The sequence below is a fragment of the Mirounga angustirostris genome, unplaced genomic scaffold (assembly GCF_029215605.1).
Source record: "Mirounga angustirostris isolate CCGP_5_RB_7025 unplaced genomic scaffold, mMirAng1.0.hap1 SCAF_17, whole genome shotgun sequence".
Classification (NCBI taxonomy): Eukaryota; Metazoa; Chordata; class Mammalia; order Carnivora; family Phocidae; genus Mirounga; species Mirounga angustirostris.
Genome location: NW_026991725.1, coordinates 24,886,445 through 24,991,885, shown reverse-complemented (window position 1 = coordinate 24,991,885; position 105,441 = coordinate 24,886,445). Strand labels below are relative to the sequence as shown.

The 105,441-nt window shown below is 56.3% G+C and overlaps 6 protein-coding genes and 1 long non-coding RNA gene across 20 annotated transcripts; 2 read left to right on the top strand and 5 right to left on the bottom strand.

Annotated features, from left to right (window-relative positions):
* Positions 1–1,833: 1,833 nt before the first annotated feature.
* Positions 1,834–15,557, top strand: PGAP3 (post-GPI attachment to proteins phospholipase 3). Of its 3 annotated transcripts, XM_045888982.3 has the most exons (8): positions 1,847–2,310; positions 3,533–3,630; positions 4,600–4,752; positions 11,741–11,803; positions 12,639–12,700; positions 13,060–13,196; positions 13,505–13,709; positions 13,866–15,557. In XM_045888982.3, the coding sequence occupies exons 1-8, from the start codon at positions 2,130–2,132 to the stop codon at positions 13,927–13,929; spliced, it is 963 nt and encodes a 320-aa protein (XP_045744938.1). In that variant the 5' UTR covers positions 1,847–2,129; the 3' UTR covers positions 13,930–15,557. The 3 variants fall into 3 exon arrangements, with proteins under 3 accessions (XP_045744939.1, XP_064439737.1, XP_045744938.1); XM_045888983.3 differs by lacking the exon at positions 4,600–4,752 and having other exon boundaries at positions 1,834–2,310; XM_064583667.1 differs by lacking the exon at positions 11,741–11,803 and having other exon boundaries at positions 1,839–2,310.
* Positions 15,558–16,354: 797 nt separating this feature from the next.
* On the bottom strand, positions 16,355–18,151 carry PNMT (phenylethanolamine N-methyltransferase). Its single transcript, XM_045888080.2, has 3 exons — positions 17,727–18,151; positions 16,957–17,164; positions 16,355–16,867 (listed from the first exon to the last, which is right to left on the bottom strand). The coding sequence occupies exons 1-3, from the start codon at positions 18,067–18,069 to the stop codon at positions 16,426–16,428; spliced, it is 993 nt and encodes a 330-aa protein (XP_045744036.1). The 5' UTR covers positions 18,070–18,151; the 3' UTR covers positions 16,355–16,425.
* Positions 18,152–19,706: 1,555 nt separating this feature from the next.
* On the bottom strand, positions 19,707–21,010 carry TCAP (titin-cap). Its single transcript, XM_045888987.1, has 2 exons — positions 20,813–21,010; positions 19,707–20,565 (listed from the first exon to the last, which is right to left on the bottom strand). The coding sequence occupies exons 1-2, from the start codon at positions 20,920–20,922 to the stop codon at positions 20,172–20,174; spliced, it is 504 nt and encodes a 167-aa protein (XP_045744943.1). The 5' UTR covers positions 20,923–21,010; the 3' UTR covers positions 19,707–20,171.
* A 1,738-nt stretch (positions 21,011–22,748) lies between these two features.
* STARD3 (StAR related lipid transfer domain containing 3) lies at positions 22,749–42,647 on the bottom strand. 11 transcript variants are annotated; one of them, XM_064583430.1, is made up of 15 exons: positions 42,531–42,647; positions 32,154–32,426; positions 28,948–29,025; positions 28,468–28,545; positions 28,296–28,388; positions 27,784–27,901; positions 27,479–27,577; positions 27,218–27,270; positions 26,771–26,863; positions 26,040–26,102; positions 25,776–25,871; positions 25,350–25,429; positions 25,151–25,255; positions 23,966–24,059; positions 22,749–23,517 (listed from the first exon to the last, which is right to left on the bottom strand). In XM_064583430.1, the coding sequence occupies exons 2-15, from the start codon at positions 32,373–32,375 to the stop codon at positions 23,413–23,415; spliced, it is 1,377 nt and encodes a 458-aa protein (XP_064439500.1). In that variant the 5' UTR covers positions 32,376–32,426; positions 42,531–42,647; the 3' UTR covers positions 22,749–23,412. The 11 variants fall into 11 exon arrangements, with proteins under 11 accessions (XP_064439500.1, XP_045744940.1, XP_064439509.1 ...); XM_045888984.3 differs by having other exon boundaries at positions 28,296–28,349; XM_064583439.1 differs by lacking the exon at positions 25,350–25,429.
* Positions 42,648–43,123: 476 nt separating this feature from the next.
* Positions 43,124–52,392, bottom strand: PPP1R1B (protein phosphatase 1 regulatory inhibitor subunit 1B). 2 transcript variants are annotated; one of them, XM_045888081.3, is made up of 7 exons: positions 51,832–52,392; positions 50,110–50,170; positions 49,776–49,798; positions 49,293–49,368; positions 45,672–45,878; positions 44,026–44,145; positions 43,124–43,938 (listed from the first exon to the last, which is right to left on the bottom strand). In XM_045888081.3, exons 1-7 carry the CDS (start codon positions 51,910–51,912, stop codon positions 43,889–43,891), a joined length of 618 nt encoding a protein of 205 aa, XP_045744037.1. In that variant the 5' UTR covers positions 51,913–52,392; the 3' UTR covers positions 43,124–43,888. The 2 variants fall into 2 exon arrangements, with proteins under 2 accessions (XP_045744037.1, XP_054366801.1); XM_054510826.2 differs by lacking the exon at positions 51,832–52,392 and adding an exon at positions 50,719–50,795.
* A 4,222-nt stretch (positions 52,393–56,614) lies between these two features.
* Positions 56,615–92,774, bottom strand: LOC135362933 (uncharacterized). The gene is made up of 3 exons (XR_010408397.1): positions 91,267–92,774; positions 74,692–74,853; positions 56,615–58,170 (listed from the first exon to the last, which is right to left on the bottom strand). It is a non-coding gene; the product is annotated as an uncharacterized LOC135362933 (long non-coding RNA).
* On the top strand, positions 71,964–73,540 carry NEUROD2 (neuronal differentiation 2). Its single transcript, XM_045888082.3, has one exon. The coding sequence runs from the start codon at positions 71,964–71,966 to the stop codon at positions 73,113–73,115; it is 1,152 nt and encodes a 383-aa protein (XP_045744038.1). The 3' UTR covers positions 73,116–73,540.
* Positions 92,775–105,441: the final 12,667 nt, after the last annotated feature.

The window sequence follows — 105,441 nt, the reverse complement described above, 5'->3', positions numbered from 1 at the left end:
AGCTCAGACCTCTGCCTTCGACTCAGGTCATGATCCCAGGGTCCTGGGATCAAGCCCCACATCTGACTCCCTGCTCAGCAGGGAGTCTGCTTCTCCCTCTGCCTCTTCCCCTGCTCATGCTTGCCCGCTTGCTCACTCTCTCTCTCTGAAATAAATAAATAAAATCTTAAAAAGAAAAAAGATTTTATTTTTAAGCAATCTCTACACCCAACGTAGAGCTCAAATTTACATCAAGCCTGCAATTCTTGATCTCAGGGTTGTGAGTTCAAGCCCGACGTTGGGTGTAGAGATGACTTAAAAATAAAATCTTAAAAAAAGAGAGTCGCATGCTCTACCGACTGAGTCAGCCAGGCACCCTTAAATTGCCTCATCTTGGGGCTCCTGGGTGGCTCAGTCGGTTGAGTGTCTGCATTTGGCTCAGGTCCTGCTCAGTGGCGAGTCTGCTTCTCCCTCTGCCCGCCCCCCCCCCACCGCCCCTGACTTGTGCTCATGCTCTCTCTCTCAAATAAATAACTAAATAAATAAAATCTTAGAAAAAATGAGGATGCTCATTAAAAATTTGATCCCAGAATTATAGTAAGGACAAAATGAAATAATGTAGTAGAAAAGGACTGATCAATCAGATGCAAAGTAGTATTAGCACTAAATTGCTTCTGGTCAGCTCCTGGAGAGCTGAGTGGTTGTTTTGTTCCTTTCAGCTTCCCAGTCATTATCAACTGGATGTTCAACTCCAGGGGATACTATTCATGTTATATTTAACTTGAAGAGGAACCATTCACGGAAAATACAATGTGGATGGTGCACTCCTGAGCGCTATTCACAGGAAATATAATATGAATGGTGCCTCCTGGAGTTGTGTCTTGCCTAGCATGGTGCTAGAGCTAAGAATTCAGGAAATGTTTGCTAAATGAGTAAGTAAATGGAATCCAATTTTACTTCTTGCTCATTCTACTTCTCAATGTAAAAAGGAAAAGTTGACCCGGGGTGGAGAGTGGGAGAGGAGGAAAAGCTGTCATTAATCTACACACACTAATTAAGCATCTAGCTACAAGGCTTCAATGCTTCAATGAGATGGGTATGTGTGTGTGTTTGTCCTGGTGGTGATGTAGGGAGGAGGGGATGGATATTAGAGCAAGTATCGTATTCCCAAAGGTCCTCTTCTTGATTTTCTTTGAAATATTACACCTCTCCTATCTCAGTGTGGTCTGTATCACTTTGGTGATTCGACAGCCCTGGATTTAGCACCCAAATTCTTACGTTGAATTAATGTTGTTCATTCATAGAAAGAAAAGACAAGAAAGAACAAAAGAAAAGAAAAGAAAGAAAGAAATGAGTTCTTAGCACCTACCATGAGCCAAATTCTGTACTAGGCTTCAAGTAGAGTGGTAAACAAGACAGCAGAGGTCCCCACCCCGCTTGGGGAAAACATACCACTTTTATCTTACATCACCCTCCAGGTGTTACCACCCTCAGAAATGGTGTTTAAATTGAGGCTAGAAGAATATGCAGGCGTGAGAGTATGAATGATACAGACGAGGCAAAGCCAGGAGGGTTGAGAAACATGGCCCCTTGGGTCTGGCGCAGGGACCAGATCGTGCAGGGTTTGTGGATTTTATCCTGAGGTAATTGGGAGCCAGTAAAGAATTTAAGAAGAAAAGTCACGCGGTCCTTTGTTAACGGAACGCAGAGTCGATGGGGACAAAAGTAGGGGCAGGGAGACTTGTGAAGGGGCTACCGCGACGGTCTTGGCGACAGATGATGATGTCTTCAACCAGGGCGGTGCCAATGGAAATGGAGAGAAGTGGGCAGTTCCAGGTATATTAGGAAGCGAAATTCGACGGGGCTGGTGACAGAAAAATAACCGTACTTCCAATAAAGAGAGCATGGAGAAGAAAGAGGACACATGTTGATAAAAGACCAGTTTATTTTGCTCCTTAGCCCTGTCGCCTCGATATACGGAGATGACAGCAAGACGAGGGGCGGGGCAGGCGCCCACAGAAATCCGGGCACTTTTATTTCAAGTGGGTGGACGTCACCGGAGAGCAGAATAGAGAACACAAGGCACTTCCGGTTACTCCGGAAGTGAAGACTCCTAAGCTCCTCCGCCGGCGGAGGGCCAGGTTGAAGGGATGGCCGGGCGGACGGCGCGGCTGGTGCTGCTAGCTGGGGCAGCCGCGCTAGCAAGCGGCTCCCAGGGCGACCGCGAGCCGGTGTACCGCGACTGCGTGCACCGGTGCGAGGAGCGGAACTGCTCGGGGGGCGCACTGAGGCACTTCCGCTCCCGCCAGCCAATCTACATGAGTCTAGCAGGTAAGCCCCACCCCGCGGCAAGCCCCGCCCCTCAGCCTTGGCCCCTCCCCTTGCGCCCCTAAACCACGTCTAAACTTTCGTTTTCTCCGTTGTCCGTTATGAGTGTGAACGGAGCCCCGGGGTGATTAGAGCAGCATCAGCCAGTTTTACTTACTTTTTATTTATTCAATTAGTATTTATTTAATATTCCTGGGTACTGGCTGTAGAATGACACTGAAATTGGACCCAGTGTCCTGCCATTAGGGTCCACAGTCTTCACGGGGACATTAGCCTTCTGTAGCCCAAGGGAGAGGATGATCTGAGTCCTAAAGTCCCCTTAGGTCAAGCAATCGCAGCATATGGGGGAGGAAGGAATCGTTTCCGGCTTTGAGAGGGCAGGAGCAGTGATCATCTTGGGATATTCTGTGAAAGAAGGGCTTCAGGATGGATACATTAAGTTTGGACCTTTGGCCATAGTGGTCCCCGGTGTGTGACAGGTGTCACAGTAGGTTGGGTAATTTTCACAGCCCTTTAAGTTTCCTTTTACCCAATTTTACAATGGGGAAACTTGGAGAGGTTAAGTGCCCTGCCCTAAGTCACATAGTCAGAAAGTGGTAAAGTGGAGTTTCCAGTTCTGGCCCGTCTGACTACAAGTTTGTGCTCTTTACTATCCCTTTGCATTCCAGAGGGAACAGAGAGAATGGAGGCCCTGGGCAGATGTGAGCGTCTCCAGTAGCTTGGTTTACTCAGGGAGCAGGGTGCAGGGTGGGAGTAAGGGAAATAAAGTTGGAAAAGCAATTTGGGGACTCACAAGTCAGAGTGAAGAATTTGGGTTTCATTTTCATAGGAGGGGGGTAAGATGGCAAGAGTTCCTCCCTGGCGAGTGAGAGCAAAGCTTAAGTTCAGCAAGAGCAAACTTAAACCTACCTATCCATTGATAGTCTGTCAGATGCCAAAGTTCCCATCTCGGTGGAAGAAGAAGAGAAGAAACATCTCTGTTTGCTCACTGCACACCCCCATCCCCTAAAATACACACACACACACACACACACACACCCCTTTCCTTTATGTGTGTGGCCTACCATCTCTCATAGATCCAAGTGGGAAGTTAGAATTTTGAGATTTCATCTGGTTCTCTCCAACCTGCAGGCCCTCTTAGCCTGCGTTTGAGTTTGGGTCCCATTTGAGCTCTCTCTGTGCCTCCCATGATGGGAGTTCACCAGGTCCCGTTTCTCTGTTTCAGGCTGGACCTGTCAGGACGACTGTAAGTATGAATGTATGTGGGTCACTGTTGCCCTCTACCTCAAGGAAGGTCACAAAGTGCCTCAGTTCCATGGCAAGGTGAGTTGGAGGGTCAGGGTAGGTGCATGGTGATAGTGTTGTAGGAGAAAGATACCCCTGAGTCAAGCAGTCCGAGCTATGGGGTGATGGGTGTGTGTTTGGGGCAGGTGCCTCTTCTCAGAATCTGCTGGTTTTCATATAATCAGATGGAACCAGTGTGTCTTGGCTCTGGATTTGGAGTAACAACATCTGGCAAGCTGTGTGATCTCAGAGAGTGGTGCTGGACTTCTTAGGGTGGCTGAATGTTCACCTTGCTACAAGGATGAATTTCCTGACCCCCCCCACAGCATGCTTTCTTTTGCTTCTTCAGTAGTAGTCTGGATTAAAATAGTAATACCCCCTCAGATTGCCCAGCAAGTCATGCTAGTGCTTTTTTTTTTTTAATTTAAATTGAATTAGCCAACATAGAGTACATCATTAGTTTCAGAGGTAGAGTTCAGTGATTCATCAGTTGCATATAACACCCAGTGCTCATCACATCATGTGCCCTCCTTAACGTCTGTCACCCCGTTACCCCATCCCCCCACCCACCTCCCCTGCTGGTGCTTTTTCATCCAATATGACCTTGTTCTAGACTATTGAGGTTGGCAAGAATTATTCTCCCCAGTTTGTCAGAGGAAGCTGAGGCTCAGAGGCCTGTGGTCAGTGGTAGAGGAGGAAAATATTAGGACCTCTGTTTTCTGGATGGGAAGTCTATGCTCTTTCCACCAGGCCATACTGAGCCATCTATACTGGCCCACCTAGTCTTCCAGAGACCAGGCTTACAGTGCTAGGAATGCTGGCCAGGACAGAGGGAGGACCTTCAGTTAGGGACTGGACCCAAAGAGGGACGGTACCTGAGGCTCTGGCCGAGGTCCAGAGCTAAGGAACCAGCTGAAGACCTGTTGATGTGGCATGTCAAGGAAAAGCAGGTCGGGCTAGCTGGGGGTTGCTCGCCCCTCAAGCCCCCTCCACGTGCTCCGTTTTCAGTGGCCCTTCTCCCGGTTCCTGTTCTTCCAAGAGCCAGCTTCTGCCATGGCCTCTTTCCTCAACGGTTTGGCCAGCCTGGTGATGCTCTGCCGCTACCACACGTCCGTGCCAGCCTCCTCCCCCATGTATCCCACCTGCGTGGCCTTCGCCTGGGTAGGTGACTTGGCAGGACTCCTGCTGTACACCCTCCCCTAGGAAGGAGGGGCTCTTCGATCCCCAGTCTCGCCCAACAGGGCTTCCCTTTAACCTGCCTTCCCCTGTTTTCTTTCTTTCTCTTTCTTTCTTTCTTTCTTTCTTTCTTTCTTTCTTTCTTTCTTTCCTTTCTTTCCTTTCTTTCTTTCTTCCTTCCTTCCTTCCTTTCTTTTAAGATTTTCTTTATTTATTTGACAGAGAGAGAGAGACAGCGAGAGAGGGAACACAAGCAGGGGGAGTAGGAGAGGGAGAAGCAGGTTCCTGCCGAGCAGGGAGCGCGATGCGGGGCTCGATCCCAGGACCCTGGGACCATGACCTGAGCCGAAGGCAGATGCTTAACGACTGAGCCACCCAGGCGCCCCTCCCCTGTGTTTTCCAGGTCTAAAACTGCAGCTGTGGGTGGTCAGGCCTAGGGAGAAAACAGGGAAGGTGCTGAATCAGACCTTATCTTCCTAGCAGAATCCTAGGCCAGGCTGTTTGGGAGGAAGGGAAGGAGGGAGGGAGGAGAGAAACATTTGGTCCTGAGGGAGGAAGCCACTAAGAGACCCAGGAGGGCAATTTACAAGCACAGAAGGGAGGTGGGTGGTAGAGACCCCTCTGCGCGACTCAAAGCACCCTCAGTCCCAGCCCAGGCCTGGAGGTGTGGCAGCCACAGGACTCTTAGACCATCCCTGGGAAACTGAACTATGTTCCTTGTGAGTATCCAGAGAGCTCTGAGCTTCACAGTGCGACTGGTCAGAGGAGGTGGCGTTGAGGGCCCGGAGTTGTGTGAGAAGCATGGACCAGGGTACAGCTCTGAACTGTGACAACCTTAGGGAGGGCGTGAGAGTAAGAGGCTGCCCTCAGAGCCCCCACTGTAAGCCTTCTGTGTTCCCTCGCCTGCCGGCCACCAAGACAGCCATTCATTCATGTATTGAGCACCTCTTATGTGCCAGGCACTTGGCTGAGTGCTGGGGATCCAAAAGTATGTAAAAACAGCGGGTATCTGGCTGGCTCAGTCAGAGAGCATGCAACTCTTGATCTCAGGGTCATGAATTCAAGCCCCACGTTGGGTGTAGAGCTTACTTAAAAAAAAACTAAACAAAAAAAGCAGGTTCCTGCCCTCCAGTGGTAACCACACAAGCACACAATCAAATGTAAAAGTACAAGTCTGGAAGAGTGCAGTGGAGGAGATGTGCTGTAGGGGTGTGTGAGGGGGCACCAGACCAGACCTGTACCGGGCAGTCAGGGAAGGCTTCCCTGAGGAAGGGGCCTTTGAAGTAAGATTGGAATGATGAATGAATATTAGCTAGGTGAATTCAGGGAGAGTAGGAGGAGTCATCTACACAGAAGATGCAGAATGTACACAGGCAGAAGAGAGTGAGAACCTGAAAGGCCGGGAGGCCTGCCATACAGGAAGCCAGGGAGTGGGTACGAAACAGGTGGGCAGGTGGGCAGTGACTGGGCTCCTGGCTCAGCGGGGAGCCTGCTTCTTCTTCTCCCTCTGCCTCTCCCCCTGCTTGTGCTCTCCCGATGAGGGACTCAATCCCAGGACCCCAGGATCGTGACCTGAGCTGAAGGCAGACGCTTAACTGACTGAGCCACCCAGGTGCCCCAACATTTTTTTAAATTTATTTCTTTAACAAACACATACGTAGCTCTTACTGTATGTCAGGTACCACTCTAAGCATTTTATAAATATTAACCTTGTTAATCCCTTAACAAGCTTATGAGATAAGTGGTACTATTATCCCAAGTTTACAGATGGAAACCAAGGACTGAAAAGGTAAAGGAACCTGCCCGAGGAGCCAGGGTTTGAACCCTGCGGTCCGGCTCCTGAGTCTGCATTCTTGCCATCTTGGCCGTGCTGACGAGCCTCAGCAGTAGGGAGAAGGGGTCTAGGATGGAGCCCCGAGGGGCCCCCAAAACATAAAGATCAGACAGAGGACAATGAGCCAGCAACAGAGACAGGAGTGGCTGGAAGGGTAAGTGTGGTTGGGAAGCCCCGGGACAGGAACCAGGGGGAGCAGGTAGGCTGTTCTCTGGAATTCTGCTGGACAGTCAAGAGAACTGAAGGACACCCCTGGATCTGGCCACCCCAAGGTCTCTGAGGACCTTAGGAAAACTGATAGCACGGGGTGCTGAGAAGTCCACGCCAAGCCTCAGACTTAGGAGACAGGGATTGGAAGGAGAGCAGCGGGGAGGCTGTTAAACCTCTGGGAAATGTCAATCCTCCCTCATCTTTTCTATTTAACAAATATGAATAATAAGTGTTATGAATTACATAATAGGCATTGTCCTAAGTACTTTACATATATTTTCTCATTCAATCCTCATAATACCACTGTGAGATCTGAGCAAGGCTCAGAGGGGGAAGACCTTGTCCAAAACTAGCAGCTCACAAGTTAGTGACTGGTGGAGGCAGGTTGGCATCCAGGACTGGCTCCAGGGCTGTAAGAGCACTTAGCTCCTCTTCTGGGCTGTCTCCATATACTGATCAGTGTCTGCTGAGCATTTGCTGTGGGTAGAGACAGGGGTTAGCACTGGTGGGAACTGAGGCCCTTGCCCCAAGAAGCTGAGCCTCGGGGAGGCGCAGGTCCAGCTGGCCCGGGAGGCAGAATGCAGGCAGAGCCCTGGGAGCAGTAAGGTGGGGAGGGAGACGGCGTCCTCTAAGTGGAAAAGTCTGTTGGGGAAGCCCAGAGAGGGGGAGAGGCTCCATCGGGGACTCACAGGCCTGATCAGGTTTAGACACATACAGATGCGGGGAGAGGAGGTTGGATTTCTGCATCTCAGGCTGGAGGCACAGCCAGAGCCGAGGGGCAGAAGGTGGAGGAGGTGGGACCTCAATAGGCAGCCTTGGAAAGGTCAGCCTGGCCACAGTATGGCTGGGTGAAGGGGAGTGGAGGGAGGTAAGGTGGCATAGAGAGGCCCCGAGTGCTGAGGGGCAGGGACACTTGTGTAGGCAGGGGCCTGGCACCCACATACCCTGTCCTGGGCATGGGTGGCACAGAACCACGACTTCCTGTTTGGGCCTCTCTCAGAGGAGGGAGTTTGGTCCTGGCCAAGAAAGCAGGAAGGGCAGAGAAATTGAGGAGGGCACACCTGTCCCCTTTCCCTTGGGATTCTTCCAGGGTCACTGCTATCTGGGCCCACGGCTGCACTCCTGCCCCCACCCCTGCTAGAGAGCACTGGACAGTCCCTGCCTGAACTCTCTGAACAAAGCTTAGCACCTCGTTGGATAGACCGGTGGGTCTGGGGGGACCTCAGAGGGTCCCAGCCTTTGCCAGGGGTCACAACTCTCGTCTTGATCTCCCTGATTCCTGGGTCTTTTCTCTTGCTGGTGTCTGCCACTCAGCTTCCTTCTTGGTGAGGGTCAGGCCTCCTGATACCCTGCAGTCCAGTCTACTGAGGACGCTTAGGGACAGAGCAGGAGATGTGAGGTTGAGAGAGGGCAGATACCTGGGGCCTGTGCCTGAGGACATCCTACGGGATATGGGGTTCTGGAACATGGAACCCTCACATGCCGGGACTAGGTCCTCGAGGGACCGAGTCTCTGTGCCCACACTCCCTTGATGACCCAGTTTGGATTTTACACTTGATCTTTTAGTCCTGTGGGCCTCTGTTTGCAGGGAGGGATCCTGAGCTGAATGGAGGGTGTGGCGGTGGACTTTGTCTTGGGCTGGGTCTTCTGGAGCGAGTGGGGCTCCTGATTTCTGTTGGGATAGGATAGGACGGCTTTTTGCAGGTTAAGTCTTGGGAGAGTTGTCTTTCTCAGTCTTTTCCCCTGGGAAATGAGGAGACCCTGCCCCAGCCAGGGCTGATGAAGCTTTGGCACAAGAGAGTAATCTCTGCCTTGACGTTTGGACCTGGCTTGGGCTGGGCGTCAGCCAGGCTTTAGGGGAGCCTGCCAAAGCTCTGCACATCACAGATCTTTGACTTCTGGAAACTGGGGGCCCCTGCTCTCTGCAAAGCCAGGAAGCCAAACCAGTTCCCCACCCCTTTCTCCAGTAAGGAAAGGTCCTCAGAAGTAGAGGTGAGAGAGTGAGGGTGCCAGGAGAGCCCAGAGGTGGGCACTGACTGTGCTCTGCTTCTGCCGCGGAAACCACAAGAAGAGACAGGTTGAGCCTGCAGCAGAATGATGGTTAGACTTCAGGAGGGACTTCCCACTGGTCAGACAAGAGCCAGTGGAACAGGCAATGGTAGGAAATCAAGGAATCCTTTTTTGATGGTGGAAAAGCCACCTTCTTCCCATCTCCATCCGCCTTTTCCTCTATTCTCTCTCAGGAGTGAAGTGGGGCAGGATTGCCCTGCCCAAGGCAGGGGTGAGACATTGTGGCCTCTCAGAGCAGGGGGGGGAGGATGGCAGCAGGCGTCATATTTAACATTCTGCCTCCCCCACTTCTGAGACACCGAGCTATTTAAAGACCCACATGTCCCCACCGCCAGGGTGTCAATGACAGCCCCGAGCACTGGGGCTTAGCACTGGGGTCGAATTCCTGACAGATCTGGCTCATTTGGCATCCAACCAGTTTCACGGCTGTGATATTTTTGTCTCAATTTTCTTATTTTCCAACAGACTGAAACAGCCTACTGCTCTCCCTTACCCAGCTTTCCCTGTCCCCCTCCATTTCCACCCTCGTTGGCACCCTGCCCCTGGCCTCCCCCTTTGCTCAGCCCCTCCTGGCCTGTCCAATTGGCTAGTTACCCCCAGCCCCCCAGCTGAGCCACCCAGGCGCCCAAATGGCTTCTTTTTGCCAGGCATTCTGCAGACATCATCTTCAGGACCCTCTAATGCAATGGGTATCATTATTAACCCCCTTTGGTAGATGAGACAGCTGAGACTCAGATATTTTATTGGTTCAAGATCACACAGCTATTTAGGGGCTGAGGCAGAACTTGAACCCAGGGTCCATCTTATTATGGAGGCTCATTAAATTCTGGTGCACACTATGATTATTCCCATTTTACAGATGAGAAGACAGAGGCCCAGCAAGGCTAAATAACTTGCCCAAGGACACACGGGAAGTGTAGGGCCAGGATTTGAATCCTGGCAGTCTAACCCAGGGGCCTCATTCTTAATGACACTTACCTCCCAAGTCTGTGGGAGAGGAGAGGGTCAGAAGAGGAGTCCCTCATAATGGGACACTGCCCAGGGGAGAGGGGACTTTTCAGGGGTGAAGGTGTGTCTCTGTAAGTGGAAGGCCCTCCGGGGAGGCAGTTGAATAGGGGACCAGGCAGCTCCCACTCTGTCCCATAGAGCTAAGCCCCGGTCCCATGCTGCCCCCCACCCCTGGAGTCTCCACCTAGCTCAGTCCTCTTGTCACCTCTCCCTTCCTGCTGTGGGTGTCAAGGAGGCCTGGTTGGCTGCCAGTCCCTGCTGCCTTCCCCTCCACCTCCCTTTCCTACTGGCTCCAGGGCCATTCTCCTCCCTGAGGGTGTCCCTATTCCTGGCCTGCCCCGGAGACCTGGCCCATGTGATCTCGGGGGCCCTGCCCCCAGCCCCAAGTCTGCTCCTCTCCCCACGCTGACCCTGAGCGTCCCAGACTTTGTGGGAGCAGTGTCTGAGAAGCCGCCCCGTTCTGTCCCATCCTCCAGCCCCCAGACCATGCCTCATATACCATCTCGGGGGAAGGGGCAGCACCAGGGATGGGACTGGATGGCCGTCTTCAGAAGAGAAGCAACCTGGCCTAGAATAATCACCTGATGTCAGGGCCAGAGAGGGAGGAAGGATCACTTAGGCTAGGCCCTGATCAGTCACAGGGGGAAGCTCAGGCCCAGAGGGCAGGGCCTTTGTCCGGGGCGTGAGGAGCAGAAGCTGAGAGACTCAGCCTAGGACCCAGGCCAGACAGGCTCGCATGGGGCTACCTGAGCCTCCAGAGACTTCTAATGCTGACTGCCTTTGCACCAAGCCTGGCCTGCCTTTACCCCTTTGCTTTCCCATGCTCTCATAAGCCCTTTTGGGCCTGCAGTAGGGGACCTATCCTGTCGTCTGACCTTCCTGCCGCAGGACTGGACAGAGAGGCTTCTTCCCTGCTTCCTCTGTCCGGCTCCTGGCCAGTTTTCCTGCTGTCCTGGACCCAAATGAGCAGCTCCTGGCCTTTACCGGTCTCAGGCAGGCTTGTCCCCCCGCCCCCCTCCCCGGGCATCCCTCACTATCTCCAGTGCATCCCAGGCCAGACTTCTGGCTGCCTGTTTTTCCCTTTGACTCATTGTCTCTGCTTTCCCAGCCCAGTGCAGGAACCTCTCCCCGCAGCCCACCCTTCTTTCAGTGATCTGGGCCTCGGCCATGGATACAGCACCAACTCCCACAAGATCTAGGACTCATTTGCAAGATGTTTTGTACTGTCTCCTTGCAGTTCATTTCCAGGGAAAAGGCCCCAAACGTGCTCCTGGGCCGTTGTCCACCACAGCCCCTTCAGCCTTCGGCTCCTCCCAGAGCTTGGGGAAGCAGCAGATGCCGGTCTGGCGGGTTGGGCCGGCCCACCCAGGGGGAGGCTCCGTGGGCCAGCCTCCTCCTTAGAGACTTGGCCCCAGTGGGATCGGCTTGATCTCCCTCCCTTGCTTGCTTTGCTCAGGACACACCCCAAGCTGGCGCGAGCCCCTCCACCCCACCCACTTCATTCCCGCCCCCAGAGGCTGAGGTCACTAGCTCCCCTGGCCGGGCGGGGCTGTCATCACCTGCTGGTTGGGGGAGGAGGCGAGGCCCCCCGGGGGCTGTTGTCTTAGCGATTGAGAAAGCAGGGAACTTGGCTCTGCCGGAACTGGTTCCCAGGCCAGGCCGGAACCTGGGGAGGCCGCAGTGCCCGTGGCCTAGGGGGCTCAGGGTTGCGGCCAGCTGAGGGCACGGGCTGGTGCCGGGGGCAAGGGGGAGCATGTTTCTCTGCTCCACGGAGCCCCTTCCCCAGAGTGCCACCCCTGTGAGTGCTGCTCCCCACCTCGGGACGCCACGCTGACTAGCGCCTCCCTGCAGGTCTCCCTCAATGCTTGGTTCTGGTCCACAGTCTTCCACACCAAGGACACCGACCTCACAGAGGTGAGCGCCCCTCCGGCTCACGCTCCTGTGTGGGACCGTCCCAGAGGAGCCCAGAAGGGGTGGGGGCCGGCTCTTAGTTTCGGAGGGACTCCACTTACAGAGCCCTTGCTCTGTGCTCGGCATTTTTATTTATTTTTTATTTTTTTATTTTTTTTAAAGATTTTATTTATTCATTTGAGAGACAATGAGATAGAGAGAGAGCATGAGAGGGAGGAGGGTCAGAGGGAGAAGCAGACTCCTGCCGAGCAGGGAGCCGGATGCGGGACTCGATCCCGGGACTCGAGGATCATGACCTGAGCCGAAGGCAGTCGCTTAACCAACTGAGCCACCCAGGCACCCCATGTGCTCGGCATTTTTAACCTGTTCGTGCACCTGAGCCTCACTTGACCCTTGTGAGGTAGGTGTGATGATTGGCCCTTAACTGACGACGCCCCCGAACCTCGGAAAGGCTGAATTGCTTGCCCAGGGTCACCCAGCCAGTAAGAGCGCCACCTGGACTTGGGCCCACAGCCGCGGGACTCGAGACTGTGCCCCGCATTCTGCGGTGTTCTGGAGTCCTGGAAGGCGTCTCCACCCGTGCCCCCAAAGCCTTGCTGCTGAATACATTTTAGAAAGTTGTATAATGTGAATACAAGGGTCAGACCGTTCCATTCAGGAGTGAAACAGCGATAGGCAGAAGGGAGCACAAGATGGACACCACCCCCCCGCCCCCCTCGAGAGGCCTCGGACTCCCAGGCCGCCCTGCCCTGCCCCGTCCCAGGTGGGTCCTCTTGGGGCCCTGCCCATCTCCCCCTCCCTTCATGCTGGCCCCTCATCCAGCTCTCCCTGTCCTCAGAAAATGGATTACTTCTGTGCCTCCACCGTCATCCTGCACTCCATCTATCTGTGCTGTGTCAGGTGAGCCCATCTTGGCCCCTGCAGGGGCAAAATCAGGCACTGGGGGCAGAAGCGGGTCGCCTCGCCCACCCCTGGGGGTGTTGCCCCCGGGGGCCTTGCACCCCAGTGCGCGCGCACCCCCTCCGGGCTGTTCTGGATGGGGACTCCGGGGTAGAGCGAGGGGCCCTGGCTCTTTCCGAGGAGCAGTAGTGCTTGGGCCCAGGCCCCCGGGGGAATTGGAGGCCTGCCGTGCTGGCCTGTTTGGGTGGGGGAGGAGGGCCTCGGCTGCCACTCACTGACGTCAGGGTGAAGGGACGCTTAGGAATGCTGCTCTGGGCACGGGCCACCCTCCAACTGAGCGGCTCTGGATGGCGGGGCAGGACCGTGGGGCTGCAGCACCCGGCTGTGGCCAGCGCCTTCCGGGCTCTCCTGCTGCTGATGCTGACCGCGCACGTCTCCTACCTGAGCCTCGTCCGGTTCGACTATGGCTACAACCTGGCGGCCAATGTGGCTATTGGTGAGGCGTGAGAGGGGACTGAGGCCCCAGGGGGTTGCGGGGAAGGGGGGCACCCGGACCGTGTGTAGAACTGCTGGCCTGGGGTGGAGGTAGGGATTTGGTGGTGTTCCTGGAGAAGGTTCTAGAGAGGCCCTTAGGGTGGGGGAAGGGGAAAGAATTTGGGGTGGGAGAGGAGAGTCTAAAGATGGCCCTGGGGTCAAAGAGCAGGAGGATAGGGGAGGCTTTGCGGCGGCGGGGGCGGGGGGGGGACAGAGGGAGGTCCAGGGAGTGAGTCCCCCCCCCCCCCGCCCCGGCCGCCCCGCACGCAGGCCTGGTGAACGTGGTGTGGTGGCTGGCCTGGTGCCTGCGGAACCGGCGGAGGCTGCCACACGTGCGCAAGTGCGTGGTAGTGGTCCTGCTGCTACAGGGCCTGTCCCTGCTTGAGCTGCTCGACTTCCCGCCCCTCTTCTGGGTCCTGGATGCCCATGCCATCTGGCACATCAGCACCATCCCCGTCCATGTCCTCTTCTTCAGGTGGGTGCTTCTCCCCGCCCAGTGGGCACCTTCTTTGTGCCCATCCTCACCTGCTGCTTGGAGGAGACCGAGGCCTTGCCCCCTGCTGGCTTGCCTGTGCTCACCCCACGGGGTGCTTTCAAAGCCAGACTCAGTGGGCTCCTCCTCTGCCCACAGCTTTCTGGAAGATGACAGCCTGTATCTGCTGAAGGAATCAGAGGCCAAGTTCAAGCTGGACTGAAGGCCCTGGGAGCGGTCTGCCCCACTGGGGAGCCTGCCCTGCCCTCTCCCTGCTGGCTCCCCTTCTCCCCATAATCCTTGAGATGATTTTTTCCTTTTAACATCTTGAACTTGGACATGAAGGGTATGGGCCCAGAATCATGTAACTGCCCATCCCCTTGCTCGCCCGCACACGGCCCTCACAGGTCTCGGAGTCTGTTCAGGCTTGGCCTGTCAGCATCTGGGGTTGGAGAATGGTTCCTGGAGAACCGGCGTGGAACTGTGTTCTTAGCTCCACCGAGAGGAGAGCTGCCTCTGCCTCTCCATCAGCCTCTTCCCCACATCCCCTCACCGCCTGGGTGGTGCCCACAGCTGTCTGTCTAGCTGGGAGACCAGGTTCCACAGGCCTTTGGGGGCACAGTGGGGCCCCTTCCGTTACCCCCTGCCCTCCTTCAGGGCACCACTAGGTGGCACTAGACTCTTGCTCTTTGGCTGCCCAAGTTCCAAGGCAGGTCTCCTCCCCTTGGGATCTTGAGGGACCAAGCTGCTGGGATTGGGCAGTGGTCTCACCCGGACTGTTGTCTCAGCCCGGCCCCCAGGAGACCCCCACTGTCTCACTCCCCAGAGAGCCCAGGACAGGAGTCCTCTGGTCAGGAGCCTGCATGTGAGTGTGTAAGGGAGCAAGAACGAGACTGAGAGCATCGGGCATTGGACTGAGCGCATGGGATGCTGGGTGGGACAGTGTATGAGCCTGTGTGGAGAGTGGGGTGGGACGGGAGTGGTTTGAAAGTGTGTGTGTTGCAGGACAAGTGGGGGAGCGTGGGTCAGGGCAGTATGCATAGACTGGGTGTGAGGTGAGTGTGAGTGCCGTGAGTGTACCACGCAGTGTGGGGAGGGTGGAGAAAAATGGGGGATCAAGTTACCACCAACAACTATCTATCAAGCACCAGCTCCAGGGCCCCAGGCCAGGCAGGGGGCCCGGCTGTCCTCAAGGTCTGGCTCGGCGGGGTACGGGTGTCCAGGCTGCATGTGGGTGTCCCTGTCCGTGGCCCCCACGTTACAGTCCACCTCCAAATCTCAGAGGACCCATGCACAACTCAGATCACCCTCCAGAACCAGCCTTTAGGGAGACAAAGGGAGGAAGGGCCACAGGGATCTTGGAGGCCTCTCCAGCCTTCCTGTTGCCTAGGCTTCGTTGGCCTTCCCCTCCCCCAGTGCCCTACGTGCTAAGCCCCTTTGTCACAGCCTGGACCTTGGGAAGGGGGGGCAATCTGAGGGAGTAGGGGGAGAAGGCCTGTGGCTGGGTCTGGTTTCTGGCCTTCCCGGAGGCACCCCGGGGTGCACCCCAGTATCTGCACCCTGGTAAAGGTGACCCCTGCTAGCAGCCAGCAGCCCGAACACATTCCTGCTCCACAAGGATAGAATGTGGGGCTCCAGAAACTTTCCATCCAAAGGCAGTCTCTGCGATTGGAGCAGGGAGCCTGGATTCTTATTCTTTCCCTGCCCCCTTGTCCCTCTCTGCGGTGTAGAGGTGCTATGCTAGGACTCCGACCTCAGACTTGGGTGGCCCATGTTTCTTTTGATATTGAGAACTATTTTAAGGTAGAAGGATAGCAAGGGACATTCTTAATAAACCAATTCTCAGCCTCACCTACCCTTGTTCAGCTCATCTGTGTGAGTAGAGTGGGCCGGAGGGAAGGAGAAGACGGCTGGCTGGAGGCAGTGGGCAGCTGGGGTCTGTGCCTGGGCAGGGAGCAGATGCAGAGCAGCGGGAGGGGGTGGGGGCGGCCTCCAGTCCAGCTGGGGGGGACCTCGGGGGGAGGGAACTGGTGCCCGGATTGTAACTCCTTCCCCGTGCACTCTCCACTTCAGTCTCCTGCTTATATTCCTCTCCTCCCCTTCGGGTCTAAACTAGGCTCTACTCCTGCTTTTTTTTTTTTTTTTTTAAAGATTTCATTTATTTATTTGACAGAGAGAGAGAGACAGCGAGAGAGGGAACACAAGCAGGGGGAGTGGGAGAGGGAGAAGCAGGCTCTCCGCTGAGCAGGGAGCCTGATGCGGGGCTCCATCCCAGGACCCCGGGATCATGACCTGAGCCGAAGGCAGACGCTTAACGACGGAGCCACCCAGGTGCCCCTCTACTCCTGTTTGTTACTTAACCTTTCTTAGCTTCACCTGCAAACAGGACAACAGGACCTGCTGAGTGTGAGGACTGAGTGGGCCTAATAGGGGCCTGGCACACAGCAGATGCTGAACGAGCTCCCTCTGGCCTTGACCTTCCTTAGTTTGGGAAGAATGAGTGGTAAAGAAACCTACTGTCATGGAAGCTTCCGGAAAAAAAGGCTACGGTTGGTGGCTTCCACACCCCCGCAACCCCAGAGAGAGCTCCTTGTTTCCCAGGAGAGCCACAGACAAAGCTGACGCTCAGCAGGAGGAACTTATTTCTTTATTAGGTGCCACCTCACATAACAGGGAATCTGGGTGTACGTGAGCCACCAGCACTGGGTGCACTGGGCCATCACACCCCCGCCTTCTTCTGGGCCCAGGCGAAGAAGATGCCCTTGACATCGTCTACACCTGTCTGAAGGCAGGCAGGCATGACGTAGGTGCGCAGGTCCCGCACCTCATAGCCGCTGCGAACCAAGGCCTCCATCACGTCCTCCTTACACATGGGCACCACCACCAGCCTGGCCTCCCCAGCCAGGTACCATGACTCCTCCAGGGCCCCGATGAGGACGAGGTGCCCCCCAGGCCTCAGCAGGGTGGTGATGTGGTCCAGGGCCCTCTGGAAGCTGGGAAGGTCCGGGCTTACGGCCTCCAGGCAGAAGGTAGAGACCAGGGCATCGGCAGGCAGGGGCGCCGGGCTCCCAGCGCCCAGGGGCTGGGGCTGGTGCACATCGATGGGCAAGACCCGCTTCACCTTGGCTCGCAGCTGGCGCTCCTTCTCCTGCCAGGACTCACTGTGCAGGGGCAGGACCAGGGCTCAGGGCCAGCCCACGCTCAGTGCTCTGTTGCCCCCCACCCGCCACTCCTTGGGCAGCCCCCTTACCCCTTGCCCTCGATGAGGCACACGTGCTGGCTGTACGTGCTCCAGTTGAAGGCCCCGGGCTCCTCCCTCAGCCAGAGCCCCAGCTCCTGGCGGTTCACCTCCAGAAAATCCGTCAGGGTGATGTCCTCAAAGTGGGTGCAGGCGCTGAGCAGCTGGTATATGGTGGGGCCCGAACCAATGTCGATGAGGCTGTGTCCCGACACCTCACCTGGGGGGTGGGGGCAGAGCAGGAGGGTCCTGTGCCAGCCCTGTCCGGGCACCCCTGCCTCAGTCCCTCCCTCCCTCACCTGGCTTCTCCCAGCCTCTCTCGCTTCTCCCTCTGTAAGTGTGCCTCTCTCTGGAAAAAGCATCAGCTAACCTGGGTCTGAGTCCTGGCCCCAACGTGGACTGACCAGCCTTGGGGAAGGGACTTAACCCCTCTGAGATTCAGCTTCCACATCTGTAGGACCGTCCCTTCCGTGAGGCTTAGGTGGGGAAACCCGGAGGTGCCTGGCAGTTCCTGCCTCGTGCCTCTCTTTCCTCCCGATCTCCCTCTGTCTTGGGGGTCTTCGGGGCCTCTTTCCTGCATCCCCCATCTCATCTCCCAATGCCCTCTCCACAGGTCTCTCTCCTCTGCCCCCTACCTAAGGGATATTGCTTCTCTTCCTCTTCTATTTTCACCTCTTAACTACCTATCTCTGCTTCTTGGTCCCCATCGGGCTCGCGCACGCATGCCCATTTAGCTCTCTGATGACTTCTTGTCCTCCGGGCCTCCGTTTCCCCGCGCTCACCGGTGGCGAAGGTCTGCGCCAAGCAGCGCAGCTTCCAAGGCCCCACGCCGTCCGGGCTGCTCAGGTCCCCCCGAGGGGGCGCGTAGTTGTTGCGGAGGTAGGCGCGGGGCTCGAAGCGCTGGTAGGCGGAGGCCACGGCCGCCCGGCCCGGGTCCGAGTCGGGGGCCGCGCCCGCAGCGGGACTCGGGTCTGCCGCGCTCATGCCGTCGCCGTCGCCCGCGCTGTCCTCTCGCCTCGCGGCCCCTTTATCTGCCGCCCGACTCCCCGCCCGACCCTCCGCTGCGGGGGCGGCGGCTGCGCCTGGAGCCGCCCGGGGCTCCGCGCTGCATCTCCCCCAGCCCATCCATCTCCCTTAGTGTCCGAGCAGCAGACACGCGGGGCGCGTGGGGGGCGCCCCCCCTCCGCTCCGCAGCTGCTCCCGCAGCCGTCCAGCCTTTGCCTCACCGGGCCTGGTCCGAGCCAGCTTCGTGCCCCCAGGACCCTTAGATCCCTGCCCCGCCCGTCCGCAGCTCCTCCCGCCGCTCTCCTCCGGCTCCCCAGCCATTCACCCGCTTCGCCCGGCACCCCATCCCTTCTCTCTGGCCAGGGTTCGAATCAGCCCTCTCCCAGTGCCCACCTCCCAGCGCCCTCGTCCCCGACCCCGGGCCCAGCCCCCGCCGACTTCTCCTTCCTGAGACACCCCGTCCCGGGGTCACACTCAGGTCACCCCAGCTGCCCCCCCCGGCCCCTCCTCCAGCCCTCTTCCGTCCTTTCCTACCAAACCCCGTCCCCCAGCGCCCTCCACCCCCACCCCGGAAAGGACAGTCCGTTCTGGCCTCCGCCACGGTCGCCCGGGGGCCCCAGAGCGCAGCTCCGGCCCCGCCCGTCCGATGGCAGCCGCGATAGGGGATGCGAGCGGGGCTAATGCACTTAGCCAGCCGAACAGCAGGGCGCGGGCCCTGCGGGCTCCGAGCCGCTTATCTGGGGGCTTCCGAGAGCAGAAGGCTCGGGACGTTCCGGCCATGGCCATGTCGGGGGCGCGGGACCGTGGGGAGGGCGGGAGGTCGCAGGCGTTCTCCAGGCGGCCCCCCGGGGCCCCAGAGGGCACGGGCTGGGCCTTCCCCGCCAAGGGATTTGAGGTTGCGCCAGTCTGGCCTCTCTGACCCCTCTCTTCCCCCAGTCCACACTACATTCCCTTCTCTTGGGGAGCGGGCCAGGCCAGGCCTGCAGGTCCTGCTTGGCACTCCAGGTCAAGATGCCAGGGTCTTCCCTCCTATCCCCCCAGATGGGAAGTGGATTCCATGCGGCCATCTCCAGTGGTCTTCCCGGAGTTGGACCCCTCTGGGCCAGTCCATTGTCCCTCTGCCCTAGGTAGGCTACCAGCCCCTGTCCAGATGGGCCTCCAGCCTCCTCTGTGCCCCCACCTCGTCCCAAGGGGAACGTGTCTCCTTGTTGGGCCAGGCAACCAGGTTGGGACAGGAGTCACGAAGCTGCAGGGTCACAGACAAGAACCTGACCCTCCACTGCCCACAACCCACCCTGCGCCCCCTGGTCAGGGAGGGCAGAGTGCCTGACCCCAGCCAAGGATTGATTCTGTCTGGATTCAGAACTGAGAGGTAGGTCAGCCTTGGGATCAGTGACCCCATTCACAACCTTAGGTACAGCCAAGGACAGTCCTGGTGCCAGCCCCCTCCCTCTGCTCCATGAGATCATTTAAACCCTGGATGCCAGCTGGCCTGCTGGGCACTACCCAGTGCCAGGGGACTGGACACAGAGGCCAAGCACTGCACAGCAGAGCCAGGGCATGGAAGGCAGACTGGACAGATACCCTGTTTACAGCTCTGTCCCTGTTTCCCCCGCCCCCACGACCAAGCATGGAGTGTACCCACTGGCTCTGCCATATTTAGCTCAGGTGCAAGGCCTATTCCCAGAAGTGAGCACTGGGGGGGACGGACACCAATGGGCCAGCCCCCACAAAGAAAGAGACTGGAACAAGAAAAGTCTGGAACACGACTGAGCATTTATTGCAGCGCTAACAGAGGATGCTGGGGGCTCCACTCTGCCTCTGCCCTCTTCACGTCCCCCTCACTCTGGTCTCCTTCAAGCCTCCTTCCTAGAGCATTCCAGATCCCCTTTTCCTCATCTTTCTCTGAAACTGGAGCCTGGACCAGGGTCACTCCCCTCAGGGACCTCTGTCCTCACCAGCATCTTTTGTCCCTTCTCCTGGGGCTGGGGGTGCTTGGCTGTGCTGGCCCCCAGCTCTCTATCCTTAGTGCCCACTGTCTTTGCTTCCCTCCCTTTGGGAACTCAGGGGACCCAGGCATCCTGGCCTCTGGCTCCCTCCTCCCCTAGCCCCCAACTCTGGGCAAACTACAAAGCATCCATGGCCAGCAGCTCCCCTCCATGGTCCTAGCCAGGAAGGGCCCAGCCCACGGCAGGCACGGTAGAGCCCGAGTCACCGCCCCCTCAGCCTCGCTGTGCTTCCTGGGACATGGAGCGGGACAGGGAGCGACGCAGGGCACCGGGCTTGCTGACAGGCACCACCGGGGGCAGCTGCTTGGTGATCTCGGCCATGTCCTGGCGCTCCATACACTGGCCACCCAGGGCTGTCTCCAGGGCCAGCAGCTCCTGCAGCTGGATGGGGGTGTCCTCGCGCTCCTCCTTGGTGGCACCCATCTTGGCAGGGGTGAAGATGGGCAGTGGTAGCACCCGCTGGTAGGGCAGCAGGTACTCCTGGAGCCCACAGCCGAGGATGCCCATACGCATCACCAACCAGGGGGAGCGCTGCACCAGCGCCTGGCACTGGCCCTGCCGGTGGTAGGTCTCGTGCCGCTGGGCATCCTCCTCGTGCAGAGAGCAACTGGGGAGGAGAGGGCAGGGGAACACTGAGCTCCTGAAATCTGCTACCCTCCCGTCATGAGCTGGGCAGGGGGCTCCCCGGGGCTTGCCAGGACCTGGGATGCAGAAGCGGTGACTCCACTCTCCCCACCCCGGGCCCCCTCCTTGTCCCTACCCCCAGAAACTTCTGCAGGGCTTTGTGCTCTGGCCTCGTGAGGCTCAGGAGAGGTGTTCTAGGGGAGAGGGACTCCCAGCTGCCTGGCACTCACCCCTCCTCAGGCCGCGTGGACAGTGTTAGATCCTTCCATTCGGCCCAGAAGGCTTCTCGCCGCTCTCGGTCTTCCTCGGACACCTGGCAGCTCAGCTCTGCTGTGGCCATGATCAGTGCTCACTCGCTCAGCTCTGCTCCTCCCATGCCCTTTAAATAGCCCCCTCCTCCACCTCCTCCAGGGGCTATTTTCAGCCCCTCTGGCGTCAGATGCTATAAGCAGAGCCAAGGCTCACCAATGCGGGACTCTGGGCCCAGGGCGGGGGTGGGGGTCCCTGGTCTCCAGCCGCCGCCTGGGGTCAGCGGTCAGCTTCTAAAGAGATTAAGATGCTCCAGTGGGAGCAGAGGTCCTCAGAGTGACACCTCCAGGTGTGACACTCCTTAGACACTGTCTGAGACCAGGCACATGCCCAGCCTCGTGCCACCTTGGCATTTGCTCTCTGCCCCACCCCTCCCCTCCCGCCCAGGGAGGACAGCGGCCTGTCTGTAAGCAGAACAGGCAGCGGCAGGGGTCGAGGCCCACTCGGGGCTCTGCACCAGGCCATCGGGTCCTGCTCCCACGGCTCTCCTCTGCCTGGGATCTGCACCGAGACCCAGTCCACGACGGCCACCACCGCACCAGCCGGAAATGACTTGGTTAGCTCCACACCTGGGACTCTGGGCATAAGCCTTTGCCAGACATTCTCCTTTCCAGTGGCCAGTGGTCAGAGAAGTGGTTTCCCAAGTCAGGCCAGTCAGGGTGGAAAGAGCAGGTGTGGGAGGCGGCTCCCCTCCCCCCTCCCCAGCTCTATCCCCAGCAACACCCCAAGGCAGGTGCGATGCGAATCTAGGGGCTCTGATGAATGGCAGAGTCAGATCTGGCTGACCCCCACATCAGCCACGGGGCAACCTCTGCCCCTCTCTGGGCCCCCTTTTCTGGTCACAACAGCCTGAGCAGCTCCACTGTGCCACCTGGGAGGGGCTGGCTCTCACTGAAGGGGAGCAGGGGAGCAGGACGGCTGCTGGGAAAGCCCAGCACCCAAGTGGAGCAACTCATGAAGCAGGAAGCTGGCACACAGGGCGCTGGGCATGGGGGAGGGGGGCATCACTGAGTGGACACAGCAAAGGGTGTGGAAGAGGCCGCACGGGAGCTGAGATGAGGACCTTGCAGGAACAGCAGAGCACCCAGTGGGTGGCAAGGCCTGTGGGTGCTCACCTAGGGCAGAACTGCATCCTCTTGATTACTGAAGCACTAGCCCTGATTCTCGTTTTAATCTTAGGACAGCCCTACGACATAATGAGTCTCATTTCGACAAAGTAGGAAATGGAGGCCCAGAGAGGTAGATCTGCCCAGGGTCACACACCTAAGCCAGGACCAAGATAGGACCCCCCCCCCCCCCCGCTTGGCTCGATGCAAGCTGCCCCCTCGGAAGCCTGCAGGCAGGGAGGGAGGGAGGAGGGCAGGGATGGCGGTGGCCCTTGCAATGCTCCGGCCCTTGCCCGCGATCTGACCCTGTGCTGCCCCTGGTGAGTGTGCTGGGGCAGAGGGGACAGCTGGAGTGGAGCCAGAGAGAGAGAGATCCCAGAGGGGCCTCAGTGACCCAGAAGCCCAGGCCCCACCCCCAGGCCGGCTGTGGGACCCCCAAGGACAGTCAAGGCCTGCCTCGGATGCTACCGGGCCTCTCCTACCTCCCCCCAGTTCCTGGGCAGGAGACCTTCCCTCACAGAGGCCTGGCTGGGGGGTGGGGCATTTTTCTCTGACCAGTCATGTCCAGCTGGACCAGTCAGGAAAGTAGGAGGCTCCCGGAACAGGGCCCCCACTTGCTCTGACCTCCCGCCGGCTCTGCAAGGGTGTGAGAGAGTGTGGGACATGTCTGGCTCCGTCCCCACCTCCACAGTACTGCCCTCCTCTTCCCTCCAGAGGCCAGGTTGGGGGGGGGGGGGCTGCTTTTTCTTTCTTTTTTTTTTTGAGTTCATTTTTAATAACTGGCTCAAATTACAAAGGTCCCCAAGGAACCCTGGGGGAGGGAGAGGAACTGGGGGCGGCAGGGGTTCACTGCCAGCACCCACCACCCACCCCCACTTGCCACCCGCTCCCCAACAAGTGCATGTGGAAAAAGGTCCCAGACCCTTTAAATAATCCTAAAAAACCATGATGAGAGAGCAGGCAGACAAAGGGGCTCCTGCACCTTAACACTGGTGACCAGTGACCAGGCCGCCCTGACCCCCGGCCCGCTCAGGGCCCTGGCGCTCTCGCCTCGAGGCTGCCGCTCCCATTCCAGACCCTGCCCCCGGCTAGGCAGGGCGCCGTGCATCTCGTCCTCCAGGAGGCAGGGCCAGGCACTGTGTAAACATCGGCAGCGTAGAGCCCACTCGCCTGGGCGGCAGAGCCCCGGAGTCCAGGTGCCCAACCTCCCCACCTGCTCATGGCTCCCGGGCACAGCGAAGCATGCTGGACGGTGGCAGCTTGACGCCAAGGGGCTGCCACAGGAGGAAACTTCTTCCTCCCCACTGCTTGAGGCCAGGTCCTCTGTGGGTGGCAGGAAGCCCCATTGGCCCCCTCTCTGGCTCTGAAGGCTGCGGTGACAGGACCCTGGCCTGCAGGGTGGCGACGGGGCACGGTCACGCCCGGGCCCCCAGCTCTCCGATGCGCTGCCGCAGGTGAAAGGCAAACTCGAACATGGTGGCCGCGAGGCTCTGATGGATGAGGTACCGGGGCAGGCGGCCCTGCGGGAAGGTGGGAGGAAGTTTTGGGATGGCCTGCCCTCAGCAGGGGCTCCCCGCTCCGAACAGGCACCAGCGGGGGTGGGGGGTGGGGGGTACCCTGGGTCAGAGCAGCAGGTGCAGGTGCCACTCTGGAACGCAGCCTAAGCCACCCTGTCCCCCCCACCCCTGGCAGAAAGAACACGCTGTGCCGGCTCTTGGCACTGGCCAAACAGACCTAGGAGCGGCCGGCTTGGCAGTCAGCCACCGCTCCACAGGGCTTCAACCCTCGGAGCTAAGGGGACACACAGGCCCTCCAGCAACTCAGGACACCATCTTGACCCGGCCCCCAATTTGAGCGTAGGAGAGGAGGCGGGGTAGGTGAGGTCCTGAGCATGACAGGAGGCCCCACCCAAGCGCCCCAGCAGCGTCTCTACTGTCCCGAGCCAGCCTTGCAGCCCCGCAGCCCCACCTTGAGATCTGTATTCAGGATCCAGATGAAGGTGCAGACTCGGGGGTTACGGGCTGACTTGAGCACGATGAAGCCCCCAGGACCATTCTCTCCCCTACGAGAAAAGCACCATTGGGGGGCACCTTGGAGCCAGGCAAGGCCTCCGACCTGACCCCACACCCCATTCTTGGGCCCATCCTGGACTGGGGTAAAAGAGGGAAGGGAGCTACTGGTCTAGCAACTGCCACTCAGCCTGAGCAGGGCCCAGAGCAGGTGTCCCAGAGGCCCCAGGATACAGCCCTCCACGTACCCTGTGAGGCTCAGCTCCCCCCTCTACAGCCTTCTCAGCAACCCCCCACCCCACCCCACCCCACCCCATCCCCGGTGGCAGCCGTCATCCTCTCTGTGCAGGGATTCTCGGTCAGCTCTGGCTGGGAGGGGTGGGGTGTGCACGCTTTTCTCACCCAGGCCCGACTTGGGGAGCAGTGTGGTGCTGGGGGTGCTCCAGGAGGGGGCGCCTTCCCAGGAGGCGGGCAGGGCACATCCCATCCCCAGTCAGTTCCCCCACAGCCCCACTGAGCGCGCTCAGCCCACGCCACAGATAAGGAAGTTGGCGCCCAGAAAGAGGCCAGCTCGTCACCCAGGCGTCTGGTGTGTCAAATCTCATACTCAACACCCAGTGCTCTCTGGAACCCCAGGAAGGATGGGGAGAGCGGGGAATCGGGGAGGAGGCCGCCTGCAGCACTGGGGTCTAGGGTGAGGCACCAGGAGAACTGGAGGATGCCCCGGGACAGGTGCCCCTTCCTTCGTGGGGACCTCCGAGCAGTCCGGGAAAAGGCAAGGCAGCGGGACCAACTCTACTCAGGCAGGGAGGTAAGGACACAGAGCCTTCTGCTCAGGTCGCCTGGACCAGCGCCACCTCATGGCTCCCAGCCCCCCTCCATGGACTCGTCCCTGTCCTCAGGCTATCCCTGCAGCCACCCTCCAGCCTGGGCATTGGGCTCCAGCCCTCAGTCCCCCGGTCCCCAGGACGTAGAGCAGGTTAGCAGGACTAGGGGCTCGGAGGGGCAGAGCCCAGCAGGACAGGGGACAGGAAGGTGGCCTCGGCAGGAAAAGCGCCCTGCGGTCTGTGCTGTGCCCTACCCTGCCCTCACAGCCACCAGGGGACGGGCCAGCGGGGATGACTCCAGGCAAAGCAAGGCTCACCTGACGTATTTGTGTGTGGGGGGCTTGGCGCAGTGCGTGGTGGCGATGCCCGAGGACAGGTATCGGTCTCTGCGCCGCTCGATGCGCCGCACGTTCACGAAGTCCCTGGGGGCGGGAGGGTTAGACTGGGAGCAGGGAGCCAAGCCCACGATCCAAGGGCAGGAGGCCTGCCTGAGAGGAGGGGCTTGGTGGTGCTCACCTGGGGGAGACCACCCCGCCCGCGGCCCCTGAAGAGACATCGTAGGAGATGAGGGTGTTGTCCTCTACTCGCTGCAGGATCTAAAGGCCAGCAGAGATGTGAGGTACAGCCCAGCCCAGGAACACCCCAGGGAAAGGGTCCCAGCGCCTCAGGGAACCCCCAGACCAGCCTCCTCTCTGTCCAGGTCCCTGTACTAAGAGCCACTCCCAGGCCCTGGGCTGGGCTCTGTCTACGTGCTCCCTCTCCATCCTCCAGACCCTCTCCAGAAGGAGCCATTACTATCAGCCCCATTGTACAGACGGGGAAGCTGAGGCACGGAGCAGTTCTATGACGTGGTCGCGCTGGGGGATGAGTGCACCTGACCCGCCATGTTGCTCTGCCCCTGCCCTGAGAGGTGGCCAGGCTGGGTCCCCCGGACCGGCTCACCTGGCAGGCAGTCACGGTCTTGTTCCACAGCACCATCCTCTCCGGCTGCAGGATCACCTCCTGGTACACCAGCTCGGCGGGGCAGGGCAGGAAGGTCTGGGGCAGGGCGGACAGAGGGCTGGATGAGGCCAGACATGCTTGGGCACAGCAGCCCTCCCCTCTTGGTGCGGAGAAACCTACCAGAAGGCCCCTCAGCCCCTTGCTGAAACCTCAGACAGAGCAGGAGGCTCCAGGACCCTCCAGACACCTGCGTCCCTCACTCACCTTCAGGATGAATGTCTTGCCGTGAAAGGGAACCTCGATGGTGTACACGGTGTCCCCATATTCCTGTGGCAGAGACAGAAGGGTGATAGGGAGGTGGGCGGAGGGCAGGGGGAGGGCACGCAGGGTGGGCTGGTGGGGAAGGAATGGGCGCCCAGATAGGGCGGCTTCGTAATAGCTCAGGGTGGAAAACTCCAGGAGTTCAGCGATATTCAGGCAGCCATTAAAAAACAGTGGTTCTGACAAACATCCAGCAATGAATAAAGGCTTTTGATGTCAAGTTAAAGGACAGAAGCACAGCTGCAGCCGCGACCACGAAGACCTGTGTCTCCAGGCCGGCCAGGGCCACCCGAGGGACTGGCCACACAGAGGGACGGCGACGTGTCCCCCATTCTCCAAGCTCACTGCCATCTCTTTAGATAATGTTGTTTTGCTCATGAAACAATACACTGGACACAGGGCCGAAGCCTGGCTTCCCCCTCGAAGCCGGAGCTGAGCGAGCAGAGCACAGGGAGCCAAGGGTGGGCGCGGGGCAGTGCCGCAGGGGGAAGGCACCCTGGAAACATCCGATCCGGCCCCACCTCCTGCCAAGTGGCGACCCCGGGGCCCAGCCCCCTCTCCTGGCACAGGAATATGGTTCCAACCTGGGCCATCCTTGGGCTTCTCGGGCCTCAGAAGAGAAAGCAAAAACTCCCAACACACATGGCGGGTCAGGTGGGAGAGAGCTTTCTTACACTGTTCTTCTCAAACTTCCAGTTCTCCTCCTGGGCCAAGATCTGGTCCACCACCGCCATGGCCTCCTTCCCCTGGTGGATGTACTCCCGTTCCTGGCCCAGGAGGAGAGGCAGGACAGGATCAGCCCGGGGCCCGCCCGCCCCCTTGTTCGTGACCAGTTCTTTCTCCAGATACTCCATACACATGGAGTCTGGGTTGGTCTCTCAGGCCCTGTGGGGGCCCCAGGTGCTGTGGTCGTGGCCGCCCCCCTTAGGCCCCAGTATGAGGCGGCCCAGAGGGCCTGACTGACGGTGGGACAGACACTCAGGTGCACGCTGACTGGCATTCGGGCCACCTGAGGTCCACCCTCTTCGGGGAGGCCCCTGCCCACCCTGGCTAAGCCCAGCACTGGCACCTTCTCCAGGGTGCCCACTCCAAAGGTCAGGTGGGGGTGGGCAGCCAAATACCTGGGCAGAGAAGCTTTTCTTCCCAACGTCTTCATCGGATTCATTGTCAGACCCTGCGGAAAACAAGTACAGATGACAACAGGAAGGTGTGGGGACAGACTGTGGGGAGGTAGCGGGGTACAAGACTGCGGGGGGATAGATAGGGAGAGGGGTGCTCACTTTCCCCAGGGAGCTGAAAGAAGGAACAGAACAAATAGACCTAGCCAACCCACTTCTCATAAAGACCCTCGCTGAAGCAGTTTCCCACCCACCAGCCCTCACCTGCAAAGGATTCTGGGGGTGAATAGAATTGGCCCTCGGACAGAGCGCCAGAGAAGAGTAGGGGTCCACGGGCGACAGCAGCCTGGGCAGCAAGATACCCTGGGGGAGCAGACACGGGCAGCCATTGTCCCAGAACAAGGGCAGTCATGCCTTAGCAGCCTGGGGTCCCCCCACTCCAAGCTCACCCTTAGGTTCTGGGAGGCTGTTCAGAGTTGGCAAGATAGCTCAGAACCGGCTCTCATGCCCGAAACTCTCCTCTCTTGGGGCCGTGATGACCCTCCCTGCACCCCTGCCCCAGGACTCACATCGCTCTTCCTCGGCCTCCTGCGGTAGGACTTTGAAGTCAAGGAACCAGGTCTCCAACCAGGCAAGGACAAAGGAGACGATAGGGAGCAGGTAGCCAAACGCCCCTTTGCTGAGCAGCTGTGGAGGAAGGGGGCTGAGCTCCACAGCAGGGGGTCACCCCAAACGCAGAGTCCCTTCTAGGGGCTGCTAGCTCTGGGACACTCCCCACTCCTGGGACCAGCTGCTTGGGGACCCTCTGTGGCACATGCATCTGAGATTGATGAATGAATTCTGCAGCAGGATAAACTGAGGTTAGGCTGGCAGAAGAACTTTTTGTTCTTGGGGTTGCAGAGGGACAGGTGGAGGAAGCCCGTGAAGATGATTCCTTGGAAATATCAAGGACAGGATTCCCCCTCACCCCAACCTGACAACAGGGAGAGACGCCCCAAGTCAGAGAAAGGGTCCCTTCTTAGGAGAAGCCCATCCCTCCGGCAAGAGGCCCACCAGGCCAGCCTGACCCTGAGCCACCGACCTCAGAGAGGATGACCTTGACGATGAGGAACGCACTGGACACCAGTGTGGTGACCTGCCCAGGGGAGGGAAGGAGGGAGAGAGGGAAAACGGGCTGGGGAGTGAGTCCTCCTCTACACCGTCCCTTGCACCAGCCCCGCCAGGGCCCTCGAGCCGCCAGAAGGGCGTCTTACCGCGATCATCCACCAGTGGCGGAGCTGCAGCACGGCGTAGCCCAGAAGCAGTCCCGAGAAGCGGAAGAAGGCCAAGACCTGGCGGGGGGCAGGGGGGCGGGCAGGGGACACACAAGCCATCACAGGCAAGCCAGTGCCCCCTGCTCCAGCTGAAGGCTGACCTCCCCCTCCGGTCCTGCTCCCCAGGTTCCCTCTACATGGGTGTGATGCGTCAGGAGGGAACGGCTGAGTCAGTGTTTCTTAGGGGATGATTTAGACGTGACCTTCTTGGACAGGGGTCTATTCTTCCCCCTCACACTTGAGGCTCTCTGAAGGGAGGGCCTTGATTAGGAACTTTCCGAATACTGAGGGCTCCCTGAGGATGGGAGTCAAGTCTCCCCGACTAGACTAGAATGTGTCTTGCAGAAAGAAGAGAATCCAGCCAGGGTCATGTCCCTGCACCATCTCTGCCCCCGGGACCCCTTCCCTAAGGCCACTCACAAAGATGTCAAAGAAGGAAGTTTTAAAGTTGTAGTGGATGATCTCCTGCTCCAGGTTCTTCTGGATGCCTGTGTTGGTCTGGAAGAGGGAGATACGAGCGGCTCTGTAGGCAGAACCAAGTCCCCAGGGGTGCCCTCACCTCTGGGAATAGGGAGGAGGCAGGGGGAGTGTGGAACCTGGAGATGATAAGCCACTGCCCAAGGAAGGCCCCAAAGTACCAAGGGAGCCCAGCCAAGGCCTGAGACCCAGCACTAGTGTCGTTCCTCCAAGCACCCAGGCAACCCCGCCGGGCAGGGCCTGGCTCCAGCACTGACACCTGTCGGCACACTGCCCAGGGAGGGAGAGGCCTGGAGGGCCGTGGGGCTGTGCAGGGGAGGCAACAGGCCCCATGTAGGCAGGTAGGGCTGCCAACCGGGTGCTGGGAGCGGCCTTTCACATAATCTCATCTCCCTCTCTCCATGACGGTGCTCCATCTTCGCAGCCAACCATCCATCTGGGGTGATAGGGACCGGGGGTGGGCAGCGGTGTCAGACGGAGCCCCAGGTGGTAAGTCCGTTGATGAGGTTTGTGCTTAATGGGCAAAATCCATCACGCTGCTAGAGGGAACGGCTAGCAACAGAGACAGAGTGAACAGACTCGTCCTCACCCCCGTCCCTGCCCCAGCTACCCATACATTTTCAATGGGTCTCCTGATACCTTGGCTGGGGAGGGCAAGGATCTGGACGGATACTGAGAGCCAGACTGCAGCCTGACTTCTCAGGAGGAATGGGGTGGCAGGCCTCGGCTTCTGCCAGTCCCCTGGAGAAGGGAGGACACAAGAGGACTCTGAGGAATGGAGCCCAGGGGGCTGAAAAGTGAAGACCCTTCACGACACCTAGATGGGAGCTTCTAATCTCTGGCAGGTGATCCAAACTGAGGTGTGGGGTGGTGCTGATTAAGACACAGATGTTTAGACCCCTGAGTCCGAATCTCAGTGTGAGCTGAGCATCTGGAATTTTTATAAAGCTCCCAGGTGATTCCGGTGCTTAGAGCAGAAGCCAGCAGTCTGGGCAGCCCCCTCATTGACATGTGAACGCCCCTGCACATCCCCACCATGTGCTTTGACCTCAGGACCCCCCTGAGTCCCATGGAGTCTCATGCGCCACCCCCCCACACACTGACACTCCCCCACACCCCAGCTTGGTCCTCCTCTTACTCCTCTTGCCCCCTCTTGGGCTCCACGGTCCCTCTGATCCCTAACAGCTGTGGCCCCTCAGAGGTCTCCCCCTGCCTGGGCACGTGCAGGCGCTGATGGCAAAAGCGTCCTGACTCAGGGGTGCCAAGTCCTGGCCCCTGCCAGTCTCTGGCCGCAAGACCCTGCGTGGCTCTTGTAACCCTGCTGGGGGCCTTGTATCCACTGGGAAACACCCAGCCTGTTCAAGAACTAAAAACATATATGCTCCAAAATATGAAACTAAAACCACAAAACCAAAAATCAATCACATTTTAATTATCTACCAAGTGAAACATGATGGCTAACTCCACTAATGGCTAAGTCCAGCTTCCTGAACTTTTCATTACATCTGAAAACAATCTGGAGATCAGACTTTTCTCCAAAGAATTCCCAAGGATGCATGAGGACTCCTGAGCTGTTAAAGCCGTACATCCAGATCATTTCAAAAGTAAAATTATCAAAATTTTTTCAGCTGTCTGCTGGCAAGATAATATATATTGATGAGGGCTGTGTGACTTTTAGTGCTTGCTTTGATGCTGGATGGGACCTTCAAAAGGAAGAATGCCTCACGGGGTGCCTAGGGGCTGCAGCTGGCGGAATATCTGACTCTTGGTTTTGGCTCGGGTCGTGATCTCGGGGTGGTGCTCTCAGGGTGGTGGGATGGAGCCCCTCATTGGGCTCTGCACTTAGCGCCGAGTCTGCTTGAGATTCTCTCTGCTCCTCCCCCCACTCCCCGGTCTCAGTCTCTGTCTCTGTGTGTGTGTGTGTGTGTCTCTCTCTCTCTCTCGCAAATAATAAATAAATCTTAAAAAAAAAAAAGTTGTTAAAAAGGAAGAATGCCTAAGACATCAGAAGCTCTTCAAACAGCCCTGGACCTTGTGGGGCCGCAGCTTTCTCACTGGTAAGATGGTCCCTAAGGTCCCCCATGGCTCAATCTTGTTGAAGGTGCCAGTTCGTCTCTGTGCACAAAGGACAGTCACCCCCAGAGCCCTCCAGCTGAACACGCCCAGAATCACACTTGTCCTCTTCACCCTTAAACCAGCCCCTCCCCCCAACTCCTCACTTCTTTCAACAAAGTCATCGTTTTCCTGTCACCCGAGCTTGAGGCCGGGAGGAAGGGCACCTGCTATCCTGAACTCTGACCCAGTGTGCAGAAGGAAAACAAGGGAAGGCTCAGGCAAGCCGAGTCCCTTGCTGACATCCCCCAGTGAATACAGAGGAGCAGCTGGGACCGACGGAGCCTGGGGTGCTCTGTTCTCTCGGCTCCTGCCTCTGTGGTGGGGTCCTGCTCCGGCCTGTCAGTGCCTGGAGATCAGGTGCCACCACCAGCTGGCCAAGCGCTGCCCAGCGGGGGGGAGGGTGCAGACGCAGCATGGACAGGTGGCTCCCCCTCCAGGCTGCGAAGCGGCATCTCACCAAGCCCGCAGAGGCCAAACTGGGGGGCACTGGAGTTGTGTCCAAATGGGGAGGGAGAACTAGGCACCACCAGGAACTGGGAGTTTTTACTGGTTTGCCCCGCAGATACCCTCTGCGTTTAGCACAATGCCTGGGCTACAGCAGGGGTTCCAAAACTGCTAACAGAGTGAGTGAATGAAGGAATGAATGAATGGAGTCAGAGAGCAACACAGGCCAGAAAGAAGACAAAGGTTCAATAGCACAACCACCGTCCCCTGGGCTCTCTCCTGCTTCCTCAGGAGTGCCCACTAGAGGGCAGTCTGGCGCAGAGGTCAGGAGTGGGAACGCGGCAGCCTGAGGGTCTGGGTTCAAACTCTGCCCTTCTTCACCTACTTGCTGAAGGACCTTAGACAAATGACTCCAGCCCTCTGAGCTCCCTTTTCTTCGGAAGACGAGAACGGCTGTTCCTATCTTCCCATTCTTCATTTTACTGGGAAATTCATCCGGCCACAGAGACCACCCTGCCGTGTGGCAGCTGGAGTAAGGCCCAGGTGACCCCCCCCCGCCCCCCCCCGGCCCCAGCCTTGAGCCCACTCACGTTCAGCTCAATAATCCACAGCAGGGAGATGAAGAGCAGGTCGAAGGTGACAAAGAGACAGAAGGTGCGGCGGACATCAGAGATGGCACGGCGCTTCTCCGGAGGGGGCGGGAGGAAGTGCGAGGAGAAGCCCTGGCTGTGGGACAGCGATGAGCTGAGGGAGGCCACGGCTGGCAGGCTGCGCTCCAAGTCGCGGGCCAGCTCCGCAGACAGTTTGTTCATCCTGGTGGGCCCCCACCACACGGCGGGGAAGGCGGGGCCTCAGCTGCAAGGCTGCAGGGAGGCAGGGTGGCTGGGTCAGGTCACGCATGTTGAGGGCCTGGAGGTCCCATTAACCTCCTTCCCCCAACCCGCCAGGGACACCATTTGCTCCCAAATACGTCTGCCCCCCTCTCACATCCCAACCCCAGGGCAGCCCAGGGCCCTTTAAGCTCAAATTCTCTCTCCAGCAGCCCCACTCCTGGGCTGGAGAGGTTTGAGCATCCTTCTCTCTCATTCCTCCTCACCGCACAACACGCCCCCCCCCCCCCCCCCCCCGCAAAGCCCAGCGACCCCACGGTTCACCCTTGGAGGGCTGTGGGCTCCTCCCCACTGCTTGAGGGCGCAGCCTGCTCCTGCCAAGCCCAACCTCGTGGTTCAGCCACTGGTCCTGTCAACAGCCTCTGGTCCTGTCAACAGCCTCTCGGCCTGCCCACCCCCCCAGGAGAAGAGGGCCCCAAGCTCTGTTCTTTGTTTGCCAAGCACAAAGCCACATTCCCTCCCAGCAGCCAGCCCTACCCTCCCACCCCCTGATCCATGGCAACTGGGAGGGACTTCCTAGAGCAGCGTCTCTGAGTGCTCTGCGCTGGGACAGCGGGTAAGGAGGGAGGACATCCTGGTCCCTTCTCCCTAGCTCCCCCCACAATGTTGGGCCCAACTACCATCCACTCCCCTGGTGTTACATACAACAGCCGAGGGGGTGAGTCTCCAGGCTGCGTCTCGCACAGAGAGGGGTTTTCCAAACACTGATCACAGCCCTCAGTTCCAGAGCCTCCAGTCCAGGCCCTGCGGGGCGGCGCCCCCAGCTCTTCCCGAGCTCCGGACCCCGAGGCTCCTCCAACAAGGCAGGCGCGGCTCACCACCACCACCACCCTGGCCTTCTTTTAGGTCCCTCCATGTGGCAGCCGGACATCGCCTCGGGGCCTTGCACCTAGCTCTCCCCTCCCCAGTCCTTCCAACAAGCAGCTCAGAAGTCCCCCCTCGTTCTCCTCAGAGCACCCCCCTGCCCCCCCAGGCACAGCAGCCTTGCTCTAGCTCTATGATGGGGACCCGGAGCCTGTGACAATCTGCCAGGGTCTTATTCCTTGTTCTGCCAATTCTCCCGGTGCAGGGCTTTCCCGGGCCCGATCACTGCTGTCTCCAGCACCTAGCACTGGGCCCGGCAGCCAGGAGGTGCTGAGAATTGCCTGGTGAGTAAACAGGTGCTCCAGAGGGTCTCCTGGTCCTTAGCTCCATGCTATGCAGCCGAGACATGGGGCAAACCCTGACAGAGAAGAGCCAGCGCTGCCTGAGGCTAGCCCCGAGCTCCACTGCCCCCAGAACCCCGTGCCCATGGCTGTGCTTCATGCCCACTCAGGGCAGGATGGGGCCTTCTGTGAGGCAGCCAAGACAGAAGGGGGAACGGGGTGAACCACCCCTTGCCTCTGCGACCACGGGGCCAAAACTCTTATGAACGCTAGAGGAAGGGGCCCCCAGAGGACTCCCTCCCTGCCACACAGCCCCCAGACCCCAGGTCTCTGCTCCACCAATGTGCTGGCAAAGAGCCTGCAGAGGCCCCGTCCCCCGGGCGGGGGAAGAAGGGACAGTGTGGTGGTGCCCACGCTTCTGGGGCTCCGTCAGAGTCTCCCTGAATCTTCTCTCATGCCAGCACCAGGAGGCAGGTTTGCGGGCCAGTGGGAGGGGAACCCTGGATGTTGGTCTCCAATCCCGGGAAGGCAAGACCTAACCAGTATCCCCCCCCCCCCGATCTGCTATCCCTTCATACCTTTGTTATGTCTACTACCTTCTGGGGCCCCTCAATCTATCAGGTCCCAAACAAGCTCCCCATTTGTGACTGGCAGGGGATTCTGAGCAAGCCAGTGTGTCCATCCCTCTGCCTCAGTGCAAGCCCCAATGGACAGGAGCGGACTGTTCTCAGCAGAGGCATCTGCACAAGGCCACCTCCCAATAGCACACTCTTGGGGTTGCCATGCCCAGCTCATCTGGAGGGCACTGAAGGAAAGCCGGGCCCAGCTCTGGAAGGAGGCAGTCAGAGAGGGGATGTGACAGGCCGCCGGCAACAGGAACCCCCCCACATCCATCAGCTGGACCCGGTGCCAGACCGAACACGCAGTGCATCTCTCACTGTGACAGGGCCCCAGCTCCAGGGAGGGTGACATTTCCTTGTCGCTAATAGCCCTCTTGTCCGCTGCCAGGCCTGTCTCCATTTCTCTTCCTCCTTCCTGTCTCTCACAAACCACCTTTCTATCTTTGTGTCTCTGTGTCCCGCTCCTGTGTCCATCTTTATTGGTCTTCCTCTCCAGGTCTCTCCCATCTGTGAGTCTGTCTCCACTGCCCTCAGCTCAGTCTCACCCTGCCTTCCTCCCGCATGCGTGTGTGTGTGTGAGAGAGAGAGAGAGATCCTCCCTATCCGCTTCTCTCCCTCTTCCCGACCTCACTGCAGGGTGCTGTGGCTTCCCTCCTCCCGGGCTGCTCCCAAGTCTGTCTGGCATTGCCCCTGGCTCCCTCCCTCCCTCCCTGGGGACGGGACTCGGGTGGCAGCAGCCTGATGGGAGATGCCGCGGGAGCATTGACACTCGCACATGCAGACGTCCTTGGTGAAGCGAGAGACGCAGATGGGGGCTGAGAGCAAAGGTGCTGGGGGAGCCCGGGAGAGCTGCAGACACGGGTGTGTGGGAGCCAGGCACGGGGCCTCGGAAGCAGGGCTGGGGGCAGCTGGCCAAGAGGCAGAGAGAGGGGGGTTCCAGATCACCCTCCACCATGAAAGCTGCTCAGAATCCAAAGAAGAGCTTGTAGAGTAGAAGGAGCCCCGGTCAGGAATGAAGACCTGAGTCCCAGGCATGCGGCAGCCACTAACCCCGAATAACTGGGCAAGTCCTCACCAAGCCCCTGTTTATTTATCTGGAGGAAAAAGTCAGTGCTTTTTCAAACCCCCTTCTTCAAGCAAGAGAAATGTCGAAAGAGAAGAGAGGAGAAGAGAAGAAAACCTTACTTAGAATCTTGAATAGAAGAAAGATAAAAACGGGACTGCTATGGGTCCTGCCACAGAAGGTGGCCACAGAGAGCCCCCCTGGGCAGCCATTCCTCAAACCCCAGGGTCACCCCAGGGTCACTTCCTTGGGCCCAGTTTGAAAACTGCCCACTCAGATGACTTCAAAAGGTCTCTAAGCTCCATCAGACCACCTGCCAGTCTAGGAGGTAGAAATCATCTCGGCCTGGAACTGCTCTGAGCGGTCCCCAAAGCGCTTGGTCTCTGGTCCCCTCGCCCTGGGGGCAGGAGGTGGCAGCTGGCCTCCACCCCCACATGCCCCCCATCCTGCTGAGGGGGAGGCAGGAATGAGTGTTGTGGGCTGGAGACAGCAGGGCTGCCACCCGGACCCCTAGGAGCAGCATCCCCTGCCCCACCCAAGCCCCTGCCCAGGCGCTGGGAGAACAGCACATGTGGGGTGAAGGAGTCCGCCTGGGGTCGGCTGCAGACTTGACACTCACTCGACGTGTGTTTTAGGAGAAGCTGAGCTGCTCAGGCTTGGGGAAGGGGGTGAGGAAATTGCAAGTTTTATCATCCCAGATTGCAAGAGAAAGAGGGGTGAGGAGGAGGGGGCAATCCACCCTGGATTACTCCAGTTCTTTCAGCTCCTGGGGCAAAGGGGAGAGGCAGGCATGGGAGCCCAGGGCCTGCCAGGCCTTCTCTTACCCCAGGAAATGCCACTATTGGCCAGAGAGCAAGAGGAACTTTCGGGTAGGGTCCCAGACTCAGGGCAGGTAACAGCAGGCAGCTGACACTGTGGAAAGAGAGCTGTACTCTGAGGTCAGGGTTCAAATCTCAGTCTGCCCTTACGAGCTGTGCAATCTGGAGCAAACATAACCATTCTGAGACTCAGTTTCCTCAGAAGCATTAAATAAAGGCACCATTAATATACTTAATGCCTTGGTACCATGCCCTTAAAAATGCTTAAAATGGGGGGCTCCTGAGTGGCTCAGTCAGTTAAGCGTCTGCCTTCAGCTCAGGTCATGATCCCAGGGTCCTGGGATCGAGTCCTGCATCAGGCTCCCTGCTCAGCGAAGAGTCTGCTTCTCCCTCACAATCTGCCTGTCACACACCACCCCCCCACCCGCCGTTTGTACTCTCTCTGTCAAATGAATAAAATCTTTAACAACAAAAACAAAACCCCCACAGGACCGCAGGCTGTCCTGAGGAGCCAGCACAGAAGAAACAAATGTGGCCTAGCAGTGACCTGCGTCGGCAGGCTGCAGACACCCCTCCTTTACTCCTCACACCCCCACCAGGAGTTGTGCAGATGATGATGGGGTAGAGGAGACAGAAGGCTGGAGAGGCCTGCCCACAGTTCCCCAGGCAGGATGGGGCAGAGCTGACCCCAGGGCCTCTGCTGGCCAGGGAGCCCCTATGACCACCCAGCGAGAGCCTGTGGAGAGCCCAGCACCCTCCCCTCCACATACAAACCATCAGCAAATCTTATTGGCTCTTCCTTCAAAATCCAGCCAGGGTATGTGCATACTGCCCACCACGACTACCGAAACCCCGTCCAAACCGCCACCTCTCACCTGCTACAGCTTCCTGACCACCTCCCTGTCTGCATCCCAAGTCTGTTCTCAACACAGCAGCCAGAGGGATCCTGGTAAAAGTCAGACCACACCTCCCCAGTGCTGCAAACCTCCAATGGCTTCCAGCTCACCCTGAGTGAAGGTCAAAGTTTCCATCCTGGCCTACAAGCCCGCTCTTCCCCAGCCTCTTCCCCTGGAACCCTCTGCTCCAGCTACACTGGCCCTTCTCTGTTCCATGGACATACCAAGCATGCTCCACACTCCCACCCCAGGACCCTTGTACCTGCTGTTCTGTCTGTCTGAAGGTCTTCCCCAGGTCTCTGCAACACTCCCTCCATTCTGGTCTCTGTAAATGTCCCTTTGGAGAAGCCTTCCCTGAACTCCCTATTTAGCCCCCACCCTTCATCCCCTTCCCTGCGTTCTTCTTCACAGAGCTTACCACCCCAGACATATTATATGTTTACGGGTCTGCGTTTACTGCCTGTCTTCTCCTTCCGGAATGCAAACTTCACAAGAGCAGGAACTCCCCCTGCTTTGCTCCATGCTGTGTGCCCAGCACCCAGAGTGGTACCAGGCTCTCAGAAGATACTCAGGAAAGGCGTCGAACAACTCTTTACACACTTCCCTACAGCAGCCTGAGCGCACCTGCGTACACAGCCCCGCCCAGCCCTGGAGGAGCAGCCCCTCCCCGGGGCAGACTGTCTCACCTGGAGCTAGACTCCTCCCTCTGCTCGTGTCCTGCCTCAGGTACAGTCCAGGCACCCTCCCCCCCAGCAGTCCAGGGGAACTGGTTTCCTGGGCAACCTCGGGCATGGTGGCTGCTCGCCTCCGTTTTCCTAGGCACCAACTTGCAGGGAGAAGACTGGACGTAAGCTAAGTTCCTTGGATAGCTCCAAGGTCAAAAAGGAAGAAGGACATGCTCGCTGGGAGAGACCCCAGCACTCCTCTCCTGGTATGGGGCTGATCCTCCCAGGACACACCAAGGCTGGCAGTCTCCCTTCTGAGCCTCCACTTCCCTCCACTTTCGCATTCTGGAATGACCTCCTCCTCCTGGGAGAGAACTCCAATTCCTCAGAGACCAGTTCAAATGCCACGTCCTGGGCAAAGCTCTGCCTCACCCTCCAGGTTCCCCCAGTCCCAGCTCTCAGGACTCTGGCCCAGCACTACCCTAGACTTGAGGCTCCAAGTCATCTTTCCTTGAGCCCTTTAGGCCTGGCTCACAGTGCTTGGCCATGGTACATGTCCAGGAAGTTAACTGGTCTGTGGGTCTGTAATGTCCACCCTGGAATGGGGGAAAGGGCATGAGTTTGGGGACTGGGCATCAGGCCTGGAGTCAAAAGCCGAAGGCCATTCGTTACTAGGCTGTGAGCCCTTGACTAAATCACTGATTCTCTCTGAACCTCAGTCTCCTTATCTATAAAATGGGGATAGTACAGTGACCACTTCACAGAGCTACTGAAAGGATTAGGAATCACACACACAAAGTGTCTGGGCTTAATTAACAGCAGCTATTACTACTATTAGGGGCTACGGAAACGGTGTTAGAGGCAGGGCCCGGACCAGGCATGTGCAGCACGGCACTCTGCCCAAACAGGGTCCCCTATGTACTGCCGGATGCAAAGATGGGCGCTGGCCTCAGAGAGCTGACCCAGGATGGCACATAGCAGTCTCTACTGTACTTCCGGGCTCAGCGGCCCGTGCCATCAGCCCTGGCACAGCTGGCTTATTGGCCCCTACCCTGTCCCACGGACAGAGAGTTTGGGAAGTTCCCTAGAGAAGGAGGACTTTAAGGAGAGGAGGAAACAAACCAGGCTCCGTTTCTCTTTTCCTTCTGGAGAAGTGGAAAGGGGAAGAGTCAAGCCAAAACAAAAAGTACATTCATCACTGTGCACCGCCCCCTCCAACCCGGACATTCTGAGTACAGCTTCCTGAAAAACCCCAGCAGACTAAGGTTTACTCAGCACGCCTGCCCCCTCCACATGCCAGGCCCTGTTAAATGTCTGGGACGCCCCGGGTCTGTGATGACAAGACCCGCCTACTCAGGGACTGGTGAGTCAGGCCCCACCCACCCTCAGTGCTACTGGATAAAACTTGGGAGCTAAGGAGGTCAAGTTCTCAAGGTCAGCCTGGAAAGGGCCAGTCATCTTCCGGGAGAGAGCTCAGTCCTGTCAGCCCACTCGAGGGAAGGCTCCACAGGCAGAAGGGAGTTCAGCACAGACCCTTGTCAGCACCAGCTGTGACCAGACAGAAGCCAGGCTCAGCCCCAGTCAGAAAAAGTTCACAAGGATACACAACTGGTCAGATGGAATGCTCTGCTTGGCCCTTGTCTTACAGATGTGGCAGCCACCCATGGTGGGGGGGGGGGGGGCAGGGGTACCGAGGCAGTTTCTCAGACAGCTGTGGACCTGGAGTCAAGAGACAGTTCTTGAAGTTCCTGCTGAGAGACACTGACCTTACTTCCCTTGAGTCCCAGCTTCTTCATCTGTAAAATGGAGCCAACAATCTCTACCACTCAAGGGAACAAGTAAGAGCTCACAAATGTACAGGTTTTTTGGTCTCACCCACCCCTCCTCCCCAGACTAGGTGTGTGTGAGCTCCGTTTAATGCTGAGCCTGTGCTAGTCCCTGGGGCTATTCGGGGGCTCTGGGTCTGGTGAGGGAGGCTAACACATAGATAAAACATGGTGCCTCACTGTAATCAGCACTTTCAGGGAGGAACAAACAATGGACCGTGGGCTCTCAGAGAAGGGAGCATCTGACCCAGGATGCAGTGGGTGAGGTTGGGAAAGCCACAAAGAGGCGGAGCTATTCGACCCAGGCCTTGAAGAATCCACATGTATCAACCATAGGCAAGGAAGACGAGCATTCCAGGCAGACAAAAGAACATGAGCAAACCAGGCTCCGTTTCTGGCCCCAGGCCCCAGATTCTGGTCTAAAGCACAGGCCCAGCCCACAAGCTTGCAGGCTGACCACCCCAGGCACCAGGCCTTCAGACACCCCCCCCCCCCGCCCCGGGCATGGTCCCCACAGGCTCCTAAACCAAGGGGACACTTCCTCATGGCCAAGCGAGGAAAGGAATCCCCAACCTCAGCAGAGGAGGCTGCCTCTGCCTCTGTCCTCCCCCTGCAAGAGCTCTGTTCAGAGGACCCAGCTGCCCATTCTGAGTCCACCCTGGTCTCTACCTCTCTCTAGTAAGTTCATCCTCTTGCCCTAAGGTCCCTCACTAATTGTCAGCTCCTCTGGGAAGCCATTCTTGGCCCTTCTTTCCCATGGGTTTCCAGAGCTCTGTGCACATTTCTATAGAACTCATACTTGTCATGTAACATTCATTCATTTCCAGAGTCATTTCCTGAGCAGACTAACTTCAGGTCTGAGTCTTTTTCATTCTTGAATCCTCACTCAATAAATCCAGATCCTGATCCCCGTGCCCTCCACCCCAGCATTTTATTTATGGACAAAAAGCCAGGCTTTGGGGCTCTGGGACAGAATGAGAAGTCAGCCACATCAACAGCCCTCAAGCAATTTATGAAATTAAAAATTACAACCACTGCTCTATAACATTCTTATATAAGCAATAACAGCTAACATTTATTTACTGAGCATTCATGTGCTCACTGATTTAAACCCTACACATAGGGGCGTCTGGTGGCTCAGTCGTTAAGCGTCTGCTTTGGCTCAGGTCATGGTCCCAGGGTCCTGGGATCGAGCCCCACATCGGGCTCCCTGCTCGGCAGGGAGCCTGCTTCTCCCTCTCCCACTCCCCCTGCTCGTGTTCCCTCTCTCTCTCTGTCTCTCTCTGTCAAATAAATAAATAAAATAAAATAAAAAAAATAAATAAATAAACCCTACACATAATTTCATTTAATCCTTACAGTAACTCTATGAGGTAGACACACTGCTACCTCCATTTTACAAATGAGAAAACTGAGGCACTTTCTTCATCAAGGTCATAAAACAGTATCAGAACCCATAAAGTCTGATTCAGGAGTCTGTATTATCAACCACTATTCTAGTATGGACAGGGTGTTGCAGGGACGCAGGGGGCAGTATTAAGTCTTGGACAGGGGGGATGGGAGGAAGTCAACCCAGAAGTCATATTCCCTGAGAAGGACAAGTAGAAGGCAGCCTGGCAGATAAGAGAAGGGGCTTTCCAGGCAGAGGGGCTGGTGTGCAAAGGCTTGGAGACACAAAATTGCAAGGCATGGGCAAGTGCATCCTGTGATGCCATGTTATTGGACTTTAGGGTGCACTTAGGAGACTGGCAGGAAAGAGGTCAGAACCCAGACAGTGCTGTAAATTGTACTAGGGATTCAGCCTTTTTCCTCAAGCAATAGGAAGCCAACAAAGGGTTTTAAGCAAGGAAGTAACACAATGAGACTTGTGTTTTAAAAGGATCACAAGAGGGGCACCTGGCTGGCTCAGTCGGGAGTTTAAAAAAAAAAAAGAGAGAGAGAGAGAGAGAGATCATAAGAGTTAGTTTGGAGACTGGGTTGCAGGCAGCCACGATTAGAAGTTGCTGGGAAGCCACTGCAGTTATCCTGGTGAGAAACACATCAAGGTGGTACCAGAAGAGATGGAGGCCCAGGACCAGGTGTGCAGCATGTTCAGGAAGTTAGCTGGATCGGGTCACCCCACAGATGTGGGAATTGAGGGAGAAGAGGAAGCATAAGATAATTTCCCGGTCTAGCGCTGGGATGCGACGGCAGAGGAAGAAGAATGCGTTTGCAGGTGGGGGAAAGACCAGTCCAAGAGAGCTGCAGCTGAAGTGGAGCTGTCCACTGGTAGCTGGACGCCCAAGTCTGGGGCTCCAGGGAGGGGCTGCGCTGAAGAAAGAGGTCGATGTGGCGCCTTTCGGGTATCTAGGTGGTGTAAAGCTGAAGCCATGAGAGTGGATGAGACCATCAAAATTCAGCGTATAGAGCGGGGGCTGGGCAGGACACGAGAATGGGAAACGGTACTTCCACTGTCAGAACAGGAGGAAGAAAATAAGGAGATGCAGACGCCGAGGACGCCAAGGGGGAGGGGCGTGCCAATTACGTCTATTAGGAACGAGTGTCACTGGTGTTATGCACCTCTAAGAACTCAAGAAAGATTCTTTAAAGAGCCCTTTTGATGTCGATTAGGGAAGTCATTCACTGCCGTTTTCAAAGGAAGTTGGGGGAGACCGGATGACAGTGAGACGCAGACCTACCGGAACGTGTAGATGTTTTCCTCCTCTTTCAGAGACCCTGACCCCTGCCCATATCCAACTTCTGCCCCCCACTACCCAGATTTCGTGCCTCGCCTCTCCCCTCAGAGTGAGGCTCTGGACGGCGAGCTGGGACGCCGTCCCCGGGCGCTCTCGGGTGGGCGGGCCGCGGAAGGTCAGCGCCGGAGCCCCCCGAACCCCACGCGGGGCAGAGCGAGGCCGAGCGGAGAAAGGGGGCGGAACCTGGGGCGCGGGGGGTGCGGGAAGGGTCGGACCGAGCCAACAACGGACACGGGGCAGGGAGGCGGAATCCGCTGACAAGACACAGCCCTCGTACCACCCGGCCCCTGTGACCTCTCCCGGACCCACCTGCTCCATGTCAGCCATCGCCCAGGCTCTTCCTGCCCCAGCCGCAGTCGGGCTCTGCTGCCCCGGAGCGCCTCCGAGCGAAACAGGATCTCCCGGCGGCGCCACTTCCGCCGCTGAGCCCGCCCCCGAGTGCGAACTGGGATGTGCGTAGAGTGCAGCCCCGCCCCTTCGCCTCAGTCTCCGCCCCCCAGCCCTTGGGCCCCACCCCGAGGGCCGGAAGTGGGGACTGCTTGAGGGTCTTACTAATGGCGGGGGAAATGGGAAAGAAGCCCAGGGGCATCATCATCGTTAGGCCACAGAGGCCTGGCACTGTGGGGAAAAAGGGGGAACTTCCTGAGGGGAGGCCTTTGGGGCTGGGGGACTGGTCCCTTTGGAGAAATCCAATTACTCTTGAAAGTTCTTTTCCCTCCCTGCCTCGTTCAGCCATCCCTAGCAGGATCTAGTACTTCTGTGGTCCTTCCTAAGAGTGCTCCGAGCTTGTCTAGAGGACTGGACACTAGGGTCGAGGTGGCCACCCACCAGGTCTTCCACATAGGGGAACGCGTTTCCCCTTCCTCCCTCTCCTTTCCCCTGAAAGAGAAGTCTCAGCACGGTTATTTACAAAGATTTATTTATTACGGCACAGGAGTGGTTCAGGCCTGGAGTCAGGGAAGGGGGGAAGGGGGGCAGAGCAGCTGGAGGACAAGGAGAACCTGGCTTCCCCACCGTGCGCCCCCCTAAGGACATATACTAGGCGGCATTCCCGGCATCAAAGCACAAACAAAACGCAACAAAGCAGCCTCTGCTAGTCCATCTTCCAGGCACCCAGGCTGGGGAGCAGGGGTGATAACAGGAAGATTTCCAAAATGTTGAGGTTGAGGAGAAGGATGCCCTGGGCCCTGGTAGAAGCCAGAGAGAGGGGTGGTAACTTGAAATCCCCCATAGGAGAGGGGATGGAGAAGGATCTAAGGGCACCTACAGGTTCTCAGTACCCTCTTTCCCCAGATCTTAGGGTCCTGCCCTGTGGGTTTCCTGTGCCCAGGAGAAGGGTCTGGGGAGTAGAATTGTGAAGGATAAACCTTTGCCCTCCCCCCCCCTTACTGGATCATCCAAACTCTCTCACATCCCGCCTCCCTCTGGGTAAATGGGGGAATGACTGGCAGGGGTAGGCATCAGGCAGCAAGTGCCCAGGGACTCTGGGCATCAGCCAAAGGTGGGCAAACAAGCAAACATGGACCAGCCTGAAGTCTTCTAGAAGTCAGAAGCCACAGCCCTAGCGAGTGAGGGGGAAGGGTACAAAATAGGGTGGGGACAGAGTGGGTATCTGGGGAACAGCAATGCCCCCTCCACTTCCTTCTGAGCGATGCAAGGCCGGGTGCCTATGTGCCAGGCTCAGGGTGGGCGGGGCGCTGTGGCTCCTCCCCAGGCTCTGCAAGGCAAGCAGAGGGACTCAGGGCTTGGCCACGCCCACAAAAGTCCCAGCCCCTCCTCCCCATTCGCTACCACCAAGCCTCACCATTCAGTGCCAGGTCTTCCACTTGTTCCTTGGAGCTTCCATCTCTCTGGGGCTCATCCAGAGGGGGTGGGCGCTCCCAGGGTCCTTCCAAACCCTGGCCACAAGCTGTCTTCTGCCCAGCTGGGGATGGGAATGAAAGGATAAAAACACAGTCTCTAAGTATCCATTCAGCCGTCCTGGAGCAGGAGCGGAGCCTCTCTGATGGCTGAGGCTTAGCTTTCTGAGGGCATCATGGTATAATGGAGAGAACGCTGGACCAAGAATGCTCTCCCAATGACTAGCTATATGAGTTAGATAAGTCAGTTATTACCTCTCTGAAGGGGATGGTGAGAAGGAAATTGCGTAGATTGCCTTAAATAAGATAATAGTTAATATGCTGACCAGACCAGCACCAGCACTCCCGGAGTGGTGGCAATTGATATTTCTCCTTGGTAGTCTTGTCATTTGGCCCTCTGCCCTGCTGCTTTTCCAGAGAGAACAGTCTCCTCTTGCTTCCTCTTGACCTGTCCTGAGGGTCTCAGTGGGAGTTGACTCAACTTCCACCTGGAGCTTTTGCTCCAGCGTTGATACCCCACTGCCAGAGATGCAGAGAGGAGGTCCAAGCCATTTTGTTTGGGTGCGAGGGCTGGACACTGCAAGCAGGTTTAGTCGACTGTTTCTCATCCCCATAAATAATGGGACCAGGAAGTTTAACGTGCACCGGGAGGGATAGATACGGCACAGCCTTCCATAGGTAAGCATGGAAAACACAGCCATGGGAGGGGCAGAGACCTTTCTGCCTAGGAATTCTCTGGGCCTCAGGACCCTCTGTGGAGATTTCTGGATCTGGGGCCTCTAGCTCTGAGGTCTTTTGTGTAGGTCTTAGGCCCCTCCTTGACCCCTCTCTTCCCAGGCAGTTGGAGTTGAAGCGCAGAAGACTAGGTTGTTCTTGCATCCTAGATTCTCCATCTAGACACTAGAGGGCACCCTCTCACCTCCAGCCCAGGAAATAAAAGGGGGAGAAACAGCCACAGGGTCCTGGGAAGGACTTAAGAACCAGCTCTTTGCCTCCCAGCAGAAACCACATCTTACATTTAAAAACACAGGTGGGCGCCTGGGTGGCTCAGTTGGTTAAGCGACTGCCTTCGGCTCAGGTCATGATCCTGGAGTCCCAGGATTGAGTCCCGCATCGGGCTCCCTGCTCAGCGGGGAGTCTGCTTCTCCCTCTGACCCTCTTCCCTCTCATGCTCTCTCTATCTCATTCTCTCTCTCAAATAAATAAATAAAATCTTTAAAAAAATAAAAATAAATAAATAAAAATAAAAACACAGGTAATGACGGCATTGCACCCTCTTAGTTCTCTATCCCTGCATCTCCTGTACTCCCTCACGGCCATGCATGGGAAGTCTTTTCTTGGGTCTAGCCTCAAACCTCATGTGGCCTTGCCATAACTCTTAGGGAATAGCGGAATTACTAGGGACGAACTGATTCGGGAGAGGGTCAGGATGGGAGCAGCCCAGGTATCCTAGGGCACCTGTGGGTGGGAGGATGGGGAGGCCCTCACCGTACAACTGCGGTTTAACATGTGTGAAAAGCTCTGAACTGGGAGGGGTGCCCCAGGACACTCAAGGAGGACCCCACCAGGCTTCCCAGCTCCTTCAGCTTACCAGGCCCCCTGCTGCTCTTCAGGACTTCAGCCTGGCTGTCCTCCTCCTCCTCCTCCTCTTCGTCATCCTCCTCCTCCTCCTCCTCATCTTCCTCTCTTGGGTAGCCCAGCTCCCGCAGCTCCCCCAGCTCATCCTCCTCCTCTGAGGCCTGGTTCTCGCTCAGGTTGCTGATGGACTGCAGATGAGACTCAGCAATGCGCTGCACGGCTGGCCCAGGGGGCCCCAGAAGGCAAGGGTGAGCCGGGCCAAGAAGCGGCCCATGGAGCTGGAGAGGCATGTGGCCCAGCCCCAACCTCCTTCCCGTGGCCTAGGGCATGGCTAACCCCCTCAGGGGTCTAGTTCAAAAGCTAAAGGTCACAGGTCAGTCTGCTGGGGGCCAGACGAGGGCAGAAGCAGCAGGCGGCAGACCCTTAATCGTGTTTGGCTCCTAAGCTGTCCAGGGATGCAGACCTCCTTGGAGGCTGGCCCCAGGCGGCTCCCCTGAACCATAGGGTGCCATGCTGGACAAGACCAGGCAGGTACAGCAGCAGCTTAACATTCCGTGGCTGGGGCATGTGCTTCTCCCAGGACCGGGGACCGGAGACAGTGTCCACTAGCTACAGCCCTGGCTGGGAGGCACAGGACCCGTGGGCCAGGGCCTGCGGGATTTGTCCCTCTGTTTCTAGCAGCGTGCCCAGACTGCTGAGGGCTCATTGCTTACCCCGATCCTGCTGGGCTCGGTCCCCACCCCCTGGCCCTACGCCTGTCATAGACGCTACTCCACATGTCTCTGCCCAGGTGCTGAGGTAGGGACAATTCGGAGACCGAGGACGTAACAGTCCACAGCCAGTGAAGTTTGTGCCTGGGGATGTGATGTGCTCAGACGCAGCCCCCACAATCTTGACCCACATCCCCAAGCTTCCAGCTCCCTCTGTGGTGACCTAGAAAGCAGCAAACACCACCCACCCCCCCAACACCACCAAGGCCTGCTGGGATAGGGCCTAGGAAAGGAACAGTGTAGGCAGCTGAGGAGAAGTTTCCAAAAGATGGAAAGGCCCAGGGGGTTAGGAGAAAGGGGCCAGGGCTGGGGGATTCTGGGGGAATGGCAGGGGTTGAGGGGACGCTGTGAGGAGTGGTTGGGGCAGAGGCAGCAGGGGGACCAGGAGCCGGTGGGATTTAAGAGCACTTGGGTAGCGGAACTCACAGCTCACAGACAGGATGCTGACAAGCTAGGGGTGGTTACAGCTCCTTCTGGGGAGGCCGGCAGCCCCTCCCCTCAGAAAGCCCAGAGGGGTAGATCCAGGCTGGCAACCTCCAGTGCAATGAACAGGGCACCACACTCCTGCCAACTTGGGACAGGCACAGAGGGCACATTGTGTGTGCCCACTGCCCCACCCTGCCCCAGGCTCCCAGCCCGGTGCCTCCCGCTGGCTCTGGGCCAGTTACCCAGGCAATAAAAATACAATAAATAGCCCTGCCCTGGCCTTGGGGACGCGGCGGATCTTTACCTTGAGCCAAGTGTGAGAGCTCAGCCTTGGAGAGTCCCCTTCAAGCCAAGATGGTGTTGTCCATCCTCCCCTGGAGGCCCTCGGCTTCTCCCCTTACATACCCCAACCCTGGCGTGCCTGGGTGGCTCAGTCGTTGGGTGTCTGCCTTTGGCTCGGGTCATGATCCCAGGGTCCTGGGATCGAGCCCCGCATCGGGCTCCCTGCTCTGCCAGAAGCCTGCTTCTCCCTCTCCCCCTCCCCCTGCTTGTGTTCCCTCTCTCGCTGTCTCTCTCTGTCAAATAAATAAATAAAATCTTAAAAAAAAAAACAAAGCCCCAACCCTGCCAGAAGCTTTCCCTTGCCCGGAAAGGGGCTGAAGCCTGCAAAACAGTGCTCTCCAGGTACAGAAGGGTCCTCTGAGAGTTGGGGGGTGAAGGGAGGAGAGGAAGTGGCTGCTCCAGCCCTCGCCCCCAGTCAGGGGAGGAGAGTTTAGTCCCCATGGCACAGTGACAATAGGTGTGCGGGGCACGCCCCTGCTGGTGCCCATGAGCCTCCCGCGCACTGCACCTCCCCTCCTGCCTCTCGGAGCTCTCTGGGGTCTCCTCCTCGCCCTCCCAGCTGTCTTCTTCTCTGTCCCCATTTCTGGGGCCCTGAGCTCCCCCAACCCAAGTCTCCCTTTCAAAGCCAGAATGTCTGCAGTACAGCCCCCAGACTGCCCTGCCTCTCCCAACTTAGACCCTGCTAAGGTGCAGTCCAAAGGGGCAATGGTGGTGGCAGCCCATTTCTAGCCCTTGCAGGGTGCCCAGGAAGCCCCTTGGCCCTAGCCTCTTCACCCCTGCCTTCTGCCCCATGCTCGTGACCAAGAGTCCAAGGGACGGTTCTTGCCCCTCACATCCACTCAGCCCTCCCCAGCCCAGAGTAGGGAGGAGAGAGAGGTCTTCTGGTCTCTCCTGAGAAGATGCCACCACCTCCCTCATGCCTCCTTCAGGGGCTGGCCTTCCCCCACATCCCTACAGGTGGGAAGTCCTTCCAGGTGCTGTACCCACTGCCCACATGCTGTCCCTTCCTCTTTCTGTCCTGGGCGGGGGGCAGAGAAAATGCCCTTGTCCTTCTCTCTTCTCCTCCCAGCCTCTCCTCTCTGCTCCTAACCCTGGCAGGCAGGCTGGCAGGTGCGCCTGTTGACCTTGGCCGGTGCTGGGAACTCATTAAACCTACCCCAGAAGGAGCTCCCAGCACACCCTTCCGGTCTCCTCCCTCCACAGGAGGAGGGGGCTGGCCTGGCAGGAAGAGCCTCAGGCCAGAGCTGAGGTGGGGGGTGGGAAGGCATCCTTTGGCTTAGTTAGGAAGAGACCCTCCCCACGCCCCCAGCTCCACGCCCTCTCCTCCAGGTGTAGGCGGACTCTAAAGGCTCCCTGTGATTTCACACCTCCTCCCCTGTGCACATTTCCTTTCCTCTTCCTACAGTGCCCTTCCATGCCTTGCCCGCCTATTGAATCCCTTCTCATCCTTCAAATCCAGGCTTAACCCTCCTCTCCTCGGTAACTCACCCACCACGCTTTGAGGCAAAAGGCCCCAAGAGGGTGGGAGCCAAATCTGACTCCTCCCATTTTGCCCAGTGCCCACCAGTGAGGCCTGGCACACACTAGGTGTTCTAAGTGTGTGCTCTAGGAATGACTTGTGTTTTAACATAGAAAGGAGAAGCAGGACCAAGAAGCAACCAGTTTGCTGGCCTGAACAAATGTTCTTCCAGTGGGGGAGGGGAGCCAGAGCTGTACCTAGAGAAGGTGCTGGTTGGGGGGGAGAGAAGGGGGGGACAGAGGGGGGGCACTGGAAGGTGGTCTGGCACACACTTGCAAAGAGGAGGTACAGAGCTGAATATCTGTATGTTGATGATACTTGTCATTTTAGGCTGGCCGCCTCTTTTCTTTCAACCCCACCACCTGATTTGAAGGCCCGTAGCCACCCCTTTCGGCCCCTGGGCCCCTTCTTTACAAGACCGAATGAAGAAAGATCTGGTCCCTAAGTAGTGGTTGGGGTACACAAGACAACCCCTCCCCACTGACAAAAGCTCAACCCTTCACCTCCCTCCCCCAGTGTCAGCCTGGTTCCAGGGGGGTCAAGGGGCCAGCCAGACTGATGGAGGGGGGGATAGTACCTTTCAGCGAGGGGGGTGTGTAGGCACATGGGTTGGGTCTCTTCGACTTGAGGTGGTGCCCCTCTCCTGAGGCTCTCTGCCAGGGTAAGTGACAGGTTAAACAGACTCACCAGAGGCCCCCTCCCTTCACCCTTCCTCCATTCCACCCCAGCCCTGGCAACCCAGGCCACAACTGTTCTAGCCTCGGCTGATGGGTCCAGCCAGGCTGCCCTGTTTCTTTGGGAGGGTCTTCCCTAAGCTGCGGCCTGGCTCAAGGCAGAATCCAGGGTTCTGGAGGCCCAGCCCAAGTCTGAGCAGAGGAAAGACAAGGGCAGGGGAGTCTGTACCAGTGGGACCCTGGCACCAGGCACTCTTACCAAGGTGCCAATGGATATGGTAATGTGTCCTCCGGGGTGGCACCATGTGTTAGTCGGGAGGAATCCTGTCCAGCCCACCAAAAAGGGCCCCCAGCATCCCTCCTTCCAGCTGCCCCTGGAAACTCACCTGGTGAGGGGAGGCCTCCTCCTCTGAGGGAGACCGCCAATGAACCAAGGGAAGCCGAGGGAAGAAGAGAGAGGAGGGGAGGAAAGGGAAGAGAGAAAGAGAATCTGAATTACTTTCCCCAAAGGTTCAGGCTCTGGAGAAAGGGAAAGTGTGCCCTTTCCTTCTGGGTGTTGGAAGGTGCCTGGTCAATAAAGGAACCCAGCAGGGTTGGGCTCCCAGACCTTACCCACTCCCCCTCATCTTCTGCTCAGTGTCCTAACTCATGGGACTTTGGCCCCAAGAAGGCTTCAGAGTTAGGGTGGGACCAGGGCTGGGGCAGCAGGGAAGGGCCCACCTGGTGAGGAGTGCTCTGAGAGCCGGAACAGCATGGCAGGGGTTGGTCTCCTGCGCCGGATCTAAGGAGATGGAGAAAGAGGTGGGGGGAGGGGAGCAGGACAGACACCTGCACCCCCCCCCCCCAGGCAGCAGGGAACAAACAGTGCTTTGAAATCCCCAGGGAGCCTTTGAATCAAAGACTGTTAGAGCTGAAAGGAACTCTATAGTTCACCCAACCCCCTCATTTTACAGAGGTGAAAACCTAGGGCTCAAAGAGGTTCAGGCAGGAGCTCAAGGCCACACAGCTTGCCATGGCAGAGAAAGGAGGAGAAAAGCCCATCACTGACTCCTAACCCATACCTGTCCCCTCCGTGGCTCCTCCAGAATGGGCATCTCCCTTTCCACCTTCCCCTATCAAGGAGGCCCATCCCCTCCTGCTTTTGCAGAAATCAGACCTCAGGAGCAGAAGCTGACGGTAAGAGACGCCCCCTGGGCCATGGCACCCACATGGCCCTGCCCACCTAAGGTCAGCTCAAGGGCTCCAAAGAAACCAGATCCCGCTGCAGAGGGAGGCTGAGCCAAGGCGCTGCAGAAACCTGCAACATGTGGGCCTGAGCCCCAGACCCACCCGGTCCTGGAGGTGTCCCTGGAAGACTGTGTCTGGGTCTCTCTAGCAGTCTCTCTCAGGCTGTAAAACTCCTGGCCCAGTGCTCATAAAAAACAAAAAGTTGCCCTCCTTGGTATAGGAGCCAAGCTGAACGGGGGGGGGGGGGGGGGGGGGGGGGCACTGAGCACTCCCAGTAGCTCCCCCCGCCCAGCTTGGCAATCAGACCAACTGTCAGTTAATTAGGTCCCCTCCAAGCTCCAGGGAAATGCACAGAGAGAACCAGGTGAATGAAGCTGAAACTGTCACCCCCCCCCCCCCCCCCCCCCCCCCGCCAAGCTCTCCAAACTGCCTCCAGACCCAAAGCTGCTTAGACCCAGGACCCAACCGTCCCCCCTCCCCCATGGCCCCCCTATCTCTCCCCAGAATGACTTGGCTCCACTCTCACTGCTCTGCTGGGTGTCAGCAACAAGTGAACACTCTACTTGGGGGCGGGGGTGCGGAGCCCTCTTCTCTCCCTCCGTCCACTCCCACCACCTTTGGAGACCTCTCGACCCCCAGGAAGGCTCTCCAGAGAACTCAGTACTCTGTGAAGGGGTCTGTGACGACTGGTCGCCCCCACCCGCATGTTGTGGCTCCGTGTGGGGCCTGGCAGCAGGAGGTCAGGACAAGGCTCTGGCGGCCCGGCCCAGGCACACACGGTGGGACCCGAGAGGGGCAGAGCCTGGGGCCGCGAGCTGGAGGCCGGTTCTGCACAACGGGTCAGTGCACCACCACGTGTCTCACTTCCGACCGGCTCTGGCTGGGGCCAGGGCGCAGCGGTCCCCCTGGCAGCCTCGGTTAGGACCCCGTGCAGGGTCCAGAGCACAGTCTCCCCGCCCGGGGTTGGCCCGGAACGGCCGGGGCCCCGACGCTCGCCGCCCGGCGTTCTGCGGCCCCGGGAAAAAGTTGCCGGAGTCCGCAGCGAACTTCACGCGCTGCCCCGCGCCCCCGCGTGTCCGAGGCGGCCCGAGACGCTCCGTCGCCCCCCCGTCCACATACACACCCCGGCCGGTCCGGCCCCGGCAGCGCCCCGCCGCGGGAGGAGCCCCGGGGTGTGTTGGGGGCGCTGCCGGGGGTGGGGCGCGGCCCCCTTACCATCTCCACCTGGCGGGGGTCGAGCTGGCTGGGGGGCGCGGGCACCGAGAACTGGATCTTCTTGCGGTCCTTGGGGTCCATGGCGGGCGGGGCGGCTGGCGGGGCTGGGGGCGCGCGTCTCGGGGTCCGGGGCTGCGGTCCCGGCTCGGCTTCCCGGCGCTGCTCGGGGCGCGGCGGCGAGCGCTGGCTGTGCGCGGCGAGGGGGAGGCGAGCGGCTCACGCTCAGATAAAAATACCGCGCGCCGCGAGGGGAGGGCGCGCGAGCGGGAGGGGGTCGCGCCGGCTCCGAGCGCCCCCGACTCTCGGCTCTGGGGCTCGCCCGCCGCGCCCGCCGCGCCGGTCCCCGGGCGCCTGCAGCCTGGGCTCCCGGCTCGTGGGCTCGGGGTCTCTGCCCCTCTGCCTGAGTCTCGCCTCTCCCTCCTGCCCTCGCTCTCTCCGAGGGTCTCTGTGGGTGTCTCCGCCTTCCTCTCTCTCCCTCCCTTCCTCTCCGTGCGCCTCTATCTCTGCCTTTCTCGATCCCTCCAGGTCTCACCCTCTGGTCCCAGCCTTGGGGTCCCCGGCCCGTCCCCTCGGCCTGGGACTGGCGCCCGGGGGCTGGGTGGGAGGGCCCAGTGGGAAGTGGCCAATGAGCACCGAGAACCGTGTTCTCCCCGGGCCGGGAGGAGGGTGCGGAGTGTGAGCCAGGACCCGGGGAGCGGGCTGGGGGCCCCCCTGCCGTCTCCCGAGAACTTGAAGCTGCATTATTGATGGAGTCCAGCGGGGAGGATAATGGGGGTTGGGGTGGGGAGGCCGGGGCGGGAGGTGTGGGGGGAGAGGGGCAGCGGGGAGACGGGACTCTGGCTTTAACCCCTTCGTGGCCTGGGTCCTTGGAGTTTCACGAGGAGGCCTGGGAGGTCCTCGAGAAACTACCACCAGCGTGTCACGCTGTGAATGGGGGTGTCCTAGAGAGCCAGAGAGTGTGAAAGAGCGGGTGTGTGTGGGAGGACACGTGTCAGTCATCATGGCAGGGAGTGTATGTGAGTGCCAGGGGGCCCTGTGGTGCCCGTAGCTAGGGAGCTTGTGGGGGGGGGGGGGTCCGTGTGGCATGAGTGTGTGTGAGTCTATGTGAGTAAGTGTGTCAGAGTGTCAAGGATGCGGGTGTGAGTGGCAGGGTGTGGGAAGGCTGTGTGCTGGGGGAGGGTGTGGGTGTGGGGGAGGATGTCAGAGGCTGTCAAGGTGATGGGCTGGCGTGTGGCAGCTTGGGGGGGCGGGGTGGAGGGGCTGTATCCACAGCTCTAGCCTGTGCAGAAGAGGTGGATGAGGTTGTGATCCTGGGGGGCAGGGGGGGATGTGTCCCTGCCCTGATGTACCCTGGGTTCATGTGTCTCCTGTCTTTTCTCCCCAGATCTAAAGCAGGGGGGAGCCAGAGCCGGCCCAGGGGGCAGAGTCGGGGGGCTGCTTGTACCAGCACACGTGCCATCACGTGTGTGAGTTTGGTGCATTTGGGAACAGAGCTGGGGGGAGAGGTGCATGTGCTCATTTCGGAGGTGTGAGCCTCTCTCCCTTTGCCGAGGTGTTGGTGTGTGTCTCCGGAGGGGAAAAGGGAGGAGCTGGTCCTGTGGGTTAGGGTGTCCCTGTTTATCTGTCCAGGCCCTGGGTATCTCTGCAGGCCTATGGGAGAGCACCAGAATGCTTTTCCGTAGCGTTGAGAGGGTGCATGTGTAGACGAATACATAAAAATGCGTCTTCCTGGGGTTCTGTTTGTATTGGCTGTCCTCTCTCCTGGTCACGCTCAGACCTGGAACAGCCAGGAGCACTCCCCCTGCCCCACCCCCTCCTGCAACTTTTCCACTCCTAGCCCCAGCATGCTGGGTCCTTGGCAGAAGGGAGCAAGAGACCAGAGGAGTGTTGTGAAAACGGGGTCAAGGACACGATGTTGCACCCCAGAGTCACCCAGAGGGTGGCAGGAGAGCAGAGCTTTGCTTACAGGAGCTGGGAATCCTGGCCACTCAGGATTCAATCCCCAATCCCAGGCCTGGTTCAAATCCCACTGTGTTTGTTGACTTATATACTTGTCAGGGAAACGGCCAGATGCTGGGTCGTGACCCAGGGGTGTGGGCATCTCTGGCAGCCCCTGGCTTGGCCTAGACCCCTCTTCCAGGTGCAGTGTGCTGGGGAGTGGCAAAGAGCAGTTTGGCAGTGCCTTGAGAGGGTAAATAAGGAGGTCCTGAAAGTCAGAGGGGCACAGGAAGGGCATGTATACCTGAGTGGCCACTGGGCCAAGGTGAGGGTGAGGCGCCTGTGGCTTCCAGGGCTGGGGAAGTGGGAAAGTCCTGGAGCAGGGCGAAGGGGGACAGAGGACAGCTGGGTGGGTGACAAGAGGACAGGGACAGGGAGGCATCACTACCAGTCACACCTCAGAGCCCATCAGAGTGAGAAAGCCTTGGGGACCATGGCAGCTAGGCTCATTTGACCAGGGAGGACTCATCTATGGAGGTTCTGCCAAAAGGATTGGTGCTCTGGGAGACCATGAGGGAAAAATTCCCCTGACCCAGGCTGGGGTAGCTGGAAGGTAGACTCCCCCTCTGAGCTAGGCCTGGAAGATGGGCTCTTTGGGGTGGAGGGGAGGGTTTTTACCCTCTTCCCCCAGCCTTCGCCCAGGCCCCCACAGCTCTGGCTGCAAAACCTGGGCCACAAGGGGTGGGGAAGCCTGGCTGACAAAGGAACAGGCACAGGGACAGACAGGAAGGGGGAGGAAGGGAAGAAGGATGACAGAGACAGGAGGTGAGAGAGAGGTGGGGAGGCAGGACAAAGTGAAAAGAGAGAAAACACATGTGAGAGATGGAGAGACAAAGGGAGAAAGAAAGCCTCACCATGGAGAGAAGCAGGAGACAGAGATGGAAAGAGAGTAAAAATAGCTCAGCATTAAGATAATTGCAGCTCACAGTTCTGCCCTCTGTTAGGAATTAAATGAGGTTTTATTACTTTGATTTTTCTCTCCTGGATCCTACGCGACTTCTCAAGAACTTGGGGAAAAGTTTTTCAGGTGGGCGGCCAGGTGGCGGGGGCTGCGTGGGTGAAGGAGGAGGAAGGGAACAGGACTTCTGGGAGCTGGGGGGATGCGGTCAGGGGCAAGGGGTGGGGTGGGACTTGTGAGGGTGGGGGAGCCCTCGCGGGAGCTGGGAGATGTGGCCAGGGTCAGGCACATGGGGGTGGGGGACTAAGAAGCAAGGGGCCAGGGTGACCTCCATTCTCTTTGACTTAGAATTAATCATATGCAAATGAGATGTAAAAATAATGTGCCACTCCTCAGTTATTATTCTTGAGTTAGAAGCACAGGCGGTTGGGTCCAAGAAACAAAATCAAGACCTGGTTTGACTTAACTCTGATTGAACTGTGGGTCTTTCTGCTTGGACAGACAGAAATAAGAATTGTAGTGTGTCCATTAATGTGTCATAGGTCTCAACACACTATTTTGAGACATGTCCTTCTCACCGTTTCTCTTCCCATCATTACCTGCTTGCTGCCACACGGCCCAGCGTTCAGGAGACACTACATTCACCTTCTCTGGAAGGTGAATCTGGAAGGGAGGTGTGAGGCCTTTGCCTTCCTTCTGGGAGTTGGGGAGAGTGGAAGGTCGAGAATATTCCCTCCCTTCCCCCAAGCAAGATACGGTCAGGTGGACAGAACATACACTGAGGAGTTGGACAGACCTGGGTAGGAAATTTGGATCTATAATTTACTGTGTGATCTTAGATAAAATCTTACCCTCTCTTTGCCTCAGTTTCCTCGTATTTCAAAGCCCACCTCACATGGTAGCTGGGACGATTCAATAGGATAAAGCGAGTAAAGCCCCCAGCCCAGCGCTGTACTCCTCCTGGTAGGTGTGCAGTCAAGTCTAGCTTCCCTGGAGTTCAGGGGTGCGGTTACGGGAAAGGCCAGCAGGTGGCGGAGTCGGCCAGGGTTTGGGCGGCTGAGCGGCTGGTACTGCCGGTCTGTAGTTGGGCATCATACCCGTGACCTTGGCACCACGGAGCTGAGCAGAGCTGGCCGGTTGGCACGTGGCAGCTGGAAGGGAGGCCCCGGAAGCCCTGGGCAGCAACCTTAGAGAAGCCGGGGAGCACTAGCTGGGCACACCGGGGCATCTTTCCCTGCCGAAGCTGTTGGTGGGGAGAGGGAGAGGGAGGAGGGGCGAATTCCAAGGCCCGCCTCTGGGGAAACCCGTGGACAAGAAGAGAGGACAAGGGCACTCTCAGCCAGGAAACAGTGGTATCAGGACAGATGGGCCGTCATCTGAAACATTCATTCGACATATTCATTCATTCGTTCATTTATTCATCCATCACCCATCCCTTTGCCTACCGAATTGGGTGCTTTTTAAAAAATCAACCTTATTGGGGGGTGCCTGGGTGGTTCAGTCGGTTAAGTGTCTGCCTTTGGCTCAAGTCATGATCTGAGAGTCCTGGGATGGAGTCCCACATCGGGCTCCCTGCTCAGCGGGGAGCCTGCTTCTCCCTCTGCCCACCCTCGCCCCTGCTCGTGCTCTCTCTCTCTCAGATAGATAAATCTTTTTTAAAAAATCAACTTTAGGGCGCCTGGGTGGCTCAGTTGGTTGAGCGACTGCCTTCAGCTCAGGTCATGATCCTGGAGTCCCGGGATCGGGTCCCGCATCGGGCTCCCTGCTCAGCAGGGAGTCTGCTTCTCCCTCTGACTCTCCCCCCTCTCATGTGCTCTCTCTCTCATTCTGTCTCTCAAATAAATAAATAAAATCTTTTAAAAAAATCAACTTTATTGAATCAGAGTTTTTTATACAATAAAATGTACCATTTCAAAATATACATTTAGGGGCTCCTAGGTGGTACAGTCGGTTAAGTCTTGGACTTTTGGTTTCAGCTCAGGTCGAGATCTCAGGTTGTGGGATGGAGCCTTGCTTCTGGCCCCACGCTCATTGCGGAGTCTGCTTGAGTTTCTCTCTCCCTCTCTCTCTGCCCCCCCCCCATCAAATATATATATTTCTTTCCTTCTTTTCTTGTCTTTTCTTTCCTTTTTTTTTTAAGATTTTATTTATTTATTTGACAGAGAGAGACACAATGAGAGAGGAAACACGAGCAGGGGGAGTGGGAGAGGGAGAAGCAGGCTTCCTGCTGAGCAGGGAGCCCCATGTGGGGCTCGATCCCAGGACTATGGGATCATGACCTGAACCAAAGGTGGACGCTTAACGACTGAGCCACCCAGGCACCCCTCCTTTTTTTTTTTTTTTTTAAGTAAGTTCCACTCCCAGCGCAGAGCCCAATTTAGGGCTTGAACCAGGACCCTGAGATAAGACCTGAGGTCATATCAAGAGTCGGTCACCTAACCGACTGAACCACCCAGGTGCCCCCAAGATATGCATTTCTATGAGTTTTTGAGAATTTTAAACAACATATGAGTATACCACAACACAGATATAGAACATTTTCATCACCCCAAAACGTTCTCTTTTGCCCATCCAAGTCAACCTTCCCTCCCTGTTCAGTGGGTGTATCATAACTCAACACACTGTTTTGAGAAGTGTCCTTCCCACCATTTGTCTTTGCACCATCACCTGCCTGCCAGAGGGCCCAGTATACAGGAGGTGCTACAGGCCGAGAGGGATGGACTGAGGAATGAATGGATGGATGAATACGCAAGTCATAGAAATTGTCAATGGGTGACATATATGGAGCATTTACTTTGTGTTGGGCCCTGAGCTAGGCCTTTTATATGTATGATCTCATTTAAGCCTCATTAGTATCATTCCATTTTACAGATTAGGTAAATGAGGCTCATTCCATTTTACAGATTAGGCAATTGACCCTTTTGCCCAGAGGGTTCACTGGGTTCACAAGAAAACAGTCTGATTCCAGAGCTCTCACTCTTTACGGCTGCCTTTAATACATTCAAGATGGGTGAGTAGAAGATTGCTTGCATGCACTGGACCAGGCTTCTCTGTTGCTCCGCCTTGGACCGGGTTTCTCTCCAGCCCAGTTGGGACCCACACAGGGGGACCAGAGAGGGCTGGGGAGCAGAAATCCATGTGTGGAGGCTGCCCTCTGGTGGCAGACATGAGTACAGCGGCGTCTCTGCCCTCGGGCGCCCTCAGGTAGGATGTTGTTGAAAAGAGTGAGCAAGCAGGCAGCCCACAGTGGGGGCAGCCTCAGCCCCGGGCACCTGGAGACCCCCTGCTCTGGCCACTGCCTGGTGCCCCCCGAGGTGCCAGCTGAGGCTGCTCCCGAAGATTGCCAGCTGCCGGAACCCACCGCCTCCTACCCCCTCCACCAGCCCTCACACACACTCCGATCCCGGTCCAGTCGGCTGCTTCCATTCCCTGAAGAAGAGGCCCTAAAGTTAAAACAGCTGTTAATTTATAAACCAATTTTTCCGTGACTGCTTAATAAATCGCCAGCAGCTGCTCTGCCCCCTCCTCCTGCCCAGGCACCCGGCCCTGAGGGCTGCGTGGAGAAGCTCAGAGCCTCCTGCCTCTTCCCCTCAACTCCCCAACTTGCACCCCATTCTCCCCGGAACTGAGCGTGTAGGGGGGGAACCCTGATGAACCCAGCTTCTCTGGGCTTTGGTGGAGTAGAGGGGAGAGGATGGATTTCCTTTCTTTCCTTTGGGCTGCAGCCCAAAGGCCATCCCTCCCAATGCCCTACACCCTCCTCCCCCGGGACTCCCAGGCTCAGAAGGTAGGTGTCAAAGGTTTTCTTAGGGCTTGGGAGTGAGGGTGTCCAGATTCCCTAAGGGAGTTCCCCTGAGACACTGGGAGGGAAAAGGACCCTGGGCTGCTCCCTGAGAGCTGGAACCTCAATTCCCTGGATCTGGGTGGTCCGCCTGACCTGCAGCGAACTGACTCCCTGACCCTGCTGTTCTGTCAAGGGAGGGCTGATAGGGGAATGCTGGGATAGCCTCCCACTCTGGGGGGATGCCCATCCCCAGGATAATGAGAAGAGGGATCTGGGCGTCCTGAGCATTCACCTTACCCAACTTGTACTAGCATGTAAAGGGCACCATGAAAATCCACATGGGGTGGAGGGCTGTGTGAATGATAGGCGGGAGGCATGTTCTTTATCTTTGCATCTGCCAGTTCCAAATGCACCCCCCCAAAAGCCTGCTGCTACTGTGATCCCTGACTCCACTGGGCAAGGGGGTCAATCTGGCCATGCCCCTGTAGCCACAGGAGCTCAGCAGGGAAGGGGGAGCAGGGTGGTAGAGCCTACCAAGTTGGGAGTTTCAAATCCTACTCTCCCGCTTACTAGCTGTGTGACCTTGAGCAAGTAACTTAACCTCTCTTTTCTTCCTCCCTGTCTCCATTGATAAAATAGGAATACTGATTATAGAATTGTGAAAATTAAACAAGTTGATGCACATCAAGTGCCTGGCACATAGTAAGCTCGTACAGAGTGATAGTGCTATATCTCCACCCCCCTGCTGGAAAGAGCAGAGACTGGATTTCTTGGGTCCCCTCAAGTAGCAAATCTTGGGGTGGAGGTGTTCGGGAGATTTCCAGAAGAAGGGGTGGGGGCAGGTAGGTGGGGTGGGGCCAAAATTAGCAAAAACAACAACAACAACAATCACCAGGATTCTGGAGTAATATCGTTGTGCCTGGACTTTCTCATTCTGTTCTCCTCCCATCCCTCTAACCCCACCCCCACCCCTTGCCCCTCCAGTAGCCAGGGGCCTTCTGCAGCCTGGTTTTCAGGAAAGAAGGAATAGCCTCCACCCCACTCCAGCTCCAGAGCCCCCACCTCTCCAGAAGAAAGTCCTCCCCACAGTCTAACTGAAATCCCTTCCTTCTCTTGTTCCCTACTCAGCAGGGGCTACCATGACCCCATCGTGCCTCACCCCCAGTGGGATGGGAGGGGCATCTGAGAGCCTGCTCAACTACTGTCACACAGGCTGGGAGCAAACCTGGCCTTGCTACATCCTCCCTGTGTGGCCAGAGCAACTTAGTCAACCTCTCTGAGTCATGGGTTCCCCAGCTCTGGAATGGGGAAAATCCCAGAACCTACCTTCTGGGTCGTTGTGAGGGCTGGATAGGACATTGTGATAGGACATTGTCTCAGCACAGGGCCTGGCTCTCAGCAGGTGCTGAGGACATGGTAGTAGAGAGAGAGGTGGCAGAGTATGATGGCAAGAACCCAGATGCCAGAGCTGGACCACCTGCATTCAAATTCCACTTCTCTACTCGCCGCTGAGTGACCTTGGGCAAGTCGCTTGACCTTCCGGTGCCCCTGTTTGTCCATCCATAAGATGGACAGTGTAACAGAACCTATGTCACTGGGTGGTCATGAGACATCTAGAGCTCTCAGAAAGCCTGAATTAATAGCACTGTTAGTTGCTGTTACTATTATTGGCCCCACCAGAGCATTGACCCCCTTTGGGCTTTGCCCCACCAAGGGGCTTGTTGATGGCAGAAGACTGGAAGGTAAGCATGACCCAGACTGGAGACCCTGGTACTGGGGACCGCGGCTCAGGGAAGACCTGCAGCCTCTACTAAAGTGTTCCCTCTTCTGGCATCCTCTGGCCTGGGCACGATCGGGAGGCACAACCCGCTGGCTTCCCGTGTCAATGGTCCTGCAAAGCAGCCAGACCCCTCCCTGTGCCCAGGTTCTGACTACCTCCTGGAAATAAAGCAAGGTCCCCGGGGCCCACTCAAGCTCAGGACGGCTCTGCCAGGGTGCCAGCTGGTGCCCACGGGGCGGGGCAGTAGTTTGATCATGTGGAAAGAGAAAGCTGGAGGCTTTCCTGGGTGGCCCCCTTTCCTGTGTCGCCCCCACCAGAGACATGGAAAGACTGGGGCCGAGGCCATCCTTGTAGCTCCCTTCCCCTGGGGACAGGCAAGGGGTGAGAGCTAACCTTGGCCTTTCCAGTGCCTCAGTTTACTCAGCCGTCCTGAGGATGGACTCTTCATTCCTGTCTCCCGGGGGCCCCAAAGGCCTTGGCATTGGCCTCTCACAGCTCCTTGCCCTCTTTCCTTTCTTAAAGAAAAAGAGCTCAGCCTCCTCTTTCCCGCCCGGATTCTCTCCTTTGAAGCCTCCGGGGAGGACACTTAGCCCCGGAGGGGAGGGGAAAAGCCAACCCCAAGCTGGAGCCCGCCAGTGCAGGGCGTGGGCTGCGTCTCCAAGACCGCCCTGGGCACCAGCGCCGCCCGGGTCGCCCCGCGCTCCCCGCCCCTGCCCCTTCCCGCCGCCACTGGCCCTTTAAGAGCCTCTCCGCGCGCTGCCGTCCCGGATCAGCCAGAGAAACCATTAAAATTTTATGCAGAATGAAAATGGGCCAGGTCTCCAGCTTCCTCGCTCCCATCCAATGATTTATTACTCGCAAATACCACAGAACTAATTAGTATAGTAATTAATTAATACGCATTTGCATATTTGCATGTGCAATTAGTGCAGTGGAGTGATTACTGGGAGAATGAGGGGCCCCGGATTGTCAGATGTGAGGGGGAAGTGGCCTGGAAAAGAGTTAGTGGGAATGAACTTTGTAGGGAGCGCGAAGGCGGGGAGGGAGGGGGAGACGAGCGGGGGCGGGGGGCGCCGGGGCGCAGGGGCGCCTCGCTGGGGCGCAGAGCCGCGGCGCAGGGGAGCGCCAGGCCTGGGTCCGCCCGCGGCCGCAGGACGCTGGTCGGGGGTCGCGACCCGGGCGCCCCCGCCCCGCCCGCGGCCCCGCCCCGCCCCCGCCGCGTGGCACGGCTCCAAGCGCGCGCCTGATTGTTATGCATTGTGTTTCTGGTTGCGAGCGGAGCCGGGCGGAATGGGGCTGGCACAAGCTGTTTGCCTGCCACGCGGCGGTGGCACCTTAAAGGGGCAGCGTCCTCTTCCCGCCGCCGCCGCCCTCGCCGACCCCACCTGCGAGCCGCCCGCTGGACCCCCTTCCGGGAGGTCAGCGGCGGCCGGAGCCGGGCCGCGGACGAGAGGGCGCGCGCGGGGCCGCTCAGGAGGTGGCGCATCCCCGGGCGGGGGCGGGGGCGCGGGGGGGGGGGCGCGGGGCACGTGCCGAGGGAGCCTGGCGGGCAGGAAGTCAGGCTGCGAGCGGGGATTGGGCGGCTGGGGCGCGCCGGGCCCTGTGCCAGGCGCCGGGCGGGGGCGGTGAGGCGAGAACAGGGAGAAAGCCAGGAGGAGAAGGACAAGGAGGAGAAGGAGCGAGTGGCAGGGTCCCTCTGGGTGCCAGGGGCTTCCTCATAGGATGCCGCTTCGCTTCTCATCTCACACAGATTCTGTGAGGTAGGGCTCCTTATTCCCATTTCACAGACGGGAACAGAAAGGTGTGACAGGCGGCTGGTGATCAGGAGTAAAGCTGATCCAGCGGGTCCGTCCATCCCCACGTGCGCGACGTGGTGCCGAGGGCCAGAAGAGGAAGTGACAGGACATCAGGGAGGGCTTCCTGGTGGAAGAAGCCCCTCACTGAACCTGCAAGGGCAAGGAGGGCAGCTCCTGAAAGAGCTGGGGGAAGAGGGAAGCATGTTTAATGTGACGGCCTCTCCCTGTGTAGGGAAGGAGCCCCCACCCACCCGTGAGCAGACCTGTGGAGACTGTCTCTTGTGACTGGGGCCTGGATGAAGGGCAGACCCTGGGCACCAGCTCTTCCCAGGGCACCCTCCTTTTCCCTCTATCACAGGGGCTGCTGGTCCCACAGCGTGGCGAGAGTGGGACTTTCAGAGAAAGCTGGACAGTCTGTAAGTGAAAGAGAGCTCGGACCGAGAGTCCGAGCTTGGTTCAGATCCCGCGTCTGCAACGTCCTAGCTGTGTGATGTTGGCACGGCAACCTCGACCCCAACCTCTCTGTGCTTCAGCGTTCTTGTCTTTAAGTGGGGTTAATAGTAATCCTGCCTCTGAGGTCCGGGGGAGAATGAAGTAAGATAATGCACGGGAAGCCCAGTGTCTGGTACAGATAACGCTCAGCATTGTCATTACGTTATTCTGGTTTACATACTACATTTTTATAGAGGGCTCTGAGGCCCCAGCGACAGGAGGACCCCAAAGCAGGAATTGGGGTCCTAGTTTCTAGCTCCAGCTATGTCACTTATTTATTGTGTGACATCAGGCAAGTTACTCTTCCTGTCTGTGCTGTGGTTTCCTTATCTGTCAAATGGGCGTCGGTCCACGAGGCTCCTCCCCCTAGTCTCCTCCCTTCCCTCCCTGTGCCCACCCTACAGGGTAGTGAAGTAGGAAAGCAGTGGCTAAGTCTCATTCACACTGTCCTGGGCTCCACTGTCCCAGGGGCTGAGCCAGGAGGTATCTGGTTAAATAGAAACCTCCTGGCCATTTCCTCCCCCCACCATGGCCTCTTGGGGCTGTCCTCCTGTGAGCACCAGCACTGCTGCAGGTGGGAGTCCCCTGTGCCCAAGGCCAGCCTCTGGTGCCCCACACCCATGCTGGGCTCAAGAGAGGCATCAGAAAACTGTCCAGTATCAGGTCCCCAAAAGTCTGCAGCCCAGATGTCTGGCTCTGATTTCCGCGGGGCGGGGGGGAGCCAGGAAATGCCCAAGTCGCAAGGAAGTTCTCTGCAGAGCCCACCAGGGGAAAAGAGAGCCCAGGACACACACGCTGTCCTCTGCTCTTAGCAACGCCCTTCACTACCTCATGGGGGCTTACCATCCCCCATTAATCAGGACCTAACCACCCCCAAGTGCGCTTCATAAGTGGCTGTCTTTTCTGTCCTCCCGTTAGTCCTGAGGAAGGTAAGCAAGTGGGCAGGTGGCACTAGTCCCATTTTGCAGATGAGGAAGCAGAGGGTTGTGGGATCTGACCAAGATCAAGACCCTGCTAAGACAGGTGCTCTTTTGGCCACCTTGAACTCCCTCTTCGTCTAACTGCCTTCCTGTGTGGACCCTTGGAACAGCAGGGGCAGGATGTCCTGACCACTCACTTGGAACACTGAGGACCAGAGCTCCAGGAACAAAGATTTTAAAAACTAAAGCTGACCAGGGGCTTGGGGCAGAATCAGCCGTATCTGGACAGGGCCGGGGGCTGAGGCAGCATTTTCATACCTGTTAGCCTTTGACACGATAGTCCTGACAGGCTGGTTTTATTGTAATTATCATGCCCATTTTACAGAGAGGAAGACTGACATGGCCTGTCAATTCCAGGATTGGTGGGGAGGCTGAGGGCAAAGGAGGGAGGGTTTCAGGAGGGGCTTCCTGTGGGTGGGTGTTCTGCCCTCCTGCAGCCTTCAGTTCCTAGGCTGCCACTGACACCTGGTCTAACAGTGGCAGCCAGGCCTTTGGTGCCCCAACCTATTGAGGATATTCTGCGTGCCAGGCTCTGGGCCCACTTCCTGCCTTCGAGGAACGTGCCGTCAGAGGGGAGAGACCGATAAGGCAAAGGTCAATACCTTTGCCTGGGTAGAAGTGTGCAGAAAGCATTAGAGGAAACTGGGTAGGGGCATCTAACCCAGAGAGACTTCCTGAAGGAAGTGATGCTTAGGCTTAAAAGGCGAGCAAAGGGGAGAGGGCGCTGCAGACCAAAGAAACAACAGGGACAAAGACTCACAGGCAGGAGGCTTGTGAAAGCAGAAGCAGCTTTGAGCCACTGAGGGGCAGGGTTCAAGGCAGGGACAGTGTCGGTGAGAATTGGGCAGCAGCCTGGTTAGGAGTATCCCTAAGGAGTGTGGCCTGCTCCTAGGGGTTATGGGAAGCCAATGAAGATGGCTGCATACCACGTGTCAGGCAGGATGGGCAGGATGGGTAGCCTTGGTCCTGTGCGGGAAGCCTGAGGACCAAGACCCCGTGGGCAGTAGGGGCTTCACGGGGGGAGGAGAGCCTGCACAGGGCCCATAAGACAGAAGGCGTCTGAGATATTGGGGGCGGTGGCTTTGGAGAGTAGCAACAGCAAAGAGGAAAAGGCAGTGGGAGTGGAACTCAGCTTTGTCCCTGGACCTCAGCTCCCTGCCCCCCTCTGGGGAGTTGCATTTACCCATGCAGGGATGCAGGTCGGAGCGGGGGGGGGGGGGGGGGGGGGGGGGGCTCTGAGGCTGCTGAGAGGTGTGAGGCCAGAGCAGGGGATCTGTAGCTGGGAAGGGACCACTCTGGGGTGGGGGGGGGGCGCTGTGGGGCCTCTGTGACCTCATTACCAGAGCTTGGTGCCCAGTGAATGGAAGCCAACCACTCCCAGGCTCAGCCTCACCTCCCCCATGCCCTCTCTCTGAGGTCCACTTTGGGGGGGTCTCTGTGACCCCCCATCTCAAGTCCAGCTCCCCAGACTGAAATTTGGGCAAAAGGCCAGAGGAGACGCCTGGGGGTTCTGAGCTTCACCAGGGACCCTGGGCCTTACTGCTTCAGGAGATTCTCTGGAGAAAGGCTCCAGTACCCCCAAACTCTCTCAGCCAGTCATTAACACGACAAGCATTTATTTTTTATTTTTTTTATTTTTTTAAAGATTTTATTTATTTATCTGAGAGAGAGAATGGGAGACAGAGAGCATGAGAGGGGGAGGATCAGAGGGAGAAGCAGACCCCCCGCCGAGCAGGGAGCCCGATGCGGGACTCGATCCCGGGACTCCAGGATCATGACCTGAGCTGAAAGCAGTCGCCTAACCAACTGAGCCACCCAGGCGCCCCACGACAAGCATTTATTGAGCACCAAGTCAGTACAACCTGTGCGAAGCACTAGACTACTGAGATCTAAAGCAAGTAGCTCCCACAGTCAAGTCAGGGAGACATGGGTAAACGGATCCTCCTAACAGGGGGTGATAAGGATTGAAGCTGCCCTGCCTGGGGAGTTTCTGGGAAGGCTCCCAGGAGGAGGTGTCCATCATCCAGGAGCCATCCTTGTGCGGAATGAGGATAAGTTTGATGAAAGGGAGACTCAGAGACCAGTGCCCATCAGGGAAGCAGCTCTTAAAAGAACAGGGCTCAGAAGCCAGAAGTCAAAGGTTATGGGGCAAAGGCCACTCTACTCTTGGAGCAAGGGAACAATCCTGAGGGGGCTGGTTTTTCAGGAGGATGAGACGGCTCCCCACCCCCATCGCTCTTTGTCCCGGGTCGGAGGCAGCGTGGGGAGGGAGAAGGGCGCAGCAGGGTTCTGCCCCAGGACTCTCAGCATCATGCCTGGCCCCATGGGTGTGTGCCCACCCAGCTTCGGGTGGGGTCTAGGCCCCGAATGGGAGGCCAGGGTGAGGGCAAAGGAGAATCTGGTAGGGAGCTAGAGGTCAGGACAGGAGGTCAGCACGGAGGAGGGGGGCTACACCTCCCTGGTCCTCCCCTCCCCCTCCCCCATGGCACCACAAGGCACGCAGCCGCATCTCACCCGTGCCAGCCCTCACCTCCCGGCAACGTCGCATTCTCAGCCACGCCATCTGGCGTGCCCGCCGCTCCCCAGAACACTGCGGCGGGCGGGGGAGGGGGCAGCGGGGCAGGTGCCCACCCCAGAGCCAGGAAGAAGCGGCAGGTCCCCCTCCCCCCAAAGCCCTTTTGGACTTGAGGTGGGATAGGGAGCTGGGGAAGGGGGTGGCAGGTGCTCTTATGCTTCAGGAGGAAGCTTCAGGCACCCTGAACGGATGGAACGGGCGCCGTCTGGGCAGTGCCAGCCTGCCCCCTCCCCTCCTCCTCCCCCCACAGCACAGCTCATGCCAGCAGACCCGGGCCCTCAGAGGATCTCTAAATTCCTGCTCTTCCCCTCAAATCGGAGGTGGGGGTGAGGAGAACGGGCTGCCCCCTCCTCACCGTGCACCCACCCTCATTCTTCACCTGCCTGCCCACTTCAGCGGGGGGGGGGGGGCCCTAGGACATGGCTTTAGATGGCCTCGGCCAGAGAAGGGACACCTGGGTTCTAATGCACCTGCTCCTCATGGCTTGGCACTTTGGTGGGAAGTCAAGTCTCCTCCAGCACGCTTGCCCCCACCAGTCTTATATTTGGGGCATGGTGGTGGTGGTGGTGGCGGCGGCTGGCTGGCTAGGTGTCCTTCGGGGTGACAGAATGGAGTGGAGCCTTTACAGATCTGTGTGTATGTCTTTACCTTGATGGAGCAGGGGGTGTAATGAGAGCAGCTTTACAGAACCTTCATCCTGTCCCCTGAGCAAGATTCCCCTAGACTGCTCAGGAATGACCCGTCCCCTCCCTCTCTCTCTCTCTGCCTGCCTCCCCCCTGCCCCCCATCAGGACCTAAGTCTGCACAAAATGGCCGCCACCCCTCTGAGGCAGCCATTTTAGGTGCCCAGACTGTGGCCTCCCTTGGGATGGGGCTATGTCTCCATGGGAACCTCAGACCCCCGCTCCCAGCTCCCTCCATGGGGGTGGGCAGTAGAAAGGGAGTCTTGCAGGCCTGGCTGAGGTACCCTTCACTCCCCTTTCCCTCTCAGAGACCCAGAGGGGACTAGGCCCCTCACCAACTCCCTTCCCCCAATGCCAGGGGGAGGAACAGATGGCATCTCTGGGTGTCCTTCTCCTTCCGTCTCCTTCCTTCCATTTCTGGCTCTTTCTGTCTCTCCGTCACTGCATCTCCGCATCTCTGGGTGAACAGAGAGGAGCACGCGTGTCCCTGTATGTTCATGCTTGTTCGTGTGGATGTGGACACGTGTGTGTGGTACCTCTTCCAAGCCTGTGTCTGAGGCTGGCCCATCCCACACCTCCCTCTGTTCCAATTTTCCCCTGTTTTTTATTGTATCTTCTAAAAAAAAAGTTGAAACGTGTCGAGTGAGAAAAACTTGTTCCATTTTTCTGAAGGAAGAAAAGACAGGGGCAGGAAACAGACCTAGAGGGATGAAGCTGCCCATACCCTCCAGCATGCCCACCCCCACCCCCAGGCCTCCTCTTGTGGGGGGTTGAGAGGACCTTCTCAGACCCAGAGAGCTGAGGTCATTCTTTTTTTTTTTTTTTTTAAGATTTTATTTATTTATTTGAGAGAGAGAGAGAGAATGAGAGACAGAGAGCATGAGAGAGAGGAGGGTCAGAGGGAGAAGCAGCCTCCCCGCCAAGCAGGGAGCCCGATGCGGGACTGGATCCCGGGACTCCAGGATCATGACCTAAGCCGAAGGCAGTCGCTTAACCAACTGAGCCACCCAGGCGCCCGAGCTGAGGTCATTCTTAACAGGAGACCGGGAGAGATGGAGAGACTTCCCAAGGGCCCCCTTATCCCGAACAAGGTATTTCTTCCTGCTCTGAGCAGAAAGCAAAGCTGGTAGGGGTCTATGAGACCCCTGGTAGCTTAACCCATCCCTCAGAGGAGAAGGCAGGGTGTGTCTCTCTCCCCCAAAGAAGTATTCATTCTCTTACGCATCCATTCATTCACCCACTAATTCAACAAAAACTCAATTCCTATATAGACAAAGCATTCTGCATGTGTGTGTGGGTATGTGCAAGAAATTAATATGGTAGAGCATGTTACAGTTTATAAGAGGCTTTAATAAAAATCAGAGATGGCACTTATTGAATACTCACTATATCACTGGCCCTGTGCTACCTCATTATGGGTATTATCCCATTTAGTACCAACAGCAGCTCTATGAGGTGTAGTATAATTATCCCCATTTTACAGATGGGGAAATCAAGACTGAGAGACAGTATGCAACCTGCTCAAGGTAGTTAGCATTCTTTGACGCTAGTAAGTGGGGTTGGGGAGAAATCAGAGCCCAAAGCATGTGAATGTAACCAAAATATCATATGGCTGGGAGCCTTGAGGGGAAGGACCCCATGTCAGGATTGAAGACCCCACCCTCAGTAAAGGGACAGTAAAGCTTTTGAGGCTGTGCTCAAATTTGGAGAGGGGCTGGATGGCATTCCTGAGTCTCGGCCCACCTGAGGCCTATCCCTTCGCCTCTCCCTCTGGCCATGCCCAGAGCGCCCTAGACCATCTGCCATAGGTAGGATTCTACCTTCCCAGACCTAAGATCCACGCATGAATGGTGGAGAACTTAGCATTGGCTTCTCATCCTTGGAGACCACTGAGGCAGATTATGGGTTTGTGGAAGGAGCACTTGGCTGGGAGTCAAGCCCCTAGGTTTTAGGTCTGGTTCTGCTCTCCAATGGTGTGTTCCTGGGCAAGACAGTCCCCCTCTGTGGGTCTCAGGGGGGAAAAAACGCATTGGGGCTATTCATTCTGAGGCTCCTTTTAGTTCCCGGTCAGCTATCCCTGAGAGCTTCAGACAGCACCAGCCCCTCTTCTCCAAGGCCTCCTTAGCCATGGTATATGCTTCTATCTGAAACCTAATTCATTCTACCAAGGATCCAATCAGTGTCTTACCAGCCCGAGGTTCCCTTTGGAGGCTCCCTGAGGGAGAAAACGGTACCTGCCCAGACTGAGAGCAAAGCCCCTGCCTTGCTCATCATTGTGCCACCACAGTGCTTGGCATATGGTTGACATCGAAGTGTGTGTGCGGAAGATAGAACTGAAGTTGTCTATGTAAGCTGGAGGATGGGAGGGACAGGGAATGTGGATCTGAAACACACAAATGCTGAATCAGGGTGTGTGCAAGGGTCTTTCTCACCGGGTTGTGATTACCTGCTCACACACATGTCTGAGTCAGGATGTCTTTCCACTTTCTGCGCCACAGGGTGAGGCACAGGGGTGTGTGTGTGTGTGTGTGTGTGTGTGTGTATGTGTGTCTAAAGCTACCCCCTCAATTTGTGCCATTTGTATCTGTGTCTGGCCCAGTGAGAGAGTTGAAAGGTGAGCTGTAAGAAAAAAACAGCAATTTCCTACCTTCTTTATCAAGACACCTGTCTGACCCACCTCCCCTTTGTCCCTCTCAAGATTGCTGGAGTTGGCTTCAGTATTTTCAGTATTTTTTGTAGGGGGAGGAGAATGCTGAGTCTTCTCCAGGAACTTCAGGCAATTTCCAGCCCAGCCCCCTCCTCCTCCCTTCAATAAGTCAGAAAGCCAGGAGAGAAAGCCACTGGTGGGATGGTTGCTTGTCTAGCAGGGGAGGAGGTGGGGGGGGGTGACGAGTGAGAGGTTTCTGGGTTAGGAATCCGGACTGAGACCCTCTCCCTCACTCCCAATGGTGGGTGCACAGGCTTGTTCCAGAGGCTCTTCTCCACCCCCACCTCAACATGCATATTCCCCCAAACACCCAAGGAAATCTCTCCCATAGGCTGACTCCACAGATACACACACATGTCCCCACAGACACACACACGCCCATACAGAGGCACAGACATCCAGGCAAGTCTTTCCTTTTCTCTGTCTTTTCCTTGGTTTGAATTTCGTTCAGCCACATATGTTGTGTGTGCGTGGGGGTGGGTGGGGGAGGGGCAGACAGGGATGAGGGATGGCATGGTGCCAACATCTACCTATGGGGTTGGGCCAGGGACACCCCCCACGCCCACCCTGGGAGGGGGCCTCAGCTGTCCCTTTGTGGCTGCGGGGATCCTCCTGGGGAGTGGGGGCAAGCGCAGAGGTCCCTTCTCCAGACCTGAGGATTTGGTCTCTGACCCACCTTTGGGGGCCTGCAAGGGAGGAAATGGACAGAGCAGGACCCTGGAGGGAGCATAGAATTGGGGGCCACCACACACCCCCAATTTCCAGGCTTGCCACCCCATTGTTCCCATGTGGGGGGCTCTACATCAGAGGGGGGCAACTCCTCCCACCTCCCTCTCAATCCCTGCTTTCCCTGCGTTGGGCGGGGAGGGGAGGGCGGCAGAGATATTTATTTATTTCCTTTATTTATTTAATTTTTTTTTTTTTTTTTTGGAGTAGAGAGTGACAGATGGCGGCGGGTCCCGGGGGAGCCGGCTCTCCCCCAATGCAGACGCATGCCAATCACCGTCTCTCATGTGATAGCTGCTGCCCGTGACGTGCCAAGCCCATATGGCCTGGCATAGAGGCTGGTACCCCGCCTGGTAGAGATGCCACACTCGCTCCGCGGTTCGCATGGCGCTCTGAAGACGCCGGCGCCCGCCGCCTTGAGGAGCCGCTGCCCCCGCTCCCTGAAGATGGGGGAACAATGAAATAAGCGAGAAGATTCCTCTTCTCCCCCCTCTCTCTCTTGCCCCCCTCCCCCCCCTCCCCTCCCCTCTCCCCTTGACTCCTCTCCGAGGTAAGTTGTCCGAAAGGGAGCTGGATCTGACCCGCCGGATGGGGGGGGGGAGGGGGAGGGCGGCTGCTTCGGCCCGACAAGAGGGTCCCCAAACCCCCTTCCTGGGACGATGCCCCCTCATAGGGTGGGCATCAGAGGTGCCCTGGGTTACCTCTCCCCTAGGGGCTGCAGCTCAGGGGGCTGCGGAGGGAGGCGTCTTTGCCTGCGATGGGTTTGGGGAGAAAAGCAGGATCATGGGGGGGCAGGGAAGAGGCTGAGATGGGGACCCCCCCATGGTTGTCCCAGAGGAACCTGCGACCTTTCCTCACCACCAAAAAAAAAAAAAAGAAGGAAAAGAAAAGAAAAAAGGAAAAAAAGAAAAGCAAACAAATTTGATTTCTCCCCCACCCATCAACCCCGAAATATAACGAGATCTGAAGAGTCGTGAGGGAGGGAGGCAGTTTGAAGCGGGGAAAGGGGTCCCTGACCGCAGGGGAGACGGACGGGGCTCGCTTCTCCCCGTCTCCTCCCCACGCCCGGGTTCCTCGGTCCTCTCCGCCCGGAGCCGGCTCGGGGAGCTGGGGACGCCACGGCTAGAAGAGACGATCCTCCCGCCTCTGGAATTGGGGCTGCGGGGGTGGGGGCCGAGCCGAGGGCGGCGCGAGGCCAAGTTGCAAATTGGATTAGGGAGCGTGGGGGTGAGAGCCGCGGAAAGGGTGGGGGAGCGGGGCCGAGGGGCCCGGGCCGCCAGAGCCGCCGAGCTGGGCAGCTGTCCCCACCCGCGGCCGCCCAGCCTTCCTCCACCGCCAGGAGAGAACCGGCGTTCAGGGCGAGCGCGCCGCCTCCCCTCGCGAAGATGTCGCTTTCCTAAAGCCCCGACGCGGTCCCTGCCCTGACCCCGAGAAGCCCCGAGCGCGGGCGGCGGCCCCTCATTCAGGCAAGGGGCGGAGCCGGGGCCCAGCGCCGCGGAGAGGGCCTGGGCCGAGATCCCGGGCGGGCCGCCGGGGCAGGGCTGGGCCGGCTCTGGGCGGGGCAGGCGGAGGAGGTGGGCAGCCAGGGCCCCCTGGGCAGGAACCCACACCGGACTCGGGGGTGGAGGCAGGTTGGGGGGGGCGACGTGACCCCAGCGCGCCCCTCACTCTGTGCTGTCTCCCCTTCCCGCCCGCGGGGCGCCCTCAGGCACCATGCTGACCCGCCTGTTCAGCGAGCCCGGTCTCCTCTCGGACGTGCCCAAGTTCGCCAGCTGGGGCGACGGCGACGAGGACGAGCCGAGGAGCGACAAGGGCGACGCGCCGCCGCCGCCGCCGCCGCCGCCTCCGGGGCCCGGGGCTCCGGGGCCCGCCCGGGCTGCCAAGCCAGTCCCTCTCCGTGCAGACGAGGTGCCGGAGGCCGCCCTGGCCGAGGTCAAGGAGGAAGGCGAGCTGGGGGGCGAGGAGGAGGAGGAAGAGGAGGAGGAGGAAGGGCTGGACGAGGCAGAGGGCGAGCGGCCCAAGAAGCGCGGGCCCAAGAAGCGCAAGATGACCAAGGCGCGCCTGGAGCGCTCCAAGCTGCGGCGGCAGAAGGCGAACGCGCGGGAGCGCAACCGCATGCACGACCTGAACGCGGCGCTGGACAACCTGCGGAAGGTGGTGCCCTGCTACTCCAAGACACAGAAGCTGTCCAAGATCGAGACGCTGCGCCTAGCCAAGAACTACATCTGGGCGCTCTCGGAGATCCTGCGCTCCGGCAAGCGGCCCGACCTGGTGTCCTACGTGCAGACGCTGTGCAAGGGTCTGTCGCAGCCCACCACCAACCTGGTGGCCGGCTGCCTGCAGCTCAACTCGCGCAACTTCCTCACGGAGCAGGGCGCCGACGGCACGGGCCGCTTCCACGGCTCGGGTGGCCCGTTCGCCATGCACCCCTACCCGTACCCGTGCTCGCGCCTGGCGGGCGCCCAGTGCCAGGCGGCGGGCGGCCTGGGGGGCGGTGCGGCGCACGCCCTGCGGACCCACGGCTACTGCGCCGCCTACGAGACACTGTATGCGGCGGCGGGCGGCGGCGGCGCGAGCCCGGACTACAACAGCTCCGAGTACGAGGGCCCGCTCAGCCCCCCGCTCTGTCTCAATGGCAACTTCTCGCTCAAGCAGGACTCGTCGCCCGACCACGAGAAGAGCTACCACTATTCTATGCACTACTCGGCGCTGCCCGGCTCGCGGCCCACCGGCCACGGGCTGGTCTTCGGCTCGTCGGCTGTGCGCGGGGGCGTCCACTCGGAGAATCTCTTGTCTTACGATATGCACCTTCACCACGACCGGGGCCCCATGTACGAGGAGCTCAATGCGTTTTTCCATAACTGAGACCTCGCGCCTGCCCCTTTCTTTTTCTTTTGCCTTTGCCCGCACCCCTGCTCCGGCCCCCCCCCGCCCGAGCGCAAGGAGACCCCCACCTATCCTGGCGCCGGGCACGGGGAGCTGGCCGCCGGTACTGACCCTCTCCTGGGCAGTGCAGTCCTCTTACCTGTGGGTGGCCCATCCCAGGGGCCTCGCTTCCCCCAGGGGACTCGCCTTCTCTCTCCCCAAGGGGTTTCCTCCTCTTTCCCAGGGGTGGTTCTCCAGGGACCCCTCTTAGGGCACTCCCTGGAGACCACCCCCATTTCCCAATCCCTACACTTAGGTTTCCTCCTCCCCTTCCCCCCTGCAGGCCCAAAGGCCTTGGCAAGGGGGCAGCTGAGCTGTGGGATACTGTTTTCCCTCTATTGTTGTCGTTGTTGTTGTTGTTATTATTATTATTATTATTATTATTATTATTATTATTATAATAACAGACACCGAGCTGCCGAGGCAGAAAGGAGCCGGGCGCCCCCTCTTTCTTGAAGAGGGCAAAAGGGCGCCCGAGTCTGGACCTGGAACCCTCTCCCCAACCCCTAGTCTCAGCGTTTTGTGATTTTAATTTTGGCGGGAGGAAGTGTGGATTGAGAGGAAAGAGAGAGGCCAAGACAATTTGTAACTAGAATCCGTTTTTCCCTTTTCCTTTTTTTAAACAAACAAACAAACATACAAAAAAAAAAAAAAAAAAGCTAAGAGGCGACGGAGGCCGAACGCAGAGTCCGGATCGGAGAGAAAACGCAGTAAGAACTTTTAGAAGCAATAAAAGGCAAAAAATACTACTACCAATAATAAAAAGACACAAATATCTATGCAAGGAGGTTCTGACAGAGCCTAGCGGCCCGGCCCGGCCCCGGGATGCCCCTCCCGGCCCGCGGGCCGCGCCGCCCAAGCGCGGATCTGTGCACTTTGGTGAAGTGGGGGCCGGCGCCGCCCCCTCCCCTCCCCAGGTTCTTACAATCAGTGACTCGGAGATTTGGGGCCCCAGTGCCACTGCCCTCCCCCGCCCCGTCCCCATTGTGCGTCATGCTGTTTTTTAAAAACCTGTTTCCAAATTTGTATGGAATGGCAAACTGTTGGGGGGGTCGGTTTGGGGAGGGAGGGTTTGCATGAGAGACACACACACGCACACCACACCGCACGCACACGCAGGCCCGGCGCGGGCGTCCGGGGACAGAGGGAGGAGAGCTCGCCGAACCCTCGCTCCCCGCAGGCAATCCTCATCCCGGGTTGAGGGTGGAGACCAAGACCTAGGGCCAGCCCCGCCCCTGCCCGAATGTGCCTCGGAGGGCGCCAGGCGCCCGGCGATTTCCGGTAGCCGGAGAGGTTTTTTTTTTTTTTTTGTCTGAGGAGTCCTCTTGGCTCTGGCTAGCAGGTGGGCAGGGAGAGGGCTGAGGGCTCCTTCTGGAGGTTTCCCAGAGAAAGGAGCAAAAGGAGAACCTCTCCCCACCAGAGGCAGGAGATCAGGCATCCAAACACACGATGCAAAAATGCAAACCCACAGGCGACACACCCACACACTTACCCACACACTCACACGCAATTTTACCTTCCTCTTGTAGCGAAGATGAAACTCCCGTCGGACACCCGAAGTGCATTGCGTGTTTCTGTTCAGTTTAACGACGATTAATAAATATTTATGTAAATGAGATGCAAAGCCGGACCCGGTTTCTCACGGTGGCCTCATTTCATTTGGGATTGAGCTGGGGCTCTGGGGGATGGAGACACAGAGTCGAGTTACTGTACAGAGGCCAGGTACAGTGACCCTGGAGATTTCCGGGTGGGATTTCCACCCTACAACCTCGCTCACACCCATCCACCGGGCACCAAAACATTTACACTCACTGCCCCTCCCAGACCTTACACAGACTCACACACGCTCCTAGCACAAAGCATTGCACTAATCTCTTTACACTCCTTCGGTTCCCAAACATGCACATGCACCTCCTTTGAGAACAAAATATCTTTTCATCACTAAAAAATGACCCAGTTGGGAGCAGCCGGTCATTTTACAACCCTCTGCCCACTGTTGCAAAAAACAAGTGCATAGACATAAAGACAAAACCATTTGAGCCAGACAGGGATATTTTTAAATAAAAAAATCATAAGGTTATGAGGATGAAATACTAATGTAGGAAGTCTTTTTGGTTTTAAATTTGTGTTTCAGTGGACTCAGGGGAATCAGCCCTTTTTAGTCTCAGGAATGTTGAAATATGTAGTAGTGTTAATGAGGTTGCAGGTGTTCCCAGAGCTATAGGAGGGGTCCGGATCTAGGTGCCCACCTGGAAGAATGGAGCTTGAAGATGCCGAGAGTTTCCTCTGATAGGACAGCAGGAAACCCCTGGTCCACACCTGGACAGCCTCCTCCCTGGCTGGTGCAGCTCCAGGCAGAGGGAAGCCCTCAGTCTAGGGAGGTGGAAGAAGGGCACCGCAGAAAAGCTTGTTTCCCCATCTCACAAGACAGCCTCACAATTCTCTTTCTCTGAACCTCAGGGGCATAGACATCTCTGAACTGACTTCCCTGAAAGGACCCTCTCTTAGACACCAGTGCCCACTGGACCCCTGGAATACCTGGAGGGGGGGGTCTAAATCCTGAAGACCACCATCCCTAAGCCTGAACATGGTTAGGAGTACCGAAACTGGGCTGTTTCTGAAGCTGCTTACTTAAAATTTTTTTTTAAAGATTTTATTTATTTATTTGACAGAGAGAGACAGTGAGAGAGGGAACACAAGCAGGGGGAGTGGGAGAGGGAGAAGCAGGCTTCCCGCTGAACAGGGAGCCCCATGTGGGACTCGATCCCAGGACCCTGGGATCATGACCTGAGCCGAAGGCAGACGCTTAACGACTGAGCCACCCAGGCGCCCCACTTAAATTATTTTAAACACACACACAAACACTGTTGCTTGTTTTAGGACTGAAATGGGGGGGGGTGTACTGTTGGGGCTGGAGCTTGCAGTCAGGCATGCTAAGGCTTTTAAAGATTGAATCCAGGGCCCCAAAATCAGAGCACCCTGACAAAATCTGCAAAGAAGGTAGTTGAAGAAGGAAGCCTTAAATGTGAAAAAGGTAGATCAGATTATACTGTCTGACCTTCAGCTCGGCGTCTCCCTTAAGTGACCACTTCCAAACACTCTGTCTTACCAGCGGAGACGGTGCCCTCACTGTTCTGGGTGGATGAGGCCGAAGGGGGGGAGGGGGGGGCTGGGAGCTGTCCACTCCCAGGTGCTGACTCTCGTCCAGTCTCCTGTGTACCAGCCTCAGAGGGAGGTTGCTTGTGCCCGGCCCTAGGGAGTGCCACACAGAGAGAGGCCCTTTGCGACACCTCGCTAGAATTCTGGGTGGAATTCTTCCGTAGTTTTCAGAGAATTTCACTGGAATCTTCTCAAAATTTCATTCTAAAATTCTTATAGGATCATATGTCTAAAGTGAGATTAAGAACTGGGCCCTTCCACCTAGGATTCACCTGTCTCAGTGGTCTAAGGGAATTTAATAAACCTCTGAATCATCCCTATTCTTGGGAGAAAGGACTTGACACACCTTTCTCCCCCACTTCTCGCATGGTGTATGAAGCTAGGCGCAAATCCCAGACTCAAATCTGGAGTCTGGTCTGCTCATGGCATGGGACAGGCCTGGCAGGGACAACTAGAGAGAAAAGGAACTCGGCACCCATCCCGAGGCCTGAGTCTTATCCTGCCCTGGAAACAAGGTTAATTGGGCTTCTCTCCCACTCAGCCTGTTTCCCAGAACCCGCTCTGAAGTCCCGGGCTGGGTAGTATCCAGGTGGCTTGGGGCCGGAAGCAAAAGACCCCTCCACGTGGCTTCCCTGGCCAGACCACAGACTCCTACGCTTCATTCTTCCGGCTACTCCACACGGCACGATTCAGTTTTTGAAGCTGGATTCCAGATCCTTTGGAAAGATGGGAAAGATGTTGATGACTCTCGGGCCACGGCGTCTGCGGTCACCTTGGGCGGGCGGGGGTGGGGGGGTGCCAGGCCCCTTTTGGGGCGGGGATCTGGAGTGATGCTGCTTACTGTGAATTCCAGCGGCAGCAAGAGCTACCCTTTTCCCAATTCCTGACCCTTCCCCCACACTCCCTGCACTCTGGCTGTGCTCTATCCTCCCATCAACCCTCCTCCCCAACACTCAACTTCCCTGGTGAGATGGTGAGATGAGCAGGAGAAGAAGATGCGCGAGGACACGCGGCCCCAAACTCCCCCTCGCAGGTCGTTTCCTCTCGCTGGCTCTCCCGCTTGCACGCACACACACAGAGAAGCTCCAGGAACAGACGGAGGTGTGTGGTGGGGGTGGGGGTGGGGAGAAAGCTAAAAGGGGCCAGAGCAGTGGGAGGGAGGGGGCAAGGGGAGAAGTCGAAGAGAGGACACCCTTCTTGCCCTAGCTTGAGTGGCGGGATCTCCAAGCACGTACTAGCAGACTCAGCTCAACCCCTGGTCTGTGGAACCTGAAGGCTGCAGCCGGGATCAATTAGGAGGGCATCTTCCCCTTGATTTTCCCACCCCCATCCGAAGTCAAGCACTTGGAAATGACAGGGAAACAGAGATGTTTCTGAGTGCAGACCATATTTCCATCGGGGGAAAGGGAGGAAAAGCCTTGCTGCTTTTCTCCTCTCTGTTTAACCAGACATAATCTGGACCATGAGCCCCCGATGCCCAGTGAACCCCCAGCTCTGATTTCGTCACCTAGTGGGACAGCCCAATAAACCACTGAGTACAGTCCAGGGAAACTAAATCCCATGGGAGTCAGCAACAGTGAACCCCTGCCACTCCCTAGACTCCATCGGGTTGTGTTTGCTTCTCTCTCTTTCTGCTTTATGGGGAAGTCCATGGATGCAAGGATCTCCCACAGAGGTCAGAGATTTCATTTCCTCTTGGATGACCTTTGCTTTCTCCTCTTCCCGAGAATCTTAAACTTGAAGTTGCTTGCTCCTTGGAGAAATCTGTTGATTTGAGGGGACCTTGAGACTGAGGGATAATTCTAGATTCCACAGTTTAGTTCTTAAGGAATGTGGGAAGAAAGGGACACTGTGGGCCAGGCCTGACCAACCTTGGCCTCCTCCTCCACTCCCAGGCTCCTCATGTTACGGCAGGGGTCAAACCAGGACTCCACACTTGACCTGTTCCTATGGGCTCAAAGGAGAAAGTTGCTTTTTGTGAGATGTGGAAGGGGGCAGACCGATCTCAGCATCACGATAGGCTTCCCAGCTCACAGCCCAAGACATAGTCACTTTTCTTTCTTTAGGGCTGGGGCATGAAAACATGGGCCACAGACCAGAGAGGAGGTGAGGAGCTGGACTTCGAGAAACCTGGAAACCCCACTCCTCTCCCAAATCCTGAATCGGCCTCTTGCCTCTCTGTCCTGCATCTTTAAAAATTCTGGACAAAATTCTGGGTGAGGAGTGGGAAGAAAGGGCACAGACCTGGGAAGGGCTGATCTGCCCTCTGAAACTTTTTCCATCTTAAAGTGCTGGCATAGGAGAAGCCTGCCCGGGGAGCTCCAGCAGGAGAAGGCTGAGAGGAATGCTGGGCTCACAGGCAGGAAGGCAACCAGTTTCTCAGGGGGAGATGCCAGGGACTGGGGGGCCTTAGCCCCCCCACCCCGTGTGAGGAGAACCTGGGGTGCTCACAGAGGAAAGGACAAGGGAACCACTAGACACTGGCTGTGCCAAGAAAGCTGGGGTACTGCCTTGGGTGGAGATGCCCAGATGTGCACCAGGGTGTGGCTCTGGCACTGGAAACTCGGCCGCCTGTTCCAGCCAGGAGCGCAGCACTGACTCCCCAAGCCGACTGGGGCTGCAGGGTTCCATACACGGAGTGTGTGCCTGGTGTTCGGTTATTCAAACCTTTCTCCCCGCTTCTCTCCACCTCCGTATTCGTCTCATTCCTCTTTTTGGAATTAATTGAATTAGGAACGGGTCTTTCCGGGGCGCTTCTGCCTCCCGCCCGAGGCTGCGCTGGCCAGGAGGCCAAGGCTGCCAGGTTAGGTCCCACCGGGACGAAGGAGCCCCCAAGCCCCTTTGGGGACCCGCGTGCCAGTTCCTACCCTCAGCCAAGTCTTCACCAAGGGCACAGCTGGGCGGGGTCTGGGCAGTCCGCCCGGCTTGGGACATCTGTTCTTGCCAGAGTCGCATTAAGGCAAGGGGTGGGGGTGGGGGGCTCAGAACCAACCTCTCAATCCCGAGCCGATGCCTGCTTTCTCGACCGCAGGCGGAGGCAGTGGGGGACGCCGGACTCGCATAGTTTTCTCTTTCCCCTCGGGAAAAGCTAGAGAATTGGTATGGGGCAAGTGGGGCTTTCTCTCTTGCCCCCGTCTCTCCCGCTCGACAATCAGATGCCACATCGGGCCTCGCTCCTGGAGGACAACAGGGTCCTCCTGTCCCGCGGGAGCTGCCGGGGAGCCTCCGGAGGCGCCGGCGCCCGGGATACTTCGGAGGCTTCGGGCCGGCGGGAAGCGGTACGGATCCCGCTTGCAGCGAACTCGCGCTCGGCTGGGCTCCGAGGCCGAGGCGGGGGCGCCGCGCAGGGGAAGGGTTAAACACACCTCAATTAAAACTTCGAAAACATTTGGATTTATACTGGGGAGAGGGCGGTGCTTTTTAAAAAAACCTGAGAAGGACCACAAAGCCCCTAAGCAAAACCAAACCAAAATCCTTAACTACTGATCATTTTGTAGAAAAAGAAACATCCCTCAGACACTTCTCCCGGGTGCCACCACGGAAAAGCTCCCGCTTGGCCAAGCCCAGCGCCTGGACACCCGTTCACCACCCCAGGGCCCTGGCGCTGAGCCCAGGTCGCCCCCTGCCCACCCTTTGCTCCCGTGTTGGTGTCAGCCTGTGCCATCCAGCCGGTGCCCGGTGCCCGGTGCCAGGCGCGGGGGGAAGGCGGGGAGGAGCCGAGGCTCCAGCTTAAATTCCATGGCATCTGTTCATTATTATACAGTGAGGATTTTTATATGGACAGCTAAATTAAAGACAGATTTTTGCCAGAATTGCAGATCCCATAAAAATGATGACACAGGATGGGGGCTTTTTCTTTTTAAAAAAAAAGAAAGAAAGATTAAAAAAACACAACCCAACAAACCACAACCCAAATCCCTCTATGCCCCTCTCCTCTGATGTCAGTGAGTTACTTTGGCCCCTCTGCCTTCCCCCTTTTTCCACCAGCATGGGCTGCCCAGGGAGAACCAAACCCCAGTGGCTCTTCATGCCCAGCCTGCTCACAGATGCCCAGTGACCAACCAGCTCTCTCCCACAGCTGCTGGGGCGGGCAGAGGCAGAATGGCCAGGTCAGGTGTGGAGGGTCAGGATGGGAACTGGAGCTGGAAGGGAGTGCCAGAAAGGGGTAGGAGTCAGGGGTCTTGACCTTTCTGCATTCCTAATTCAAAGGGCAGGCCGCGTTTTTGGCTGGTTGCCAAGGCTGGGGCAGCTGGTGGGGACCAGGCGATGTGGGGCCCCCCATGCCAGTACATGGGACAGCACCCACTTTCCCCTCTCTAATGGAGAGGGTGATACAATAATTGGGCACTGGGCACAATTTGCCCAGGAACGGGAGTTCTGGAATTTCTACTTTCAGAGATTCTAGAATGCTGGAACCTGCACCAGGCTGGTGGTATTCTAGAACTTGCAGGGATTTGGGAATTCTGGGTCCTATATGAGGCAGCAGACCTCCCAGAGTTCTGTGATTCTGGTTGCAGCTACTCAAATTTGAAGTTCAGGGATGATATCTGGGGCCCTGGGGAAGACTGGGAAAGTGTGGGCATGCAAACGGGGGAGGACTGAAAAAGTGAGGGCCACTCTCAGGAGCTCAGATGGGTCCCCCCAAATTAGTGAGCATCTTAATTTTCTTTCATTAATTTTTTTTTCAGAGAAGAAAAATAAATATCTGTGGAGTTCTGTGTCCTCCAGACAATTGCTCTGTCTGTCTGTAACTCTGTCTGTGGGGCTGTCTGCTCATCTCCCTCAGATTCGGAGCTGACAGAATTCATATCAGAAGAGCGAACGCAGGGACATCTGTGTGCGGAATGACTGTGCCTACTCGAACCTGCCAATCGCTCCTGGCACGAGCTGGGTAACAAATGCCTGTTACCTCGGAATGCTGGCGGGTGGGGGGAGGGTGGGGGAGGGTGCCTGGCACCACCCCCAACTGCCAAGCCCTGCCAAGGCCCCCTCCTGCCCTCAGCGGGTCCCGCCCCCTTCCCCGAGTTGGGGGTCCACGGAATTGGATTGTTCCTTAATTAGCAGTGATTAGAAAATTTAGGTGTCTCTCAAACCCCGGCCAACCCGGGTATCCTTGGCCTCCCTAATCTCGATCCCCACTCCCCTCCTGCCCTCCCTCCTGTTTTCCGGATTAACTCTGGGTTTCCACAGAGGGCAGGCAGGCGGCCAGTTGGGGGTGGGGTGGCTCACGGAATGCAGGGAAAGGGGTCTCTGGAGGGAAGAATTCCGCCGAAGTTGCCAGGAGGAGTTTCTGTCGCGAAGTGTGAGGCTCTGTGTGGAGGGTTTGCATAGACGCGGTTGGCGGGATGATGGCTTGTGAGGTGGGGCAGAGAGCGAGAGGGACACAGAGACCGGGGATCTCGGACGGAGAGATAGGGCTGAGGAGATGCGGAAGATGGGAAGGAACGAGAGAAGAAGGCAAGAGGCGGAGGCAGCGCGGACCCGGTTCTCTCCGCACCAGGAGCCTCGGGGATTCGGCCCAGTCGGTTGCCGCGACCCGGCCGCCCCCCCCGCCCCCCTTGGCCCTGGCCTCCGGGCCGCGCTCCGCGATCCGTCAGCCGGTTCTGCTCTCGGAGGTGGGGGAGGGGAGGGCGCTACGCCACAGCCAGTGCCAGCTGGGGGTGGGGGTAGTTACTGCGAGGAGGGGCGGAGAGCACATCTAAAATTCCGAGACATCTGTTCACCCAGGGAGGAGACACTGGGCGCAAGAAGGCTGGGCGCCCCCACCCCGCCCGCTCTGCCCGCCGTTCCGGGGGCGGGACTCCCGCACTCCCCATGCCCCTAGCCCCAAACACCAACGCTGGCCTGCAGAAAGGGGTGCTAAGCAAGGGATCGGGCTGGGGGGGGAGTGGAATTCAGGAGCTGCTGTCTTACTGGTGGGTCCTCAGAAGGGGAGAATCAGGGCTCAGGGGAGGGCTGCAAGGGAGGGTGTGGAGGGATGTCTGTCAGAATAGATCTCCCCAGAGCACCCACAGACACCCCCCCATACATACATATATACATGCACATAGACTTGGCCATCATACATGTTCAGATATAAATCCTCCCTTTCCTGTGAACACACGCAACTGGCCCCCTTCGAACTTGATCATTTATTCATTCAAGCAGTCTTACTGGATGCTTGGTCTCTGCCAGGCTTGGGCTAGATATTGGGGAGATACCTTCCTACCCATCAGGAGCAGTGAGCACATTCAGATACCCAAGTGCACAAGCCCACACACGGCCCTCACACTCACACAGACTCTATTCTATATGGGAGGGGGACCTGGAAGGAGGGAGTTCCAGTAACAACACCATCCTCTCTGTCTGTAGGCAGTTTCCCCACGGGAAACCAGGACAGGGTCTAGGAGCCCCAACAGGGGGCTCTGGACCCACTGCCAGCCACTTGCCACCTTCTTACCTATTCCCTTTTGGCCGGAGACCCTGCCCCCAGACTTTGCCTGAACAAGCTCCAACCCCACTTCCCACCAAGCCTTGATGACCACCTCTCTCTTTCCCATGCCCTGGCTTGGCACCTGCCCCTCCGCCAGGGCTGCCCTAGCTGGGCCGACAGAGGCCAGGCCTCTCAGCTGGGAAATGTCCATGTGGTTGCTACTTAAAAACTGATTTATGAGGCCGTGGCGGCTGCGAAGGCTTGGCCTGCGGTCCTGGTAGTAATCAAGGGCATATGCCCATCTCGCCTGGCACTGCCCAGCTTGTGAGCCCAGCCCTGGCCTCTGCTCTCCTGCTGGGAAGAGAGAGGCATAAAAGGTACCAAGTTCCTTTCTCTTGAAGCTATCTCTCCTCCTCCACTCTCTTCCTCTTCCTTCTCCTTCTCTTCGTCCCTTTCCTCTCTCCCTCCTCCCTCCATTCCTCCTCCTTCCCTCCCTCCCTTTCTCTTCCTTCTCTCCCAAGTGGCACGGACCAGCCTGTGTGCCGGGCTGGCGCTCACAGCTGCAGCCCATCTGCTATGATTGAATGGTGACAGTGATGAGACAGGAGCTGGGGGGAATGGGAGGACATGGGGGCTGCCCTGCCACCCCTCACCCCTCCTTGTGCCTGTCCCCACATGCTTCCTTGACCTCCAGAATGAGACCATCTATTTTGCCTGTTCAGGGTGGGGAAATCCCACCCCTCTAAGTAGTAAGGGAATTTCTTTCCTCCTACCTAGATTTCTTAGAAGAAAAGAGCAGAAAGGTAGGTAAAAAAGAGCGAAGGGATTGGGATTGGGAGAGCAATCTGGAAGAAATGACCCATATATTCACACCTGTACAGGCTTGAGTGGTGCGGGGACACTAACACTAAATAGGGTGGAGTGCTGAGCCTCCAGTCTGGACAGGGAGGCACTGATGTAGGTCCAGGATCCAGCTTTTTCAGGAATCCAGGAAAACATCCTTGATGGTCCTTGGTGTGAACCCTGTTCCTTAGACCCTGTCACTTTCCTTACCATGGGGGTCACCCTCTGTACCCCAGAAAATCTGCTGGCTCTCTTTGTCTTCAGGAGTAAATTTGAAGAGCTGGGAAATCACAGTTCTCTATGGTGCCCAAAGGAAGACCCACAGGTTTGACCCGAGTTTGTAGCAGGAAGGTCTAGTTAAATGTGAAGAAAATTTCCCTGCTGATTCCAGTGCAAGACCAAGATCTAACAACAATAACAATGGAAACTAACATATATGTGGAGTTTATCATATATCCATAACTAACTTAAATTAAGCATTATACACAAGCTAATAATTATCTCAACCACCTTATGAGGTTGGGACTGTCATCATACCTATACTACAGAAAAGGACACTGGGGCACATATGTTCAACTTGTCCTAGGCCTGGCTTCTCTCTTGGTAGGAATAAAAGAATAATTAGGAGGTCCAAAATTTCTAAGAAACATTATCCTTTCTTTTTCACTCACTCCTTTCCTTCTGCCTCTCTTCTCCCTCTGCCTGCTCCTTACCTTCAATCAACCCAATACCCTCTCTTCTGTGAAAATCCATACATGTGGGTCTCTCTTCCTGCCACTGCTCACATGCAAATAGGTGGAAACACCCCCAAGAAGGCACTCACTGTCCCCATCCCGCACATGAGGAAACCCATACACAGACTTGACTGCATTTGATCCCACCTTCTGTGTTAGGGCAGTTGCTCCTCACATCTGTAGTCCTGGCCCATGGAGCCTCTCTGCCCGAAGCCCAGGGTGGAGAATGCATTGTGAACAGCTGCAGGACCAGCCTGGACTTCCAGTCTAATCTGGGCCCCTGGGGAGCAATTTGCCCCACCTGGCATATTTCCTCTGTCCTTTCCCTGGACACTGGAGTCTGTCTGGGTGACTCATGCCCTCTCTCGTTTCTGCTGTCTGCACCTCCAACCTCCCCCTTTCCTCTTCCTCCAATCTCTTTCCTCTTCCCTTTCTTCTTTCATCCATATTCACACATCCTTTCTCCCCCCCTTTCCCCTTTTTTCCTTCCTCATCTTTTCCTTCATCCCCTCTTGCCTAGTTATTATATAATAAGCCCTTTGGTCTTTGAAAATCCTCCTCCCCCACCAGGAAAGTGGGCATTCCTTATATTCCATAAATTCCACAATGAAGGGGCTGCTGGTGGGAGAGCATCCCTACTAGGCAATCCCACCAGAGAGAAGATTTTATCTCAAGAGAGGGAGATAAGAACCCATAATCCAATCTTGTGGATAAACATTAAGCAGTCATTAAATCCCTACAATCCTCAGAACAAATCCAGATCAACATTTCTGTCCACTTGCCCAACACAAATTGGGGTAAGAAATCAGGTGGGAAGCTTTTTGTAGGGTTATGATAGAACTTTCTTGGTGTCTGTCTCCTTCCCCTACTATTTCAAGGTCTTCCAAGGCAAGGAGGCACCTGGAAAGGGACACCTGGAGGCCACAGAAACCACACATCCAGGGTCCCTCACCTGTCACGGTACCCTTACCAAACTCTTCCCACAATTGGCCCTGAAAGGCAAAGATGGCTAAATCCTTGAGCCTGAGTCTGCACTTAAGCAGGGATGGGGTCTGAGGTCACCTTCCATCCTCACCCGCCTCTCCCAGGCCCCGTGTTTGGACACTCCTTGGTTCCCCTGGTATCCTTTCAACTCTTTCTCTCTCTCTCTCTCTCTCTCCTTTATCTATGAGTTTCTCCCTCTTGTCTCTTCTCCCTCCTCCATTCCTTCTGTCTTCTACCACCCATCCCAGGTCTCCTCTCATCTCTTCCCTGTCTTGTCCGTCCATCTGGAGAAATGTCTGGTTTCAGCACCACGGACAGAGACACAGGGTGCGTTTCTCTAAACCCCGAACTTCAGGCAGAGATGTCTAAACCCCGAACTTCAGGCAGAGATCTTTGCAAGAGGTGAGTGCCCACGAGTTTCTTGTGGAATGCCCACGAGTGCGTGTGAATGTGCATGTGTGAGTGTGCCCAAGGCTGTGTGAACGCCTGTGCCTCTCTGGGGCACAGGCCTGTGGGCGTCTCTGGGTGCATCTGTGTGTTTGTATCTGTCTGTGCCATGTCCCCGCCTGCTCCCCAAGTCCCTGGCTGAGAAGGGGGACGGGATGGGGACGCTCCGTTCTGGAGGTGGGGGAGGCAGCGGGTGGCTTAGTATCCCAGCCGGGCCTGGGGGCGTCATCCTTGCCCGGACGTGAGCCAGGCACCATGTGGCCTGTGTGCCAGCCGGCACAGGCTGAGGGCATTCTGCCCAGCATGAGGGGAGGTGGGGAAGAGGCAGGGAGCTAGGGACAGGCAAGAAGAGGTGGGGAGCTGAGCTCCAAACTCAACTCTGGGGCCAGGCCCTTTCTATACTGCGTGAACTCCAACCGCAGGCCCATGCATGAAAAAACGTACAAGTTATTTGCCTTTGCGAGGGCCCAGATGACCCCCCCACACACATATCCAGAGGGAAATGTGCAAGAGGCAGGCCTGTTCTGGTTTACACATGTGTGCACACCAATTCCTGCACAAATGTGTTAAGCCATTCTCAGAGGATGGGAGATATAAGAATCACCTCTCTGGGTCACAGAGCAGGACCCCTCATTACATGGTTGGGCACTCATCTCTTCTGATACCAGGCAACGCCTCTAAGGATGTGGTAGCTCCTATAACAACTGTTCCCTCCCCAACAAATGGGCAGATTTGCCCAGCACAGTGCATGCCTGGGGGTTGTCATCGGGGTGCTTGCCCACTGCACCCAGGGAAGGAAGTCTGAGAGAATAATGTTGCCTCTGTGCTTCATCTGGGCAAGAATGAGCGAGGGGGAGAGGAAAGGCATCCAAATAGCTCTTCCCTTTCATCATCCATGCAGTTCTCATGCCCCCAGAGAGTCTGGTGTACTGGAGACAATCCTAGATTTCTCATCCCATTCTCAATACTAACTGGCTATACGACTCTGGGCAGGTTATTTCTCAGTGAGATTTAAATATGATTCATGTAGGGGCGCCTGGCTGACTTGGTCAGAGGAGAGGAGTGTGCAACTCTTGGTCTCGAGGTTGTGAGTTCGAGCCCCACATGGGGTGTACAGATTACTTAAATAAATAAAAAACTTTAAAAAAGTTAAATATAATTCAATTTAAGGGCTTAGTTCGAGAGAGTTGTCATTAAATGGTCACTATTATTATTGTTATATTAATACTATGGAAAGAGTGGTTAGTGGGATTGGATGGAAATAACGTAGCCAACGCTTACAGCATGGTGTCCGACCCATAGTGGGTTCTCAATGAGTACGAGTACAGTACAGTACGAACTTAGTGGTAGAATTTCAGGAATTTAGGCAGTTAAAGGGAGCTGAGAATGACAGAATGTGCTCTCCAAAGAGAGAAGCATGCGCTCCCAAGTGCAATAGGAGGAATGGAAGTTAGACATACAAAAGTTAGACAAGGTGGGGAGCAATAGAATGAGGTGGTGAGATGGACCCCCTTGGGGTGAAGCATCCAGACCTCCATCCTTCAGGGCCAGGGAAGCCCCTAGAGGGTCTCCATTCCAAATCTGATCTCTTTTTTTAAATAAAGATTTTAGGGCATCTGGCTGGCTTGTGCTCTCTCTCTCTCACTCTCTCTGTCAAATAAATAAATAAAAATCTAAAAAAAATAGATTTTATTCATTCATTTGACAGAGAGAGAGGGTAAGCAGGGGGAGCAGAGGGAAAGGGAGAAGCAGTATCCCTACTGAAGAGGGAGCCTGATGCAGGGCTCCATCTCAGGACCCTGGGATCATGACCTGAACAGAAGGTAGACACTTAACAGGCTGAGCCATCCAGGCGCCCCCCAAATCTGAACTCTTTATCCACACGTCTTCCCACCTATTTCTTCTCTGAGCTTCCTCATTTCAGTAAAGGGCAGCATCCAGTTGGTTGCTCAAGCCGAAAACCTGGACTCATCCTTGAGTTCCCCCTTCCTCTCATTCTCCATATAGACTCTCAGCAAGAGCCACTGATCCTTGCTCCAATAGGCATATGAGTCCAGGCTCTTCTCTCCTACCTTACTGCTTCCCTCTAAGCTAGGTCACATCACCTCTCCTCTGGGTGTCTGCTCTGGCTTCCCACCTTGCCCCACTCTGAACCGTTCTCCCGTAGCAGCTAGGGTAATCTTTTAAAAATATAAGCCGGGGGCGCCTGGGTGGCTCAGTCGTTAAGCGTCTGCCTTCGGCTCAGGTCATGATCCCAGGGTCCTGGGATTGAGTCCCACATCGGGCTCCCTGCTCGGCAGGAAGCCCGCTTCTCCCTCTCCCACTCCCCCTGCTTGTGTTCCTGCTCTCACTATCTCTCTGTCAAATAAATAAATAAAATCTTTAAAAAAAAAAAAAAAGAAAAGAAAAATATAAGCCGGGCCTTTCGCTCTGGCTTAAAATTCTCCAGCAGCTTCCTCAGCTCCTAGAATGAAATCCAAACTCCTTATCAGCTGGATCTGGTCCCTCCCTCCCTCCCCACAGTCCTCCACCCCTGCCTCTCCCTCTCCCAGCCCCAGCCCCTGCCTCTCCCTCTCCATGCCCCAGCCCCTGACTTTCCCTCTCCATACCCCAGCCTCGGTGGCCTTTCTTTCCACTCTGAACACAGTAAGATCACCTTCTCACCCTAGGGAACTGGACGGCTTTCTTGGCCCAACCAATCTTCTCACCTCTCTCCCACTCTTCATGGCTGGCTCCTTTTCATGTTTTGAGTCTCAGTTGGTCCACCCCCATGTCCACCCGAGAAACCTTTGCTGATGCCTTTTCTACTATTTCCTTTGCAGTACTTAACTGTTGCCTTGCTTTTTTTTTTTTTTTTTTTGGTCTGCCCACCCTGCTAGTCTGTAAGCTCTCTGAGGACAGGGACCGTAGTGTTTGTTCTGTCCCCCTGGTAAACTCTGAGCCCAGCATGGAGTAGGTACTGAGTCAGTGTGTTGGAATGGCAGAATTGATGAATGCTTTGACATCTTGCAGGGTGGGGGTGGGGTGAGCAGGTCCTGCAGCCTGGGCTCCAACCTGCCCCATTAGGGGTCTGTCTCATCTCTCTTCCTCCCAGGAAGCCTGTCTGCTGGCAGCCTCCTAATTATATTTTACTTCACTATAAATCTTTTGGTTAAATATAATTGAAAAATACACCTTTCGAATCATCGCATTAACCTAGCATCCACTCTGAGGCGGTAATTAAAAGCTTCCTAGAATCTCTCACCGGCTTGGGGAGAACTGACTCAGAGATCATCCTCTGCCAACCCCAAATGTGTAGGCACCAGCCTCCCAGCCTCTAAAGAGGGTGGAGGCACAGACTGCCCACCCTTCAGGCTCAGGGGGGTGAGCATGTTCCCCTTCTTCTCTCTCCATTATAGGATCCAGACAGCTGGGAGCAATGCCCAGACTCCGACCAGCACTCCCTCTGGGGCCTAAGGTCTGCAATACTCCCCCTCTTCATTCTCTCCTGCACTCCTGGCTCAGAGCTGTCTCATGTCCACGGAAGGAAGGTCGGGAAGGAAAGGGAAAGAGAAGGAACGAATGCTCTCCCAGCACCTTAAATGAGTCGGATCTGCCCCAATCAGTCTTTGTAGATCCCAGAAGGCAAGCTGCAGCACCAAGGCTGGGAGAGGTTCTGCAATGTGGTAGGGCTCAGGGTCTGCAGATCTAACCAATCATACCGCCTCCTTTCAGAATCCCAGCGCTAACCTTGGTGACTGGTACCCTCAGGCCAGCCCCTCTCCCTTTCCTGGCCTCTAGTTCCTTAGCTCTTTCGGTTTCCTAAGCACAAAATTCTGGAGTCATCTTTGACAATGCTTTTACACCTCATACCTGATTCAGAAGCAAATCTGTCTGTTGTGCCTTCAAAATCAATCCAGAATCTGAGCACTTCTCATCACCCCACTGCTACCACCCTGGTCCAAGCTGCCGTCCCCTCTCTCCTGGATGACCACAGTTTCTGCCCTTGGTCCCTTCAGTCTATTTGTGGTGCAGCAGGCTGGATGATTTTTTTTTCTTTTAATAACAGCTTTGCTAAGTTATAATTCACTCATTTAAAGTGTACAATTCGGGGCACCTGGGTGGTTCAGTCGGTTAAGCGTCTGACTCTTGATTTTGACTCAGGTTGTGGTCTCTGCATTGGGCCCAGTGCCCAGCGGGGAGTCTGCTTGAGATTCTCTCTCCCTCTCCCTCTGCCCCTCTGCACCCCTCCCGCACTCACTCTCTCTCTCAAATAAATAAATTCTTTTTTTTAAGGTTTTATTTATTTATTTGAGAGTAAACAGCAAGCGCACAAGCAGGGGGAGTGGCAGGCAGAGGGAGAGGGAGAACAAGGTTCCCCATGGAGCAGGGAGCCCGATGCAGGGCTCCATCCCAGGACCCTGGGATCATGACCTGAGCCGAAGGCAGAGGCTTAACCAACTGAGCCACCCAGGCACCCCAAATAAATTCTTTTTTAGAGAAAAGTGTACAATTCAATGGTTTCTAAATATATTCATGGGGTTGTGTGACCATCACCACAATTTTGAACATTTCATCCCCCTTTTAGCAGTCACTCCCCGTTCCTTTCAACCCCCACAGCCCTAGGCAACCAAAATAAAACACCACCTTCTCTAAGAAGCTTTCCCTGACTACCCCATCAAAAACTGCACCTCCTTTCCCTCTTCTTCTTTGCTTTATTTTTCTCTTTAATACATATCACCATCTAGACTCTGAAAAACAAACAGGGTTCTAGAGGGGAGGGGGGTGGGAGGATGGGTTAGCCTGGTGGTGGGTATTGAGGAGGGCACATTCTGCATGGAGCACTGGGTGTTGTGCACAAACAATGAATCATGGAACACTTCATCTAAAACTAATGATGTAATGTATGGGGATTAACATAAGAATAAAAAATTAAAAAAAATACATATCACCATCTAACATGCTATGTATGTTATACATTTATTATGTTCCTCCTCTAGTTTTCCCACCTCATATTCACACACAAGCTCTCTGTGGGCAGGGCCTTTTTTTTTTTTAATAGTAGCACTCCCAGCACATAGGACAGGACCAGATACATAATAGGTACTCAATAAACACATGCAGTATGAATGAACTCAATAATAAAGATATTGAGATTAAGGATCTCAAAAGTTGCATTCCTGGGGACCAGCTCTTGGGTGCCTGAATTTCTCTCTCTCTTTTTTTCTCTTTTGGTCTTCTTTTCTTTCCCGCCCCAGACACACAATATTCCACTCACCTCCACCCCCTGGGCAATCCATAACACCAACTCTCTTGGTGTTATCCAAGGGACTCTTTCCTCCTCCTTCTCTCCTTCTGCCCTGACCAGCCTGACTCTTCCCTGCTCTTCATTTTCTTTTTTTTTTTTTTTCCCCTTGCTCTTCATTTTCAGACTTAACCCTGGAGAACATCAAATGGATGGCCTCTGGCAGGCTATTGCAAGAATAATCAGTCTCACTGCCTAAGTCCTCCAAGAATGATAGCATTCACTTACTGTGCTTACGACCTGGGGAGTAGATAATATTATCCCCATTTTACAGATGAAGAAGAGTGGCTAATTGGGATGAGAATCCATGTGTGTTGGGGTGCCTGGGTGGTTCAGTCGTTAGGCATCTGCCTTCGGCTCAGGTCATGATCCCAGGGTCCTGGGGTCGAGCCCCGCATCAGGATCTCTGCATCAGGATCTCTGCTCGGCAGGAGGCCTGCTTCTCCCTCTCCCACTCCCCCTGCTTGTGTTCCCTCTCTCACTGCCAAATAAATAAATAAAATATTAAAAAAAAAAAAAGAATCCATGTTTGTTGGTTTTTAGAACCTTCCAAGGAGCTGTTTCAGGGCTTGGGATAGGAGTTATGTAAGTGAGGAGGGCATGGAAAGATAATCATTCATTTTTTCACTCAGTGAGACTTCGTTGAATTGCATCTGCTAAAGGCTGGAGACATACACACAAAACTTTTATTGCACACATTCTGGGACACATTTTTATTCCCATTTGACAAATGAGAACATTGAGACTCAGCTAGATTCAGCAACTACCGGATCTCCCTGCTCCCTGCTTCTTCTCTCACCTCTCCCCTACTTCCCTCCCCCAGCCCCAGTCTATTCTCTCTATAGGAGCAACAGTGATCCTTTGAAACATTTGTCTGATCATGTTTTCCCTCACTGGAAATTTGGCCAGGTTCCCCATTTTATTTCCAGAGAAAACCAAAACCTATATAAAGGTCTATGGGGCCCCATGGAGTCTGTGCCTTTCCCCATTCCCACTCAGGCCTCACCTGCTTCTGCTCTCCCTGGATCCCTCCAGTCCATTGACCCCCCCTTGGGCCCTTCAGACTCTGGCTTGCCTGCTTGCTGGCTGCTCTCTGATACCTACCTTGTCAATTTCTTCACCCCTGCAGGTCTTAGTTCAAATTCTCCTCTTCCAAAAGAGGTCTAACCTGACCCTCTACTTAAAATGGCAACCTCCACACCCCCCCAATCTAGATCACCTTTTCATGAACTTTCCCCCCATAACACTTACTACCTTCTAACATAAATATAATTTACTGATGTATTATGCCCATCTCCCAGCTAGGATATAAGGTCCTCGAAGGCAAGGATCTTTGAAATATTGCAGAGCCTCAAACAGTGCCTGGCACAGGGTAGGCTATCAATGAACATGTGGCGAATAAATGAACAAGGCTGCCCTGGGAGCTTTGCTTTTGCAGCAGGTGGGCTCAGATTCTAACTTGAGCCCTTTTGCTTCTAAAGCCCGAATTCTTTCCCTCAAAGTCATTTTTTCTTAAGTATTCTCTCCAGTCTCCTCCCCAAGTTCTCTCCCTTAAGGGTGGCCCTGGGCTCACATTATTTCTCACCCAGGCAGGGATATGAATTCTTTTATATACTCTTGGCTATGATACCCAGCAATTGAAGTAATTTTACCCAAACTCAGAGATTTCCCGTTTTTCAGGCTGTGGCCCCAGCAGGTACTCCCCCACCCCCACCCTAGAGACTGCTAGTCCTTCCCCTCTCTGCTGAGGGGGATATTTCCTTCCTTCAGTGGGATAACTTGGGAACATAGCCCCCCACCCCACCTCTGGGTATGCAGTGACCTAAAGCTAAGGAGGCACAATATTCCCCCACCCCTTGACTCCTTACCCCATGAGGAAGGTGACCAGATATATCCTCATAGTGGGGTGCATGGGCAGGGGCTCTTCCTTGGAACTGACTACTGGGATTGTCTGTGGGTTCATTAGGAGGGATGGGAGTTAGATAACAGGAAGGACTTCCCAAAAGTTAGAAAATGAGGCAAAGGTATGAAGCCTCTTCTCCACTTAAGGGCTAAGATAACTGAATGCATTCATCTTCCTCTAACCATGACCTGGACATCTTCCTGAGTGGTCAGTGACAGGTAAAAATGACTGATGACTCTCCCCTCAGAGTTCCAGAGCTCATCCCTCTCCAACTTCTCTTCTCCTCCGCTCTTCCTCATCCCCTTTCCACCTCCCTTACCTCAAAGCCACTCGCTGGGGTCCAAACGCAGAGACAGCTCCATAGGTCCCTCAGGGAATATTAAGCCACGTCAAGAGGGAAGAACTGGTGTCTGATGTGTAGCCCAACCACCTTCTGGAAGTGAGGTGCGAGGAAGGCCAGGGCTGTGGGCCAGTACCAACTCTGCCAGACCACAACTGTGTGTCAACCTCTCTGATTCTTGGCTTTCTCATCTGTAAAATGGGGCTAAAGGTGTCTGCCCTTCAGCATTGTATGAGTTGGAGGTGCCTGTGGGAAGCTCCAGGCACAGGGTGGACACTGAAGAATTGGTATTGTTATGATTATTACTACTTAGGCTCCAGGAGGCCCTCTCTTCCATCCCCATGGATGAGGGAGGGCTTTTCCCCCCAGGATTCTCCATTGCTCTGGTCCAGAGGAAAGTTCCAGATGGAGCCTCCAATCACACTCTGCTCCAATTGAAACTTTTCTTTTCCTGAAACTCAGTCCAACCCATCACTCCCTGCCAAAATCTCTCCCCAGTTCCCCACTGCCTACCAGGACACAGCAACCAGAGTGATTTAAGAGTTTGGGTTTTGGGGTCAGACCTGGGTTGGATGGTCACTTCTCTCACTTTCTAGCCATGTCTCTGAGGCTCTGCAGTTACTTAGTATCCCTGGGCCTCAGTTTACTCATCTGAAAAACACGGTAACAGTGCTTGCTTTGTGTGGTTACTATAATGAAGAAACAAAGCAATTGATATAAAGCATTTGGCACATGGAAGATGCTAGCTCTATTATTATAACAACATGAAAAACTCATAACTCCTGAGCATGACATGCAAGGTTAGCTGTAGAAGTTAGAATCCCCATTTTTCAGAGCAGGATTGTCAGAATGAAGCACCTGGCCTGCCCATCCAACCTGTTTCCTGCCATCCTCCACATGAACCCCATGTTTTGGTTGGCACAGTGCGTCACTCACCATCCCCATGCTGAGACTTCTTTCGGTGCCTTGGCACATGCTGTTCTCACTGCCTAGAACATTCTTTCTCTCCTTGCCCACCTGGTAGACTCCTATTCATCTGTTAAGACCTAAGTCAAGCCTCTGTGAAGCCTTTCCAGTCCCAGGGTCTGGGATCACATCCTGGTCCTCCACAACCCCAGACCTTTACCTCCGCTTAGCACTGGGTAGAGAGCCACAGGCCTTAGGACCAGGCTGCCTGAGTTGGAATTCTAGCTCTGCCACTTCCTAACACTTCACTCATTACTTCACTTATCTGTGCCTCAGTTTCCTGACCTGGAAAGTGAGGTGATGATACTGATAAATGTCTAATGAGTTACTATGTAAAAAGACTTGGTTCCCACTCTCAGCACAGAATAAGTGCCCAGTAATTGGAAGCTGTCATAATTACTATTATATTATTATAATTATGATTCTAGCCTCTTTTGCTTTCCAGGACAGACCTCAGTCTACAGGTTGGTCTTCCAGATCAGGCTGTGAGATTGGAGGGGAGGGGCTGGAGCTGATTCATGAAGCTCGTGCAGAGTGGATACTTGGCTTTCTCATTTGTCCTTCAGGATAATACTCTGCACTGGGGACCAAGGTTCCTCCCATTTTACAGATGAGGAAATCGAGGCCCAGAGGAAATGCCTAAAGGCCCTAGTAAGCAAGCAAGTAGCAGAGCCAGGTTTTACCCTTGGGCCCAGCTGACTCTAATCACCTCCCCCAGCCTCAGTTTTCCCATCTGTAGAATGGGATGGTACCTGTTCTTCTAATCTCTCAGATTGACCCTATACACTAATACATGTAAATGTAAAAGGCAGAATGGGGTTTGCGTCTCCCCTCAGGAACTGGGTAATGCTTTGTCTAGGGCAAAAACAAGAACTTTCCTGGGGGTGAAAGTGGGGAGTAGCTGAGACGCAAATGGTCCCAAAGCCCCAGTTCACCCTTCTCCCTAGGGTTTGTCTGCAGCCTGGGGCCAATTCAGCAACCTCTCTCCTTTCCTGGGCCTACTGCCAGCCACCCCCCCCACCCCCCCCAACCCCCCCCCCCCCCCCCCCCCCCGCTTCGCCCCTGGAAGACAATGGTGGGCAGGCCCGGCCTTTGTGAGAGGGGTCAGGCCAGTTAATCTCAGGCTGGGCCAGGGAGGGGCATGTGGGAAGGCTAGGGGAAGGGAGAGGGGGCTGCATGTGGGGACAGACGACAGAGGGCTTGTGAGGGTCGGGAGGACACTGGAGGCCAGGGGCCTGAGGAGTAAAAGCTTGAAACAGGCTTTGGGGAGCGTTTCCTCTGAATGTAGATTTGAGCTCCTATTAAACTTGCCAAAAATTTGTGTTAGCTAATGGATTCTTAATTCTGTCTAAAATGAGAGAGGGGAAATTATGCCATTCATCTTGTATTGGTTTGAAATTACATCTGACACCTAATCGATCATACTGTGGAACATTAACTCTTTGGAAGAGACCCAACTTTTCCTCTCTCTCTTGCTTTCCAGTGCTCTCGACCACCCCCACCCTCTGATTCCTTCTTTTGTATTTCATTAACTAAGCAAAGCTCTGGCTGTCTCTGGGGGTGAGGGGTGGGAGTTAGGGAAAGGGTTCATTTGAATCAAAGGAGATAACTAGGCCCCCCAATCCTTTGCCCAAGACCAGAGCCTCTGCTTCCAACCTTCAAGTGACCTCCTCTCTCTTCCTGCGTTTTCCTATGTATTCTGAGATCTGGAAATGCAGAATGAAAGGCATTGGGGTGTGGGGTGACCTCAGAGCCACCTTGGGGGCACCAGAGAGAGGCCGGGAGCCAGGCAAAGCTGAGCTAGCACCTGGGGCTGGGGCAGGGGCCGTGGCGGGGGGCTCACCTGCGACTTGCTTGGCAGATGGGTGAGGAGGAGGAGGGCAGATGACAATAGATTTACCTCTGGGGATCCTGATGAGCTCTGACTGAAAACCCCAACCCCAGACCTGCTTTCCAGGAGGAGGACTTTCTGGCAGCAGAGAGAACCCACTGGAGGCTGACAGACCTGGGCTGGGATCCTGGCTCCACTCCTGACAAGCTGTGTGACCTTGGGCAAGTTACATAACGCCTCTGAGTCTCAGTTTCCTTCTCTGTCACAGCAGGACGATAACACTGACATAGGGCTCAAGTGAGGACTGGAGGAGATAACCCAGGGAAAGCTGGAACAGAGCCTATCGCCTGGCACACAGTAGGTGCCCAATAAAGGTGCTGGTCAGAATCCAGATCAACACTCCTCCTCCCTACTACTTCTACTTCCTGACCTCCTTTCACAGCCCCCCTTCTTCTCTGTCTCCAACTGCCTGGCCCCCAAGCAGACCTGGGCTGAGAAGCCACAAGGCCAGATCTGTGAGGGCCAATGTCTTCTCCTAAGAGGACACCAAGGGAGGCCTAGGCCCCCTGGGTCCCTGCAGGGCTCCCAGCCCTCTTCCTTCCTGGAGCTCCTCTGTCTCCTCCTAAAGTTGTGGGGGGTTGTCTCAGGCTTGGAGAGCTCTCTCCGCACCTCCCACCCTCCCTGGGTCTCTGGAGAAAGGGGAGCTCTAGGAGGTGAGGCCAGGAGTAAGGGCAATGCTGGGAGAGAGCCGCTGGCTTTTACTCAGCCATCTCTGACCTCTGCATGTGGTTTCCAAAGGGTGCCTGTCTCCACTTTGGTCATCCCATATTTTACCAGGGAGGGGTGGATTGGGTTGGGAGTGGGGGCTTGTCCCTCAAGAGCAAGAGAGGGCAAACAGAACCAGGGAGGTTTGAGAGAGGGGAGGGGGCAGGGATATCACCCCTATTTCTATTCCCCTGGAGGCACCACGGCTTCCCCCTCTGGTTGGCTTTGGGCACGACGGGAAGAGAAGTTTCCAGGGCCCTCCAGCACCATGTGAAGGGGGTCCTCATGGAAGGAATGGGCCATGTAGCTGGCCTGTGGCACAGGACAGCACGGAGGGGCTGAGGGCCTCTTTCACGTCAATCAGGCTGCCTCTATCTTCTCCACATTCTCAATAAGCGCCTGGAAATACCTGAATGAGTGAATGTGCAGGTGCAGGGACCGGACGGTTTAAGGGACCAGTCAAGGTCACACAAGGAATCATTAACTACTCTCAGGTATCTGCTCCAAGTACCAGAAGGAATGGCGTAGAATGCCCCAACTGTATTCTTGGGCCTTGTGGAGGAGCCCCAATGTGAAGACTAAGACTAATGGGGCAATCTCGTGCAGTCCCCTCATTTTACAGAGGAAAGCGGGACTCAGGAAGGGGTCTGATGGACCAGGACCACAGGGCGAGGCAGGGCAGCCGAGGGCGTGGGCCTCTGGCTCTCAGTCCAGTGCTCTTCCCCACCCACATCATGACTCTGAAGGGACATTTCTAGGCCTCTTGTCTGCTCCCAGCAGAGCCTACAGGGTTTCTGGGAGAGGGTGGAGTTGGGGGAAGGAGTCCGGAGAACTGCTGGCAGAGGCTTTCCCTGAAGAGAGAAAAGCAGAGGGGGCTGGTGAGGTTTCTTAACTCCCTCTCCCGCCCCAGCACACATACAAACACACAGCGGCAGCAATTTTATTTCCAAATGTCCCTTCTCTGGGGAGCTTGCTGTTTCCCAGGAGACGCCTGGTGGAGATGCCCCTTCCTGCCAGCCCCGCTGGCAGCCACTAGGCGGCTGTGGCTCCTGTTTCTGCCTAGAGACGCCACAGCAAGGGTGCCACGTGGTCTGTATTAATAGGAAGCGGAGCCCAGGCTTATCGACGCTGAGGATGGAGCAGGCCAGCCAGGAGTGGGTGAGCAGCCAGGCCAGTGGGTAGACTGAGGCAGCCTCTCCCAGGGCCACATCGATCAAGGGCCCCGGGCAGCCTGGCATGCCTAGATACGTGTGCTGACCTGCCTCTGGTCACCAGAGGGAAAAAAAAACAAACAACAATCCTCCCTGACATCTTTTCCCCCAAACTGGCAATGTTTTTGTGTTTTTTATCTTGAATATAAAAGTAATGCATGATTGTTACAAAAATAAATAATTCCAACAAAACAGAATAAACAAAAGCTCCAGACTCAAATTTCAGGATCCGTCTTTCTCCCTAGGAAAGCAATGAGCCTCCTGCTGAAGAGTCCAAGGCAAGGGTCTGCTCTGCTCAGGAAGGAGGGGGAAAGTTCTAGAATTGTGGAGGTCCTCCTGAAGCAAATACCCTTATATTGGAGAGACTGATATGGGTGTCTGTTTTCCCCTCAGAAGATCAGCAGCTTCAGTGTTCTTCCCACTCACTCTGTGTTATTCCCACACTTTGACCTTCTGGGTGCACCATGCTGCCCCAGTGTGGTCACCCAGGAAATATGGGCTGGAAGAATAAATTAATGAACTTACAGATAAGGAAGCAGACCCAGAGTAGCCAGAATGGTCCAGATCATGTTCACAAATACGACTGCCACAGCTATGGAAAAAAATTGGCTTCAAATTCTCCACCAGCTCCCTCTTCACCAGGGCTAAAGGGGAGCTAAAAACTGGAGTTAGCCAAAAGGGCCAAGCCCGCAGAAGAAATTTCCCAGGTCTGGCCCTTGGACAGAACAACACTGAGGCACTAGAGGGAGACTGTCGGGTCTTGTAGGAAGAGAGGCCCCACCCAGAGAGGGATAGGGGTGGTGGAGAGCCTGATGTGAATTTAGAAATTAAATCCATGCCATGCCAATGAAGTGGAGAGCAGTTTTGCCCTTCTACCCTGACAAGGAAGCAGATCTGATTGGGAGGTTCTGGTCATCTTCCAGTTAAGAAGAGATTTAAGCATATGGAGGAGACTTACCTCCTTCAAGGAGAGAGGAGGGATTCATCCAATACAGCAGCAGGGATGGAAGCCAGCCCCCATTTCCCTTTCTACTCCTTGCCAGAGAACTTAGGGCCCTGCTATCAACATATTATCCCATTTGGCCATCGATAACTGTCAGGGAGGTCTTAACCCCATTTTACAGATTAATAAACCAAGGTGAAAAAAGGTAGTTACTGCCCAAGTCACAAACCAAGTGGCAGAACTAGGAAGATCCTCCAATCTCAGGCCTGGCCCCCAGATATTCTTTCCACTGAGGCCTCACCTCAACACTTGGTTTTTTAGGGGGCCACAAATTTGTGGCCAGACCACCCGCTGCTAGATTTGGGCACAGGTTCTCTAACGCACAGAGGCGCCTGGCCTTCCTTTGAGCTCAGATCCTTGCCGTGTCCTGCGCTGTTTGGGCAGACCTTGTCCCTGCTTCCCCTGAGAACTGGGTTTAAGGCGCCCAGGGAGGCATGGGGTAAGACAGGAGTCACCCGGGCTTGGCCCACATGATCAGTGCTCCTCGAAGATGTCACCTTTCCCATTTTGCCAAGGCTTATTCTCCTCAAGTTCTCAGTCCATCACTGTATTCCCTCCCCACCCCAAACCCTCCATACCCTTTTGGAGAAGGCGCAAAACCTTTGCTGAGGGCAGACCCTGAGACCCGCAGCGTTCATGGCCCAGGGCGGGCGCCTTGGGCCACTGCACCGAACCCAGCCGGACACAGCTCCACTCCTCCTCGGGGCTCCCCGCCCCCCAGGGGGGGCAAAGGCTGGCCCGGCCCTCCCTCCTTGGCCTGGCCGCAGCAGGGCACCGAGGGGCCGGCAGCCCGAGGAGCGGCTGGAGGCGAGGGCCGGTGAAGGGGCCCGCAGATGCCGCCTCGGCTCCCCCTTCCCTGGCCGGGGCCCCCCACGGTGTCGGGGAGCAGGAGGAATCAATCAGGATAATGAAGCCGCAGCCTGCCACGCACCGCGGGGGCACTGAGGAGCCGGGGCCGATGCCAAGTCCGCCAGACGGTTCGGAGGAGCCGGGCGCGGCCCGGCGGCGGCGGCAGCAGCGGCGTTTGCGGCAGCGGCGGCGGCGGCTGCGGCGGAGGAAACCCGGGGCCGACGCGCGGAGGCCGGACGCAGCGCGGCGCAGGTCCTTGGCAACCGCGCCTTGGCAACCGGGACGCCCGAGAGGAATCTTAAAGCTGCAGCACCTCCTTTCCTCGCCGCCGCCGCCGCCGCCGCCTCCTGGACCTGGGGTGGAGTGGGGGCGGGGGAAGGGTCGTGCCCAGAGGGTCAGTGGTGGGAGCAGGCCCTGTGCCTCTCGGGACTTGGGGGTCCAACTCATACCCTCACTTCTTCATTTATCAAATGTGGATTGAGCCTACGTGCCCAAGCACGGGCTAGACACTGGGGAGGAGAACGGGCTGTGATAAAAAAATGAATAAAGTCCTGCCAAGAGGAGTTCACAGTCTAGCGCGCAAGGCAGACCAGACTGGCTGAGGTGAGCAAAACCCTGTATTACCCAGGATGAAGGGGCTTCGGCTGGAGGGCCGAGGGGCTGTTACAAAATAATCCTGCGGCACCTGCTTTAGTCTAGGCCTGGACTGTGCTATTATCCCCCCAACAGCCCTGTGAGATGGGTATTATTGCCGTTACCCATCATTCTCAATCCCATTTTATTTTTTAAAAGATTTTGTTTATGTATTTATTTATTTGAGAGAGGGAGGGAGGGAGAGAGAGATAGCAAGAGCACTGAGCTGGGTGGAGAGGGAGAAGCAGGCTCCCCGAGAGCAGGGAGCTCCACATGGGGGCTCGCTCCCAGGACCCTGGGATCATGACCTGAGCCAAAGGCAGACGCTTAACTGACAGCCACCGAGGGGTCCCCTCAGTCCTGTTCTAAAGATGAAGAATCAGAGGCTCAGAGAGGTAAAGGGACTTATCCAAAATCCGATTTTATGTTTTGGACAATCTAGGACTTCTGACTCTGGCCAGCTTTCATTACAGCATGATATTTGGAAGGTTAGACCTGAGTGAGGACTTCCCAATACAAATCATGTAGGAAGTGGGGAGAAAGCGTAGCTGAAGGAAGAGATGGCTCCTTGTCCCTTCTGCTGCCCACTAGCCCGACCCTGTCTGCCCTGTCCTCACAGGCAGACCTATATGTGAGCAGAGACAGCTAGAAGAGGTGACCTCAGAGGCCCCTCTGGTTCTGCAATTTAATGTCTCCTGTCTGAAGTTCAGGCACTGTGCCACCCTTCTGGGCAGCGGTAGTTGGCAGGGGGTGCACCCTGGGGGAGATCCCAGGCTTTTGAAACAAGGGGTCAGGAGTGACAGGGAGGATTAAGGGGTGGGAAGGGGCTTTGGCAAAAGAAAGCCTAAGTCAATATCATGAGGAAGACTGGGCTTCATCTTCCCTTCTCTTGTCCATCTTTCTCTTTCTGCACATTGATTCAGGTGAGAAATTTGTACCAGGGCCTGGGGTAGGCTCAGAGACCATTGGGAAGGCAAAAATCATGCTGGCTTTATAGCTAGACTCATCTGGTTTCAAATCCTGGCTCTGTCACTTATCAGCTATGTGAGCTTAGGCAAATGATTCAGTCTCCCTGAGCCTCATTCAGTTTCCTCATCTGTAGAATAGAGGCATTAATACCTACATTTCAGGGCGTGGCTCAGTCGGTTAAGCATCTGACTCCTGGTTTTGGCTCAGGTCCTGATCTCATGGGTTGTGAGATTGAGCCCTGCTTCAGGTTCTGTACTCAGTGGGAGTCTGCTTGGATATTCTCTCCCTCTGCCCCTTCCCCACTGGCTCGCTCTCTCTAAAATAAATAAATAAATGAATAAATGAATAAATAAGTATTTTTTTTTTTTTTTAATTCATGAGAGACAGAGCGAGAGAGAAAGGCAGAGGGAGAAGCAGGCTCCCAAGGAGCAGGGAGCCCGATGCGGGACTCGATCCCAGGACCCTGAGATCATGACCTGAGCCGAAGGCAGACACTCAACCGTCTGAGCCACCCAGGCGCCCTAAATAAGTCTTTTTAAAAAGTCGACTTTTCAGGGCTATTGCAAGATTGAGAAAAATGTATGTATGGTGTCTAGTGCATGGTAGATGTTTAACAAATGGTAATTTTAAAGATGTCTTTGTTTATCTCGATAGTCTGATAATGGCTCCCAAAGATATGTCCACCTCCTAATCCCTGGAACCTGTGAGTGTTACCTTATCTGGGAAAAAAAAAGATCTTTGTAGGTGTGATTAAGAATCTTGAGATGCAAAGATTATCCTGGATCATCTGGGTGGGCTCTAAATGCCACCACAAGTGTCCTTATTAAGAGTGAGGGCAAGGGAGATTATACACACAGAGAAGAGTAGAAGGTGATGTGAAGACAGAGGCAGAAATTGGAGTGATGCAGTCACAAGTAAAAAAAAAAAAAAAAATTGCCAACAGCCACTAGAAGCTGAAAGAACAGATTCTCCCTTAGGGCCTCCAGAGTGCAGTCCTGCTGACGCCTTGATTTTGACCCAGTGAAACTGATGTTGAACTACTGGCTTCCAGAACTGAAGAGAATAAATTTCTGGGTTTTTTTAAGCAACCAAGGTTGTGGTGATTTGTTACAGCAGCCTTGGAAAACTAATACATTTACACTGGAGATTCTGTCTTGAACAAAACTCAGTACCTTCCCTCTAGGAGTTCACAGTCTAATGGGAAATGAGAGAAGTGAACAGTGCACAGGGATGCCCAGAAGGTGTCAGAGGGAGGTAGGTAAGGCTGTTAGAGTTGGAGAAGGAGTTAGCCAGGTGAGGGGCTAAAGCAGGAAGGCCATTCCAAGCAGAGGAAAGAGTGTGGGAAAAGGAGTGGGAGATAACACTGCCTTCAGGCAACTGCCCACATTTGGGATGGCAGGGGCATGGGCATGTGGGGCATGGCGTGGCAAAACTGCTGAGGTAAGTGGCAGGGGCAAGAGGGCCAAATAGCTTCCATCCCAGAATGGAATCAACACCTTCAACTCATGAGGCACTGGGCCCCAAATCAGAGAACCCAAGACTGTCAGTACTGGTCAGAGGCCTTAGGACCATCCAGTCCAGTCCTCCCATTTCACACATGGGGAAATTGAGGCCCATAGAGAATGAGTCCATCCAGGGAATAAGGTACAACAAGATGGCTGTGCTCTGGCCTCTCTCTTGAGCCTGGGTGTCCCATGTCTGAGGGTCTCAGAGATGCTGCCTGGTGGTTCCTCTGTAGCCCACATCCAAAAACCCAGTGATCTCTAAACAAAGAGGGGGTGGTTTGCATATAATTTGCATGTTGCTAATTAGATGAGAGAGGCAGATTCACTTAGTCTCCTCCCTTCATGTCCCCCTGTCCTGTCACTCTCATTGAGTTCTTCTTCCTCATCCATCTCTCTCTCTCTTTTTTAAGTAGGTTTCATGCCTAGCATGGAGCCCAGTGGGGAGCTTGAACTCACGACCCTGAGATCAAGACCTGAGCTGAGATCAAGAGTCAGATGCTCGGACGCCTGGGTGGCTCAGTTGGTTAAGCAACTGCCTTCGGCTCAGGTCATGATCCTGGAGTCCCGGGATCGAGTCCCGCGTCGGGCTCCCTGCTCAGCGGGGAGTCTGCTTCTCCCTCTGACCCTCCCCCCTCTCATGCTCTCTCTATCTCATTCTCTCTCTCAAATAAATAAATAAAAAATCTTAAAAAAAAAAAAAAGTCAGATGCTCAACTGACTGAGCCACCCAGATGCCCCAGGCCTTCCTCATCCATCTCCTGACCACAGCAATTTCTCCCATAATTCCAGCCCAAGCCTCACCCCTCAAGGCCTCTTACCCAGCCCCCGCACAACTCCTACTGTATTGTTTGATCCTGCCTTGAAAAAGAACCTGGTGGGTCTCTGGTATATCTAGTCTGGGTAGAGGATCTTGGAGCAGGTTATAGTGGAAAGGGAGGTGGGTGGGTGTTCCAGCTTGAGGTTTTCTCTGGGAGTGGGGAACGGTGAGTCCTGTCTCCCTGTAGCCCAAGGGCCATCTGAATGGGGCTATGAAGTGGGGGAGGAGGGTCCTCCTTGGGGATCTGGTGGGCAGGTGCCAGCTGCACGCCCCAGGCCTGCCCCCAAGCCTCTTGGCTAGCAGCCACACCGGTCTGTGAAGGAGCTGGCTTCTTTGAGGGAGGGGGATTCCTGGGGAAGGTCAGGAAGCATCCCTTGGCCTGGCAGTCTAACGTGGATAAGGCTGAGGTTACCGTGAGTGTTACTGTGGACCCTCCAATGGGGATAGCACATCCAGATTCTTGCGGCTGTCATCAACCCAGCTCAGAAAATTGTGATTAAACTAAACAGCGTCTCCTTGAAGGTAGGCACTCAACAAATGTTTTCTGATATTAAGGGGCCGCCTGTCTCCTGGAAACAGGTAAGGAGGAAAGTGGGTCACAGAGAGGCACAGATTCTGCCTCTCTCACCTCCCATTAGCCTCCTCTTCCCTCTAAAATCAAGTCTATGCCCAGCACCTCTCCCAAGTGAGATGTCTGAGCCTGTCATCTGATGGCCAGCAGAGAAGGCACCACTCTGTAGCCAGGACAGGTGCATAGGATGAGCACAGGTATCCCCAACCCCTCTCCTGGCAGAGTGGCTGTGGGGCTCTGTCATCACCGTGGCTGACTCAAGGTAGCTGCCAGGAGCTGGGGAACATTGGTGCATTAGGATTCATGGAAAAAGCTGGGGCACAGCTCAGGCTAACAACTTGCAGAAACCAACCTGGTTAGGACAGAGGTCTGGATGTGGGAAGACTGCCCTGCATATGTGAATCATTCTTCTCCATGCCTGGGTGATACGTGAGGCGTGTGTACACGTGCTCCAGGGGGCCTCAGCAAGCACCCCGACCTGCATGCACAGCTGTGTGCACATATCCCGGCGTGTGCAAGTGTATACTGCGTGTGAGGGTCTTTATGGAATCCCACCTTCCCTCTTCCCTGCTCTGGGTCTTCTCTTCTTGTTTCCTGGCAAAATGGGAAGTGGGGTAGGAATGCCAGTTTCAATATCCCCAGCCCTGCTCCCTTGTGTTGAAGGTCCCTGCCTCCATTTGCCCATAAGAGCAACTGGTGGATTCCTTCTTGGTCCTGAGTTGAGGGATCCCAGCTCCTTATTGGCTTAGATGGCCATCTTGCATCAATTCCTCTGCCCTGGTAACTCCCTCATCCCTTAGTGTGTCCCATGCCTCTCCCTCATCTACTGTCCAAGTCAAGGGGAGAGGCGAGCGGAGGTAGGGTGATGCTACAGGAGTGGGAGTAGGAAGGGTGGATCAGACACTGCTCGATTTTGCCTGGGTCCCTCTGGAGCACTGCTGCTCATTTAAAATTCCGATTTAAAGCTGAGCGGCTCTTTAAATTTCCACATTAGCATGCCGCCCTGATGCCAGGCCAAGATGTTGGGATGGATTTGGCAG

Coding starts and splice junctions, on each gene's coding strand:
- PGAP3 (XM_045888982.3), top strand. CDS start 2,130: ATGGCCGGGCGGACGGCGCGGCTGGTGCTGCTAGCTGGGGCAGCCGCG. Junction 4,753..11,740: donor CCTGCGTGGCCTTCGCCTGG/GTAGGTGACTTG, acceptor GCCTCCCTGCAG/GTCTCCCTCAATGCTTGGTT. Junction 13,197..13,504: donor GGCGGCCAATGTGGCTATTG/GTGAGGCGTGAG, acceptor CCCCGCACGCAG/GCCTGGTGAACGTGGTGTGG.
- PNMT (XM_045888080.2), bottom strand. CDS start 18,069: ATGGGCTGGGGGAGATGCAGCGCGGAGCCCCGGGCGGCTCCAGGCGCA. Junction 17,165..17,726: donor GGCGCAGACCTTCGCCACCG/GTGAGCGCGGGG, acceptor CCCACCCCCCAG/GTGAGGTGTCGGGACACAGC. Junction 16,868..16,956: donor TGCCTCATCGAGGGCAAGGG/GTAAGGGGGCTG, acceptor GCCCCTGCACAG/TGAGTCCTGGCAGGAGAAGG.
- TCAP (XM_045888987.1), bottom strand. CDS start 20,922: ATGGCCACAGCAGAGCTGAGCTGCCAGGTGTCCGAGGAAGACCGAGAG. Junction 20,566..20,812: donor TCCACGCGGCCTGAGGAGGG/GTGAGTGCCAGG, acceptor TCTCCTCCCCAG/TTGCTCTCTGCACGAGGAGG.
- STARD3 (XM_064583430.1), bottom strand. CDS start 32,375: ATGAACAAACTGTCTGCGGAGCTGGCCCGCGACTTGGAGCGCAGCCTG. Junction 26,864..27,217: donor AGAAAAGCTTCTCTGCCCAG/GTATTTGGCTGC, acceptor CTCCTGGGCCAG/GAACGGGAGTACATCCACCA. Junction 25,872..26,039: donor GCAAGACATTCATCCTGAAG/GTGAGTGAGGGA, acceptor GCCCTGCCCCAG/ACCTTCCTGCCCTGCCCCGC.
- PPP1R1B (XM_045888081.3), bottom strand. CDS start 51,912: ATGGACCCCAAGGACCGCAAGAAGATCCAGTTCTCGGTGCCCGCGCCC. Junction 44,146..45,671: donor GAAGAGCAGCAGGGGGCCTG/GTAAGCTGAAGG, acceptor TCCCATCCCCAG/CTGGGCAGAAGACAGCTTGT. Junction 43,939..44,025: donor GGAAGACCTGGCACTGAATG/GTGAGGCTTGGT, acceptor CTTGCCTTGCAG/AGCCTGGGGAGGAGCCACAG.
- NEUROD2 (XM_045888082.3), top strand. CDS start 71,964: ATGCTGACCCGCCTGTTCAGCGAGCCCGGTCTCCTCTCGGACGTGCCC.